The sequence below is a fragment of the Hemitrygon akajei genome, chromosome 11, assembly GCF_048418815.1.
Source record: "Hemitrygon akajei chromosome 11, sHemAka1.3, whole genome shotgun sequence".
NCBI classification, from domain to species: Eukaryota; Metazoa; Chordata; class Chondrichthyes; order Myliobatiformes; family Dasyatidae; genus Hemitrygon; species Hemitrygon akajei.
Genome location: NC_133134.1, coordinates 32,028,604 through 32,172,782, shown reverse-complemented (window position 1 = coordinate 32,172,782; position 144,179 = coordinate 32,028,604). Strand labels below are relative to the sequence as shown.

The following is a 144,179-nucleotide window of genomic DNA, read 5'->3' as shown; positions in this document are numbered from 1 at the left end:
AAGTGGCGTCCTGTCGCACTTACCTCAATATAAGCAAATGCTTTGAGGGGCTGGCCAAGGATTACATCTGCAGCATGTTACCACCCACACTGGACCCCCTACAATTCACCTACCGACACAACCGACCGACAGATGACGCAATAGCCACAGTCCTTACACACCTGGAGAGGAGGGATGCTTACATGAGAATGCTGTTCTTGGACTACAGTTCAGCATTCAATGCCATAATTCCCTCCAGGCTTGACAAGAAGCTCAGAGACCTCGGCCTTGTGCAGCTGGATCCTGGACTTCCTGTCAGATCGCCAGCAGGTAGTAAGGGTGGGCTCCCTCACCTCTGCCCTTCTGATCCTCAACACAGGAGCCTCCCAGTGCTGTGTTCTAAGCCCCCTCTTTTACTCTCTGTATACCCATGACTGTGTCACCACCCACAGCTCCAATCTGCTAATTAAATTTGCAGATGGTACCACATTGACTGGCCCTATCTCAAGTAATAACGAGGTAGCCTACAGAGAAGAAGACATCACCCTGACACAGTGGTGACAAGAAAACAACCTCTTCCTCAATGTTACAAAAACAAAGGAGCTGGTTGTAGACTATAGGAGGAACGGAGACAGGCTCACCCTATTGACATCAATGGATCTGGGGTTGACAGGGTGATACACATCACCGCGGATCTCACTTGGTCTATAAATACTGGCTGCGTGGTGAAAAAAGCACAACAGCTCCTATTTCACCTCAGGCAGTTGAAGAAGTTCGGCATGAGTCTCCAAATCCTATGGACTTTTGACAGGGGCTCGATTGAGAGCATCCTGACTGGCTGCATCACTGCCTGGTATGGGAACTGTACTTCCCTCAATCACAGGACTCTGCAGAGAGTGATGCGGACAGCCCAGCACAGCTGTGGATGTGAACTTCCCACTATTCAGGATATTTACAAAGACCGGTGTGTAAAAAAGGCCTGAAGGATCTTTGGGGACCCGAGTCACCCAAACCACAAACTGTTCCAGCTGTTACCATCTGGGAAAGGGTACCGCAGCATTAAAGCCAGGACCAACAGGCTCCAGGACAGCTTCTTCCACCAGGCCATCAGACTGATTAATTCATGCTGATACAATTGTATTTCTATGCTATATCACCTGTTCTGTTGCATATTTTACTGTATATACTATTTATTACAAACTACTATAATTTGTACATTTCATATTCAGACGGAGATGCAATGTAAAGATTTCTACTCCTCATGTATGTGGAGGATGTAAGAAATAAAGTCATTTCAGTTCAGTTTACTTACTGAGATAGAGTACCGAATAAGAGCTTCCGGCTCTTTGAATCGTGGCGCCCAACAATCCCCCAATTTAATCTGAGCCTAATCACGGGACAATTTACAATGACCAATTAACCTACCAACCCATGTATCTTTGGACTGTGGGAGGAAACAGGAGTACACGGAGGAAACCCATGCGGTTACGGGGAGAACTACATGGTACACACACTTTGATAACAAATTTACTTAAAACTTTGAACTTTATTAATTCCATCTCACATGCTAACAGTCTGCTCAATCCAAATCTGTGTTTCCAACATTAAATCTGTTGAAGACTACAAAGGTCTTAAAGCTACTTTTTCTAACATTAACGTGAGTTTCAGACTACGAACATTTTGATGTAGATTTCATTATATATTCTGATTCATGATGCTAAATACTATTGAACTTGTATAATTAAGATTACCAATCCTAATCCTTTTGGCTTGATTATCTATAATGGAATTTATTTATTTTACTGTTTTTTATTTATTTAGAGATACAGTGCAGAATAGGCCCTTCTGGCTCTTTGAGCTGCACTGCCAGCAACCCACAGATTTAACCCTGTCTTAATCATGGGACAATTTACACTGACCAATTAAACCTACTACCCAGTATGAAGATACTGAAACCCCCAGAGGAAACCCACGCATTCCACGGGAGGACGCCGTGATTGAACTCTGAACTCCGATGCCCTGTGGTGGAATAGCAATGTCATTCAACTATACACGTGAATACAGCCAAACGAAACAGCGTTCCTTCAGGGCCAAGATGCAAAGCACAATACCAACAGTCATACACAGCAATATAATTATGGCAGCAGAAAAACATACAGTCACAAAAAATAATAATATAGCCCAAGTTCCTGAGTGTCGTGGCCTGTATGATGGCATGGGATGTTGGTGCTGGAGCCACATTCACACACCAGTGCAGCCACCGAGAAAAGGAATCCAGCTTGTCCTGCTCCAAGTGAACACTAGGGGGAACCACTGACAGGATGGTCCAGCCTCCAACACAGCCTGGACCCCCGCTGGACAATGGGGAGCATTCTGACCGGTTGCATCACCACCTTATACGGAGCCTCCAACGTACAGGGTTGCAACAAGCTGCATAGACTCAGCCAGCTCCATCGAGGGCACAACCCTTCCTACCGTTGAGGACATCTACAGCAGGTAGTGCCTGAAGAAAGTGGAATCTATCTTTGAGGATTCTTACTATCTGGGATATGTCCTCTTTTCATTACTACCATTATGGAGGAGCTGGAAGATCTACACTCAATGATTCAGGAACAGCTTCTCATCTGCCAACACACACAAAATGCTGGTGGAACACAGCAGGCCAGGCAGCATCTACAAGGTAGAATCACTGTCGACGTTTCGGGGCGAGACCCTTCGTCAGGACTTGTCGAAGGGTCTCAGCCCGAAACGTCGACAGTGCTTCTACCTTATAGATGCTGCCTGGCCTGCTGTGTTCCACCAGCATTTTGTGTGTGTTGTTTGAATTTCCAGCATTTGCAGATTTCCTCGTGTTTGCTCTTTAAATTCTCATCTGCCATTAGTTTTTTGAACAGTGCATGAAAGCATTACCTCATTATTCCTTTTTTTGCACTATTTATTTTGTAGTTCATAGGAGTTTTATGCCTTTACACTGTATTGCTGCCACAAAACAACCAATTCACATCATATAAGCAATGATAATAAACCTAATTCTGATTCTGGAAGACCAGATGCCTCACAATGAGAAGTTGATTTTAACCATCGGTTTACCGGCTATCTTTCACTTAACTAAAACTGTGTTAAGATCACTGAGAAAACCAGTTTGTATAAAGATTAATTCTATCCCCAACTGCAAGTTATTTTGTAAACTTGATTCCACATCTTTGCCAATTTCCTACAAATTACTTTTTCACTTGAAATTGGCATCTTTTAAAAAATCTCTTCTGAAAATAAAAAATAGCTCAGCGTTCCAACAAAAATTAAATTCTGAATTCCCAAAACTCCCAGACTTGTTTTGTAAAGATTCAACCAAATAAGTAAACATTACACTAAAGATATTGTTTTAATTACTATTAGGCTACTTAGGCATTCAACAAGCTTCTTGAGTAAACTGCACGATCAGGAGACTGATTTTAAAACATAAAGGGTCTAACACAAATTTCCATTTGTCTTTCATTTTGGAAAAGATGCAAATTTTCATTGATGAAATTACAGAAACAATATTCCAAAAACATTTGGAATGGTCAAATACAGAAAAATACAATTAGATATTCAGAGAGTCTTTAGAATTATTACCCATTAAGTCATGCCACCTTGTTTAAGAACACAGTTATTCAGCCTTTTCTTTGTTTCAGCATCTCCATGTACATCTCAAGAGACTTCTGAATAGAATCTTTACTGATAAAATTGACAAAATTTTGTATATCTGCTTCCCTTTGAGTCAAAAGTCGTTCAAGTATTGGTTTCCGCATCATGGTCTTGGTTATTTGCCGAGCATGATCTACAAGATAAATGGTTTAAGAAGGTAAGGGATCCAAAAAGGAAATGAAAGGGAAAACCTTCCCTAAAGCAATTTGTTAATTATAAATAATCCTACATTAAGAAATGGGAATTAAAAAGTACATTCAAGCTTTCTGGAGTTATGTCATATCTTAGGTCTTGCCAATCAAGCTGTGTGTATTGACTGAATTTACCACATTTTGAAGCCATGAGGGGTGAAAACTACTCTGTAACTGATAAACTGCTGATCACAAAAGGATCCATAGGAGTAGGTTAATAACATATAGCTCATTAGGGCTTGGCAAAGTACACCAAGAAATGATTAATTAGTAGCAATACAGGGATATTCTACAAATTAAATGAAGAACTTCTATCTGCCATACCACTGATTTCCTGCCCTCAGTCACATTTAAGGAATAGTCCTGAGGAGAGGTTAGAGGCCCCTTTGTACAAATAGAATTGTGCAGAGGACTAGCTGAGTGCTGTGACTAGCACAGAATGCTAAGTTCAAAGAGTGCATGTGGACATGGAAAACTGAAAGATGTGTAACCTAACTAGAGCTGTGTAGTTAAGCATGCACTTTAGATGTGAAGGAGCAAAAGGATATCTGGAATACCATTAGAGTGGATGAGGTTATATTCAGATCAGCAATGACCTTTTTGGATGGAGCAACAAGCTTGAGAGGCCAAGTGCCTACTTCTGCACCCAATTCACATGTTCACATGCACTTTCTATACTCTGGTCATGAATGGCAAAACTAAAATGTTACTTAAAAAATGGATGATCAAATACTTCTTAAAAACTAGTAGGTAGAGATGAACTCAGACAACAGACCATCTTAAGTTTAGATCTGTAACAGTAGTACATAGTTACAAGCATGAAAGATGGTTATCGATGCAAAGAAGTGTACAGTGTGTCTTTTTGGAGGCCAACTATGGAAATTCAACACAATACAAATGGCATGATTTTGAAAAAGTACTGGCAGGGTGAGCTTGGTGTGTATGCAAACAATTTTAATGTAGGCACTGGATAGGTTACTTTGGTTTATAGATGTACAGAATAGAAAACTAAGAAGTCAGACTAGAACTTTGTAAATTGCTGCTTAGGCTTTAGCTGGAGTACCGTGGAGAATCCTAGATGTAGGTTAAGAAGTTAGGGGCTTAAAACAAGGGAGGTTTACCATAAGTTAGCAGGGATAAGGGGCTTTAGGGGATGTTATGGTAGTATCGCTGCTAGTACAATGCTTTACAGTATTAGCTGTAAGATTGGGGTTCATTTCCTGCTACTGCCCATACAGAGTTTGTACATTCTGCCCATGATTGCATAGGTTTCCTCTGGGTGCTGTGGTTTCCTCCCATATTTCAAAGACATACGGGTAAGGGTTGTTAAGTTGTGGGCATGGCAACACTTGTGGACTGCCCCAGAACACCAATGGACTGTGTTGATCATTGTCACAAATGACATAGTTCACTGCATGTTTTGATGTACATGTGACAAATAAAGGTAATCTTTAAAATCTTTAATGGGGGTAAGTTAGGACTGTCATCCTTGGAACAAAGAGGTGAGTCAGAATAAAATGATTACAGCTTTAAAGGGAGATGAGAAATGGAGAGAAACTATTTCCCCTAGTGAGATAATCATAAAATACACACTCAAAATCACAAAAGACACATTCATTCATTCATTCATCCATTTATTTATTTATTTGTTTGTTTGTTTGTTTGTTTGATGCAGTAGTCTTCAGAATCTTAAATCTTGATCTGAAAAGTTGATTTCATAAAAGAAAATAATGTAACTCAAAGAGATACTTGAGGATGTAGAAGTTACAAGACTACAGATAAAAATGTAGAGGATAATTACATAAAGATGACTGCTTTAAGAACATTTGCAGGTATTGCAGGCTCCCTTTTTCTATGATTACAGTGTACAGAGTTGTGTAAATTTTTCATGGCCCTAGCTAGTATAAAAGCATTGTGTTCTGGTTAGAACCTCAGATGAGGCCAAAGGTTATTATAACCAAATAGAGTAAGTTATTGATTTTGGCATACAAAAACATATTTTGCAAATAAGGAACATAGCAGCTGAATTTTAACACACTAATGGAACCACATTTCAAAGGCTTTCTCAATGTGAAACATTCACATGAAATTCAGAGATTACAAAATTAGTTTTGTGGTTTTTTTTTCAATTTATGCAGTGCCAAAGTAATTTTTAACTACAACTGAGCACATGTTCAGCACCTCTTAACAAACATTTTTCTTTAATTTTTTTGCAGGAGTGATAAAATAAGATCTTCCTCAAAAAGGCTCATCAGAACTATTTAACATTTTACCATTTTTAAATTTAGAAAAGTTTTACCTGGAATAGTCAACCATTCAGACATCGTGCTCAAAGCAGTAGACATAATTTTATCTTGTGCCACTAGGCGATCAACAAGTCCAATTTTCAAAGCCTCTGGAGCACTGTACAAAATGCCAAGTTGAAGAGAATGCTCTGTAGCTCTCCTTCCAATAGTACTTTTCATGGTGTCCTTGAACCTTTGATGGTGACATGGAGAAAAAGATAGATAGATAGATAAAGCTACACTTTAAAATCCATTCAGTATTTAATGAATGGCTCAAGAAAAAACAAACTGCTGAAGGAACTCAGGAACTCAGGCAGCTGGGGAGGCGAAGACATAGTCGACTTTTCTGGTGCACCAAGTTGCAGCTCAATGACATTTAGCTCATACGGGGGACTGAGGAAATGACAGATAGGAGCTACAGGGAGGTAGTCACCACTAGGTTGCAGTAAATGGGTGACTGCCAGGAGAAGGAAGGGAAATAAGCTGCCAGTACAGGGTATCCCTGTGGTTGTTCCCCTCAATAATAAATATACCATTTTGAATACTATTGAGGGGGATCACCTACCGCGGGGAGCCGCAGCGACTGGGTCTCTGGCACTGTCTAGCACTGTGGCTCAGAAGAGAAGAGAGGTGAAGAGGACTGCAGTAGTGATAGGAGATTCCATAGTTTGAGGTAGAGACAAGATTGTGTGGGTGCAGCAGAGACTACTGGTTGATATGTTGCCTCCCAGGTGTCAGGGTCAAGGGATGTCTCAGATCGGGTCCACAACATTCAAAGGAGGGAGGGGGAACAGGCAGAAGTCTTGGTACATATTGGCACCAATGACCTAGATAGGAAAGGTGAGGAGGTCCTGAAGAGTGACTTTAGGGAGCTAGGTAGACAGCCGAAAAGCAGGACTGCTAGGGTAGTAATCCCTGGATTGCTGCCTGTGCCATGTGCCAGTGAGGGTAAGAATAGGAGCATTTGTCATATAAATATGTGGCTGAGGACTAGCGCAGGGTACAGGGGTTCAGATTTCTGGATCATTAGGATCTCTGCTGGGGAAAGTACGACCTGTACAAAAGGGACGGGTTACACCTGAACCCGAGAGGGACCAATATCCTTGCGGGCAGATTTACTTGAGCAGTATGGGAGGCTTTAGGCTAATTTGGCAGGGGGATGGGAACCAGAGTGATAGTGCTGTGGATGAAGCAGTTGGTTTACAAACAGAGGCAGTGTGTAGAGGGACTGCTAGGAAAGACAGGCTGATGATAGGGCAAAATTGCAGTCAACAGGATGAGTTGCAATGTAAAAAGGGGACAAAGTCAGAAAAGAGTGATGAATATAGGACTGAAAGTGTTATATTTGAATGCACACAGTATACATAATAAGGTGGATGGACTTTGAGCATTTCAAGATGGACAGGTATGACATTGTGGGCATCACTGAGCGTTGGTTGAAATAAGATTATAGCTTGGACCTTAACATCCAAAGATACACTGTATCAAAAGGACAGGCTGGTAGGCAGAGGGAGTGGGGTGACTCTGTTGGCAAAAAATGAAATCAAATCATCAGGAAGAGGTGACATACTACCAGTGGATGTAGAATTGTTGTGAGTAGAGCTAAAAAAGGCCCTAATGGGAGTTATATACAGGCCTCCAAATAATAGCAAAGATGAAAGCTATAAATTGCAACAGGAGATAGAAAATACATGTCAAAAGCCTAATGTTATGATAGTCAAGGAAGATTTGACTATCTACCTGCTTGGGAAATTCACCCAATTTCCCAAGCAGGTAGATTGGGAAAATCAGGTTGGTGCTGGATCCCAAGAGGGTGAATCTGTAGAATGCCTTAAAGATGGCTTTTTAGAGCAACTTGTGGTTGAGCTTGCTAGGGGATCAGCTATTCTGGATTGGGTGTTGTGCAATGATCTGGAATTGATTAGAGAGCTTAAGGTACAGGAACCCTTAAGGGCCAATGATCATAATATGATAGAATTTACCCTGCAATTTGAGGGGGAGATGCTAGAGTCAACTCCACAGTGTTACAATGGAGTAAAGGGAATTACAGAGACATGAGAGAGGAGCTGGCCAAAGTTGATTGGAAGGGGACACAAGCAGGGATGACAGCAGAACAGCAATGGCTGGAAATTCTGGGAGCAATTGAGAAGGTGCAGTATATGTACATCCCCAACAAGAAAAAAAGCAGGATGATGTAACCGTGGCTGACAAGGGAAGTCAAAGCCAACATAAAAGCCAAGGAGAGTATACAATTGAGCAAAAATTAGTGAGAAGTTAGTGGATTGTGATGCTTTTAAAAATCAACAGAAGGCAACTAAAAAGTCATAAAGAGGGAAAAGATTTAATATGAAGATAAGCTAGCAATATTATTAAAGAGGATACCAGAAGTTTCTTCAGATATACAAAGAGTAAAAGGGAGGCGAGTGTAGATATCGGACTGCTGGAAAATGAGCTAGAGGTTACTACACTGTGAAGTCTCTTCCAAGGATGCCGACTCTGAAGTGGAACAAGTGCTACACCTGCCCCTACACCTCCTCCCTCACTACCATTCAGGTCTCCAAACAGTCCTTCCAGGTGAGGCAACACTTCACCTGTGAGCCTGTTGGGGCATCTACTGTATCTGGTGCTCACAGTGTGGCCTTCTGTACATTGGTGAGACCCGACACAGATTGGGAGACCATTTTCCCGAGCACCTATGTTTTGTCTGCCAGAAAAAGTAAGATCTCCCCATGGCCACCCATTTTAATTCCACTTTCCATTCCCATTCCAACATGTATGTCAATGGCCTCCTCTATTATCTCAAAGAGACCACAGTCAGGTTGAAAGAGCAACACCTGATATTCCATCTGGGTATCCTCCGACCTGATGGTATAAACATCGATTCCTCGAACTTCCAGTAATGCCCACCCCCTTCACCCTCTCTCACCTTATCTCCTTACCTGCCTATCACCTCCCTCTTGTGCTCCTCCCTGTTTTCTTCTTCCATGGCCTTCTGTCCTCTCATATTGGATTCCCCCTTCTCCAGCCCTGTATTTCTTTCACCAAACAACTTCCCAGATCTTTACTTCACCCCTCCCCACTTCCGGTTTTACCTATCACCTTGTGTTTCTTCCTTCCCTCCCCCACCTAACTCTGACTCCTCATCTTTTTTTTTCCCTCTAGTCCTGATGAAGGGTTTCAGCCCGAACCGTCGCCTATACATCTTCCATAGATGCTGCCTGGCCTGCCGAGTTCCTCCAGCATTTTATGTGCATTGCTTAGAAAGGTAGTTATAGGGACAAGGCAATGGCAGACGAATTGAATAAATACTTTGCATTAGTTTTCACTGTGGAAGATTCTAGCAGTATGACAGAAGTTCGAGAGTGTCTGGATGCAGAAGAGAGTGAAGTTGCCATTACTAGGGAGAAGGTGCTTGGGAAAATGAAAGGTCTGAAGGTGGATAAATCACTTGGACCTGTTAGTGTACACCCCAGGGTTCTGAAAGAGGAGGCTGAAGAGACTGTGGAGGCATTAGTAATGATCTTTCAAGATTCATCAGATGGTTCCGGAGGACTGGAAAGATGCAAGTGACACTCCACTCTTCAAGAAGGGAGACAGGCAGAAGAAAGAAAATCATAGGCCAGTTAGTCTGACTTCATTTGTTGTCAATATGCTGAATGTGATTGTTAAGGATGTGGTTTCAGAGTACTTGGAGGCACATGATAAAATAGGCCATAGTCAGCACTGTTTCCTCAAGAGAAAATCTTGCCTGACAACATCTGTTGGAATTCTTTGAAGAAATAACAACCAGGAAAGACAAAGGAGAATCGGTGGATATGGTGTACTTGGGTTTTCAGAAGGCCTTTGTCAAGGTGCTGCACAAGAGGCTGCCTAACAAGTTAAGGACTCATGTTATTACAGGAAAGACACTAGCATGGATAAAGCAGTGGCTGACTGGCAGAAGGCAAAGAGAGTGAAAAAAGGGAGCCTTTTCTGATTGGCTGCCAATGACTGGAGATGTTCACCAGGGGTCTATGTTTGGACTGCTTTTTTTTATGTTATATGTCAATAATCTGGATGACAGAATTGATGGCTTTGTGGCCACGGTTGTGGATGGTACAAAGATAGGTGGAGGCGCACATAGTGTTGAGGAAGCAGAGAGGCTACAGAAGGACTTAGATAGATTAGGAGAATAGACAAAGAAATGGCAAATGGAGTACAGTGTTGGGAAGTGTATGGTCATGCACTTTGGTAGAATAAAAGCACAGACTATTTTTAAAATGGAGATAAAATTCAAGTATCAGAAATTAGAAGGGACTTGGAAAACCTCAGACAGGATTCCCTAAAGGTTAATTTGCAGGTTGAGTTGGTGGTGAAGAAGGGAAATACAATGTTCACGTTCATTTCCAGAGGACTAGAATATAAAAGCAAGGATTGTAATGTTGAGGGTTTATAAAGGCCACACACGAGTATTCTGAGCAGTTTTGGACCCCTTATCTAAGGAAGAATGTGCAGGCATTGGAGAGGATTCAGGGGAGGTTCACAAGAGTGAGTCTGGAAATGAAAGGGTTACCATATGAGGACTGATTGATGGCTTTGGGCCTGTACTCACTGGAATTCAGAAGAATGAGGGGTGATCCCATTGAAACCTATCAAATGTTGAAAGTCCTTGACAGAGTAGATGTGGAGAGGATATTTCCTATGGTGGGGGAGTCAAGGACCAGGGGGCACAGCCTCAGAACAGAGAGACATCCACTTAGAAAGGAGATGCAGAGGAATTTAATTTTAGCCAGAGAGTGGTAAATCTGTGGAATTTGATGTCACAGGTGGCTCTGGAGGCCAAGTAATTAGCTATACTTAAGGCAGAAGCTAATAGATTCCTGATTATTCAGGTATGAAGGGTTACAGGGAGAAGACAGGAGATTGGGGCTGAGAAGGAAATGGATCAACCATGATGAAATGGTGGAGCAGACTCGATGGGCTGTACGGCGTAATTCTGCTCCTATATCTTATGGTCCTATAGTAAATCTGATTCTGATTCTGAGAATGAAGAAAGTAGAACAAAACAGAACAACATCCATAAGGAAACAAGCAAGAAAGAGAGTTATAGATATCAGAATACAAAGGAAATTTGAAACACGAAAAAGGATAGCAAAGGAAATATCAAACTAAATGGAAAGGGAGATTGAAGAGTTAGAAAGACATGACAGAATTATGCACATAAATGGTAGAGACAAGTAAACTCCAAGAATCAAAGAATTACATAGTTCAATTTATGAGAATAAGAATCATGACAAATCACATAATACACAATAATAATAATAATAATAATATATTTAGCTGAATCGTATTTGATGATGTACCAGAAAGGTGCAACAATTCCAAGCTTTGTCTCATTAAGGCCAATCCCATACTTTGGATTATCTGCCATAATGCGGTAGTCACAAGCCATTGCCATGAGACATCCTCCAGCAGGGCTGGCTCCCTAAAATAATAATCGAAATGCCGATTTCAAAACATGCACCACTATCTACTACATTAGCTGAGTTATACTTAATAAGTTTTCAATTGTTACTTTTAAGAATAAAAGTCCCATTTACAAGACAGCTATGAAGAGTTAAAAGCAAAAGACAGAATGACTCATTTGATAGTAATCTTGGTTTTGAGTCTAGGGCTATGCAAGTTCTACTTAGAGACTGGTGTGCAAATATCTTGGGTGCCACCTCAGTCTATTTCTGAGCAAGAACTGCAAAGTGTGAAGGTGGGAGTCAGTAGAGACCAGAACGGGTTCAATACACAACATACTGTGCATTGACCTCTCATGAGACAATAATGACTGCAGTGTATACTCTGTCCTAACTGGCAAAACTTCACTGACCTGCCCATGTAATTTGGCAGTCTCTTCCTCCAATTAATCCTAGGCCTGGCTGGTCTCATCAGTGTTTAGTGAGAGTCACATTCCCAGTCCCTTCATTTGTCGCATTGTGACAGCAGTACATTGCAGCATATGATAATAAAAGAAAAACTAGAAAATCACGTTAAGAAATTAATAAAATATTACATCAGAGCAACAAGAGAGCAAGAAAGAAAAATAGTGAGGTAGGATACATGGGTTCAATGCCTACGCAGAAATCTGATGGTGGATGATGCTAGTTTTAAAGGCACACAGCCAAAGATTTGCTTTTCAACTTAATAGGCAATGCCTTACAAAACAGCTTCCTTAGTATGAAGGAATGTGGAAATTAAATGAGTGTTCTTTGATCTGAAGTACTAAATCTGTTTCTCTCTATCCAGATGCTACCAGACCAATTGTGTATTTCCAGCATTTGTGCCTTTTTACCAGATTTACAACACCTGCAGCGTTTTATATTACTTTATGAAAATATCTTTGTAGTCCATTCTTGATTGAATAAGAAAGCAAACACATTGATTTCTTTGGTATCCACCATTATTCTGTAAGTGAGTAACAGTCCCTCAAACTTCTATGCTACCTCAAATAACCTTATTCACAGTTTATCGCTATGGTTTCACCCTCTTATCAGCTTGGTGTCACCTCTTACTCCCTGATCCCTGCTGTAGCTTCACAAACTTCTTTTGTCTCCTTTTCAGTTCTGATGAAGAGTCTCTAAATAGAGGTAGTAACCGTTTCTCTTCCTGCAGATACAGTCCAACCTGCGGTGTAGTTATGACATTTTTTGTTTTTGTTTTACCTCTCCTCACTTTATAGCCCTTTGCACAGGTACCCAGGACACTGTAGTAGTGTGATCACTCGAGTTGAGTATGATGTTCTTTTGAGAGATTGTCTATTTGTGGGTCCTCAGGTGTCTGTAGAGGCTGAACCAAGGTCCACATATTCTGGTGCAGTGTGGCCAAAAGTAAGTGGTGGCTGTGGTTAGTGGTTGAGTCTTTTGGTTTGCTGTCTGCAGCACAGCGGAAGTCACTCTCATGTAACACAGTTCCCTCTTGATCAGATTTCCTCCAAGTGTATATTCCCAGTTTTTAGATGTAATGTTGGATTTCTTCAGGCTGATTTTGATGTTATCTCTGAAGCGTTTCCTTTGCCCACCAGAGGCTCAATAACCTTCCTTCAACTGGGAGTAAAGGATCTGTTGGAGGAAACATGAGTTTGGCACTCGGATGACATAACCTGTCCATCAAAGTTGGTGTTGCTTTATCGATAGACATTATCCATTCAAACAGATCCAAAATCTGTTTGATTTTTAAAGTAAATGATAAATGTGAAATTCTTAAATAAACATGGTTCTGTAGGATTTCATGTTCCACTTCAATTGTTTCCTTTATGAACAATGTCAGGATAAATAACAATCCAAACAAATGATTTGCAAATTGTAATGACTATTGGATCACTTACATTGATTGCAGCAATGGTCACCAAGTTAGATCCGTACAACTTCAACCACATTTCCTGAACAGATCTCCAGAACTCTCCTGTATGCTCCGGTGACTTCCCATACATCTCAGTGATATCCAAGCCAGCAGAAAAGATGTTGGGAATAGACTAAAATTGAAGCATAATTATATTTCATCCTTATGAAAGGTAGAAAAATTCAGACACTTAGAAAGCTTACTATGATCAACTTGTACTTTAGACTGATTTCATTTTAAGGTGAAATTCCTTATTTTACATATCGTTTCTTCAGGCCACTCCATTAATTCAAAAAGCTATGTTCCTTGGGAACAGATTCATTACGGTGTGAACATATGCTTAATACACCAGCCAATGAGAAGCTGGCTACTGTGCTCCACCCTTTGAACTTGTTACTACACATCTGGAAGAAATGGCAATGCACAAAGCAGTGGGAGGTGGCTTTCCAAAAGATAAAAGAAATGGTTATGTCAGACACTTTGCTCACACATTATGCTTCACATCGTCCCGTAAAGCTTGCCATGCACTGCTTGGGATGCCAACATGTCCAGAAGAAAGCTATCCAGAGCTATCAGAAATACTTCCTGCAGTCCCAGAGTCAGCTCCTACAACCACCATGGAGGAGGCCACAGAATCTGAGCTTGTTTCACAGCCACAACTCTCTCCTGTCAAGCAGAATTACCCACTCTCATTGTCAGGAAAGACATTATCCCACAAGAGTAACAAAGCCTCCACAGCAATTAAATCTTTAGGCATGCATGGGAAGACTTAAAATTGACTATGCTGTGGATGTTTCTATATAGTAGTTGTACTATATAGTATACTGTAGATATGTTGTGTATTTAGTTGGAGTTTATAGTTAAGCAGGGAGGAGTGTTGTGGATTTAATATTTCAGTGATATTTGAGTAAACATTCTTTATTTGTTTAAATAATTTATTATGGGTTAAATGTAAAAATACATGAATTGCATGTGTCATGATGCTACCACATGATGTGTGCGTGCCTCACTTAAAGTAAAAACAAAACTAGACACATTCTCCTAGGTTCCCATCTTTTTCTTGTAATTAGTTTCATGTTTTGAAGTTACAAAACATAACAGTGTTGACAACAGATTCAATTAGAACATTTAAAAGATAATTATTTGTATGTTTCACTTGGAACAAAAGAAGTCTACAAAAGAATTGTATAAAGAGCACAATGAATTTAGTCACTCTACCTAAGAGCCTGCATAATCCTGATAGAATAAGTGCTGTTATTCTATGAATAAATTAACCAGGATGATCGACCATACGTACAGAAGTAAGGATAACTCCACGACATCTTCGGTCCATCTCAAGTTTCTCCAGGCTAATTGCAAACTCTGTGAGAAATTCCAGGTTTAGACTGTTAACAGGAGGCTTCTTCATTTTAATCACCGCAACTCCTGAAAATAAATGATAAGTTTTAAAGTTTTTTTTGTTGTCCTTTTATGCAATGAAAAGGGAGTCAGAAGTTGATGGCAAACAGGAAAAAAATAATGGATTTTGACCAGAGGGTAAGGAGGCTTTGCACATCTATTAATAACATTTATAGAGTTATAGTGATAGCTGTTCCATTTCTGCTACAATAAATTCACAGTCTACAGTGGAATAACTGCAATGTCTTGAAATGGTTGTATACTCAGCACAGTTGGAATCTCTGGCTTCTTGAGATACATGATTCAATCCCTAACACTGAACTTTAGCACATAATTTCAGGCATCAATAACCTCGTGTTTAATTTTGTTTTAGTTCCACAGTTGATGGGAGATTCAGTAAGTAAAAGGTAAGTAATTACCCTTCTACAGAATCATGGAAGATCCAGACCATTCACTATCTCTAAGGCCAATCCTTCAAAACTCTCTGGGAAATTAGTAATTTTGGGATTTTTAAGTTTTCAAGATCAACATCTTCACTGGTAACATTTTTTTAAAAATCCTTCAGCTTACAATTCTCACTTATCCCCCAGCTCTTTAGTTGTCAGGGGAAGATGCAGAAAACTGAACACAAAGCAATCTGTTTAATTCTTTTATCATTTTCTTATTTTGAATTGAAAATTCTCTTGTTCCTTTCTGCAGGGAGCCCATATTCCACCCCCCCCCCCCATTATATCTGCAAAGGTTTACAGAGGCAAATTATTCTGTATTTACCTGAGTTGTTGTCAAGTTCCACGATCATGTTCTTATTTGTGAATGATCTCCTCTGACCTGATGCCTTACAAGGTAACAGGCATAAAATCCTTCCTGGCTTATACTGTAAATTTTTAATACTGTTAAGTGATGCATGTCCTAAAACACAAAAAATCATTTCAGCTGTTAAATGGATAGGGAATACGAAAATCTAATCCTTGCCATATCTCTTCCATTGAGTGGTACATTAATAATCTTACATTTCTTATTAAATTGATTTCATGAGGACATAAGAAACATGAACAGTACTAGGTCACATGGCCCATCAATAAGATCATAGATGATAGGATCTTGCACTCAATGCCACCTTCCCACCCCTTGTCCTTTATGCACACTTCCCCAATTGTCTAAAAATCCATCTATTCAGTAATTCCATTTCCAAGGCTCTGTGGTAGAGAATTCCAAATATTTTCAACTCACAGATTCAAGTCTTCTTCATCTTCCTCTTAAATAGTAGATTCCCTTTAATCTGAAACTTTGTCCTGATTCTACTTTCCTCTCAGAATCTAATGTTTTCAAAGTCATTTGAGTCTAAACTCTCACACGAGGAAATCTGAGATGCTGGAAATTCAAGCAACACTGCCTGGCCTGCTGCGTTCCACCAGCATTTTTTGTGTGTTGCTTGAGTCTAAACTCTGCTGAATACAGATTCAACCTTTCTTCATCCAACCCCCGCCCCCATCTATTCCAGGAATCAACCTCTTGAACCTTCTCTAAAGTAATTCCAATATATTTAAGTATACTTACATATGGAGACCAACAGTGAATACAGAGTTCACCAAAGCCCAGCACAGTTGTGGCAAAATCTCTGTACACATGTATTCTATTTCCCTTTCAATAAAGGGTAATAATTCATTGCTTTCCTTATAACTTGCTGCATCTGCATGTTAATTTCAAAGTCAAGTTTATTGTCATTTAAATATATATATGTATATAATGTAAAGAACCATACAACGTATATCGAAACGAGCTATTTCTTCGAACCAGGGTGTAAAGCACAGTAGTACATATAACACACGATAACTTATGACGGTATGAATAAATCTACAGATGAATCACACATAAATAACAAGCTAGAGTGCATTAATTTTAAATATTGGAAGGTACGGAACAGATTAACCAGTGACACTTTGAATGTGATGCAGCCAGGAGTTCAGAAGCCTAATGGCCTGGGGGAAGAAACTGTTTTTCATCCTGACCATTCTTGTTTTTATGCATCGGAGTCTCCTGCCTGATGGTAGAAAGTCAAAGAGGATGCTGGATGGATGGGTGGGATCCTTAATAATAGTAAGGACCCTGCATATGCAGCACTCCTGATAAATGTCTCCGATGGATGTTAGGGAGACCCCTATGATCCTCTCAGCTGTTCTCACAGTCCTTTGTAGGGACTTCTGGTCCGATACTCAACTACTCCTATATCAGATGGAGGTGCAACCTGTCAGGATGCTCTCAATGGTGCTCCTGTAAAACACAGTTAAAATGGGGGCTTGGAGCCTTGTTTGCCTCATTCTTAGGAAGTGGAGGTGCTGCTGTGCCTTCTTGTTCAGGGAGGTAATATTAAGGGACCAGGTGAGGTCATCCATCATGTGAAATCTCAGGAACTTAGTGCACTTAACTCTCTCTACATGCAGCCATGTACTCGCAGAGGGGGATGGTTCGTCTATACCTTCCTTAACTCCACAATGATTTCCTTTGTCTTCTCCACGTTCAGGCTTAGGTGGCTGTTCTCACACAAGCCACTCCACTTCCTCTTTATAGATAGATAGATAGATAGATAGATACTTTATTCATCCCCATGGGGAAATTCAACATTTTTTTCCAATGTCCCATACACTTGTTGTAGCAAAAACTCATTACATACAATACTTAACTCAGTAATAATATGATATGCATCTAAATCACTAACTCAAAAAGCATTAATAATAGCTTTAAAAAAAAAAAAAAGTTCTTAAGTCCTGGCAGTTGAATTGTAAAGCCTAATGGCATTGGGGAGTATTGACCTCTTCATCCTGTCTGAGGAGCATTGCTCCATTCAGCATCATTCTTGATAAGGCCCACCACTGTTGTGGCACCTGCAACTTAATGACACAGTTTGAGCTGGATCCTGTCATGTGTCAGCAATGTGAACAGTAGCGGACTGCTCAACGGAATGGGACGAGAGATGTTGCCACCCACACAGTCTGACTGTGGCCTTACTGTTAAGAAGTCCAGTATCCAATTGCAGAGGGAGGTGTTGAGACCCAGTGAAGACAGTTTCCCACCTGTTTCTGGCGTATGATAGTGTTGAATGCCAGACTGAAATATATAAAGAGCAGTCTGGCATATGAGACCCCATTTTCTAGTTGGGACAGGACAGTGTGGAGAGCAGAGGCTATTGCATCATCAGTGGATCGACTTGAGTGAGAAGTGAACTGGAAAGGGTCTAATGTAGCCAGGAGAAAGGCTTTAGTGTGCTCCAGGACCAGCTGCTCAAAGCATTTCATAATGGCTGATGTTAATGCCACCGAACAGTAGTCATTTAGGCAGGTTACTGTCTCCTTCTTTGGGACTGGAATGATGGTTGCCACCTTGAAAGCCAAAGGGACAATGGATTGTTCCAGAGAGATGTTTGATATATCCGTCAGCTGAGCTGCAGAGTCTTTCAGAACTGGACCTGGTACATTATCAGACCCCGCAGCTTTGTATGGGTTGACCCTGGCCAGGGTCTTCCTCACCTCTGCTTCAGTCATACAGAGTATCTGCTCACCTGGGGGAAGGGGTTCCCTCCTCATCAGCACGTCGTTCTGCGCATCAAACTGGACCTGGAGGATATTGAACCTCAGGGAGTGAAGCATCCTGGTAAAGCATCATGAGTCCTGATGAAGGCCGGAAGCATCAACTATAGTCTTTTCCATAGATGCTGCCTGGCCTGCTGAGTTCCTCCGGTGTTTTGTGCGTGTCATGATCCCTCAGCCTGGCACGGACCTTTGCAGTAAGCCATGGCATCTGATTTGCCCGCACATGGATGTGTTTCATGATGGTAACATTCTCTACACTTCTCTATGTAGCTGGTCGCAGAGTCCACATATTCCTCAATATTAACATGGCTGCCATAGGTAGCAGCCTCCCTGAATATTCTTCAGTTCGTATTATCAAAGCAGTCCTGCGGTGCAGAGACTGAATCATCAGACTATGTTTTCACCACCTTTAGAACTGGTTTGACCCGTCTGATCACTGGTTTGAATGCTGGAATTAACATTACAAATACGCAATCTGTGAGTCCAATGTGGGATTGAGGGACTGCTTTATAGGCACCTGGTACGTTAGTGAAAACCAGGTCTAGTGTATTTTCACCTCTGGTAGCAAAATCAACATGCTGGTGGAATATAGACAGGACTGTCTTTAGGTTCACATGGTTAAAATCACTTGTGATAATGAGGATACCATCGGGGTGCTTGGTTTGAAAATACTGATAGCGCTGTACACCAATGTAGTGCCTCGCTGGCATTAGCAGAAGGTGTGTGCTGATATACACAGCTACCAATGCAATTGTGGTGAACTCCCTCAGTAAATATAATGGTTTGCTCTCCACAAAAGTGCACCCAATCATCGGTAAACAATGGGGCACCACTGCTAAAGCGTCCGTACACCAGTTCTTATTTATGTAAATATAGATATCGCCACCGCATGTCTTGCCTGAGATCACTGGATTCCTGAAACACACTGAAACCCTCCAGAGGGATAACTGCACCTGGGATGGATTCATGAAGATTCTCGATTCCATGAGAATGTGTGCACAGAGGTTTTCCCATCACTGGTTTAATCTCAGGCGCAGGTAGTCCAGTTTATTTTCAAGTGAGCGAATGTTTGGCAGTAAGAATGAGGGGAGAGCTGGCCTGAAGGGCTTCAACTTAAGTTGTTCCTGAATTACAACGTGTCTTCCCCTTCCTCATTTCTTTGGCATTGCTCACGGAGGTCTGTAGCAGGCAATGGTGTGCATGATAAGCCCAGACTGCAGAGCTCCTCTGCAGTTCAACAGTTCATTAATGAGGTAGAATTGCAGTGCACAGTATATTTCTGAACTATTTGCATTTTCCAGTCGTGACAAAGACATACAGGAAATGGACGAGCTATTACATCCAGAGAACAAAGTGGTCACTGCGTCTGAACACGCCGTCATCTTGGAAAGTGTTTCATGATACACAGATCTCTCTATGCAGCAGCATTCAGTAGTCCGTCCATTTAAACAGTATTCTACTTCTCCATTTTAACTTTGAAAATGAATAATATCACATTATACCCCATCAGCCATAGTTTTGATCACTCAATTAATCTATCTATATCCCTTTGCAGACATGTTGCATCATTTTCCTACAACTTGCTTTCCTAAAGATCATTGTGACAGGAATAAATTGAGACTTCACTAATCATGGCTCATCAGTATGAGATGACTCAGTTATCCTACCCTTCTCAGTGTGAATGGGTGTCTAATCTTCTATCTGTTCTATTGTACCCAGAGCAATGAGCTCTTACCTTCTCGTGCTGCCTCACCAAAGACCCCTTGAAATTCCAGATCCTCATTCACCTTTCTCTGACCTGATAGTTATAATTTCACAGAGCTATAATAAATGGACCAAGCCCCACTCCCTTTACACAAAGCCACGTTGACGCCAGCGATTTGCCTTGGAACTACTTAAATTCTATTCATTTTTTTTAAATTTAGAGATAGAGCAGGCTACAGGCCCTTCCCAGCAACCAACCTAATTTAACCCTAGGCTAATCACAGGACAATTTACAATGACCAATTAACCTACTAACTGCAATGTGGGAAGAAACCAGAGCACCCAGAGGAAACCCATGCGCTCAGGGGAAGGATGTACAAACTTCTGATGCTATTTCATTCCAGTCGCAACTCCAACAACAGCTTCTAAATAAAAGCTGAAAATAAATCTTGACATTGGGCCAGAGAATTGTACTCAGTTATGAAATAAATGCTCCTGATGACAAATATGAAAATAAATGCAGGAAGAACCTAGAATGTAATAATGTAGGGGACAATTAATACAGTAAATAAAATCCCCCCACCCCTCTATTCTCCACTCTGGCCCTTTTATTTTCTTCTCACTTACCTATTACATCCCCTGGGTCGCCTCCTCCTATCGTCCACTCTTCTCTCCTAGCTGATTCTTTCTTCTCGAGCCCTTGACTTTTCCTGCCCACCTGGCTTCACCCTTCACCTTTCAGCTATCCTCCTGCTCTTCCCACCTTTTAGTCTGGCATCTTCCCCCTTCCTTCTCAGTCCTGAAGAAGGGGATTAGGCTGAAATATCAACTGTTTCTTCATCTCCATAGATGCTGCCTGACCTGCTGAGTTCCTCCAGCACTTTGTGTGCGTTGAGTAGAATAGCCTGTTTGAGGAAGAGTAATTAAAGAGGAGAGAATCCAAATAGAAGTGGACCAGTACACCATTAATACACAAAATAGAAAATGTTCAGCAAGTTCACAAAGTACTAAATCTCAGAAGATAAGAGACTGCATTAGGAAGTGGAACTAAGTGTCTTATTAAACGCAGGAGCTTATGTTGGACTTGACTTTTTTTGTTTAACTGAGAAAGCTGAAAAAAGGGTCAAACTATTTTTGAATTTTTATCTCAGCCATAAACAACCTTGCTTGCAATAACTATCAATCAGGCAGATTTTCTTGGCTGAACTGCAAATGATTCAGCCCACTGCTCTGACTCAGTCCCCACCCCTACGTTTAAGTGTTTGTGGATGCCAGGTCATATTGTCTTGGGACTTTCAATTTCAGAGTCAGGTGACAGGGCACAATTACATCCCACACAACCTATCACAGATGATTGCCTTCTGAATATTCTGGCAGCCTTTGACAGAGCAATGTTCCCTTGTCAGTCTGAGGGGTTCTGTGAAGGCTTAAACAGCTCTGCTAGTCAGACGCATGTGAAACAAATAAACTGTTTTAATTAAGAAACAATAAATACATTATTTGTTTATATATAAAAGTATTCAAGTTATTAAAACACATTATAGCATGAATAAATATTTAAATACACTAATAAAAATTCATTAGTATTTAAAATGACATGAGGATTTCTATCCTACAGTAGGTTGGATGATGCAGAGGAATCTTAGCACTTATTCTCTGATTCCATGTGGAATTCAGTGGTAGGACACAGAATGGCATGGTCTTGCATGCAAGTGGCAGCTTCCTTCAGATTTGCAGTGTAATGAGCCATTATTTTCACTACTTTTTCTTTAAAAATACCATATGTGGCTTTCAAAACATTTATATCAACTGCAGATAATGAATTAAATCATCATCTTATATGAAATCAAATTATTAAGAAACAGCCATAAGTTTTAAACTAGTACTGATTAAATGTGAATTATCTGCAAATCATTACTCAGTCAGTACAAACAGCAACTTCATTTGTCACTTTAAAACCAAACACAAGTTGTCACCTATGGTTACCTTGTATGAATATAAGGTTTAAAAATTATTGCATTAAATATCACTCATAATAATTGTCCATTTTGAATGGAAACCTCGCTAAGGAAATATTTAAAATCTTATTTTAATTTTAGATGAAGACAACACAACATTTCTATAACTAATAAATCAAACATCAATTTTGTGCCTCATTACAGAGAAACAGTGTTCTTGATCTCCCAGGTTGGTGCTAATATTCAGAACAGAATGCAAGGCAATTTGAAGTAATCAGCCTTGCTCGATGAAGCCACAAAGAAAACAAATTACAAAAATATTTCTCATTGTTTCTGGATAAAAGAAAAATGTTGGATATAGTGGCGATCAAATAAGCAATCATGGTGCTTATGTAAAGACTATAAGTGGCTATATTTTCATCAGGAGTTCGAGGAGATTTGGTTTGTCACCTAAAACACTCAAAAACTTCTAGAAACGTAAAATGGAGAGCATTTTCACTGGCTGAATCACTGTCTGGTTTGGGGGGGGGGGGTGCTACTGCACAGGATCGTAGTAAATGGTAGAGAGCTATAAAATTAGTCAGCTCTATCATGGGTACTAGCCTCTGTAGTATCCAAGGCATCTTCAAGGAGCCTCAGAGAAGTGGCTTTATCAAGGTCCCCCACCACCAAGGACATGCTCTCTTCACATTGTTAACATCAGGAAGGAGGTACAGAAACATGAATGTGCACACTCAGTGATTCAGGACAGCTTCATCCCTTCTCCCATCCAATTTCTAAATGGTCATTGAATCAATGAAGACCACCTCACAAATTCTTTTAAAAATTCTGTTTTTTGTATTACTTATCTCAATTTATTTTTCATGAATTGCATTGTACTGCTGCTGCAAAGTTAACAAATTTCACGACATATGCCGGTGATATTAAACCTGATTCTGATTCTAGCTGACAAATCATTGGAAAGTATCAAGTGTTTCCTACATTAATATTTCTGTTACGCTGTATGTAGATTTTACTAAACTCTTGAAATCCATCACAAACATTCAGGATTTCTTCTGTTAATTGCATCAGCTATCACAATTTCCATAAGCAGGCAATTGCAATATAAATTCCAACACTAAAATATCCACAAAGGTATGAAATTTAACTTGAATAGCTTTGTGGAAATGTTGGAGCCTATTATTGCTTTCCTTAAAGAAAACAGGAAATCCTATCTGCAACTTGAATATGAGTAATGGACTAGGAGCTGGTACTCCTAAGCTCTCCATTTAGCTGTTCAAGGCAAGAATAAAGTTGTATTCTGTCCCTATTCATGGTTATCAGCTTCTATAACAGTTAAACTTTCTGCAGAGGTGTAATCACTTGACACTTCTACAATTCAAACTAGAGTAAACATGCAACCAGAAAGCCAGGTAAAAAATTGCAGAAGTAACAAATACAAAGGTAAATTGCAAGAACCGTTTGATGACTTTCAGGCCAGGTTTAAAGATTTGCTGAAGTTCAGACTCTGCTTCTCCTACCTTGATTATGATTGATGGAGTCTTACCTTCAAAAAGATGATTATGGAAACGTTTACTGTATAGATAGAATTACTGGAACTCCAAGAAGTGCAAGCTCTGAACATGATGTGCATGTTAGAGTCTACGGATGAATTCTAGAAGCAAGTACCAGGACCAGTATCCTCATTACAAGAATAGGATCATATGACTCACTTTAATTAACAGTATATTGTTTTGAATCACAGTATTCTTTGATGAAATGTGTCAGATTAGTTTCCTCAACATTTGGCTGAGAAACCCTAGATCATTTGAGAACCTGCCCAAACACAACCATACTGGAGAATCACAAGGCCTCCAATTCCATCGTAAGTAGTTAGGATAGAGGAAGATTATGCTTAAAATCTTTCTAGAAGTTGGAGTGTCTGCAGTAAAAATGTATACCTTGCAGCTCTCAAACTTCTGAATATCATTGAATTGCTCCGAAGGTTAGCAAGTTGAGCCACACTGCTATAAATTAAATGGTTTAGTTTGTTAGGTAGCACAGGAACAAAGTTTGGCATTTAATTGGAATAGAAATGAAGTCAATTGCACAAAGATTGTACAGTACACGGAAAGGACACAAGGCCAAAAATATACCTTCTAAAGACATAGATCATTTTCTATTGGTATATGGCAATTGACAATCACTGTATTATTGTTTTTACTGGAGATGATCCACATACTGGCAGTAAAAAGCGCACAGACCTAGTACATTCAACATTATACTAGGTTTAGTATTTGTGATCAGTACGGATAGCACTATATCGATAGAGAATGCAGTAGATTAGCAATGGTGAATGCAGTACGTAGTGAGAACTGACACTGTGATGTACTAGGTAGTGTAGTGTTATACTGACATTGGGTAGCGCAATGGTATAAACTGCCATTAAACTCTGGAGGAATTCAGCAGGCCAGGCAGCATCCATGGAAAAGAACAGTCCTGACTAGGGGTTTCGGCCGGAGGCGTCAACAGTTTGCTCTTTTCCATGGATTTTGCCGGGCCTGCGAGTTCGTCCAGCGTTTTGTGTGTTGCTTTGGATTTCCAGCATCTGCAGATTTTCTCGTTTATGAATGGTACAAACTGTGGAGATTTTGGGTAGGGTAAGAGCACTGTGGTGATACCAGAGAGGATACTGGCACTTCATTGCCGCTAGTAATAATACCAGGCAGTCCACTGATGATAGGTAGGCAGAGAGCATTAAAGTAATCCCTGGTGCCCTGGTACCGGGCAAGCGAAGAACGGGGGCCGAGCTTGCAATTCCTAATTTCCCTCCAATATTTGGTACCGGTCCAGTTAATTCCGGCCTGCACCCGGAGGCCGCCACCCGCTGGACCCCGGTATCACAGACCTGAATAAAACCCTCGAACCGCCTTCAACAGCGCCGCCATTTTCTGCCGGGCAGTGGGGAACACAAACCGGAAGCTGAGGGGCGGAAGCAGCGCTGCCTTTCGAGCTGCGGGGCGGAAGCAGCGCTGCCTTTCGAGCAGCGATGAAACTGCAGCTTGTGTTGCCCAGCCTGCAAATCCACGATGATCCTGCAGATGGTGAGGAAGTCTTTTCGAAAATCACACTCTGTGAGCTTTATCTCCGAAACTATCGTACATTCGCTGATTGCTCCCATCCAGTTTCAAGTATGCACATAGCATCACACGGATTTTTAACATATGCCGCTGTTCATTTGATTTGTATGATTGAAAACACCACTGTTACTTTCTATGACAAATCAGCAAACTATGAAATACAGTTTGAGTAAACAGTTCGTAAAAGTGGAGTGGCAATTTAGAGAGGAGTGAATTATTGTTATGAAAACAAAAAATGTATGGGTATAGGTCCACTAAAGGTTGCACAAGTAAAACCCACAGGTAATGATTCTGAAGGGGCAGAAAAATTGAATACTTTGCCTCACCAATTTACTGAGAACAATGAGGTGAGATACATTTTCTGGAAAAAAAAGATTGCTAGCAATTTCGACGATTTTTTTTTCAATCCCCTACGTTAATTTTACACAACTAAAATCTGCTTATTTTCTGATTGAATAATAACGCTTTAATACATAATCGTTTACATTTTTGTAAGGGATTCTGAATGAGATTCAATGGCATTAATTACTAATATTGCTTACTTTTTTTATTTAGAAAGGGGAAAATACTAGTTTGTATTATCAGAAGTAGGTGCAGGGATGACTCTGCCACGTAGGAGCACTGGGAAGAGAAACCAATTTGGGGCCAAATTATGAGATTCGGGATCTAATGATCTCTGAGAGTAAACTAGAAGAATGAATTCCAAGCACGCTGGAGCGGAGCTCACGATACTAAAATCAACCAGAGAGATATCGTGTAAATTAGCGATTTTGAAGCCTGGAACATTTGGGTAGTTCTGGGATTAAGGAGCACTAGAAATACAGTCAAGGGGTTTGTGGAAAATGACAAGGATCTTGACATCTGGAGATCATGGGGCTTGGAAATAAGTGGTGGAATGAAGCTGAGTGGGATTTTAAGTCAAATCATTGTGTTCAGTAAGGCTTGAAGGAATTTTAAGATAATGGAGTGTAATGTGATTATCACTAAATCTTACAGAATGTAAGAATTTTTTCCTTGTTTATAAAAATTAATGATTAGATTATGGGATAGGAATGTGCACCTTTACAAATTGGATTTACAATATTTGATATGAGTACGTGAGTAGATGGTCATCCATCAGTGGATTATTCACATTTGTTGGAGTTTGCAGTCTAAATAAACACAAGCTTCAGCATAATATATTTACAACTTCAGCACTTATACAATTTCCATGTTATTATATACAAAGCAGATTTTATTAATTTGCATTTCTACTGAAACAAACAAGTGATTAAAAAATAAATTACATATGAACAATTTTTCTTTCTAATTCATCCACAGCATAGATATTACCTTTGAAAAGTTTGTGGCATGGTTAAACTGAATGCTTGGGTTCTAATGAAACGTCACTGATCATTTTCTTTCCCTCCACAAATAGTATTCATCTGCAGAGTAGTTTCAGCATTTTCTGCTTGCCATTTTGTTTTCCTGTGATGGTACCATTGTCAAATATTCTACAGACATTAACTTCGAAAGTTTGAACAGGAATCATGAAGAAATTATTGAAATAGTATTGGCACGTACAGCAACTTAAATGTATATGTACATCTTAAGTCATTCAAGTAAATTCTGTGTTCAGTGTTGATGAACTTATTACATTTAACTTCATCAATTGTGTAAAGTTTGGAAGAAGTTAAAACTTGTCCAAAAGTGTGGTTTTATGAAATTACAAATATAGAGGATTTTTCCTTACAAAGATCAATGTAAATTTTATTATCAAAGTACATATATGTCACCATATGCAGTCCTGATACTCATTTTCTTGTGGGCATACTCAGCAAATTTGCAGAATATGTTAACAGGATCAATAGAGTGCAGAAGACAACAAACTGTGCAAATGCAAAAATAAATAAACAGCAATAAATAATGGGAACGTGAGATAAAGAGTCCTTAAAGTGAGATCATTGGTTGTGGGAACATTTCTACGATGGGGCAAGTGATTGTAGGTATCCCCTTTATTCAAGAGCCCAATGGTTGAGGGGTAGTAACTGTTCTTGAACCTGGTGGTGCAAGTCCTAAACTTTTTGTACCTTCTTTCTGATGGAAGCAGTGAGAAGAGAGCATGACCTGGGTGGTGGGGATCTTCGCTGATGGATGCTATTTTCCTTCGACAGCATTTCATGTAGATGTACTCAATGGTTGGGAGATTTACCGTGATGTACTGGGCTGAATCCTACCTTTAGTAGGATTTTCCATTCAAACACATTGGTGTTCCCATACCAGGTCATGATGCAACCAGTCAATATACTCTACACTATATGTACATCTATAGAAGTTTGTCAAAGTTTTAAATGTCATACTGAATCTCGACAAACTCCTTAGGAAGTAGAGGTGCTGCTGTGCTTTCTTGCAATTATATTTATATGATGGATACAGATCTTCTGAAATAGTAACACTGAGGAATTTGAAGCTGCTAACCCTCTCCATCTCTGATCCTCAGAAGAGGACTGGCTCATGAACCTCCAGTTTCCCTCTCGTGAAGTCTATAATCAGTTCTTTGGTCTTGTTGACATTGAGTGAGAGGTTGTTGTTATGACGCCACTCAACCAAATTTTCAACCTCCCTCCTATAAGCTGATTGATCACCACCTTTGATTCAGCCCACAACAGTGGTGTCATCATCAAACTTGAGTAAGGTATTAAAGCTGTACTTAGCCACTCAGGCTTAGGTGTAATGTGAGTAGAACAGGGGCTAAGCACACAGCCCTATGGTACAGCTGTGCTGATGGGGATCATGGAGAAGATGTTGTTGCCAATCCGAATTGACCGGTTTCTACAAGTGAGTAAATCCAGGATCTAGTTGTACAAGGAGGTATTGAGGACAAAGTCTTGGAGCTTATTGAATAGTTTTGAGGGGATGATGGCATTGAATGTTGAGTTGTAGTTGATAACGAGCATGCTGATTTATGCATCGTTGCTGTTCTGATGTTCCAGGGTTGATTGAAGAGCCAATGGGATGGTATCTGCTGTGTATCTGTTGCTCTGGTAGGCAAACTGGAGCAAATCTAAGTCGCCTCTCAGGCAGGAGCGGACATGTTTCATCAATACTGTAGATGGAAGTGCAACTGGGCAGTAGTCATTGTGATAGGTTACCACACTCTTCTTGGGCACTGGTATAACTGAAGTCTGCTTGAAGCAGGTGGGTACCACACACTGCTGAAGTGAAAGGTTAAAGACCTTAGTGAACTCACCAGCCTTTCAAGCTCCATTCAATCTACCAACTCTTTCTGTGCCCAACCTTTGGCCACAAAATGGAAAGGGAAGGGTTACATGGGTCATGATGCTTAACTCAGCCTCTTTATCACATCTACTCGTCTCTTAATTTAAATTTAGCACTTTGGTAACATTATCTACAATAACTTTGTGGCTCAGGATTGTTATCTTCAGTAACTTTATGGCCGGTGAAAATTATCTGCAGTAACTCTGTGGTCCAGGAAGAAGCTGTGCAGGTTGACTCTGTGGTTAAGAACGCGCACGGTGTATTGGCCTTCATCAATTGTGGAACTGAATTTAGGAGCTGAGAGGTAATGTTGCAGCTATATAGGACCCTGGTCAGACCCCACTTGGAGTACTGTGTTCAGTTCTGGTTGCCTCACTACAGGAAGGATGTGGAAGCCATAGAAAGGGTGCAGAGGAGATTTACAAGGATGTTGCCTGGGTTGGGGAGCATGCCTTATGAGAATAGGTTGAGTGAACTTGGCCTTTTCTCCTTGGAGTGATGGAGGATTAGAGGTGACCTGATAGAGGTGTATAAGATGATGAGAGGCATTGATCGTGTGGATAGTCAGAGGCTTTTTCCCAGGGCTGAAATGGTTGCTACAAGAGGACACAAGGTTTAAGGTGCTGGGGGGTAGGAACAGAGGAGATATCAGGGGTAAGTTTTTTATGTGAAGAGTGGTGAGTGCATGGAATGGGCTGCCAGCAATGGTGGTGGAGGCGGATACGATAAGGTCTTTTAAGAAACTTTTGGATAGCTACATGGCGCTTAGAAATAAGCCTAGTAATTTCTAATGTAGGGACATGTTCAGCACAACTTTGTGGGCTGATGGGCCTGTATTGTGCTGTAGGTTTTCTATGTTTCTATGGAGAGGGGGTGCCTGCTGAAAGGGCAACAATTTGCACTCCATATCATACTGCCCCAACTTGCTTATCAACTAAACATTAAACAGCTGGGTCGCAACATGCATTTTGGAGTTAGTAATCACAACTCCATCTCCTTTACCATAGCCCTGGAGAGGGTTAGGAGCTGACAATTTGGGAAACATTTAATTGGGGTAGGGGAAAATATGATGCAGAAACTTGGGAACATAAATAGGGATCAGACGTTCTCAAGGAAATGCACAGCAGAAATGTGGCAAATGTTCAGGGAACATTTGCATGGCATTCTGCATAAGTATGTTCCATTGAGGCAGGGAAAGAACGGTAGGGTAAAAGAACCATGGTGTTCAAAGTATGTAGAAAATCTAGTTAAGAAGAAAAGCTTACAAAAGGTTCAAGAAACTAAGTACTGTTAGAGCTCTAGAAAATTACAAGGGTGCCAGGAAGGAGCTCGAGAATGAAATTAGGAGATCTAGAAGGGGCCATGAGAAGGCCTTGTGAGAAGGATTAAGGATTAAGGGAAACCTCCAAGGTATTCTACAAGTATGTGAAGAGTGAGAGGTTTAGCTGTGTGATAATAGGATGAACCAAAGTGCAATAGTGGAAATATGTGCATGGAGCTGGAGGAAGTAGCAAAGGTACTTAATAAATACTTTGCTTCAGTATTCACCAGTGAAAAGGACCTTGGCAATTGTGGAGGTGACTTACAACGGACTTGAACACTTGAGTGTATAGAAAGAGGATGTACTGGAGCTGTTGAAAGGTATTATGTTAGATAAGACACCAGGACCAGACAAGATATACCCCAGGCTACTGTGGGAAGCGAGGAAGGACATTACTGAGACTTTGGTGATGATCTTTGCATCATCAATAGGGATAGGAGAAGTACCAGAGGATTGGAAGGTTGGAAGTGTTGTTACCTTCTTCAAGAAAGGGAGTAGAGATAACCCAGGAAATTATAGACCAGTGAGTCTTAAGTTAGTGGTGGGAAAGTTGTTGGAGAAGATCCTGAGTGGCAGGATTTATGAGCATTTAGAGAGACATAATTTGGTAAGGGATTGTTAGACAATAGACAATTGGTGCAGGAGTAGGCCATTTGGCCCTTCGAGCCAGCACCGCCATTCAATGTGATCATGGCTGTTCATCCACAATCAGTACTCCGTTCCTGCCTTCTCCCCATATCCCTTGACTTCACTATCTTTAACTCTATCTAACTCTTTCTTGAAAGCATCCAGAGAACTGGCCTCCACTGCCTTCTGAAGCAGAGCATTCCATACATCCACAACTCTGGGTAAAAAAGTTCTTCCTGAACTCTGTTCTAAATGACCTACACCTTATTCTTAAACTGTGGCCTCTGGTTCTGGACTCTCCCAACATCGGGAACATGTTTCCTGCCTCTAGCGTGTCCAATCCCTTAATCATCTTATATGTTTCAATCAGATCCCCTCTCATCCTTCTAAATTACAGTGTATGGCTTTGTCAAGGGCAGACCATGTCTCAGGAGCCTAATTGAATTTTTTGAGGAGGTAACAAAACACGTTGATGTAAGTAGAGTAGTGGATGTAGTGTATATGGATTTCAGTACAACAGTTGATATGGCTCATGCAAGGCTCCTTTAGGAAGTATTGAGGCATGGGATCCAAGGAGACCTTGCTCTGTGGATCCAGAATTGGCTTGCCCACAGAAGGCAAAGTGTGGTTGTAGATGGTTCATTTTCTGCATGGAGGATGGTGACCAGTGGTGTTCTGCAGGGATCTGTTCTGGGATCCCTCCTCTTTGTGATTCTTATAAATGACCTAGATGAGGAAGTAGAAGGGTGGGTTAGTAATTTTGCTGATGACACAAAGGTTGGGAGTCTTGTTGATAGGCTGCAGGATTGTCAAAAGTTACAGCAGAACATCGATAGGATGCAGAACTGGGTTGAGAAGTGGCAGATGGAGTTCAACCCAGATAAGTGTGAAGTGGTTCATTGCGGTAGGTCAAATTTTAAGACAGAATATAATATTAATGGTAAGACTCTTGGCAGTGGGGAGGTTCAGCAAGATCTTGGGGTCCGTGTCCATAAGGCACTCAAAGATACCGCACAGGGTGATAGTGTTGTTAAGAAGGCGTGTGGTGTGATGGCCTTCATCAACTGTGGGATTGAGTTCAAGAGCCGTGAGGCAATGTTAAACTATATAAGACAGTGATCAGACCCCACTTGAAGTACTGTGATCAGTTCTGATCACCTCTCTACAGGAAGGATGTGGATATTATCGAGAGAGTGCAGAGGAGATTTACAAGGATTGGGCCTAGATTAGACAGCGTACCTTATGAAAATAGGTTAAGTGAACTTGGTCTTTTCTTCTTGGAGCGACTGACGATGAGAGGTGACATGAGAGAGGTGTATAAGATGATGGGGGCATTGATCGTGTCGATAGCCAGAGGCTTTTTTCCAGGGCTCAGATGGCTAACACGAGGGGACATAGTTTTACGGTGCTTGGAAGTAGGTACAAGCGGGATGTCAGAGGTAAGTTTTTCACACAGAGAGTAGTGGGTGTGTGTAATGCACTGCCAGTGATATTGGTGGAAGTGGATACATTAGGGTCTTTTAAGAGCCTCTTAGATGGGTACAGGGAGTTTAGAAAAATAGAGGGCTATGTGGCAGGGAAATTCTAGGCTGTTTCTAGAGTAGGTTACATGGTTGACACAAATTTGTGGGCCGAAGGGCTTGTAATGTGCTGTAGATTTCTATGTTTCCATAAGATCCACGGTTGAAAACAACCAACCTGTGCAACTTCATTTCCCATTCTCTCAAAATTTGAGAATCCTTATTTTGTCTCATAAAATATTGTAATCTCTATTTCTAGACATAGTTTGATGCTTGCTTCCTTTTTTCTGTATGTTTGTTTCCCTGTACTAGATATATTATGCATTGCACTCCCCACCCTCGATTCCATCTCCTTCTTGGGCTTCTCCTGCTCTTTCAGAAAAGTATAGTGGATGCATGAAAAAAGTCTTCACTTATTTTTCACTTCCTCTGCTTCCCATCTTATTTACAATTGTCAAAATCTCTCTTAATTATTATTAGCTTATATGCTTAGCAAGTCGGGCAACAGTGGAGAGACAATCAGAATTCACACAGAAGCCTATTGTCTTTCAGAAGACTGGGAAAAATCAGACATAAAAGCATCTTTAAATTAGAGAGTAAGATGGGAGTGGTAGCAAGAACAAAAGGGAAAGTCTAAGAGTGGGATGGAATTTAGGAGAAATTAAATGGAACAATTGATAGTGGTATCAGTTGGTGTTGGAAGTTAATGAATAATATTTACCACTCTATTGATAGGTTTGTATTATTATCATTAGATTTCAAAATCTCCACTCCACCATTTATCCAGTCCTAGCCAGAGCTCTGTTATTATTCCTGCTAGGACACTTGTGTGCCCATTAACTATTTTTCTTGGCCATCATATGAAGCAGTGTAATGGCAATAGCAGAGGGACTGAGAGGAAGTCTGGATATTTAAGTAACTACCAATGATATTTGTACAATTCCTTTCACAAATGTATTTTCAATTCAGTTTAATGTCTAGTTAAGTATTTCATTGGAAGTATTTCCCTCCACAGTTGGCTTTGTCCACGACACAAAACAAAACCCAATTTTGACCAAGATGAAAAACATTCCATCCTACACTTGATTGTGGGTTTGTTACTGTGAGGTCTTTTTTTCGCGATAAAAATGCTTCCTCAACGTTTATCTGAGGACTGACCGGTGGTGCAGAACGTGATGCTACTGTCAGCTCCAGTCAACCTCTTCACGCTGGCCCAGTGCCTAAAGCCATGTCCAAACATTGGGTTTAATCATCTTAATACGCTCTGGGGCCTGGACCACCTCGATTTGGCTGTAACCGACCATTCCAGGATGAAGTTTTCATTTTGTCCTTTTGATCACATTGGGTTCTCCTCAGATGTTCAAATTCAACCCCCCTCCCCCCACCTCCCTGTTGGTAAATTACCTCATGTAGATATGTTGCAAGGGAATTGGTGGGAGTTAATGGGAACACAATACATGGGACAATAAGTTACAGGGAAATAAAGGAATAGCATTGCTCTGTGACCTGGCTTAGATTCGAGGGGTAAATGGCGTCCTTCTGTACGACAAACAAGTATACATTTGAAAATGCTCCAATTCATTTCTTTGCTAGCTGTTCTATTCATTTCTTGACATCTAGCCCATGTTGCCTAAAATGGAGAAAGCAGATCTGGACTGGAATTGAGAACTCCAGACACCTGAAGCAGACAGAAGCTTTGCATGGTGCAAGGAATGCACCCACTCGCCTACCACCTCCCGAATCATCTATGGAACAGTATCCTGATCACACAGTCGTCTTGTGATGAGCTCTTTGGGCTTGTGCAGAAAGCAAGAGACCACTGGGCTCCAAGGTTTTCAGAGCGCCTGAATTGGTTAGTTGTTGTTGAATGAGGATTATAACCCTTTAGAATTCCTCGATTTTTTTTCTCTCTCAAGTGACTTGCTCTTTGCAATGCGTTCTCCTGGTGCCTTCTGTTTAAGCTTGTTAAGTTTATTTTGATGGGCACAGGGATTCCATGTTACTTGTATTATTTAAGCAGACACCCGATAGGTGCTGATCGTGGGGTCCTCGTTTTGAGAATGTCACGTCTTTGTCACCTGGCCGAGCAACCAATATTCCGTTGGAATTCTTATGAATGAACTCCGGTTGCCGTGTGTACTTTGGAATCAGTCTTTCCTCCACACCTGGGTTCCAACATTGCAGTGTGCATCATGTCAGACAGTTCAGAACCCACTAAACCAGAATGGAAACAACTCATCCCATATAGCCAGAACTGCTGAAGAGGAGGAGATGGCTCTAGTCCATTTACCCTACACTGTTTTCTTCTTTGCCTTTCTTTATAGGTGTTGACTTAGCTGTGTGTTCCGTTTATTCTGTTTTATCTTTACAATGTGCAGGCTCCCTTCGGTACACCTGGAAAACTGCTCAAGCAGAACACACAAAGTTAACCTTGAGTGGCCCGCCAGTGCATTCCTTGAAGAACACATTTCGTTGCCATTGCCAAGTTACAATAACACTTGGAGACTATGTCAATGCACTTAGACAGCACAGTGAGTCAAGTCTGGAAACCTCCTCCTCTTGAGCGACTCTCTTTATTTCCGTTTTCCCTGTAACAGAAGCCGGAGTGAGGGTGCTGCTGGAATGAAAACGTAATTCATTTCAAAGATAGACATGCCTTATATAAAGCAATATTGCTTGCCATAGCGAGCCACTTCCAGGCTTTGTCATCGGTCTACCCTGACGCGGGTGACAGAGGAATCCTAATGTTAAAAATGGGTTTCGGCAAAATGATTATTTGGATTTTCCTGATGTGGATGTGTTGTGACCTACGTATGACTTGCTCACAATACCCTGAGGCTGTAAAACAGAGGAAACCGTTTTTCGAACGGTTTCGGCGTCTGGAAGAGCAGGTGGGTCCCAACAGACTTCGGAGGGTCGGAGGAATTGGTCGGTCGGGTAGCTGTACACATCAGGGTGAGAAGCGCGGTCGTTCCGATTTCTCCCGGTGGATATTTAGAATTTAAACAATTTTCGATGATCGAATGTCCTAGAACGAATTTACAGTGTTAAACTGGGATCTCTGTCAGGGTAGTCCAAGCGAATATATCCCATAAACTTCATCTGTTGCTATTTCTTGTTGTAATGCGTATTCTCCCCCACATTATTCCCACAGTTCCGCCGATTTCAAGAAATTAGCTTGACACGTTTGCAAATAATTTCTGAGAACTTCAATGCGTCTTCTAACATGGACGTTCGCCTTCAATCTCTGACAGAACAATACAATAATATCACAGCAATGGTGCAGGGCTTCCAAACGGTTACAGAAAACGACATCAGGAGCTTGAAATCATGGATCAAAAAATTACAAAAGGAAACCAGGAAGATTGACCTGAAAATGTCAACCTTAGAGAAAGTCTTCAATGAGCGAAGCAAGCAAATCTTGAAAGACAAGAAAGACCAGAACGAGATCACGTCTAACCTGACAGCCGAAGTAAAACATCAATGGAATGAAATCATCTCTTTGGCTGCGGGCAAGAAGAAACTGCGAAAGGAAGTAGAGAGTATTCAAGAAGAACTTAAGGGGCAACATATTAAGATAGCAAGGTTTCAGGAACAGATGAAGAGCGCTTTGCAGAATGACGCGCTCCCGGCCAAACCCAGTTCCGTCGATTTGTCAGAGCCGCGAGGCCCCCGTGCGAAGTCCTTTAACCAGCCGCCCAGGGGCAAGCAGCGAATGCCCAGAAAAGAAGGGTCAAGTATGTCAAAATTCTCCTAGCAATCTGGCACAGGTTCTATGTTTATAAGGCTATTTAAAGGTTTAACACGAAACAACCAAACGTCATTCTTCCCAGATTATAATTTCAGATTCTCCTTTGTTTATGTAAATCATCTTGGAATTTCCCTTAACATGTAATTGAATAGTTGTCCGCTGCAATAATTTAACCCAACCTCCCTCCAATTCCAAAGCAAAGTTAAAAAAAAAATCAAGTTAATAAATCATTCGGCTGTAGCTCTTACCCTGTTAAAGCGAAGGGGATTTGACTCTTGCATTGAGATGGTAATAGATAGATAATACTTAAATCAGGATTTTTAAAAAATCGAAAATGACATTGCTGTATATGTAAAAACAATTTGTGATTTAATCAAGGCAGCGGGTGAGGAGTGCTTATGGACAGCACGTTCTGTATCCCATTTATACAGCATTGGAACGAGTAGATGTTTCGCTATAATTGCTATACAGCGCGGACACTTTAGTACTACCCCACCCACAACACCCAACCTCAGAATAGTAATGCGTTCAAGAATCCAGCAGGCAGAATGATGAAAGGTCAGAAATAACCCAGTGTACAGTTGCTGCTAAATTACTTCCATTAAGTGTCTTGGTTAACATTCTGTAAATGCAAAAGAGTAGAAATGTAATTAAACAGGGTTTCCTCCCGCGGTCCAAAGACATACAGGTTAATAGATTAAATAGTCATTGTGAAGTGTCCTGTGATGGCGCGGATGTTCCACGCTGTATCTCTAAATAAGTAAATATATACAACTACTTTTGATCGATGGATAGTAAGTGGATAATGAGAAAATGAGGTTTACGTGGTTCGCAGTGAAAAATTAAAACTTATTTAGTAAAATGCATAAACACTTTCACCAGTCCAGTATTTATACTCAGGAAAGAAATATGCGGATCTTCGTGAACCTGTACAGGCGATTCAAATTATATGTTCAGCATCCTCAGGTGAGAAAACAAAATGATGAATGGATACCCACGAATGTGACTTGTCATTTGGAATTACTGTAGTGTTGATCACTTTGACGTCACGTGTAAGTATGCTGTGTACATTGTAGATTTTGTTTTCTGTATACAGGGAAAAATGCAGAATTATTTCACGGAGTTAAAACAAGTATAGTACTTCTGGAAATCTGAGGGCTGAGTTATGAGGAAAAGTTGTTGGCACTGGGAAATTACTCCACAGAAAAGGATGGAACGAAATGACATTTGCTAGTGATGAATAAGATTTTGTCAACTTCAGTGAAATTGAAATTGAGGTTACTCTTTTACATGGCATATCATTTTAAGAAGGTAAGACGTAGGGTGCTGCGTACCTCTGCAGGAATTGAGTCAAGAGGCATTTCATCAATGGAAGGTATTTGTTGCTCAGAAGCCACCTTTTCCTGGATCTGATTCTAAAGAAGACTCTGTTGAGTCTCTTCCACCTTCCATCAAGGTCATGGCTAATCTGCCTCTGTTATTTTCCTGTACTATTCTCAAATCTCTTATTCTTATCTTTTATGAATGAACTCTTTGACTGAATCTCCACAGCCTTCTTGGGTAGAGAATTCTGAAAATTCGCCTCCTTCAACATGGAGAAATTTCTTCTCAACTCAATCCTAAACAGCCTTCCCATCAGGGATCCAATCGCAGACCCGGTACTGTACGCAGAGTGATAGTAATTGAGTACCAAACCCCAAGGTGCAAATGAAGTTGGTGTCAAAGTTCAGGCAGAGATCAAAACATCCAGAGAAATCCAAAAACCAGAATCAGGAAACAGGCAGAGTCGCTATTCAGACGGACAGAGTACAGATACAAATGCTAGAAGGACTCAGGAAAATTCACTGGTACAACCTGGCAACAAACAGGTGAAAACACAGGACTGGAATACACTGAGCAATAAACAGAGAGGCAGATGATAGGTGGAGCAGAATGAGACACAGGTGGCAGCAATACAGGTAATAATGAGAAGCAGATGAGAGACAGAGTACTCAGTAATACAGGGGCCGGAGTAGAGCAGGAGTGGGGACAGGAGCACATGGCAATACAAAACCACAGACTGACAGCTGGGGGAAATGCACAAAAAGACAGAGATCAACTGGAGGTACTGACACTTCCTTTATTCCTAGTCTCTGAGCCTTGGTTGTAGACATTGCTGCCAGAGGAAAGACCTCCACTACATCCAGCTTGTGAAGCCTTCTTAGAATTTTGGAACTTCAGTGAGAGTTTTTGTTCTTTTAAGCTCCAGAGTTGAATGCCATTCCACTCAACTCTCCATGTGCAACAAACTTTTCCATCTCTTGAACCAAGTGTTCAGGAATTGAGTAACGAGCCAATGAGATGGCATCTGCTGTGGACTTGTTTCTCCAGTAGGCAAATTGGAGCAGATCCAAGTCACCTCACAGGCAGGAGCTGATATGTTTCATCACCAACCTCTCATATCACTGCAGTCCTTCCCTGGAAATTACATCCTTTCTCATGACAACAGATAAAAAAACACACAATACTCCAAGTGTGGCCTCATCAAGGTGAAATACAATTACAGTAAGATTCAGATCCTCTCATCATAAAGGCCGGTATACCATTTGCCTTCTAATGCTTACTGGACCTGCGAATTGATTCTTAGTGACTTGTGATCTGGACCCACTGCAATTTTCCAATCACCACAATAGGTCTATAGTTCATGTGATTTCATTGGTCCTTGGACCACCTGGACAGTGCTAATACTTATGTCAGGCTGCTGTTCATTGACTACAGCTCAACATTTAACACAAACATTCCTACAGTTCTGATCAAAAAATTCCAAAACCTGGATCTCTGTACTTCACTCTGCAACTGGATCCTTGACTTCTTCAATGGAAAACCACAGTCTGTGCGGATCAGAAATAACATTTCCACCTTGCTGATAATTGACACTGATGCACCTCAAGGATATGTGCTTAGTCCACTGCTCTACTCTGACTACGCCCACAATTGTGCGGCTAGGCACAGCTCAAATGCCATCTGTAAATTTGCTGATGACACAATTATTGTTGGCAGAAATTCAGATGGTGATGATAAGGTGTACAAGAGCAAGGCAGATCAGCTGGTTGAGTGGTGTTGCAGCAACATATTTGAACTCAATGTCAGTAAGTCCAAAGAATTAGTTGTGGACTTCAGAAATGTTAAGATGAGGGCACACACACCAGTCTTCGTCAAGGGATCGGTAGTGGAAAGGGTGAGCAGTTTCAAGTTCCTGTGTGTCAACATCTCTGAGGATCTGTATTGGGCACAACATATTGATGCAGTTGCAAAGAAGGCATGACTAGCTATATTTCATTAGGAGTTTGAGGAGATCTGGTATGTCACAAAAGACACTCAGAAATTTCTACAGATGTAACTGTGGAGAGCTTTTTAAATGGCTACATCTCTGACTGGCATGGGGGGGGGGAGGCACTGCACAGGATCAAGATAAGCTGCAGAAAGGTGTGTACTCAGTCAGCTCCATCATGGGCTCTTGCCTTCCCAGCATCCAGAACATTTTCAAGGAGTGATGCCTCAAAAAGGCAGCCTTCATTATTAAGGACCACCCCCCACCCCCATCACCCAGGACACGCCGTCTTCTCATTGCTACCATCAGAGAGGAAGTACAGGGGCCTAAAGACACACACCCAATGATTAAGGAACAGCTTCTTCTTCTCTGCCATCAGATTTCTGAGTGGACATTGAACCCATGAACACCACCTCAATATTTTTTTCTCTTTTTGCACTATTGATGTAATATAATCACATATATAACTAATTTCATGACACGTGCCAGTGATATTAAACCTGATTCTGATTCTGACTTGTGTGCAAGCACACTTGGCCTTGCTTTGCACACCAGCAATACACCAATACACATTCCCTGAGGTGCTTTATGTGGGCATACACCAGTGAAGGGCTATTAACCATTCTGTTTGTGGTACATACAAGTTGACATGTGTGTTAATAAATCAGGACTGACACAGTCAATGACACTCAGCACCATGGAGAAATCCAAATATTGCAAGGATGTCTTTAATTTCACCTTTTGCTCTTGAAACAGAATTTTGGCATGGTTCTGCAGTAGTAAAGATTAAGTAGTAAAGTTGAATTTGTCCCATTACTGAGGATTCCCATTACTGAGCTTGTCCTACTCTGCATGTCCTCAGTTAATTTTCCAAGTAATGCTGCACTCCAATTGTGCAATATGATTGGGACAAAATAACCAGGTGCTTGAAAGCAACACTTGAAATGAGGGCAACAACCTTCAGCACTTGACGCACAATTATATGCTGATTTTTAAATACTTCCTCTAAATAGCACTTGTACATGCTCTCTTTTGTCGCTGAATATGTGTACAGTTGTGCAAAGTTAAGACAGGTGTAAACCAGAATTTGGGCTTCAATTTAACAACTCTATCTCAACCAAGAATACATTCTGATTGATATTATGTGCAGTGCTGTAATTATAATATTAAGCTCAACATGAGACAAACATTCATTCCTTTGCTAATATGAATTGCTCATCAGGAATTGGTTCAGTTATCATTACTGTAATATTGTTTGTCCTCTATTTACTTTGCATTCCCGAGTTCAAGCATATAAGAGATAAATGAGAATATGTATTATAAAATCTCTCTCGGAAGTAGAATTGTATATCATCCATAAGATCCAGCACGATTTGCAAAGCTTTCTTTGTAATTTCTAAGAATTTCAGTCAAACTGTTCAAATAATGGAAAGCCACAATAAAACTTAAAATTGTCAATACTCTACAAATGGGATCAAATGGAATACATTGTACAACAATCTCTGTTACATGTCTTGAGGTGAAATATTCCATACTAGAACAATTCCTTCTATGAAAACTTTTCCTCTGATTTTTCCTCTGATAATCCAAGGACTATGCAATTTCTGAAAGATCCACAAACAGATAAAAAATCCTTCACAATTCAGCTTCTGAAATTCTTACATAATTTTGAAATTTCTATCAAAAACTCTTAAATTTGTTTACAGAATGCAACAAAATATCCCTTAAAACCAATATAAATATATACACAAAAATGCATTACTACATGATGTAAATAGTTATAACTTAACAGATGTTAGAATCATATGAAAAACTCTAAGCATCCAAGCATGTTTGGTGCCAAAGCATCAAAAGTTAGTCTGTAAAATAGGGATCAAATAACAATTGCATAAATGTTGAACAGAATGCCTTTTTGTTATTCGTACTATGCATATTTATTATTTATTTGTCTTCTTGTGTTACAGTCTGTAATGTGAAATCAATGATGCATTTTCCCAATTCTTCCATTGAAAACTATGCAAGTTTCAGCAGAGGTTTTTCAACTGGGCTCTTTGAAATGACTATCTGCTCTTGGATCAGCACCAATTCAAATTACTTGGGAACCATATTATCCTATGCCACAGAAGATAATGACAACAAATTGGTACTGCACGGCAGAAATACAAGCAAACAAAGCACTATTCATTTTGTAATTGGAGATCCAGCATTCAGGGAACTTCCTGTGATTCCACTCTTAGATGGCCACTGGCATCACGTCTGCATTATATGGTCTTCCTTTGAGGGTAGATACTGGTACTATATAGACAGACGTCTGATAGCAGCTGGATCCAAATTTCAAAAAGGATATGAGATTCCAGCTGGTGGAATACTTATAATAGGTCAGGAACAGGATAAAATGGGAGGGGAATTTGATAATACTGAGTCCTTTGTGGGAAATTTGGCTGGATTCACAGTTTGGAACCGTGCTTTGTCTCCTGGGGAAATCTCGGGCATTACTACAGGAAAGGCATTACCTGGAGGCAGAGTTTTAACTTTCAATGATATTTCCACTCTCAGTGGTGCTATTCAGCATTTTAATTGTACATGCCTAGATGATTGTTATTAAAACCAATGTATTGGATAGGGATTCATTAACAATATACAGCCTTTGTGGTCATAGGCAATGTTTACCATATGGAAATTTAATTGAATTATTTATCCCCAGCAATCTGATTTACAGTTTAAAATTAATAACTTCAGAAATCAAACAGTATTATTTGTCTAGCTTTGTGATTATAGTGGGACTATAAACAAGTACAATAAAGAAAACACTTGTGTGACATACATTAAAATAAGTTTGACATATTTGTAATGATCTTTACAAAATATAATATAGAAATATTTATAAGACCAATTATGAGGATACTGCAATTTTAATGACTAAGATAGTCTTGCAGAATCCATTTTTTGTACAATATTCATAACTTATAAATTTACTCATGTCATACTAATTTGAAAACTGATAATTAAACTTTGTTGTGTATTTCAGTACTTTATTATTATGAAGTTTCATGGATTTGTACGGTGGCTTCTTATGAAATGGTGCATTAATTATACTCATGCATTGTATTTTTGTAATATATTTTACTCATAAACTGATTTGATATCAGACAGCTGCTACCCGAATTGCATTTTCTTAATACTCAAAGCACTATAGTCAATTACAGTGATAAATTTTTGGCTGTCCATTTAAGGCAACAGAGTAATAGTCTACAATTCAGTACATGATCATTAGTGCTAGGCCACTGAAAATAAAATACAATGCTAGCATGCACAGATACAACAATTTAAAATAAACTATATGTTGAATCTGTTTCCTATAGTTGTTTTGAACTGGTTATATAAATAAAACTGTTTCCAGTTTTGAAAGCTATTGAACAGTTCAGATGAGGGCTACTAGACGAATTATTAGCTTAAGGAGCACATTCTATTAATTGGAAAATTATCCAAGAAAATTGTAGACTTGGAAGGGGGATATGTTTATGATCTAACCACTCATAAAAGATTGAGATTTCAGTGGATAGATCATAAACGTTTCCCCCTTCCAAGTCTACAATTTTCTTGCATAAACTGGGAATACCAGGAAGCTTCAGTGGAAGTTACCAAGTATAATTTTTGAAAATATATTATGGTACATGAACTTGATCTCTGTAACTTACCAATAATTACATCAATAAAAATGCTATTGGGAATTTACTTTGCTTAAACTGAAAACTAATTCAAAATTCATGAGAGGTGATGTGATAACTGATGCTTGATGAATATATTGAACATCATAGCACTTGTTACTGTTTTTCCGAAATAAAGAATTGAGATAGTAATGGCAGTCAAAAATGCCGCAGCAGTTGAGGATTTAGTGAATCATAGAAGGCACTATCTCTGGGATAATTTTATCTATTAATAATATGGATAGAAGATTGATACCAATTCCCAGGGGAGCAGTCCCATCAGTCTCAATACCCTTACTCTACTTTCTCTACACTCCTACAAAGTATTCTCACTAACATATTCCCATCAATTGCCCGTTGATTGATTTTGCTAGGGATTATTTTCAGTAGCCAATTACCATACACTTGAGATGACTGAGGAAACCAGAAGGAACCCATGCAGTCACGGAGAACATGTACATTTTGCACTGACAACTCGGCACACAAGAGATTGCAGATGCTCGAAACCGGAGCAACAACCCTGGGTTTCCACCCAAAACGCTGACAATTCCTTTTCTCCCACAGATTCTGCTCAACCCACCGAGCTATTTCAGCATGTTGTTTGTTGCTCTACACTGACAGCACCTGAGATCAGATTGCAACCCAGACCCTTGGAGGTTTGAAAGAGCAGAAAAAACAGCTGGTCACTGGACCACCCCCTCATACACCCTTTTTATAGACCCAAAACAAGTGTAGAATTGATCAGAAACATTAATTTTGTCAGGTAATGTGTTCCTAAATTTAAGAAATAAATAAAGGTATTTTGACAAAAATTATAATTGAATTGAATGATAATGTTAACTAAAATAAACCAGAGCATGTACAGATATGTAATCTTTATATTAATTAATAATATACATGTTTCATAGTTTATTTAATTGTACTAAATACAGAATAAGGTCAGTTCATTTCTTTGCAATATGACAAATAAAGAGTACTATCTTGGTAGGATACTGCCCTGTCATGTGGTTTGCCACATCTGGATAGAAACTGGGCAATGGAAAGGTGGGTGATTGACGTGAGGATTCACCAGCATCTTGTGGTGAACTACATATACCTGTCTAGACACGCCCCCCCCGCTGACTGCTCCTGTGGCTCCCCCAAAGACCCCGGTATAAAGGCGATTGGGGCCTGAGCCCTGCCTCTCAGTCTCCAGGATGTAGCATGGTGGTCAATTGCTGCCTGTTCTTTCTTCCAGTCAATAAAAGCCGATATCTCGCCTCACGTCTCAGAGAGTTATTGATGGTGCATCACATCTAAAGTAATAAAGTGCGACAGTTACGAAAGAAAAAGTCTCAGAGACAAAATGGAGAAGAAAGAAGGAAGCTGACATGCTGAATTACTCCTGCGACATAACAATGGATGGAATCTAAATCCTTTTGCTAAATGCAGGGATACTAATATCTGTACTAGCTGTTAAAAATTATTTTCTTCGAGCGTGTTTCAATATTGCAGACTTATCTTTAATTCAGTAAAGTTCATTGTGAACTAGAATGGTATTGTCAGCCAAATCCTGATGCAAGGTAAAGGTTACAATATGTACTATACCAAAAGAGGTGCACTAGCATTGACACTTGTGGGTTTTAGCAAATCTCCTCCTCAGAGTAAGAACAAATTGGGCAAGTTTTGAATTGTTCTGTAAATATATTTGAATTTAAAGATGGAATTGTGTTATTTGTAAACAAGAAGTTAAGCAAGGAACCCGATTGTCCCAAGACTTTATCTGACCACGGTCGAATTCTGTTATGTAGAGAACAGCTTAAACTCTTAAAGGCTGCTTGCGTACTTACACAGCAAAACAATCAACTCTTAAATGAAAAGCACCTCTCAGCATTTCAAAGTCAGACAGGATTTAGGAGAATTGAGGGAGAAAATCTTAAAGGAATGTATAGGTGAATATAGCTTGTGGGGTGTTTTAAACAGGCGACTTAATATTTGAAATGAGTAGAGCTTTGGGTTGTAGATGAGGCCAATGGCAGCAAGAACAGGATTAATGAATAAGCAGGATCTGGTGGGAAATCAGATACATCTAATTCCCATGATTTCTTATACAATATGTATTTCTTAGCCAATATAACTAGTATTAACTGGTTATTAATCTCATTCTAATTTGCGTGATCTTAAGGAATACAATATGCTTTCCAATGCACAGTACAAAACAAACTCTTGGTTAATGATTTGAATATGTCTCTTGTTTTTAATATATGTCATCCTGATATTTTCAGATACAAAATTATTTTGTAAAAAATTCACAAATTAGGGCATTAATAGTTAAAAAAATATTATTTTAACTGTGGAATAAAACTTACTTTTGAATTTTAAAAGCAGAGGTTACAGAGGGAGATACTCCAGAATGAAAGTAGATGTTGTGGTGAACTACATATACCTGTCTGGACACGCCCCCCCGCTGACTGCTCCTGTGGCTCCTCCCACTGACCGTGGCTCCTCCCACGGACCCCGGTATAAAGGCGATTGGGGGACTCCGCCCCGGGCTCAGTCTCCAGGATGCAGTGTGGTGGTCAGTTGCTGCTTGTTCTTTCTTCCAGCCAATAAAAGCCGCTATCTCACCTCACGTCTCAGAGAGTTATTGATGGTGCATCAGATGTGAAATAGCTTAAAGTACTTTTTAACACACAATAGCATAACGTTCCACCGAGACTTCTCCCATCAATACTTCCTGCTCTTTAGATGGTATTTTACGCCTTCACCGATTTTTAAAACAGAACTCTTGTGACCTTAATGCAACTTAACAACTTTCTCAAATAAAGTTTTTTTTGAGCGCACAGCCCCTGTTTCTTAAATTATAAACGAGCTGTTCTGAAGCAAGAGAAAATCTCTGAAAGTGCACAGCAGGTCAGGTGGTATCTGTAAAGCTAAAAAGAACGTTCAGGCCGATAGCCTGTCATCAAATCGGTTTTTGAAGGAATGGACATTGAACTTAAAAGTTAACTATATTTCTTTCCAACGGAAAATAATAATACTCAACAGGTCAGGGTCCATCTATGGGCACACAAAAAATATTTCACATACCTAACTATTTTCTAAAATAAAATAGCTGAGAGAGCACTTATGAAATGAGAATTAAAGAAGAGATAGAATTAACGTTTCCGATAATTTTGATTGTCATTTATTACCTCTGTTTTTTCTTTCCGTAAAATGTTGAATAAACAAGCAGAAATAGGTCATCCAGCTTATTGTGCCTGCTGCATCATTTAACATAACGTAATCATCTTTCACCTTGGTTCCAACGTCCTGCACTAACCCACATCTCTTGATTAGCGTAATATCTATAAATGTATGAATATGTCTTGAATACATTTAGCAACTGACCACCACTGTTCTCTTGGGCAGAAAATTCCGAATATTGATCACCCTTTAAGTGAAGAATTTGTTTTCATCACTGTCCTGAATAGCCGAACTCTTATTTCCAGAAATGTGACTTCTAGAGACCCCGGCATTAGCTAATTCTCTTTTCTCAGCTGCTGTCTCGATTACTAAATGTTTCCGGTAATTTTACCTTTATATTTCATATTTACACCCCCGAGCCCTCTGCACCTTCCTCACAGTCCACACTCCCAAGGAAGATGTCCTCATCGAAATGATCTTGTCTTGTCTTGTCCATACTGCACCAACCGCCGCCGCTGGGCTATAAACGTGCAGTCCCTCATGCATGCAGTTGTAATTTAAATTGCGGTGTTTAAGAGCAGCGACTTGAAAGTTTTACTATCAGCGGCAGATTTAATGTGCGGCGGCAGGGGTTCCAAATCGGAATGGTCCTAGGGTACAGTGAGTAGCGGTAGCAGTCCTTGTTGGTCTGGATGGTCTTGTAGTTCAGGGATTGGTTTTGTCGGGTTGCTGGTCTGTTATTCTGGTTACACAAAAGGTGACTAATGTTGGATGGAGTTTATGAATGAGTTTTGTTGTAAACTGTAGTAAGCCTGACTATTGTGCGGCGTCTTTGGAGGGTATCCCATTTGAGGTCGAGAAGCATATCTGTAACACGACTGGTCTTTCTATAATCACTGGTTACAAACCCGGAAGCTCTACTCTGGACTTTCTCAGGGTTATTGATGTGAATGGTTTGGTAGGGATCCCAGATGGCACTACAGTATTCAAGTCTTGGACGGACGAAAGTTTTATAAGCAATTTATTTTGAGGTTTTTGAGCAATTCCAAAAGTTACGCCGAGGAAGGCCAATGATACTGTACAGCTGGGGTGCTTTTATTTCAGATTATCAACAGCTCCAGTATCTCGATTTTCAGTCAATATAGTACGTATCCCAGGTGAATATTGAACGTTCAATATGTCACTGTGTTGGGTAAATCGCGTTGGTCGGAATGCCTCGAATCCTTAGACTCGCCGTAGCGGGATCATGTGACCTGGAGCAGCAGCCACGTGACTTCGACCCGCGTCTCTTGACAACACGGGTACGGTAAGATGGCGAATGTGGCGAAGAAAGTTTCTTGGTCTAACAAGGATGATGAATCTCGCCCCGGAGAAGCGACCCCTTTACTGAACGGTTCGCCCACCGCTTCCCAGCCTCAGGTTAGTGTCGTTGGACGAGCTTTGGGCGGCTGTGCTTGGATTTGTTTGGACTCAACACACGGCACTGGTTACCCAAAACAGGGTGGTGTTTACGGCCGGTTAAAGACGCATTTGGAACAGGACTGTCTGTGGTTAGGAATAACAGCCCACAACAAATGATCTTATGATTATTTTGTCTCTCTTTCTCTCCCTCTCCCGATCATTTCCGGGCAAGTCTGTTTTCCTCTCTGTTCTCTTTTGACAGGATTTTATTCGGAAGCGAGCAATGAGTTGAGGTTATGGTTGCGAAACGGCATCATCTAATCCACAGAAGTTAGATGCTGAGTAACTTCAATACATTAAAAAAAAGTTAAATAGAGCCATGTTAGAGATAGTTTTAATTTGGGAAGTAAGTTAATTTTTGTAAGTATTTTTGCAATTGGTAATCTGAAATTTAAAATGACAAGCATGATGTAGTTACTGCATCTAAGGCTGATCTGTTTGATTTCTGGATTCTGTCAATGTTTGTAATGGCAATCATTAAACTTTAATTAGGTTATGGTAACAATGTTTGAAATTTGTTTGTGAAATTATAATTTGTACTTTGATTAGAACTAGAACCATCCTGCCATTTTTTGTGCCATCACAATATTGTAAGCCAGTTTTTGAAATAATTCCTAAAATAACTTGCCCACAATGACAGATTCACTTTGAACGAAAGTATATTTACATATCACTTTATCTAAAATGCCTTTGTGTTCTGATTATTGTATTACATTGGCAAATGTTTAATTAGCGTCTGGACCCAACTGTATCTTCAAAACACTTATCTCTATTTAACGTTTAGTTGTGGACAGCTTTAAATGTGTTTAGATGCCATGAACTCCTCTTTCAAGACTATGTTTTACCCATTTTATTGTCCAGTCCATGTAAAGACTCAAGTACAAAAAGATTATTGTATTCCTTTTGGTATAAATTTTTCTTATTTTCTGATTAGTTTTCTAAACAATTATTATACTGCTTTTTAACCTTGAGATCGAGGGGCAACAGAATGCAACTTGAGTGATTGTTTAATGCAGCTTATAGCGGAAATGTCTTTTTTTATAAGGTGGATAAAAGTAATTGTGTACATTCTGGAGCTTGTGGCATTTTCCTGCTGAAGATTGTATTTTGGGATTGTTACAACTATATTTATTGATCACAAGCTGTATTCTCTCATCCCAAGTTGTCAACTTTAATTATTTTGTTAATCACATTCGTAATTGAGCTGAAACTTTTGATTCAGGCTCTTTCTTTATTGATGCTATCAGACCTGCTGACTTTCTGCACTGGTTTTCTCTTTTGCATCTATAGCTTTTTTTTGTTTTTTTTTTCATATTTAATGGCTATTGTTTAGTAAAAGTGAATTGGATGGTGTTGATTTTTTTTGTCGCTGACAGTTGTAAATCCTTAGAATTCTTCACCTCATACAACTGTGGATGTTCAGTTTTGTAAGCATATTACTACCGAGAGTAATGTATTCTTTGCCATTAGGGAAATGAGTATTTTTGGGACTTGGTAGGACAGTGTATTTGAAGTACAAGATGTGCCATGGTAGCGTAGCAGTTAGCATGACACTAGCACAAACGAGAAAATCTGCAAATCCTGGAAATCAAAGTAATACACACAATGCTGGAGGAACTCAGCAGGCCAGGCAGCATCTATGGAAAAGAGTAAACAGTCGATGTTACAGGCTGAGACCCTTCTCATGATGATATTATAGCTTGGGATGTCGGAGTTTGGAGTTCATTCTCGGCATCCTCTGTAAAGATTCTGTATGTTCACCTTGTGGAATGTGTGCTTTTCTCTGGGTGCTCTGGTTTTCTCCCACAGTTGAAACACATACCAGTTAGGTTAATTAGTCATTGTAAATTGTCCCGTGATTAGGTTAGGATTAAATTAGAAGTTGTCACAGCCTGCTGGGCAGTGTGGCTCGAAGGGCAGAAGGACCTATTCAGCACTGTATCTCTAAATAAAGATAAGCTCTGATACTGTTGAATGGTGGAACAGGCTCTGCAGGCCTTTGAACTCTTCCTTTAGGAATTTGTTCTCAGTGTCCAACAGTATTTCATCTTTGTCACTGCCTTTTTTTTTTAAAGACCATCTAGATTCAAACAATTTAATATATTTAATGATTAGCTAAACTCTAGGTGGCTTTCTTAGAAGAAACCTGAAGATCATCAAGAAGGATATCCTTCATTTTTTGAGACATAGAAGAGTGCGGATACTGTTTCTAGAGCAAGAATCAAACTTCCTTTGCGTCCTTTGCTTCCATAAGACCATGAGACATAAAAGCAGAATTGGGTCATTCAGCCCATTGAGTCTGCTCCGCCATTCCATCATGGCTGATCTCGGATCCCACTCAACCCCATACACCTTCCTTCTTGCCATATCCTATGATGCCCTGACCATTCAGGAATCTATCAACTTCCGGCTTAAATATAGCAACAGACTGGCTCAAGCACAAGCTGCTTTAAAAAGCCATCTTGTAGGGTCTCTTGTGATCCGACGTCAACCAGATTTTCCCAATCCCCTTGCATATTGAAGTCTCCCATTACAATTGTGACATTATCATTATTCCTTCCCCTTTCCAGCTCCCTTTGCAATCTCAATCCCACATCTTGGCTTCTATTTGGAGGCCTATATATGATTCCCATTATTTTTTTACCCTTGCCGTTTCTTAACTTGCCCCACAAAACATTTGACATACCCTATGTCATCTCTTTCTAAAGATGTAATTCCATCTCTTACCAACAGAGCCACACATCTGCCTAAGTCTTCCTGCCTGTCCTTTTGATACAAAGTATATCCTTTGATGTTAAACTCCCAACTATGACCTTCTTTCAGCTATGACTCAGTGATGCCACTATGTCATACTGACCAATCTCTAACTGTGCCACAAGTTCATCCACCTTATTCCGAATGTTATGTGCATTTAAATACAGCACCTTCAGCTTCTCACTAACTGAGTTCCACCTGTTGTCTGTTTGTCAATCTTCATTCTTTGCTGTATGAATGTGGGAAACTTAACAAATGTCAGGGGATGACTTGGAGTGTTTGAGAATCTCAACCTAAACTGCATCAGACATCACTTGCCAGATGTACTAAAACTAAAATGGAAAATACAGGAAAATACACAGCAAGTCATGTAGCATCTCGATGCAGAAGTGATGATCTTCATCATAACTACTAAATGTAATTGTGCGCTTTAAAAATACTTAAACAGTGCAAAAGTTAAGAGTCCTGATGAAGGGTCTCAGGCCAAAATGTTGACTCTTTTCCATAATTACTGCCTGATCTTCTGAGTTACTCCAGCATTTTTTGTGTGTTGCTATTTTGAACAACCTGTTTCTAATGGAGCGAATTAGACTAAATACATGCAGGTGTGATTCAGCCTTGAAGGATAACGTTGTTTTGGAAAATGTGCAGCTTGGGTGCCTGATGGTTGGGCTGAGTTGTTCTCCGATCTTGGCAACTTACTTGCAAACGTTTTGTTACCATATGAGGAGACATCACCAGTGCACTGTTAATTGTGGTGTATCCTCCAAATGCATGACCTTTATATACATTCAGCTAATTGATAAGTATACAAAGGCTTAGCATTTGGAAGACACACCACAATCAACAGTTTCGTGCCCATGATTATTCCTTCCTGGTAGTACATTGATCATGTAACAAACACTTATTGAGCAACTCAATGGACAAGCAGCTTTTTTGGGAGGAAAGGAATTGGTGATATTTTTGGTCGATATCCTGCATGAGGATTGAGAGTGTAAGGGGAAGGTAGCAGTATAAAGAGATCTCCACTGCACTGACAATGTCAGAGATCATTTCTGTGTCAAATTGCTTACAGGAGCTTTGCACTGCAGAGATCAATGCTGAGATAGCTATGGAATTTATGAGATGTCTCTTAATAACTTGGGGCAGTTCACAGCATGGAAAATGATCCTTGGGCAAGATTGCTGCTGCATTTTTTTGTCAAACTACATTTCATATTGTTTGTTTGTTTGACATGAAAGAATTCCAGGATTTTTGATCCATACTTACAACCAACTATCTCAACATTGATCAGAATGATGTTACTAGATTGCAACATTGTCTCCTTCATACATAAAGGCTTTCTGATTTTACATATTCTTTCCATTCAATAAGTTCTCTGAAATTTTAAGGACTTATCTATAAATTACAATGATTCCTTGTTTTGCTCGTGATATGTCTTAAGAATTATGACTGAGAATAAGAATTATGTGCATTATCATACCATATGTTCCAAAGACCTCTAGCCCCATGTTTCTTAAATGGCATGCATTCTTGTAAGGGAACAATGGAGCTAGAGATCTTTTCATTTCAGTTCATTCACTATGGCTTTTCACTATCATCCAGGCAGGTGGTAATGTACCCAACTGGTTCAGTTCTTATTCAGGAATAACTCTTTACAACACTTGAATTTTTTTTCATGCTGCTGCTCAGCATCATTTGAAGTCGTTATATAATTACTCACGAGTATGCTAAAGATAGCTTAACTTAATTCACCTCATGAGTTGACTCCTTCACTCTCCCTAAAATGTCTGACATCAAATAATTGAAGGGTGGGTATTTATTATAACAATATTGGGAAGACTCGAGAATTTCTTCATGGCCCAGCGGAAACTTTTTTCCTTAGCCTCAGACCCCCGTTCAGCCCCAGCATCTGCCTGAGAGGGAATAAAAATATTTGTAACACCAGTGTCATGAACTTTGAATCTCATTTAACTCACTATTTCTCTCGGTGTTATCTAAATGTTAAAACCAAATTAGTGAGCTTCAGGAGAGAAATTTAAAAGAAAGACGAGAACAGAAGCAGGATAGTCAGCCCAGTGAATGTATTTCTTCATTCTAATCCATGGCTGTAACTCCTTTTAACTGCTTTTGTTCCTGGTTCCTGGATGAAAAATTGGTCTGTTATTCAGTAAACCTTGAAAATATCATAAACATAAGAGATTCTGCAGGTGCTGGAAATCCAGAGCAACACACACAAAATACTGGAGGAACTCAGTAGGTCAGGCAACATCTATAGAAGTGAGTTAAAAGGTAATATCGTGGGCCAAGACCTTTATCAGGACATATCTGGATGAAAATATCAAACCCACTCTTTTGAAGAGTCTTTAGGATTTCCACTCCCTGTGAAGAGAAAACCAACAGTTTTCTGAATTTGCCCATTGTGTTGTATTCCTAATCTAATTAATGACTCTTTAGTTTGATTGAAAGTATGTTTTACTTATTGTTGTCTGTCTTCTACCCAGGTCTTGGATCCCTTGTTTAAAAAAAATCTGGAGTAGCCAAAATTGTATTTAGTCTGAGCACTATTTTCTTGCTGCCAACAACAAAATCTAAACCGATGCCTCCTTACCAGTTACCGTCTAACTTCTAGCTGTGAATTACACAATCCAACTGAACTCAAAAATCTACTGTTGCTAGAAATATGAAAAGAAATGAGGAAATTCAACACGTCAGAAGTTGAGAGAGGAACTGAGTAACATTTCATGTTGTTAACCTCCATGGATCTGGCTGATTTAATGAGTATTCCTAGTGATTTTTAAAAAATTACACATCATCTCTCTACCTCCTGAAGTGGAGTAATCCATAAGAAAAAAGAACTACAATATTTTGCTCAAATAATTTCTGATATGCCTGTTTTGTAATTTAGTCTGTTATATTATATATATAATAGAGAGAAATAACAGACTAAATATTATATATTATAACAGATTATATATATATAAAATGTTCATATTCTAAAATTATATACCTTTTCTAATTTTTCCAGACCAACTTTTTTCGCATTGGAAGGCTGACCACAGTGAATTTAGATGACGATCCAATCCAGGACCAGGTAATTACCTTAAAATTTCGGCAACATTAATACACATGCTGAAGAAATATTTGCAGTGAATCTGTAATGGTATTTGATAAATGGAATTGTAGGAACTTTATTAGTTTTTAATTTGATAAGTAGAATATATTTTCTGACTAGTTTTCCGTGGTCCTTTTCCCACAATAAATGAACGTACTTGTTAGGGAAATGAATCATTGCTGTCTGTCCCTTTTCATTTTGGATGTTAAATTTAAAAAAAACTGCCTTGATGTAAAGTGAATATTTCTATTTGCTACATGTGATTTTCTTCCATAGGATGGAGTTTCAGCTGCTTGTGTTTCCAAGGAAATTCCACATAATGAAAAGCTGCTTTCACTTCAATATGAGGTAATTAGCACTGTTTGTCTTATATGCATTCTTTCAGATTGCATTGATACTCCAGTTAGTTCAGAGGTGAGAGTGAAAGGGTTACTTTTTAACTATGGCTCCTTCCATTTACTGTGGAATAAACCCAAGCTGACGGTGACAAAATACGCAACGTCTTGAGACAAACTCTTTGAAGTGCAACTTTAAGGTACCTCCTTTCCTGAAGAACTTGATCCAGTGAAGGATATCTTCAAGTCTGATTTGAATAGGTCTATAATTTTTGTAGATGGCAAATGTTAACACCGAAGACCTATGCTAAAGTCATATAAAATTAGGAAGAGAACACTTTATGCATAAATTACTGCTCCTTGGCAAAAAATCCACAAAGTTAAACATCTGTTTTTTTAAAGAATATATGAGATTTGCATCATGTTCGGAATTGGAATTTCAGAAATATGCATTAACATGTCATTGTTTTCTGTTCTTTCCTGGAAAATAGTCCTTGTGTATTATTTTTACCAGGGTAATGCTCAGCATATGTCCTTCAAAATCTATTAAGCTATTTTTTTTCTTATAGTTCTTCTTTGTGTCTATTGGTGTATCAAGCGGCAGCTTTGCCATTTCTTTAGTGTTTGTCATATGGACTTTTGGCTAAGATCAAGTGTAGTATCTGTTCTTAGCAGGTTAATGTCTGATATGTCACTTATCTGGGGACCATATGTATCTTTTCTTATATTGTGGGATATTATACTTGTCATGAGATACTTGTATTTAACCCATATGTTTAGCACTGTGTGAAATAGTATTTGCATAAGTGTACTTAACTCATTGGAATTTGAAATGATAACTCACTGTGCAGTTCAGCAATGTGAGTGCTGTTAGCAGAAAGAGGAAGTTTGTTTCACTTCTCTCAATTCCTAACAGTTTTTGAATCATACACTTCCATAGATGGTAGTTTAATACTGCATTTACAACACATGTGAACTAGGTTTCCAGTTCTTAAAAAAACCCAGTAGTTTCATGCTTTTTTGTCTGCATTATTAAAAGCAAAGTTTATGAAATTGTGTTCAGTCCTATTGAAAATACATTTACAGAGGTGAATTAGTTACTGAGCTGTACAGGCACTTGCAGGGCAGATTGATTGACTTTGGTACTCGGGCATGGTAGTCTGCACAAAATCAAAGTCTGAACTGGGCTATAATTAACTTGAAATCCAATATTAGAGCACTCAGAAGAATGTACTTTTTTGTTGGTGTCGGGATGATCTGACAATTTTCTAATTTCATCCCTTGCAATTCCACTGTGATACATGTGAAAATAGTGTAAGGATTAAAAAGAGGGAGATACTCTCAGGATCTCCCAGTTGCCATACTCTTCAATTCTGCTTCACATTCCCATTTGGATATGTTCGTATATGGCCTCCCTACTGCCTTGATGAGGCCAAACTCAGGTTGGAGGAGCAACACCTCATATACACCTCTTAATAAACTGGTAAGGAAGGCGGGCTCTGTCGTGGGCAAAGTACTGGAGAGTTTAACATCGGTAGCTGAGCGAAGGGCGCTGAGTAGGCTACGGTCAATTATGGATAACTCTGAACATCCTCTACATAGCACCATCCAGAGACAGAGAAGCAGTTTCAGCGACAGGTTACTATCGATGCAATGCTCCTCAGACAGGATGAAGAGGTCAATACTCCCCAATGCCATTAGGCTTTACAATTCTACCGCCAGGACTTAAGAACTTTTTAAAGCTATTATTAATGCTTTTTGAGATGGTGATTTAGATGCATATCATATTTTTTTTACTGAGTTAAGTATTGTATGTAATTAGTTTTTATTAGTAATTAGTATGTAATTTTGCTACAACAAGTGTATGGGACATTGGAAAAAAGTTGAATTTCCCCATGGGGATGAATAAAGTATCTATCCATCTATCCATCTATCCATCTATCCATCTATCCATCTATCCATCTATCCATCTATCCATCTATCCATCTATCCATCTATCCATCTATCCATCCATCCATCCATCCATCCATCCATCCCGTCTGGGTAGTCTCCAGCCCCTTGGCATGAACATTGAATTCTCTAACTTCCGGTAATTCCCTCCTCCTCCCTTCCCCCATCCAAGTTTCACTCTACCTCCTCCTCAATCTGCCTATCACCTCCCTCATGGTTCCGCCTCCTACTACCCATAGTGCTTTTCCCTTACATTCCTTCTTCACCTTTCCTACCTATCCCTTCCCTGCTTCCCCTCCCCCACCCCTTGATCTTTCCCCTTACTGGTTTTTCACCTGGCACCTACCAGCCTTCTCCTTCCCACCCTCTCCCCACTTTCTTTCTGGGGCCCCTGCCCCCTTCCTCTTTAGTCCTGACGAATGGTCTAGGCCCAAAACATTGAAGTCAAGTCAAGTCGCTTTTATTGTTATTTCAACCATAACTGCTGGTACAGTACATAGTAAAAATGAGACAACGTTTTTCAGACCCATGGTGTTACATGACACAGTACAAAAACTAGACTGAACTACGTAAACAAAAAACAACACATTGAAAGCTACACTAGACTACAGACCTACACAGGACTGCATAAAGTGCACAAAAACAGTTAAGGCATTACAATAAATAATAAACAGGACAGTAGGGCAAGGTGTCAGTCCAGGCTTCGGGTATTGAGGAGTCTGATAGCTTGGGGAAAGAAACTGTTATGTAGTAGTGACTTCGTTTCCACGGATGCTGCCTGAGCTGCTGAGTTCCTCCAGCGTGTTGGGGGTGACAGTCTAGTGATTGATAGGTGTATTTACAAATGAGATGAATATGTGTAATTGCTTTTAGAATGTGTTCAGGGTTATCCTTTTCCATTTGACTTCTGGATGATGTTTCTAAGTGGCTAAGTTTTATTCACTTTAGTATCATAACATTAAAAAATTGTTTCCTGCATTATAGTACACCTTGCAATGTATATAGCCTGAAGATCTTGTATCAGATTGCATTCCTCTTAATTATTAAAGCTTATGTTGATACTTAGTAATAAAGAAAGCTGCTAAATTTTGTCTTGATAAATCCATGTCAGTGAGCAGCATGGTTTTGGTTTATCTTAAACTTGTTTTCTTTTTTGTTTAAAGAGTCTTGATTATGACAATAGTGAAAATCAGTTGTTTATGGAGGAAGAAAGAAGGATAAGCAAAATAGTAAGTACTTCTGTGAAATCTGATCATTTGTTTCAAAAATGCACATTCTGCTGTCAACACTGACTACTTTTAAGCTTTTCATTTCTTTTGTTTTATCTTGTTTGTGATTTTCTTATCATGTCTGTGTTAGTCTCTATTGTTAACATTTTCCTTTTAATTCCTCCTTTATTGATTTGCTGATCTTTCAGTGATGACTAGTTTCTACATATGGCATGTTGGATTAGGGATACATTGTTGTTACTGGAAGGAAGTGAAAATGAAGCTGGTGGTGAGATGGTGGCTCTGAAGGAGCATTTTGATTTAATTGTTTTATAAGATTTACCAGGTACTGTAGTGTTCTCTCTCATTTTTAAAATATACTTTAGCAGCTTAAGTAATGTAACAGCCAGTTTAGCATTCAAAACATAGTGTACCTCACCATATGAAGAATCAATGTGAGGAAACCCTTCAAATGGTTAGTTAAAGCAGTGCTTAATGCTATTAAGTCAGAGAAGTTTGGGAATAACTACTCATGAGGAAAAACCTTAAATATTTAAGATCTGAATGTGGCAAAAAGACCATGACTTAAGGTTCATTCCCCTTGAGTCTGAGGCATAGTCTGTTCATAAATATGTGAAGTCCATCTAAGTATAATGCAATATAATGGCCATCCAAATATTGATGGAGTTGCATAACCAACTATTTAATCAAACCCTCTTAAAGCATTTTGGTGTGTTCTTTGTGTCATCTAGTTTACAGACTTAAATGAACCAGCATACAACTTGCATTTGCTTTGACAGGTAGACTGCATTATAATGCCTGGAAAATGAAATCCTACAGATTCAATGATTCACATCTAAATAATGATGCATTATAGTAATGAAATATGAATTAGGTTCATACTAAACGACTCAAAATATACGTTTGATTACTTATCTAATTGATCTCTAAAAGACCTATCTGATTAAAATAGAAGATACTATTCAGTACTGTTCGTAGATGTACAGGGTGAGCATCCCTTATCCAAAGTGCTTGGGGCCGGAAGTGTTTCAGATTTTGGATTTTTTTGAATTTTGGACTGTTTGTATCTGTATAATGAAGTACCTTAGGGATGCAGTCCAAGTCTGAACACGAAATCTATTTACATTCTATATACAGCTTATGTACAGCTGGTGAGAAGCTCACAGAGTGAACAGTCTGTAGTCAGAGCACAGTTTGATGTGATGGAGCTGGGTCTTCCAGACTGTTGGAGTAGAATGACTCCCCCCGACTGTGTCTGTTACTGGGTTCCTGCGCTGCAATTGGCTTCATATACACCATCCATTTCAAACAGCTGCTGGTTCCACAGTAACTATGATGGAAGGGGGTTACTTTTATGTAAAATTTTTTGATAATTTTGTGCATGAAACAATTATCTTCAATTTTCAGTTTGTCGTGATTGATCTTTGCTTGCTTCATGATCAGCATACATTGAAGCCACACGTTCATTCCAATGCTGACCGGTCTACTCCAATACACGATTGAGATCTTCATTTTTCGATTATGCAGTATTTTTCTATTTTTCATTTAACTTCCAGTCACTTCTCAGAACTGTCTGTGGAGTGCAGAGATCTGTATATCACCTAGCAACCTTCCCAGCACCATGTGTAATTTTCCATTTGTGACATTATGTCAGTGCTCAAATAAAATCTGACTTCAGAGGTTTTTGGATTTTGGATTTAAGATAAGGGGTGAACAACCAGTATTATACTGTATGTTATCACAAGATTTCTACTAGGGTCATTGATACCAAATCAATACATGTATCAAATCAATATCATTGGTACTTGGGTATTAGTTTCAGTGTACATGGTCTTTTCTTTTTAATTAGCAGCCGCACTAAATTCTGGAAGGTTTTAAAATGGGAAGTGTGAAACAGTCACATTTACATTCTGCTTTTGACTTTGTAATTCAGTTGTACAAATTAGCTGATTATGCACTGTCCATCCTTTGAATGTAGGATTTTGTGGTTTACAATAGACGTGATAAAGTTTGCTCATTCTCCAATTTCACCAAGATGCCATGTGATAGTATGCTCCTAAATGTAGTATTGATAATCTACTTACAGTTACCTTTCTTTTCCCTTCCTTAGAGCTTTCATGTACTGGAAATCAAAAGATGGTTGGTCTGTTGCTTCATTGGAATCTTTACTGGCCTTATTGCTTCTTTTATCGATATAGTTGTAGAAAAGCTTGCGGATATAAAGTACCATGTGATTAAAGAAAGTATCCTTTTCATTGTGACTTATCGTGAATTACTGTTATGGATTTCAACTGCTTTGAGATTTTTTTAAATTCTGTTCGTATTTTCCATGTAATTTATATTGATTTTCCTTAAAGAATATGTAGATATTGATAAATCTACAGAACAAGGTGGATTATCCATTTCACTTGTGCTTTGGGCATCCTTGAATGCTGGCTTTGTGATGATTGGCTCTTTCCTGGTGGCTTTTATAGAGGTTTTGAAGCTTTGTTTTTCCAAATACTCTAAATTTATTTAATGTATTTAATGTATTTAAGTAAACTACTTAAGAACTTTTTAAAAGCTATTATTAATGCTTTTTGAGAGGGTGATTTTAGATGCATATCATGTTTTTAATGAGTTAAGTATTGTATGTAATTAGTTTTGCTACAATAAGTGTATGGGACATTGGAAAAAATGTTGAATTTCCCCATGGGGATGAATAAAGTATCTATCTATCTATCTATCTATCTAAATTATGAATTTCTAAATTAACATGGCTGAAATCGTGTTTTAGATTTAACTTGATGTTTTTATGATTTTGCTTTTTATATTGACTTTTGATAATAGTTAGTACATTTAAAGTATCTTATTGAGGCTTTTGACAATTTGAATGAAACTAAGCATTCTGATGTTGACTTTTAAGAAGCATTTTCAGTCTGATTAGTGTAGTCCAATGGAAAATTTTAGTCTTACGTTCCATGTTCTTTTAACATCAATATTCTTTATTTCCCTTCATTTTTTCTCTCATTTTTTGTTCCATTCTTCCATTTTCTTGAGTATACAGTACTGTGGATTTGATTTAATTGGGACACATCAGGACAAATACATCTTGGTCACAATTAGTTGAAGTTTCATGGGAATAGTTTAGAAAAAAGTATAAAACAGACAAACTACCATTTAACTGAATAACAAATTATATATTTAAATGAAATGCAGAACAAATTACCAATAATACTAATGTGCTATAAAACTGGGTATTGGTTCCTAATGGTTATTGATGAAGGAATTTATCTGGTGTACGCTGCTGTGTTCTTTTGATAAACTGCAAATAATACCTGGTGCAGATAATGGACTGCCTTTATACAATGCTTGCGATAATTGTATCCTCTAAATCTTGATTTTCATTGTAACATTTTGGATGATTGTCGATTCCTTCAAATTCTTTATAATTCCTAGTAGTTGGAGTAGTGAGAGTGTTTCATTTTGCACTCTTGTTCCTGGCATCTTCAAGGCTGAATGCTTGAAACTGCAGTGAGCAAAACAGTTCTGAATTGTCTTACTGCTTATTTGTCACCTCCTTCAGTGACAAAAATCACTGCTCTTTGAACACAAACCCATGCAACTGATAGTATTTCAAAAAGTGTTCTCTTTAAGCACGGTGTAGTGTCTAATGGCCACACAAGTGTATATTACTGACACTAGTTAGAAACTGTTCGGCAACAGTCTCCTGTCACAATTAAGTGGCATAGTGTCCTTAAAATGATGAGAATCCTGGCTGTGTTCGCGATTAGTTGTTGTTCTTTAAGAGTTGTCCCAAATAAATTGCCCCAATTAACTGAGGGCTCAAGGAACTGGAATCCACTGTATTCAAATAATTTTAAATCTTAAAATGTGTCTTCAGCTCTTGTTCAGAGATGTATATCTGGTAGCATAGCACTCCTTGAGTACTGCATTTGAACTAAAAGTGTTGTGTAGAATATGAGCTCACACTGTGAACAACATAATATACAGAGCAAAGGCGCAATCACTAGTAATATACGAGGGATGTTCGAAATCGCAAATGAAGATACATACTGGAGTTCTCAGCAGTTCAGACAATACCTTTGGAAAGCGAAACAACATAAATGATAAGCAAGTTACCTTTCTGTTTCAGCACTGATTCAACAATTTGCACCATCTATGGCGTCTTATACCCCAATCAAATAGTTATTCTGTTTTTTAAAATTATGCTTGTGTTTCATTTGTCTCCTACAACAAAGCACTCCATGTTCAGTAACACATTTATTCCAATGTTTCCCTGAAATGTATCCAGAATGATGCTTTCTTCTCATTTAGTAACCAATAAAAACATCTCTGTTGCTTGCTACCTTAAAAGTTCTATAGTATTGTTAAACTCTCATTCTGTAACCTGTTCTGCTGTAACAATAGATGGCTTTAGTTTAAACCTTTTCACTTAAACTCTCATTCCTCATGCACATAGAAGCAAAAAAATTGGAGTAAATCATTTGCAATTTGAACATGTCTACCATTGGCTGATCCTCTTTCTCATTCTCTCTCTTTACCTTTTGTCTATAAATTTGTAAGCATATTTATTAACTTGCCCTTCACAACATTCTTTGGTAGAGAATTCTGCAGAATAACCACCCTCTGAATGGGGGGTGGTCAGGGGGGAATCTCTTCACTGCACTCCTAAATGTTTACTTTTAGTTTTGTGAATCTATTTTGTATGCTTTTCATGGTCCTGATATTCTTTGAGGTAACACATTTCCCTGAGTGGCATGCAGTATTCCAACTATGGCCTAATCAATATCTTGTAGAAAAGAATCAGCATTTTAGTTCTTTTGTCTTTATTGCACATACAGTAAATCCCAGTAATAATTTTAACCAGAGATACTATTTAAGTATTTCATCTCTTCCTGTAACACAACCCTGCTTAGTTAATATCACAGGTAGCTCCCACTTATCTCAATTATTGAAGGATCTACTTAAGATAACTAAATATATTCTCTGCCAAAATATGTTTCAACAAAGTCATCCTAAGTTATCTTAAATGGTGGAGTTAATTCATCTTTGTATGATATCTGTTTTTATGTTTGACTTTAGCCTGCAGCAGCTGGGAGTGGAATTCCACAGATCAAATGTTACCTTAATGGAGTAAAGGTGTCTCATGTTGTTCGACTTAAGGTAGGCAGAACATATATGAAGTCATAAAATGATACTACAAGTAATCAGACCCTTAGGCACACAATGTTGATGCTTACCATGAAGTGCTAATGTTTTTTAAAATTCTCTCATCCCTAATAAACCTTCCCTTTATTCTGTTGTTAACCATCCATGCAATTTATACTAACCATTTACACTGCAAACCAGCATGTCTTTGTAAGTGGAAAGGAACTGTATGCACTTGGAAAACCCACGATATCAGAATGAGAATGTGCAAATGCCAGAGGTGTTAACCCTGTGGCGCCAGAGCAGTGAGGCAGCAGCACTGATTATTGGAACGTTGTGCCACCCCACTTTCATGATAGTTTTAGCCCCAGTTTTCAAACTAAATAAACTGAGTAAGATATGCACACAGTTTAATAGAATTCATTGACCATTCATAGCACAATGAACAGATATTGAAGATAATCATAAATCACTTACCTAGCAAAGTAGTTTACAGTGCAGGTATCCCTAAGAGCTAGCTTCCAAGTGACCCTTTCAAGAAAATGCATGAACAGTTAATAAAGCTGTTTACACCAGCACTTACAGTCTTGATATTTTGAACAAGTAAGTACATAGGCAGGGAATTAAAATAGAAAATGGCCAAAATCCTCTGCAGGTCAGGAGGCATTTGTGAGAAGAGAAATATAATTAACATTTCAGGTTGATAATCTTTCATCTGTGCCAAGTATTTCTGGCATTTTTTCATTTTCATTTCACATTTATATTTGCATTGTTTTGCTTTTGGATTTCAAGTGAGCCAGGATTGTTCCATTAACCCAAAGACTAGAGATTTAATAGCTACAGTATTCAATATTATGAGGGGTTTTAAATAGAGCTCATGTGGGCATGCTGATTCTACTTTTAGGTCATATAATTGACAAAGTATTATTTGGGTTCTGAGGAGAATGGCTGTATAAAATGATGATGAAAGCATTTTCAATGATATCCTTCAGAGCATGAAAAGGAATCCATTGTAGGTCTTTGGGGAAAGAACATGCAAACAGAACTACTTGAATTTCAAAGGCTTGATACAGGAATGATTGGGCCAAATATTTAAAGAAACATTTGAGGTCTTCAATTTGTATGTAAAAGCAAGGAGTACAGAAGCAAAGAAATGATAGTGAACTTCTATTAGCTAAGATGTGTCTGATTTTGATTTTGGTATTATGCAATTTATAGAACAGGCAATGATCCGATAATACTTAGTTCTGAATACTTTATCTTCAATTATTATAAAGCTGTGAGAAATATATTTGTTGAATAAGGTGAGTATACAATCATTGTCTTTCTGAAGTTTCTCTATACTGTGTAAAGCTCAGCTCCTTGCCCAATCATGTTTGTAAGCATTTTATTTATTTATATATCGTCTGCAGAATTATGCCTGTGCTTATATTGCAGACACTGATCGTCAAAGTACTTGGTGTTATCTCCTCTGTTGTTGGTGGACTGGCAGTCGGCAAGGTAATGTGTAACACAGATAACTGCATGTGTGAGCAGCTGATAATTATTTGTATACTAAGCCTATAAGCACTATCAGATCAATTGGCTTTTAAAATAATGGATCTGAAGTTTACCTCTTTTTTGGAGAAGTCTAATAAATTTAGTCATTCAGACAGAAGTACAGACATATGAACTGATGGTGCAAATTGAGTATTGAATTTTTACTTTATATTATCCAATAAATGATAACCAAGGGTACATTGTTTGAGCTGCAAAATAATTTAGTTACGGTAGATATTAAAGTGTATAGTGTTTGGCATTGATGCAGACAGTTCTGTTAAAGTTAGAAAGCAAGTTATAATTTTCTTTAGTATTTGTATTGATGCAGTATTGAATGCATTTAGTGTCTCGTAATAGACTTGTAGAGCACTACAGCAAAGAAACAGGCCCTTCAGTCCATCTAATCCATGCCAGCCTGATAAGTATTCAGTCCTAGGATTTTTATTGATGCAATGGAGAAGCAGACTGTATTTTTCTACTACGTGATAAGATATTGAACAGTTCAGCATAGGAGTAAGCCTTACAGCCCACAATGTCTCTGCTGAATATGATGCAGAGCTAAACTAATTCTTTGTATGTGATCCTTATCAATATTCATGCATCTAAAGCCTCTTAAATGCTACTATCGTATCTGCTTCCATCACTCCCTTCTAACAGCCCATTCTGGACACTCAACTTTCTGTGGTTATATACAAAATAAACTTGCCCCACACATCTCTTTTTAATGTTCTCCTCATTTTAAATGCACGTCCTCTAGTTCTTGACATTTCTACCTTGGGGGCAAAAAAAATATTCCCATCGTCTACTATACCTCTCATAATTTTATAATCTTATATTAGGTCTCCCTTCAGCCTCAGGTTTTCCAGAATAAGTAATGCATGTTTTTCCAAATTAATGGCTCGTATCCTCCAATCCAGACAGCACTCTTTCTAAAGCCTCACATCCTTTCCGTAATGGTACAACCAGAATTGCACACAATATTCCAAGTGCCGCCTAACCAAAGTGTTTTTTTATATAACCTTTCAACTCTTGTGCACAATCACCCCAACCAATGAAGGCAAGCATTCTGTCTGTCTCTACCATCCTATCTGGTTGTGTGGGCACATTGAGTGAGCTCTGGTCTTGGACTGCAAGATTCTTCTGCACATCAGTGCTGTTAAGGGTCTTGCATTAACATATACTGTGCACTTACATTTGATGTTCCAAAGTATAACATCTCACATTTGCCCAAATTAAAGTTGATCTGCTGCTCCTTTGACCACATCTGTAACTGATGTATATTCTGCTATACCTTCACAGCACTCTACATTGTCCAGTGTTCCTTCATCTGCAAATTTATGAACCCAATCATCTGCATTTTTCATCCAAGTAACTTATATACATCAAAAGCAACAGATGTCCTTGCACCAATCCTTGCAGAATACCTATGCTCAAGGACCCACAGGCAGAATAACGCCTTCCACACTACCACATCACCATTTTCCCATGCATTTTAACCTTCTAGAGTAGCTTACTGTGAGGGACCTTGTCAAATGCTTTACTAAAATCCATGTAGATCACAGCCACTGCCTTACCCTCATCAATTAGCTTCATCACCTTCTCAAGAAAACTCAGACAAGTTTGTAAGGTCTGACCTGCCCATGCTAACCGTCCCTAATCAGACCATATTTTTCAAAATCCTCCCCAATATCTTTCCTACCACTGATGTGAGGTTTACAGTTCTATAGTTTTCTCTATTATCCATATTTCCCTTTTTGAACAAAGGAACAGCATTGGCTACTGTCTAGTCTTCCAGGACCTTCCCTGTTGCTAGTGAAAATACAGAATACTTAGTTGAAGCCCCAGCAATTTTCTGTAGTAATGTGTGTAGATTCTTCAGTATTTCTGGTAAATTCTTATTTTCACTGGTTTTATAAACTGGATTAAATTAAGGAACTGCTTTTTGTGTCAGTTACGCAATAGATTAAAACATGTTTAAGAATGAGAGGAAAGAACTTGGGGACTGAGCAAGAGCATTGTGATTGATCTGGAAAGTTATTCCTACCATCCATTTTTTTCTGTGCATTCACAAATACATCAGATGTTGGGGTTGCAGTCGGTCTATTCATTGCCTTTTCGAATCATATAGATAGTATGGTATAGGGCCTGGTCCTTTAACCCTTTGAGTCCTGCCACTTACACTAATCCTTTATTAATCCCATTTTTATTGTAAGATCTGAAATGAAACTAGGTAGTTATAGATAGCCTAATTTGTACATTATTTTGCATTTGGTGAAATTGGGAGCAGGCTGTGTGTTTATAGAATGTACATTCTTAGCTCACTCCAGGCCAACTGCAGCTGATAAGTAAGTGGTGACCATCACAAAAGTTGCAAGCACTCGGCTCACACCAATGAAAGCTGCTACCTTTCAAGGTCTTTCCTATAGGCAAAGGTGCAGTTACAAATAAGATGCTGGTTGAAATCAACAGGTTAGATAGCATTTGTGGAGGGAAATGGATAGCTGACATTTTGCAATGAGACTCTTTATGTGGATTGAAGAAGGGTCTCAATGCAAAATTTCAATTTTCTCCCTCCACAGATGCTGCCAGAGCTGTTGAGTTTCTCAAGCACTTACTTTGTTGCTCTAGATTCAACATTTGCAAACTCATGTGTCCAAAGCTGCAATGATTTGTTTTTGCAAAATCTACATTGCTTTAGGCATGAGTATAGCTGCAGCTGATGGAATGATCAGATATGTGGAGTCAAAACCCCATCGTATTCAGGTATTAATAACTGACTGACTATCCTTTTAAATGACTCTGGACAAATTGGTAATTTATTGTTCATTAATTTTAAATTTTATGTGATATATATTGCTTTGGCATAAATGTATATTAGTTGGGTAAAATTGATCAACCAAGAACTGTGTATCAGCTTGTTAAAATTACATACAGTATGGGTAACCCTTTAGAAAATATGACATCTGCTTTTTTTTTAAAGGAACACTTACTTGCTAATCACCTGACGGTCTGAAGTCTATGGGCTTCTTTGTTGTTTAGATAGAATATAAGTCGTGAGAATTAATTTTGAAGTTAAATTGGGTAATTTCCTTTCTACTTATAATGGACTAGGCCCACAAATGGATGTAAAATTAGTCATTGTCTATGTGTAAAGGTGGTTTGGATCTTAGAATATGCAATAATGTAGTTGATTATAGATTTGTATTTAGGTTTCCAGATCAAATGTAACCATATTAACACTGCAGTTCCCTGTATTGACACTGACTACTTTGAATTAGTTGCACATGGTGAGAAATGTGATTTTATCTAACCATTTAATGTAGTTGGGAGACTAACATGTGGAGGCTTAGATAAGGGCTGATTTAAAAAAAAAAGGAGAAACTTTTTGATAATGAAGACAACTGTTTTTACAGTTGGAAAGCATGAGGAATGGTCATTTTTAGGTATCAAAAGAGGCTTGGTTGACAATTAACCAACTTTATTACTAGCATTCTCATTTAACCCTGCCACATTAGAATTGGAATTCTGCACTCCTTTTCTCTGCTTGGGCTGTGTGAGACTGGAAGTTTGAGGAAAGTTTGATTAGACTGTGTATGTGTTTCGTTCTCTTATATTTTATAATTTTTATAGACTTTGATTATGAGTACTGTAAGTATTGAAGACTTCGGTAGTGTAATTTTACTACATCTGTAGCTTAATTATAAATGTTACAATTGTACTCTAAACCTTTGGATGAAAACTAAGGTGTTAAAATGTTGGTATAGTTTGCAATTAATAACTGAAGCATATGTTTTTTGACTTTTTAGATACAAAGTAAACATTCAGTTTTATGACTTTTCAAATGTTAAATGTTTGAAGATATTTGTGAGCCTTTAATTAGAGAAAATTTCAGTTCAAAATTTAACTTGACAGCAAAATTATTTTCAGGCTGCAAGTACTCCTGGACCCACCCTTCCAATATTTCTTAGCTTTGTTTAATTCCTGAAAAAACAAGATTGCTCAAGTATCAACTAATCTAGTGCTTTCTGACAGAATGAAACTATCAAGAACAGAGAAATAAAATTTTCACTTCCCCTCCACTTGAATCTTTTAATACTTCCCTGGGATATGTATACTGGCAAAGTCAGCATTAAATGCTCATTCCCATTCTCTTGGTGAGGAAGCAGTAATGGTGGTGAGTCACCAATGCAAGCAGTCCTTTTGGTAAATAGCAGTTTGAGAACATTTGAGTTCACAGACACTTGTGGGTTTGGTGGGTCAGATGCAAGTTACTTCCCTAACTAAAATGCTGTAAATGAGTTATGTTTTTACTGCAATTTCTCCAGATCTCTGGATTAGGTATAAAATTCAAACCTCACTTAATCATGTCCATTCTTTGCTTACTTCAAGAGTGAGTTCTGATAATATTTCCATATCTAACTTGACCCAGAGGTGCTTGCAGAATATTGCACTTGATGTTCTTGACATCTTAAGACTTGACATCTTTTGAAAAGTAATGCAAGTCTTGTTCATCTCCATAGGTGGCTGCCACCAGCTGAGCTCCCTGTATTAGATATTAGACAAACTAGAAACAGATACCCAAAAAAAAGCATGTTCTGTCCCAGGCTGCATTCCGCATTCTCTCCTTTGTTGATAGTACAGATCATCTCGAAAAATACACGAGACTTTTATGTGTATGGCCTGTGTTTCATATCCATTGCTTTGCCATCTCTAACTTGAAAGAGACATCTTAAAATTACTTTCCCATCTTGGATAAAATCCATAATCAATTTCCTGGCAGTGTCTATTTAATATATTTGTCAGCTAACCTGATCAATCTGATCTAACCCAAATCTTGATGTTTCAGAAGTGTATTCACCAGACAAGATCCGAACTCGGTGTATTCATTCAGATCACGTTGGGCCCAGGCTGGGCCCCAATCTGGCTTACCGCTTGACTACAGCTCCTATTTAATCAACTATTCAGTGAAAAGGGTTTAATTTGAAAAGTGGAAAAGACCACAACAAAGTTCAAAGTTCACAGTACATTTATTATCAATGTATGTACACTATATACAACCTTGAGACTCGTCTCCTTACGGGCAGCCACGAAACAAAGAAACCCAGTGGTACCCATTAAAAAAGACAGTCAACACCCAGTGTGCAAAAAAAAATCGTGCAAACAATAAAAAGTAAGCAAACAACATGGAGAACTAAAGTTCAGGAAAGTGAGTACACAGCCCCCAAGTCTTTCAACAGTGCAGCCGGTCCAGGAGCCAGTTAGTTGCAGGCCACAGCTTCAGTTCGGCACAGAGACGAGTAAAACTCACCGAGCAGTGAACTGAACACTGACCCATTTCTCTCATCTGGCCTTGACACTCTGATCTTTTCAGTCTGGCCAATCCACTTAAATCGGCCAAACATTGGGTTGTTCCTCGCTGTTAGACCCGGGCCCTGCTGCTTTGATGTGCTCTGTTGAAAACACAATTTACATTTTACCTTTTTTAATTGTAGGAAGGTCCAATGATTCATTCGGGTGCTGTTATTGCAGCTGGTATTTCACAGGGGAGATCCTCAACGTTAAAGAAAGACTTCAAGGTCAGTTTTGCTATTTACTTTCACAGGTCAGCCAATGCACAAGTGTTAAATTTGTCAAGAAATGTAGAAAGAAATAGTATTAAGCATCAGTTAAAAGTAAAACTATAAAATGTTAAGAACACTTAATAGGTTGGGCCGCAACTGTGGAAGGGAAATTTACCGTAGATGTCGGATTATAAGCCGCTACTTTTTTCCCACATTTTGAACAGCTTTGAACACTGCGGCCTTTACTACGGTGCGGCTAATACATGATTTTTTTTCATGCCGCCAAAAACATTTTGCCTCGTAACAGTAGACCAATAAAATTGATGAGTAGTTCACAGAGGTCCAATGAAATTGTACAATAAATCAAGCGCACTTTCACAATTAAATTATTGTAAATCAGTCATTTGTACTCACCCTCATCAACATGGAAAACACTCAAAGAAAAGCATTGTGCTGCCTTTATGGCAGTTATTTAGTTTATAATATTTTCGCTTAGTAATTCATTTGTTAGTTAAAGTTAGAAGTGTTTTAACTATATTTGTTTTCTGTACTACATCCCGGGATGCTATGACGTCACACCCGGTTTCGCCGCGTCTTGTGGGAAAATGCCGGTTTGCGATAAACGGGAAGGCGGGGGGCGAGCGGCGGAGCCAAAACGCTGCTTTTAAGTTAAAGGCGATCAATAACTTTTCCTGGTAGGCTGCAGTATATATATTTTTTACCAGTCGTTAGGAGATATTGGAATGTTGTTCAGTAAAAAAGTATACGCAACGTATATTTAAAAGTAGCCGCGTTACAGGCACGGTTCGAAAAAAAGCATTTGCAATATGTATTTGTTTATGTTACCATATGGATTTAATTAAAAGTTAAAAAATCCTCACGTGTAATATCTTTCTGTGTAAATATCTCATATTACAACGTGGGACACCTGCGGCTGAAAATCCGGTGCGGCCTAAAATCCGGTGCGGCTTGTACAAGTACAAAATTGATTTTATTTCTAAAATTAGAGCCAGCGGCTTTTAATCAGGTGCGCTCTGTAGTGCGAAATCTACGGTAATTAACTTGTAATCAATACAGTGACAACAAGAAAACAAGAGTTAACAAATAAACTTTTCTCAGACTTCCACCTGGGTACAGGTATTGATTACAACTGACGTTTTGATGGCAAACTCTGCCATTTTCTTCAGGGATCATTCCTGAACAAGATGACAGAGTTTTTAATCCAAACTTCAGTTATATTCGATATCCGTACCTGGCTGGAAGCCTGAGAAGAGTTAATTTGTCTTCTGTGCTGGGAAAGCACGAGATCCATTGTTTTTAAACAAGTTTTAAGTTGCAAAAAAGATTTGAGTTTGAGGGAAATGGATAGAATGAAAGGAATATTTCTGACAGACAGAGGAGTTGATTTCAGTGTTTAAGAAGCTGTTTAATAGTTCAATAAGGGCATTTGAAGACAAAAACGAACCAATTTTGAAATGTATAGCAATGAGGTAAAATGCTGCTGATGGATATAAACTGACTAATTGCAGGGTAAATATTGTAGGTGGAGATTACTTTGTGTATAAAATTTAGTGGAAATTTTAAAGTAGAAGTATTAATTAATATTTTGTGAACTAGTATGCAATTTCATTCCATCCTGATTTTGCTCCTTCTTTGAATGAATATCATGCAGAAACTCTTAAGGACTACAGGGTTAAAATATCATTAATATCAGTAAAATCTCCAGCCTTGGTTTATCTCTGTGCTGATTAGGAGAAAGCAAAAGATGGGGGTGTGTGTTTCAACTCCCTGTGGTGCTCGGATGTGGTGGTTATAACATATAACCTGTAGTCCCAGAGGTCTCAACACACTAGACCATTGCTATACTGCGATAAGGAATGTTTACTGTTTCATGCCCAGACTGCATTTCAGGAAATATGATCCGTCCTCCTACCTGCAGACAGACGGAGGCTAAAGAACAAGGCTTTTGAGATAAAGACAACAAAGAGTTTGTCATGGGAGGCAGAGAAACAGCTACGTGATTGCTTCGAGTTGGTGGACTGGGCCTCGTTTAAAGACACATAAGAGGATTTACATGAACACACCATGTTTGTCATGGAATTTATTAAAACAATTGTCAATGATTGTGTCTTCACAAAATCATTGAGGCTCTTCCCCGAACAGGTTCACAGCAGATGCCATTTCATTGGCTTGTTACTCAACCTTGGAACATCTGGACAGAAAGATGAAAACATTAGGATGCTCTTTATTGATTCCAGCTTGGCTTTCCATATCATCTCCAACAACTAATCAGTAAGCTTCAAGATCTTGTCCTTAATACCTCCTTGTGCAATTGGATCCTTGATTATGCCACTTGTGGACTCCAGTCAGTTTGTATTGGCAACAACATCTGCTTCACATGTTCATCAGCACAGGTGCACCACAAGGCTGTGTGCTTAGCACTCTGCTCTACTTGCTTTATATGGGTTCATTGTTTTCTTTGCTGATGACACCTCTATCATCAACAACAAACTCTTACTCAATATCAGCAAGTTGAAGGAGCTGTTTATTGATTTTAGTAGTAGGTAACTGGAGGTTCATGAGCCAGTCCTCATCAGGAGATCAGAGCCGTGGAGAAGGTCAGCAACTTTAAGTTCTTCGGTGTTACTAACTCAGAGGGTCTCTCCTGGACCCAGCATGTTAAAACAATTATGAAGAAAGTACAGCAGCGCCTCTACTTCCTTAGAAGTTTGCGAAGATTCGGCATAACATCTAAAACTTTGACTGACAGACTTCTAAAGGTGTGTGGTGAAGACTATATTGACTGATTGCATCAAGTCTAGCATGAATACATTAATGCCCTTGAATGGAAAAGCTTACAAAATTACAGCACAGTCCATCACGGGTAAAGCCCTTCCCACCATTGAGCATTCTACGTGGAGAGCTATTGCAGAAAAGCAGCATTCATCATCAAGGTTCCCTACCACCCAGGTCATGCTCTCTTCTCGCTGCTGCCATCAGGAAGAAAGTACAGGAGTCTTGGGTCTCGCACCACCAGGCTCAGGAACAGTTACTACTCCTCAACCATCAGGCTCTTGAACCATTTGCAACAACTTTACTCAACTGCACTCGCCTCATCCCTGATCTGTTCCCACAACCTATGCACTCACTTTCTCGCTCTTCACCTCATTTTGTTGACATTTATTACTTATTTATTACTATTATTATCATTATTTCTTTCTGTATATGCTCAGTTTGTTATCTTTTGTAATTGGTAGTTTGTCAGTCCTGTTGGGTGTAGTCTTTCATTGATTCTATTGTGTTTCTTGGATTTACTCTATTGTGCTTCTTGTGTATGCCTGCAAATAGCCGTATCTTAGGAATGTATATGGTGACATCTACAGAATGTACTGTGATAATAAATCTATTTTAAACTTTAAGTGCATGTTATTTGAAAAATTATGAATTCTTTTGAAGAAGTTTATTGATATTTTGAAATATTCCTCAACTGTCATTGACATAAAGACATTCAAAGAACTTTAAATTTAAATGAAAGGATACTTCAGCAACTGGGGGCAAGATTGATTTTTGTATTGTTATTGTCCAGTGGTCAAACTGAAATCATGTAGAAAATAGAGAAAGTTAAGTGCCTTTTGCTTCTCTGTTTCAGATATTTGAGTATTTTCGTAGAGATACTGAAAAAAGAGATTTTGTATCTGCTGGAGCTGCAGCAGGAGTTTCTGCTGCTTTTGGTGCCCCAGTAGGTAAGCAGTAATGCACTTACATTGAGTATCTAAAGCCCACATGGAATTTATGGGTTAGTTTACAAAACATACCAATAGTTCCAAAAACACAGTATTTTCATGTAGATTAGGCTTTGCTTTTGAAGCTTCAAGAGAAAATCCTAAATTCTGCCTGAGGGGCATGAAAGATCAAAATAGAATGTGCTTAATAGTTAGCAGAATCCTTGGTGTACCTCAAAAGAACATTTGTGGAAGCCCTGCTAGCCTCACATCATTTTGTTAACTTTGCCTTCAACTCCTGCCCTGCTCTTAAATTTACTTCATCCATCTTTGACACCTCTCTCACCTTTCTTGAAGTCTCTGCATCCATCTCCAGAGGCAAATTATCTACGGGCATCTTTTACAAACTCACGTACTCCCACAGTTCTATTGGCTATGCCTCCTACCCTGTCACTTGTAAAATTGCTATTCCCTTCTCTCAGTTCCTCCACCTCTTCTGTGTTTATTCTCAAGATGAGACTTTTTATTGCATGACATGACATCATGTGCCCTTTTTTCCCAGAAAATAGGGTTTTTCTCCCACCACTACAGATGCTGCCATCACCTTTATCTCTTCCATTTCCTGCATGCCTTCCCTCACCCCATTCCCCCTGGTTCTGTACATAAGAGGAATAGAGTACCCCTAGTCCTTATCTGCCACCCACAAGCCTCAGTTTCTAACACATCATTCTCTGCAACTTCTGTATGCAATACTCCAGATTAACTAGAGGTTTATAAAGCTGCAGCATAACTTCCTAGCCCTTGAACTCACTGCCTTAATTAATAAAGGAAACTATGCAATATGCCTTCTTATTCCCCGTATCAAACTGTGTAGCCACTTCTGGGAGCCCAAAATCCCTCTGTTTCTCAACACTGTTAAAGATCTTGTCATTAACACTGCACAGAATTGGAAAAAGTTGCAAATTGAGCTTACTTAGCTAGGAATTTTTGTACTAATCTTGATTCTTTGCACTTTGCAAATATAGAAAATGTGAAAAGTTGATGGATCCCCATTCTAAACTGAGTATTTCCTAGCTGAAAAGAACAGCCAAATTTTAGCCTGTCATCATTTTTCTGTTTGAGTTATGATTCGGGAAATTAATGTTTTTCCCCATGATTTGTGGTTAAGAATACATTGTAATATAGATTGAAGTCTTGTTATTTATTGTTTTTAAAAAAATTATATTCTTTTACTTACCATTGTCAAATTGAATGATTGTTTTACAATTCAGCCTCCTCATAATGTATAATTAATTTTGTAGGTGGTGTTCTTTTCAGCTTGGAAGAGGGGGCTTCTTTCTGGAACCAAATGCTGACCTGGCGTATTGTAAGTAGACAAAGGGTCCAAAATAAAATACCTAAAGGTTACCATAGCAATTGTGGGATGTATGATCGTCTTCACCACCTCCTGAGATACTGTGCAAGAACCCATTCTCTGTCCATTCATAGTTCTACCTAAATCATTTCATTCTTCCTCAAACTGCACCACACTGCTCAGTAATGAAATTTCTTTACTCTCAGCACTGATAGAAGTCATCCTGGCCAGAAACAATGTTCTTAGTGGCTGGAACACTGGTTCATCTTTTAAAACTCTTGGCATGTTTGCCTCTTCAACCTTTTCCAATACTGATTTCTCATGATATACCAACGTGAAGCTGTTCTCTAGCTCCTGCTTCTACCCAAGTCAACAGAGCAATGACATTGCTGTCTACAGCTTCCCCTCTGCTTGTGTAGCCACTGTTCTTCCTCTGAGTTTTTGCCTTCCTTGTCATTATCAACAAGTTCTCCCAGATTGCATTATCAGATCCAGGCGATTGGATGCTGGCGATTTACTTCCAAGTTCAAGAGTAACAGGAACTGAACTGCAAATTGAATCTTAAAATGCAAATGCCTCAAATCCAGATTGAGTGGCAGTTTTGAAACAATTCTATTGCTCCAGATTTATACAGTGTCTTAAGGGAAAGACTGGTGTAACTGTCATGACTGATTTTCAGTTTGTAGTGTGTTTGCTTCCAGCATTTCGAACAGTCTCCTACAGGCTTGTAATTTATTTCTGTAAGGTGAATTTGATCCTTAGAATCTACCATCTTTATTCCAGTTCTTTGCTTCAATGATTTCAACATTTACACTGAACTTTGTCCTGAGTATCTACCATCACAAGCCAGGTGATCTCTCAAGCCCAGGTTTGATAAACTTTGGACCATTTCAAAGTGAGGTAAGAAAAAGTCAAACAATGTATTTTATAACCGAAACATTTGGTTATTTCATTATGAATATATTGAATAAAGTGCAGTTTCATGTAAAAATACACAAGCATAGCACGTGTTATTTCTGCAAGTCTTGGCAGGAGAATTACAATAGTTTTGCAACAATATAATATTAAAATCAAAATGTAACAATTTTTAGGGCTATATTTTAATCACTTCTATGATTTACATTGCAACTTTTGTTTTTGTATGCAAGAGTTATTCTAATTTTTTCTGCAGTTTCCCTCCTTGTGGGTAGCATGGGGTGCTTTCTATATTAGTACCTGTACTGATAAATAGTATTTCATTTTTGGACTAGTAGGAAACTAGAAGTGAAAGGACAGTGAAGATATTTTGGGAGTTCATATGCAGCAATTGTTTGAACCTAATTTGTCCAAGAAACAGAGCACCTCAATTTGCTCAGCAGCTGGATTGCATTTGTATTGAATGTTAGTTAGACCACCTTCTGTAGTAAAGTTTGTTTTTTTTTTGCATCATCTGAGGTGTCTGAGCTTGGAGTACGTACAGTACAGGTGTCCTAGGATTATGGAGGATCTTTCTGATTGTGATATATGATACGAAGCATTTAAGATTTTAAATAATTTTGGTAGGTTTTGTTATAAAGAAACTATTGCTTCTAATGGAAAGAGTATTGGGAGGGTATTTTCTTTTTTGGGAATTATAGTAGATAATAAATTATTACCAATTTAGGAGAGAAATTGGAAAGAAACTTTTCATTCAAAGATCAATAGGATCTTGAAATCCTCAGTATGTTTTTAATATTCATGATGGAATAATACATGTTCGTTATACATTATTACAAGCAATGTTTTGACACACCAATTATTACTTTTGTTCTGCAAGTTATAAATGACCTTCCAAAATTACTAACACATCCAAATCGCTTCCATAGAGTATGCTAACTGTAGAGTATAAAAATTGTGGGTAGCTTAATAATTCATATCTTTTCTTTTGAAGTGGGATTAATTAATGTTCTGGAAAAATGATAATTGACTGTTTAAAATACATAATTTGTTTACCTGAAGCACTTAAGAGTTTAAATAATTTTGGTAGGTTTTATTACAAAGAAGCTATTGCTTCTAATGGAAGGAGTAATGGGAAGACATAATCCTCTTTGGGAATATATTGATACTAATTGATATTAATAACAGATCTTAGAGTAGATTTTAAAGCTTATATTTATAATGATCATCTGGTACCCAACTGCAGTTAGCTTTAATACTTTATTATTTTGGCTAGTACTGTGTTAATAAAATACAAATTTACAAAGTAGTTCTCTGCTTGACTTTATAAATTCTGTTTTCTTATCAGTGTGGTTAAGAGTTAAACTTTGAAGAATACTTGCTGTAAACTGTTGGCTTTCCAAACTGTGATGCAGAGTGATGAACAAATATGTCCAATGACAATTTAAATTTATGAAATTCAGACTAGAATTTTAGTGATTCTTAGTAGAATAAGTAATTTAATACAAAACAGGGTAAAGATAGGCTTTGTGCACATTTAGGCTCCATTTCTGTTGCAAGTCTTTCCATTTGATCAATTTTGCTTTGCTATGATTTGTTGTTCTCAATTTATCATGTCAATATTCCTTAGTTCGTTTAATTTATCTGTTATCAACCTTTAATCATTTGACTGTTTACTTAGTTAAAACAAATTTTTTGTTTTATTGAATATGTTAGTTATTACTGAATATTGTAAAATAACTTGATTATTTCATTTACTAAACTAGAAAGCTATGGTAGTATTAATTGCTTAATTTCAATTTATTTTGCTTTCTTAACAGGCCGTACAATATAACTGGTATGAAATCCCTGTGTTTATATGTGTGGGTGCAATTGGTATGTATTTTTTTTTATCTAGATAGAGTATAGGCAGCTTACCAAATTATATGTCTTTTGGTTATGGCATCATAGCCCATGCTCAGTCATCAAGGATTAATAATAATGTTAACAGTGTTTAAAAACTAATTAAATATTCACGTATAAACTTTATCCTGTACGACTTCAGGGAGGAAGTCGTTTCAAGAATAAATTTATTTTTGGGTTTTGTATTTCTGATTTGATGTTACCTGAATTACTTCTATTAGACTGTTGTAATACAATTACTTTTAGTTATCTTTTTTAAATGTATTACATGCTCTCAACAGTTTTCCTATAGATTTTTACTTTTGTAACTTTTGTAGTTATTTTGTATTTGTGGATGCACTTTTTCAATTCTGATGTCAGTGGAGTACTTGTAAAGGCTGGATATAGCTTTTCCCTCACTATCAACATCTGGCTGGTGGAGTGCAAACTATTTCTCTTACAGGAAATTGTAATAAAATCTCACGCAAAATAAAAATAAAATATCTAAGGCTAAGTTTTGGTGGTCAACTTTGCTTTCCACACCACCAATATTAAATTGAGAAGTTATCCATAAAGTCAGCTTAACTATGAATATTTGTTCATAAAACAGATGATATTTGAGTATTTGGCAGCTTGTGCTTTGCTTGCTTCATCTACACTGTTGCCATTGTAATTGATATTGTAGCTCTTTCATTCTTCGCTTGTTAACATCATAGAAACATAAACATAGAAAATCTAGAGCACAATACAGGCCCTTTGGCCCACAAAGTTGTGCTGAACACGTCCCTACCTTAGGAAATACTAGGCTTACCTATAGCCCTCTATTTTACTAAGCTCCATGTACCTGTCTAAAAGCCTCTTAAAAGACCCTATCCTATCCGCCTCCACCACCGTTGCCGGGAGCCCATTCCACGCACTCACCACTCTCTGAGTAAAAAAACTTACCCCTGACATCTCCTACTCCCCAGCACCTTAAACCTTTGTCCTCTTGTGGCAACCATTTCAGCTCTTTGGAAAAAGCCTCTGACAACCCACATGTTCGATGCCTCTCATCATCTTGCACACCTCTATCAGGTCACCTCTCATCTTCTTTCGCTCCAAAGGAGAAAAGGCCGAGTTCACTCAACCTATTCTCATAAGGCATGCTCCCCAATCCAGGTAACATCCTTGTAACTCTCCTCTGCACCCTTTCCATGGCTTCTACATCCTTCCTGTAGTGAGGCGACCAGAACTGAGCACAGTACTCCAAGTGGGGTCTGACCAGGGTCCTATATAGCTGCAACATTACCTCTCTGCTCCTAAATTCAATTCCACGATTGAAGGCCAATACAACATACGCTTTCTTAACCACAGAGTCAACCTGCGCAGCTGCTTTGAGCATCCTATGGACTCGGACCCCAAGATCCCTCTGATCCTCCACACTGCCAAGAGTCTTACCATTAGTGCTCTATTCTGCCATCATATTTGACCTACCAAAATGAACCACTTCACACTTATCTGGGTTGAACTCCATCTGCCACTTCTCAGCCCAGTTTTGCATCCTATCAATGTCCCGCTGTAACTTCTGACAGTCCTCCACACTATCCACACCTCCAACCTTTGTGTCATCAGCAAACTTACGAACCCATCCCTCCACTTCCTTATCTAGGTCATTTATAAAAATCACGAAGATTAGGGGTCCTAGAACAGATCCCTGAGGCACATCATCGGGACCTTTCGTTAACTTGTCATCCTTAAGGGTATTTTAATGACAGGGTCTTCAGAGTTGCGTGAAGACCATTTGATATTCTTCCACAATGTTATAATTTTGCTGATTCATAGAGTCTGGTGCTTATATTACGCTATTATATAGAAATTATGGTTACTTTAGTATTCATTTTTGAATTCCCAAATAAGTTTGCCACATAGACTAATACAAGTGGCAAAAAAATCTGAAACAGATAATGCTGAAACCACTCAGTATGTACTGCAGTATCTGTGGAGCTGGAAACTGAATTAATATTTCCATGTTTAAATGAATGCAATATTTATTTCAATATCAATATCAGAAATTCTTCCTGGGGTAACTGAAACACTCACTTGATACAGCTATTTAATTTGCACCAATGGCTTCCATGAATGCTATTGAAGTACTTACTTCTTGGTTCCAACTGTGTAGATGGTTGTGTCTGTGTAACAGGTTTTATTGCTTTCTATAATGATGTTCCACATTGATTTGTCTAGGACCATTCTTCAAGTGTGCACTTCATAATTCCATCTTACAGGCTGTGGAGTTCTCTCTGAGATTTTCGCCTAGCTCTATACATTTCTTAACCTTCATGTTTTGCAGTAAATACTGCATTGCCATTTCCATTCTACAAATTCACTGTTTTTAACCATGGATACTCTGCATGTTCATTTTTATTAATTAAACAACAGCTGCAGAAGGTGTATTTTGCACAGTAGAATTCAGGGGGAAATTGTTCTTGTTAGATAATTTGATTCTTGTAACTTCTTCCAATTCGTAAGGAAATCAAAAATAATCAACTAGTTTTTGTTTATAATTGCTGTGGCAGGCAGAATTGAACAAACTTTTCTGATAATTTATAAAACCTATTATTACATTCTCCCTATTTCAGGTGGCATACTGGGTGCGCTATTCAATAGACTAAATTACTGTCTTACCATGTTTAGAATCAGGTAAGTTCTTCAAAACTCTTTCCCCTTCCATTTATTCTGCCTTCTGCCCTCTTCCTTTCCAGTACAGGTGAAGGGTCTCAGGCTGAAATGTTAACTGTTTATTCGCCTCTATTGATGCTGCCTGAGTTTCTTCAGCATTTTGTGCTCTAAAGTTCTAAAAATAATTTTTTAATTCTTAAAAATAATTTTTGTTTAATGTAACTAAGGTGGACACGTAGGAGAAATGCAAGCAGTGGTGTCTGTAGGGATTTGTTTAAAAACACTTTATAAAAATAATTCTTCATAAAAAGAATTACAATTATTATCTAGATTTGTTTTATTTGTAGTGGCTTTGATGACAAAGTTAACTTGGAACCAACTTGATTTGTAATTTTGTGATCTTCAATTTTGAATTGGAGAGATTAGGTTTTGTATATTCAGAGCAAAGTTCTATGAAACGAGTGCAGAATATTTGCTGAAAAGCACATTCGTGAAATACATTTTTAAGAAGTTAACTTGTCAACAAGTTCAGCTTGCTTTGTCAGTTTGTTAGCTTGAGACAACTGGATTGTTATGTATTTGATCCACACCCTTTTGATACTCTTGCACAACAAAATTCTTTTGATCTGAAACTTTTAATTGATTCACTTGCAGCCTTGTAGGGAAAGAATTTCAGATTTTCATCTGAAGGTGAAAAGAATTCTTTTGGATTATCAAATGGTATTACCACAGTTTTGGGGTGATTTCTGTATTCCTTTTGCCCTCCGGGACAAATTAGTTTCTCTTTCACATCTATAAGTTCTATTTCCTAGCCATCAATTATGGACTTCAGTGTCACTTTTGATTAGGATTTGAGTTTAAATTTGTGCCGTTACTACCACATCCACTTCTCTGATATAAACTTAACACAATTTTGTTTTGTATGGAGATAAAGCGTAATGTTTTATTTGGACTTTCTCATTATTATTTATTTTCTTTACGTTATTTTTTCAAAAATTATGTGCATTCCTTTCTTTGCCATACCAAGTTTAAAGAAAAATGTTTAAATGCACAATGTACAGTATCTTCCCCAATTACTAAAATAACTAACTCGACCTTAGAAAAAAACATCTACGGTAAATAAAATACTGTCTGCTGCAAAAATCTTCAGAGTTAATTAAGGACACGATGAGCTGCAGCTGTGCATTTTCCGTGCTGCTGTCTGATTAGGTTTCCATGTCCACTGTGTATGGAATGAAACAATGTATTCATTACCACATGGGATCTTGTACTTGCTCTTAAAGGAATGCAGCTGATTATCAACTGCTTTAGTTCTTTCTTTATAATCTGCAAGTACGGGGTATTGGAAATATTATCATTTCACTTTTTAAATACATGAAACATGAAGGCTAAATCATGCTAATCCAGCCCTTGTTTTCTACCATCTCCAGCAGTTCTCTCCCATTTCCCCTTTTGCATAAGTGAGCACAGTAGTAAATCTGATAGAGATTTGCGGATTAAGTTACCAAATTAATGAACCGTACAGGTTTATGGAAGAGAACATTAACTTGCTTTTATTGTGTCCAAAAAGGTATATTCATCGTCCTTGCTTACAAGTAATTGAGGCAATGCTAGTTGGAGCAGTGACAGCTACAGTGTCTTTCGTTATGATTTATGCTATGAATTCCAGTGACTGCCAGCCTCTTGGAGAAGATCCTATTAAATATCCCCTTCAAGTAAGTTTTTGTCATTTCTTCAGAAAATTTATGGCATTGGTTTTTGGAAATTAGTTTTTAATTTCTTTAACAGCTCTTTTGGGAGGAAAGAGAGGGTATGGAAACATTGCAGATTAATTTGCATGTTTATGTTAGTTGAAATAATTGCTGTTTGGGTGCAGAAAATCATACAGGACTTTCTCAGTGATCCAAGCTGGTAGTATTAAGAACACTGAGGAGAAAAGGGATAGGGTTGATATCTTCCATAATCAACTAACCAACTGGGAGTTTTATTTGTAGCTTGCATATGAAAATTAGCCATATGGGTAAGGTACTGAAGGGTGATCTGCCTTAATGGTGCTATATCCAGGTACTCAATGTGTAGAAAGGGAAAAAATGACTAAAATCAAAAAGAAATCATCCATATGTAATTATTTAATCAGAACTATTGTGTTAAATGCAATGTTAAACATGATCTCAGCTATTTAACTATTGCAAGTAAATAACAGAAACTGTGCATGATTCAGCAATGTATATTGCACATTCATTTCTGTTTTTCTACAAGCAGTCTGCTCATTGCAAAATTAAATTGTGGCCATTATTGAACTAAAATTGTCAACAGTTAGATTTAGCAGAATGCTTTTTTTTCCTTCCTTGATATCTAAAGGCAGCAGAATGTCTGACCTAATGGTTCAGTGGTTTATATTGTGTTAAGATTGTATTCTAGACGTATACTGAGTTAGCTGATTTTTATTTGAAGAGTCCGCGGAATACCTTGCATTAACAAGGGGTTAATTCAACTTCGCTGCATCTGTTTGCTGTCCAGTCTGCATAGTTGAAGTGTGGATTAAATATTATGTTCCTTCATAGTTGAATAATGCACCTCCTCTCCCTGGAATACTACATAATATGTTGCTCCAATAGTAAAATTAGACATCAACTGCCTGCCTTGAATGTACCCAGTGGGATTCGTTGTCTCAAGAAGATTGGGGGGGTACTTGTAAGAGAAATGAATCAGAGAAAATTAAGTTTATTGTACTCTTCTCTTATATCATTGCTTATTAGTCTTAACTCAGCTGATTAATTTGGAATTTTAGTAGCAAGTTTTCACTTTGCTAATGCTACATTACTCAGATGACTAGAAATAGAGTTAAAAATAGAGGGAAAAAAAGAAATCAAATTTTGGATGTTGTGCATGATTGCTTTAGGAATTTGTCAGGTCAAACTGGAATGTGAATGTCAAACCAGCTGTGTAGTTTCATTATTTTCATCCAAAGAGATTAACACTCTTGTTTAATTGTAACACATTTATCATAATGACATTATTTATGTAATTTCAGCTGTTTTGTCCAGACGGAGAATACAATGCAATAGCCACAACATTCTTTAACACTCCTGAAAAGAGCGTTCGTAGTTTGTTTCATGATTCTCCAGGTCAGTGTTCATTATGTGTTATTGCTTTAAAATCTATTGAACTATTACCATTTTATTGAATTCCCTTTAAGTGGTGGTTTATAGTTTTTTTAATATATACTATTTATTTCCACCTGAGTTTTATAGAGCTACAACATTACCTAGCAACTCTTGAAACCAGATTAATGTAGGCCAGCCAGCACTCCATATGCCTTCTTTAACCACGGGATCAAATTGCATGGCAAGTTTAAGGGATCTGTGGACATGGACCCCAAGATCCCTCTGTTCTCTATACTGCTACAATCCTGCTACTAACCTGTATTCTGCCTTCACGTTTGATCTTCCAAAGTGAATCACTTTGCATTTCTCCATCTGCCACTTTTCAACCCATCACTGCAACCTGTCAATGTCCTGTCATAGCCTATGACTATCTTCGCTATCCACAACTCCACCAACCTTCGTGTCATCTGCAGACTTGCCCTTTCCCTTCCTCAACAGTCATTTATAAAAACATTAAAGGGCAGGATCCCAGTGCAGATCGCTGGAGAACACCACTGGTCATTGACCTCCAGGAAGAATATGCTCCATCTACAACCACACTGCTTTCTATGGGCAAGCCAATTCTATATCCACACAGCCAGATTTCCCTGGATCCATGCCTCCTAATTTTCTGAATGACCCTACTAGTGAACCTTATCAAACGCCTTGCTGAAATCCTTATACACTGCATTCACTGCTCTATCTCCTGGATTCTTTGAGAGAACTTAAAAGTAGAATTAATTTGATTAGTTGAATGTTATAAAATGAAACCTGTTATAGTACTGTGCAAATGTCTTAGGCACATACATTTAGCTAGGTCGCCTGAAGCTTTTGCAGTTTGTATTTTCAATGTGGAATGGAGAGTGAGCTTGAAAATCTGGCTGGAGCAAAGGATGTTGGGAATGGCGAAAGTGGAGAGCAGCAGGAGGGGTGTGAAGCATGTGGTAGAAGAGGAGTGCCAACAGTGGAGGGTGCACAGGTGCAGTCACACCCTGCCCTGAGACACCAGGCAAGGTCATTTAGTTTATTGATCATTGCAGAATGTCTCTTGTGCTTCCTGCTCCCTCCCCTTTCCCTTCCCCGTTTCCAGCTGTGATTCCTCTCTCCTTTCCCCTTCACACTCTCAGTCCACAATAGAGACCCATATCTGAATCAGGTTTATCATCACTCACTTATAAAAATTTTTTTATACTGCAATATATAAAATTACTACAGTACTGTGTAAAAGTTACTGTATATTCAAGTCCAGTATTTACTTGATCTGTATGATGTGTTTTTGCAGGTTCATTCAATCCTATGACTCTGGGCTTGTTCACATTAAGTTATTTTTTCTTGGCATGTTGGACATATGGCCTGGCTGTATCTAGTGGAGTATTCATTCCATCTTTATTGATTGGTGCTGCATGGGGAAGATTGTTTGGAATATTTCTTTCCTACTTTTCACCTGACTCAGTAAGTTTGATCTTGGTTCATAATCTTGAATTCTATGAACATTCTGTGAACTTTTGGTTATTTTCTAAAGTACAAATTTCATAACCATATAAATGCCTTCCATTTCACTCCCGAGCTCTCATACCAATTGATTAATACTTTATTAAATATATTTCAGGGTTTTGCTTTAGAATAACTTGGCAAATTTTGTATGATGGTTCCCTTCTTCAGAGATTCCACCTAAGCAGAATGTTTCCTAGTCAGTTTTGAGATCTGGGAAAAATTGAGTTTTGGGAAAATTTTTTGCTTCTTCAGAAAGAAATCTATTTTAGTTGTCATAATTTTGACTGTAGATCTTCAAGAAAGATTAGGTAAATGTATATAACATTTATAGTAGTAGTGAGCAATTTAATGAAGACATATTGTGTAAAAAATCCATTATTTGTAGGAATATAGCTAGCCTTTCAATGCTAGAGAGAACTGAAGCTTTCATTGAAATTTGATGAAGGAATTATGAAAACTATTTGATTTTGTTTTCTTGTTAATCTGTGCTACGCTGCAGTAGGTATTGCTGCTGCATCACCGCATGAGCATCACAGTTTGATCCTGATCTTTCATGCTGTATGTTTGGAGTTAGCATGCTCTCCCTGTGATTACTTAGATGCTAACTTTTTTTATTCCAATCTGCAGACTTGGGCTGACCCAGGGAAGTATGCTCTGATGGGAGCAGCAGCTCAACTTGGTGAGTGTGTTTCCTGAACTGGGTCGGATATTGGCAGTTAGTTGAAGTGGAAGATTTCTCATTGATCCCATGTTGCCATATCTTTTACTCTGTTGGTGTAATCTAAGCCAAGCATTATGACTCGACAGAAGATATTTTGATGTTTTGCGTAATCTACAGTATTCGAAGCTCTGAAAACAGTTTACAGCCTACAGAACTATTTACAGTTCTCTTATTAATTTTCTGACCCCCATCATGATATCCATATGATTTTTCTCTTCCTTGTGTGTTTATCTAGCTTTCCTAAAATGTATTTATGTCATTAGCATCAATTATTCATTCTGGTAGCACATTTTACATCCTAACTAGGATTATTCTTTCACTCAGAAGTTAGTGCCATGGTTTGTGCCACTTTAAGATGCTGGAAGCCTTTAAACAACAGAACTCCTTTAAACAAAGGAGAGCACCCAATTAGAAGTGGGCTTAATGCTTACAATGTGCACAATTATTTATCGCAGCCCTTATTTTGCTATTTCATATTCATTTTACTATCATGTTTTCATTTGTTTTTTTTTATGGAGTGTTGACCTTGGCCATTAATTTATGTTTTAATATGATTACAATAGGAAAGGATGGCTTTTGTACTGCCTCGCTCTTGTGAATAGCAGAGCCTGTTGGTGACATACAAGTTTGCGATTCACATCTCTATTTTAACAGAAGCCTTGACTACATCTTTACCCCTCACACATTGGCTTCTATTTTGATATTACTTGTGGTCTGAATTCATTCTTTCAAAATTCTTGAAGCTTTTATTTTAACCTGGCATTTCAATATTTAATCTTTTCATTATGTTACACCTTTAAGATTATTATTTCACTCTCTTTAATATTAGAGGGGAGTTGAGAAAATAATTCATTCAATAAGTTCTCTGAGAGAGGTGAATGCAGAAGCCCTACTCATAGTTTAAAAATAAAAGTTCATGGATGTGTTTGTTAAAGAACAGTGACTTGCAATGCTGTAGATCAAGATCTGGGAATTTGAGTTAGCCTGAAGTCTACTTTCAGCTCATGACAAAATTGTTCTGCATGACCTCTACGCCATAGTATTAGCAAAATGACTTAAAATCCTCATAATCAGAATCAAGTTTATTCTTACAGATGTACATCATGACATCTGTTGTTTCATGGCAACAGTATAGTGCAAAATGTAAAAGATAATTTTTAAGTCAAAATGAAAAATAAAATCGTGCAGAAGAGGAATAGTGGGTAGTGTTCATGGGTTGACAGACTGTTCAGAAATCTAATGGCTGAGGGGAAGAAGCTGTTCCTAAAATGTTTAGAGTGCAGCTTCAGACTCCTGTACCACCTCCCTGATGGTAGTAATAAGCAGAGAGCATATCCAGGATCATAAAGGTCCTTAATGATGGATGTCACCGCCTTGAGGATATCCTATTGAAGATGTCCTCATTGGCAGGGGAGGCTTGTACCCATGATGGAAGTGGCTAAGTCTACAACCCTGTAAGATGGCGCCATTAAGTGGTGACTTTTTGCTCGCATCTCCAATGGAAATCATCAAATACAGTGGATTCCTGTTCATTGGGACACATCGGGACAGGTACATTTTGATCCAATTAAGCGGCTGCCCCGATTAGCGGAAGTTTCAGCGGAATAGTGAAAAAGGTATTTAAAAATAAGATAAGCTCAGTAATAAATTATGTATTTAAATGAAAAACAGTACAAATTAGAATACTCCCAATACTATTGCAGTACTATAAAAATTGTATTTTAGTTCCTAATACTCATTAACAGAGGAGTACATCTGTGTGGCATCCTTTTGACTGTAAATGAACAAAATCAGAGTAGACACCTAATACAGATGACAGACTGTGTTCGTACAATGATTTTGATTATTACATTCTCCAAATCTTCATTTTCATTGTAACATTCAAGATGATTGTTGATCCCTTCAAATTCTTTGTAGTTTTTACACATAGAAACACAGAAAACCTACAGCACAGTACAGTACAGGCCCTTTGGCCCACAAAGTTGTGCCGAACATGTCCCTACTGTAGAAATTATTAGGCTTACCTACAGCCCTCTTTTTCTAAGCTCCATATACCTATCCAAAAGTCTCTTAAAAGACCCTATTGTATCTGCCAAAACCACTGTTGCCGGCAGCCCATTCCACGCACTCACCATTCTCTGAGTAAAAAAACTTACCCCTGACATCTCTGTACCTACTCCCCAGCATCTGAAAACTGTGTCCTCTTGTGGCAACTATTTCAGCCCTGGGAAAAAGCCTCTGACTACCCACATGATCAATGCCTCTCATCATCTTATACACCTCTATCAGGTCACCTTTCATCCTCCATCGCTCCAAGGAGAAAAGGCCGAGTTCACTCAACCTATTCTCATTAGGCATGCTCCCCAATCCAGGCAACATCCTTGTAAATCTCCTCTGCACCCTTTCTATTTCTTTCCACATCCTTCCTGTAGTGAGGCGACCAGAACTGAGCACAGTACTCCAAGTGGGGTCTGACCAGGTCCTATATACAGTGGCATGCAAAAGTTTGGGCACCCCCCTGGTCAAAATTTCATGTTACTGTGAATAGCTGAGTGAGTAAAAGATGACCTGATTTCCAAAAGGCATAAAGTTAAAGGTGACACATTTCTTTAATATTTTAAGCAAGATTATTTTTCATTTCCATCTTTCACAGTTTCAAAATAACAAAAAAGGAAAAGGGCCCGAAGCATGGTCAGTACTTACTAACACCCCATTTGGCAAGTATCACAGCTTGTAGACTCTTTCCATAGCCAGTTAAGAGTCTTTCAATTCTTGTTTGGGGGATTTTTGCCCATTCTTCCTTGCAAAAGGCTTCTAGTTCTGTGAGATTCTTGGGCTGTGTTGCATGTACTATTCTTTTGAGGTCTAGCCACAGATTTTTGATGATGTTTAGGTCGGGGGACTGTGAGGGCCATGGCAAAACCTTCAGCTTGTGCCTCTTGAGGTAGTCCATTTGGATTTTGAAGTGTGTTTAGGATCATTATCCTGTTGTAGAAGCCATCCTCTTTTCATCTTCAGCTTTTTTTACAGATGGTGTGATGTTTGCTTCCAGAATTTGCTGGTATTTAATTGAATTCATTCTTCCCTCTAACAGTGAAATGTTCCCTGTGCCACTGGCTGCAATGCAAGCCCAAAGCATGATCGATCCACCCCCGTGCTTAACAGTTGGAGAGGTGTTCTTTTCATGTAATTCTGCACACTTTTTTCTCCAAACATACCTTTGCTCATTGCAGCCAGAAAATTCTATTTTAACTTCATCAGTCCACAGGACTTGTTTCCAAAATACATCAGGCTTGTTTAGATGTTCCTTTGCAATCTTCTGACGCTGAATTTTGTGGTGAGGACGCAGGAAAGGCTTTCTTCTGATGACTCTTCCATGAAGGTCATATTTGTGCAGAACAGTGCACCACCACTCCAGAGTCTGCTAAATCTTCCTGAAGGTCTTTTAGCAATCCTATGAGCAGTTCTCTTGGAAAGTTTTCTTGGTCTTCCAGACCTCAACTTGACCTCCACCATTCCTGTCAACTGCCATTCCTTAAATACATTACGAACTGAGGAAACGGCTACCCGAAAATGCTTTGCTATCTTCTTATAGCCTTCTCTTGTTTTGCGGGCATCATTTATTTTAATTTTCAGAGTGCCAGGTAGCTGCTTAGAGGAGCCCATGGCTGCTGATTGTTGGGACAAGGTTTGAGGAGTCAGAGTATTTATAAAGCTTTGAAATTTGCATCACCTGGCCTTTCCTAACGATGACTGTGAATAAGCCACAGCCCTAACAAGCTAACTAAGGTCTGAGACCTTGGCAAAAGTTATCTGAGAGCTCAAATCTCTTGGGGTGCCCAAACTTCTGCATGGTGCTCCTTTTTCTCACTCTAAAATTGTACAAAACAAAAATAATACACTAATCTTAAAATGTTGAAAAGAGTGTTTCTTCTTTAACTTTATGACTTTTGGAGATCAGTTCATCTACTCACTTAACTATTGTTACATGTGTCGTGGTTACTTGAAATGACCTGGAGACACGGACAATTCTTCAAGAAAATTAAACCTTTATTTGCAAACAAAGGCTGAGGCAATCAATGAACTTGTCACCGAAAGCCCACCGAGCTCCGGTGTACAGCATTCTTTATAGTAATTTCTTATCTCAGTTACATTTCGGTTTCATTAGTATACCCAATCAAGTTTTAATTGCATATCATCTATATATTAACTAATCAATCGCTCTTGCCTAGCTCTCGGTGCGCCACCATTATGTTTCACCCGTTCGCATTGGGGCCTTATTCCTGGCCAAGGTTATGTTTTCCAGACAACCTCCCTCACATTACATTCCTGCTCGCAGCATCCTGTCCGCCACCGTTATCTCGTACTAAACAAAGGCTGAGTGTAATACATGGGATACATCTCAGCTAATAGTGCTGCTAACCAAACAGATGTTCTGTAAGTGCCATAATATGCAGCTAAGAGAGTACAAAGTATCTAGTGAAAACAACACATAGCAAAATGTGTCTAGTAAAATAATACATATTAATATTCAGTACCTAGAAGTGATTACATAGTATAGTAAACAGCTAATACATAGTGATTATATTTCAGGTATATATAGTGGTTATGTTGCAGGTATATATAATGATTATGTCAGGTATATTTCTCAATATAATCCCCCCTTTGAGACCCACAGGGTCTCACACAGAAAGAGAACACTCAGAGGCCGTGCACCAAAGCCAAAATAAAGTCCAGCATTTTAATCCCAAATTTGGGTCAACTACAATTTCTATACTCGGAGCTCAAAATGATCTCTCTCTGTTATCCTAGGCTGTTGAGCCAAAAACCTGTCCCTCCGTAGCTGAGACAGGAAAAAAGACTCAGACACCCTTACAGACTAGTGTCCACATCATTAACACCCTCCAGTCCGCTTGATGCATCGTGCAGACTGTAACAGTACATCATCGGTTTTTCTCCTTGTCTGGGGTCAGATTCAACAATTTCCAGGAGCATCGGGAATTGTTTTGCTGTCGCACGCATTATTAAAGTCTTGAGACATGGAAGAAAACAGCACAGAATAAATGCACAACTTACCAGCACAATGCCTGCAGTCATTGCCAATTTAGTCGGCCATGCACCCAATCCCCCTAGTTTGCTTTCTAACCAGTCAAACCACCGATGCCCAAATCCTGCATTCTGTTTGACCTCCTTCCGCAGATCCTTTAATTTATTCATTGCTGTGGTGAAAGACCCTTCTGGGCTAGTATTGTTCAGTATGAAAGTGCAGCATTGTTCTCCAAACATTACACACACACCCCCTTTTTCTGCTAATAGCCAATCCAGTACCTGTCTGTTTTGCCACGCCATCCTGCTAGTTGCATCCAGCTGTTGCCCTAAGGCCTCCAGCGCATCATCGGTGTAGTTGATGAACTTCTGTTGATTGTAGTATATATAATTTATCCATTCAACATTTTTGCTTATCCCTATCACAGGTATGAGAGCTTCCCAGTCTGCAGCAATCTCATTCCGCGCCTTGAATTCGTTAGGTATACCTCTCGGCTGTCCTATACTGTCAATCCGGATTGTCGGGTTAGGTTCATATTTTCTCTTCCGCCGTAGCAGTGTCCGCTGCTCAGGGAAGTTAGCGCTGGACTGTACTTCAGGGGACATTATAACTTCCTGAAGCAGCATGACACGTGTACATGTTCCTGCCCAATTGAGGGGAAGCGTAGATCTCAGACCTCCTTTCTGTCCACACAGCCACCAAGTGTCTGCTAATGGGATAGTTTGAGAGTCCAATGCTCCCTCAAGAGGAGGGGTACCCATTGTATGTTTTTTACCTGGGGTGACATCCCACGTCTGAGTGCAGTTGCCTTGGAAATGGCCAACCAGGCGAGTGCCCACCCACATGAAGCATTCATAACTCAGATGACCCTGCATCATAAATTGTTCCTGCATAGGTGTTTGGCTCCTTTTATTTATAGCCCAGGGTCTACTATAATTACAGTGATAGGCAAGCTTGTTTTGGTCAAAATGCGAGGACGCCTGATATAGCATACACCAATATGGGCACATGGGTGCATTGTTCAGACAGTTTCTATAACAGGGATCAGTGTTAACACAAATCCTCATGTAACAAGCCCTGGCACTGAATGGACCAGGACATCGTTGCCCACATCGCTCCCTGTGTTCCCTACGCCACTGCGCACAAGTGGAAGAATTATAAGGCATGGGGACTACATGCTGCGCAGGGTTTGCCTTTGAGCACAGGTAGCAATTCTGTCTTTCCATCGTGCTTGCTGTATACATTGCCCATTGGTACCATGTGTTCTCTTGTTGTGGCAAAACGGTGTGTGTGCTACTTCTCTTACTGAGTGCTCCCGAGTTTCCCAGGGTTACATCATTCCCATGCCATATCCTCCATGTTGATGGTTTCCAAATCTGCGCTATAGTAGGCAGGTGTGTTATTCTGTGGGGCAAAACTGATTGTACCCAAACCATCCCCATTATCTGGAGGAATACTACTATCCCCAACTTCATTCTCAGAGTCATCAGAATTACCAAAGACTTCCCTTACCACCTGGTCAAATTCCTGTGTTGCAGTGTCTCCCAATGGTTCCCCTTTTAAGGCTTTGGGGTCCACTCTGGGTGGATAAAGCTTCCTGAGGGCCTGCCATACTCTCTGCCTCACTGGATCAAAATTGGTCCCATCAGTCTGTGGGCTGTCCACATTCTGTAAGCCAGTCATTTCCATCAGTTCTCTTAGCTTGGAAGTTCCCATCAACCTTATCAGCAGTGCCTTCAAATCTCCCATAGCCAACAATCGTCCCGTTGTTTCCTCCTCGAAGGCTCTAATCCACTTTCCTGCCCCCTCGTGTAGACTAGGCAGAGTATTTTTCAGCCCTTCCAGGTCCTGGGATCCCCAAGGGATATACTGTACTTGTCCTGATCCCTTTACCAGCAGTGGCAGCATCTCCTTCTCCCCGTTCCATGTAATCAAGCTTCCTTCCTCACTTGGTTCTTTATCTATTGCTGGCCCTAGTACTACTGGCTGCCACTCATACCTTCCTGGGGTATACCTTCTTCCTTGCTCCTTCTCCACTCTAGTCCCCTCTTCCATCTCCAATATCTGCCTCTCCATCCTCTCTCGTACTTCCTCCACACTCTCGTCTCCTACCTTCCTCCAACTTCCTCTCAACTCACTCCATTCTTGCTGTCTAGATGATTCCTGTTCTCTTCTAGTCTGTCTGTCTCTACAGTATAACTGATACTCCTTATAATCCCTCTTCTTTCTCAGCTGCTGTAGCCTTTCCACTTCTCTTTCCATCTCCCTTCTTTCCTGTTCTATCTTTATCTTTTCTCCCTCTATCTCGTTCTTCAGCACCTCTCTCACCTTCTCATGTTTCCTTCTTTCCTCCTCAGGGTCCCAGACCTCTACTTCCCCCTGCAGGCTTACTGTTCCTGATATAATGGGGCATTGCTTGGGCGTTCCCTGCTCATGATAGGGAGGGGGTCTTTCTACTTCTTTCAGATCCGGGTATGGAGCTGAAGCTGGGCTTCTGTTAGGTTTTTCCTCGCCCCCACCCGACTGTTTTTCCTGTTGCCTTTTGTCTTTTTCATTTATTATCAATATCCTGCCTGTCTTTCTCAATCTCTCTCCCTCCATCCTAAAAAGTTTCAATACTTCCATCTCCTGCTCTCTCCTTTCCTCCCTTTTCTTGGACTTATCGTTTGGTTTATGATTTTTAATTAGTGCTTCCATCTCTTCACACAAGCTTACATCGAATGTCCCTTCTTTTGGCCATTTTGTGTGCAGGTTTTTGGTTCTTTTTTCCCATTTCTCTGAAATAATCTCACCTCTACTTACCGGGAATTTCTTGCACAGTATGTCTACTGCTGTTCCTTTTTCTTCCGCCATGGTGTTTTCTCCTTCTCTTAGGTACTATTTCTTAAAAGTCTCACAGTTCAAATACTTCCCCGATCCTATCTTTACACCTAGCCCTACAGTTTATTCTACCAGTGTTTAAGCAATTTATCAAATTCTTCTTGCCTTCTATTCCGTTCTGCCCGAACAGCCCTCAACCTAGGGCAGTACTCACAGAAGTTTCTCTTCACTCTCCCTGCCTGTTCAGCCCTTCGCTTTGTGTGAAGCAGTATCCACAGGGATTTTCTCTATTTTTCCTTACCCTGCCCGTTCAGCCCTTCACTTTGTGCGAAGCGGTATCCACAGGGATTTACCAACACCACGTGGAATTTTCTTTACTCAACCTCTTATGACCTTATTCGTACTTACCCCCACTGCAGTGTTCTCGATCAATCCTCTGAGCCTCCTGTCAAACCCTCAATTCTGCCAGATTCTTTGGATCGGAGAGACCCTTCGGCAGTTGCTACACACTTCTGAGTCCCCGAGACCCACAAAACCAACAGAATTTTAATCCAAATTGTCGCAAAAAGCGCTTACCTTTTTCTAGGTGCACCCGTAATTCTGTTAGCTCTGTAAGGGCTCCCAAGGGACCGGGAAGCGGCCCCAACCCGCCGAATCTTTTCTGCGGGTCTCTTTCCGGTCCTGCCGCGGTCGCCAATTTTGTCGTGGTTACTTGAAATGACCTGGAGACACAGACAATCCTTCAAGAAAATTAAACCTTTATTTGCAAACAAAGGCTGAGGCAATCAATGAACTTGTCACCGAAAGCCCGCCGAGCTCCGGTGTACAGCATTCTTTATAGTAATTTCTTATCTCAGTTACATTTCAGTTTCATTAGTATACCCAATCAAGCTTTAATTGCATATCATCTATATATTAACTAATCAATCGCTTTTGCCTAGCTCTCGGTGCGCCACCATTATGTTTCACCCGTTCGCATTGGGGCCTTATTCCTGGCCAAGTTTATGTTTTCCAGACAACCTCCCTCACATTACATTCCTGCTCGCAGCATCCTGTCCGCCACCGTTATCTCATACTGAACAAAGGCTGAGTGTAATACATGGGATACATCTCAGCTAATAGTGCTGCTAACCAAACAGGTGTTCTGTAAGTGCCATAATATGCAGCTAAGAGAGTACAAAGTATCTAGTGAAAACAACACATAGCAAAATGTGTCTAGTAAAATAATACATATTAATATTCAGTACCTAGAAGTGATTACATAGTATAGTAAATAGCTAATACATAGTGATTATATTTCAGGTATATATAGTGGTTATGTTGCAGGTATATATAATGATTATGTCAGGTATATCTCTCAATACATGGAACTAGCAAAAATAGATGTGCAACGGAGTCAGGGAATTTTTGCAAAACAACAGAATTTATTAACACTCAAACAGAAACATAGAAAATTAAACAAGCAACTAACTTAAAACAAAGTTAACAGTGCTATGCGTCAATAGCTCCCAGAAGCAATTCTTAACAGAGCCTTACTGGAGCACAGTTTCAGAATGTCAGTTCAGAAAGTTTCAAGGATTCACGGGGTAATTGAGAGGAGAGACTTTTAGTTTCTAAGTGTAGCGAAGACAGACATTCAAAATACAGTGAAGAAGCGAGTCTCGCAGACATATGCCAAAATGACCACTGTACCTTTCCGAAGGTTATTTGGCAGACACACAGTACCTCTCGAACGCTGATCTCACAAAGTGGCCACCGTACCTTTACAGTGGAAGCGAGTTCACGATGTGGTCTGTTTCAAAAAGTCTACGAAGTGTCCACAAAAAGTGAGAATTTCACCACGTAACTGACATGAGAAGTCCCTTTCCCAGGACTGGTCACCACACACCCGAGACTTTGCATGGGTCACCAAGGTGGGTGCCAAAAATCCACGTTTGGATTACAAAATGCCAGTTGCTTCTGAAATGCACAGCGTTATCGACTACCCACTCCCTTTTCGGTTCAGTCGAGTGCTGATGACTGCCAAAATATTTGGGGATTTCTGTATTGAGGTGCCTGTTTTTGTAATACTTCAAATGTTTGAGTGTGGATTGTATAAACATAGAATATTTTCTCAATTAACACCTCCGTTTGTAAAGAAAAGAAAGCTTTGTTTAGGTAAGTTATTTTTTATGCACTGTGTTGTTTCCATTGAGTGCTAAGAAAATTAAACTTGAACCTTTGCCTGGATGTAAAATTAAAACCTGGCTTAATCACATAGATTGGTTTAATACATAACCTGATTGATATCTGACACATGGAATTTAGTTTAAGCTAGGTATTTTTGCTGTACAGTTAAATATTGAGAAACAGGAACTGCTTGCTGTGCTACCTGCACTTCTCTGGCTGGTTCTTTTTGCACTCTTCACTCTCACTAACGTCTCTGCTGTCGAAACACAATGACTCTCCACCAAAGTGGGTCTCTCCCAAAGTGTGTCTCCGGAGCAATCGGCGCAGCTGCTTTTATGCTGTTGGGATAGCTCATCGCGTGACACTACAAGAAACAAAGTCACAGATTTCCAGTACATCATGTGCTGTTCCAAGAATTGATACTGGGGCACATAACACACAGATTTCCAGTACATCACGTACCGTACCAGGTGTTGAAACTGGGGTTCATAACACTATTCACAGTAACAGAAATTTTGAACAAGGGTGCCCAAACTTTTGCATGCCACTGTAGCTGCAACATTACCTCTCTGCTCCTAAATCCAATTCCACAATTGATGAAGGCCAATACACCAAACGCCTTCTTAACCACAGAGTCAACCTGCGCAGCTGCTTTGAGCATCCTGTGGACTCTGATCCCAAGATACCTCTGATCCTCCACACTGCCAAGAGTCTTACCATTAATACTATATTCTACCAACATATTTGACCTACCACAATGAACCACTTCACATTTATCTGGGTTGAACTCCATCTGCCATTTCTCAGCCCAGTTTTGCATCCTATCAATGTCCTGCGGTAACCTTTGACTTAAAGTAGTGAAATCATTTCAGTATCACTCTCGGCCATTTCTGGTATCAGTAAGCCTGAATGCTAAAAACTCCTGTAAGCAAAATGGTTCTAAATTGTCTTTTTGCTAACTAACAGTGACAAAATCAAACACGTGCAACTGGCGCTATTTAAAAACAATTTATACAATCTCACTTGCTGTTCACTCAGTCTTCGATCACATGGACAATAGTAGTACCTACATCAGGTTGTCATTTATTGACTACGGCTCTGCGTTCAACATAATCGTACCCTCAGTAAACAAACTGACTCTGCAACTAGATTCTTGACTTTATTACCGGGAGACCATAGTCTGTACAGATCAGAAATGACATCTCCTCGTTGACTATCAGCACTGGTGCACCTCAAGGATGTTTGCTTAGTCCACTGCCCTACTCTCTGTCCACCCATAACTGTCTGACTAGGCACAGCTCAAGCACCATCTATAAGTTTGAATTTTACACAAGGAGTGAGGTAAGATCATTGGTTGAGTGGTGCTGAAACTACAACCTTGCACTCAACGTCAATAAGTCCAAAGAGTTGATTGTGGACTTCAGGAAGAGGAAGTTAAAGGTCCTCATCGAGGGATCAGAAGTGGAAAGGGTGAGCAGTTTCAAGTTCCTGGGTGTCAGCATCTCTGAGGATCTATTATGGGTCCAGTGTATTGATGCAATTACAGGAACTTGAAGCTACAGTATATTTCATGAGGAGTTTGAGGAGAATTGGTATGTCACCAAAGACACTCACACATTTCTACAGATGGGTCATGATTCAGCAGAGTGAACAGCAGTGGACTGAGCACACAGCCCTGGGGGACCCCCCGTGCTCAGTGTGATGGTGCCTCCGATCTGGACTGACTGAGGTCTCCCAGTCAGGAAGTCTTGTATCCAGTTGCAGAGGGAGGTGTACAGGCCCAGTAGGCTCAGCTTTCCAATTAGTTTCTGAGGGATGATTGTGTTGAATGCTGAACTGAAGACCATGAACAGCATTCAAAACATACATGTCTTTTTTTGTCCAGGTGGGTTAGGGCCAGGTGGAGGGTGATGGCAATGGCGTCGTCTGTTGAGCAGTGGGACAGTACGCAAACTGCAGGGGTCCAGTGAGGGGGGCAGCAGGGTCTTGATGTGCCTCATGTTGAGCCTCTCGAAACACTTCATGATGATGGATGTGAGTGCAACGGGACGGTAGTCATTAGGCAGGACACTGAAGACTTCAGGATTTTATCTGGCCTGCCTTTTTTTGTAATTGCATCACTATGTTGGGTCCAGACCCTAGGAACTTGAAGCTGCTCACCCTTTCCATTACTGACCCCTTGATGAGGACTGATGAGTGTTCTCCTGACCTCCCCTTTCTGAAATCTACGATCAATTCCTTAGTCTTGCTGATGTTGAATACAAGGCTGTTGTGAAACCAGTCAATCTTTCTCACTCCCATATACCTCTTTGTCGCCAGTGGTGTTATTGGCAAATTAAAAATGGCATTTGATAGCCACACGGTCGTGAATGTAGAGCAATAGGCTGCACACACATCCTTGAGGTGATTCTGTGTTGATTGTCAGCAAGGAGGAGATGTTATTATCAATCTGCACTGACTGCTCACCTGATGAAGAAATCAAAGATCCAGTTGCAATGGATCCGAACAAATATTTGGGCCTACTGAATGTGGTGGTGATCAAGTAGATAGGGGTTCTCTGGATGGTTTGAACTCTTGAGTTGTTAGAGCTGCACGAAGTGAAGAGCATCGTCCTTCAAACATGCACCTTATATTTTGGAAAGGCTTTGATAAAGTCAATTACGTGCATTTATTTGGCTGGTTCAGTTTTTTGGGTTGAATTTCTGATCATTGCCGGCACCATCCCACATGCAGGATGTTGATCATCAAGATTTTAGCAATGCCAGTGTCATTGAATGACAGCAGTTGGTATTAGTGTTTGTTCAAACAGAATGTTTAATGCTTAAAAATAAAATATAAAATATTTTTCAGTATTGTCATGGTCACATAGTTTCTGTTTGAATTGAAATAGCAATTATGTGTCAAAATTGTTCTTACTAAATAATATTAATAATAATTTACATTTTTTAGTGTCAATAACAATGCATGGTCAGTATGACTATAACAGCCGAGCAATTTAATAAATAATTATGGAAATGTGAAGAACAGTAATTTAATGTTTAAGCTCTTTAATCTTGAGAAAAAGATGAGTTTCTATTTTAAAGAAACTTGTTAATTGCCTCTGATTGGGAGATTGCCTGTTGGAGCTGAAAATAATGTATAGTTGCTAAGCTTAAAAGTCTCTAACGTATGAAAGAAAAACTTGTCATTTTAATCACTTTTGAGTAAAAGAAGGATCCAAATTAACAGTGTAACTGAATCAGATAGGAGCCAAATACGATTGCTTTGAATGTGTGGAAAACCTGCAGATGAAATGCAGCTGACCTTGCAGTCTATCACTTTCCTTTGACAGGGGGTATTGTGCGAATGACACTGAGCTTAACAGTCATCATTGTGGAAGCTACTGGAAATGTGACATATGGACTTCCCATCATGTTGGTGCTGATGACTGCCAAAATAGTTGGGGATTTCTGTATTGAGGTACCTGTTTTTGTAATACTTCAAATGTTTGAGTGTGGCTTGTATAAACATAGAATATTTTCTCAATTAACACCTCCGTTTGTAAAGAAAAGAAAGCTTTGTTTAGGTAAGTTATTTTTTATGCACTGTTGTTTCCATTGAGTGCTAAGAAAATTAAACTTGAACCTTTGCCTGGATGTAAAATTAAAACCTGGCTCAATCACATAGATTTGTTTAATACATAACCTGATTGATATCTGACACATGGAATTTAGTTTAAGCTAGATATTTTTGCTGTCCAGTTAAATATTGAGAAACAGGAACTGCTTGCTGTGCTACCTGCACTTCTCTGGCTGGTTCTTTTTTTCACGAGCCAGCTTATACTGACCCAACTCGTATCCCATGGACTTAATTTTATGTGAAGCTCAGTGCACACAGACCATACATCCTGTTAGGCTCAGGTCAAGTAGACCAGATGTATAGGTTCTTTTGTGCTGTGGTTTAAACAGCACTAGAAATAATATCCATAGCATTTTGCAGTAAAACAACACTAAAATGTTTCTCTTTTCAATGTGACTGCCCAGTCAGATGAGATAGAACTCTTGAGGTTGGTGTAATTCGGATAGGACCAATGTGGCATGGTGACACACTAGATGGTGTTAAAACCTTCTTTGTAACTTTAAGGATGTAGATTGATCCTGACCGTGGACACTTTTTAAAAAAATGTTTGCATGTTCATTGTGTGACGATTTGTTTTTCTGCCTGTGATTGTAAATTACCCCTTAATGTGGGGTAGAGGTGGAATCCAAAGGATATTGATGAGCATGTAAGAGAGAACTAGAAATGTGTAGAGGGGAAATAAGACTTTTGGGAGCTGACAACCCTCCCAATGGGCTTGATGCCCATGGGAGTGAGCATACTCTTCATGATTAATTCATCATAGTGCACAGACGTGACAGTCTGTCTCAGTCCTGTTCACCTGACCTGGAATCTCATGGTCAAGTGTTGTCTATTTTAACTGCTGAAGGAGTTTTCCACCATCATCCTGGTTGTGGTCTACATTCTATCTCAGGCCAATGTCAGGCAGGCACTAGACAGCTGAGCACTGTGATCAACAGTCGCGAAACAGCACACTCTGATGCCTTCCATATCACTGAGGGGGGATTTCAACCAGGCTAGCTTGAAATATTTGAACAACTACCACCAACATATCATCTTGTGGAACCAGAGAGCCAACACATTTGACCTTTGTTATACCACCATCAAGAATGATAACTGTGCCATCTCATGCCTGCACTTTGGAAAGTCGGATTGCCTGGCTGTACCTCTACTCCCAGTGTATGAGCAGAAACTTAAGATCACAGCACCAGCTGGTGAGGACCAAGAAGATATGATCAAAGTAGGCAGAGCCCTTACTGGACTTCTTTGAGTTGGTGGACTGGACAATATTCAGGAATTCCTCTTTGGATCTGAATGAATACACCACAGTTGTCACCAACCATCAAGACCCGTATGGATGAGTGTGTGCCTTCGAGAACATACTGGACATGCCTAAACCAGGAGATTCATAGTCTGCTGAGGGCTTGATCTGTGTGTGGCATTCAAAAGTGGTGATCTAGAACTATACCAGAAATCCAGGCACGACCTGTGGAATGCTATTTTAAGAACAAAATAACAATTCTGGTTGAAGTTAGAGATGGAATCGAATGCACTTCAGTTCAGTCAGGGTTTTCAGGTCATTACTTCCTTCAAGGATAAAAATAACATCATGAATGGCTGTGATTCTTCACCTGCAGATGAGCTCAGCGCTTTTTATGCACATTTTGAGAGGGAGAATCAAGCTACATCTGTGCAAATCCCTGCAGTATCTGGTGACCCTGTAATCTCTTGGAGGCAGATGCCAGAACATCGTTCAGGATGGTGGACCCTTGCAAGGTGTCAATCCCTGATGGTGTATCTGGTAGGACCCTGAAACCCTATGCTAAGCAATAGGCTGGAGAGTTTGAGGACATCTTCAATCTCTCACCTGCAGTCAGAGGTTCCCATCTGCTTGAAAAAGGCAACAATTGTTTGAGTGCTCAAGAAGAGCAAGGTGAGTTGCTTCAACAACTATTGTCCATTTGCACTGGCATCTACTGTGATGAAGTGCTTTGAGAGTTTGGCCATGGCCAGAATAAACTCTGCCTTGGCAAGGACCTGGACCTGGACCTGCTGCAATTTGCTATCGCCACAATGGGCATTAGCCTTACTGGCCCTTCACTCTATCTTGGATCACCTACGTCAGGCTGCTGTTTATTGATTACAGCTCAGTGTTCAATACTATCATACCCTCAATACTAATTAACAAGCTTCAAAAACTGGGCTTATGTAACCAGATCCCTGACTTTCTATTTGGGAGATCATAGTCAGTGCAGATCAGAAATAACGTCTCCTCCTCGCTGAAATCAACACTGACACATCAAGGATGCATGCTTAGCCCACTGCTCTACACTCTCGACACCCATGACTATGTGGCTAGGAACAGCTCAAAAACTATCTGTAAATTTTCTGATGACACAACTATTGTTGGCAAAATTTCAGATGGTGTCGAGAAGACATTCAGTAGTGAGATAGTTAGCTGGTTGAGTGGTGTTGAAACGACAACCACATTAGGGTCAGTAATATTAAGGGATTGATCGTGGACTTTAGGAAGGGGCAGTTGACAGAACACACACTAGTTCTCACTGAAGGATCAGCAGTGGAAAGGGTGAGCAGTTTCTTCAAGTTCTTGTGTGTCAACATCTCTGAAGACTTATACTGGGCCCAACATACTGATGCAATTATAAATAAGGCACAACCGCGGCTTTATTTCATTAGGAAAGACTCTTGCAAATTTCTACAGATATTGTCTGGTATGGAGGGGCCACTGCACAGAATAAAAAAAAAATAGTTACAGAAAGTTGCAAACTTAGCCAGCTCCATCGTGGGCGTTATCCTTTCCGACATCGAGGACATTCTTCAAAAGGTGATTTCTCAAAAAGGTGACATCTGTCATTAAGGACCCCCATTACCTAAGGCATGCCCTTATTGCTACGACCGAGGAGGTACAAGAGCCTGAGGGCACACATTCAAACATTTTAGGAACTGCTTCTTCACCAGTGACATCAGATTTTTGAATGGACATTGAAACCATGTACACTACCTCACTCTGAGCCCTGCCGAAGGGTCTCAGCCCGAAAGTCGACTGTACTCTTTTCCATAGATGGTACCTGGCCTTCTGAGTTCCTCCAGCATTTTGTGTGTGTTGCTTGCACTATCTCACTACTTTTTTTTGCTTTTTTCTTGCAAAGTAATTAAAAATGTTTTTAATATATATTTCTTATTGTAATTTATAGTGTTTTTATATTATATATTGCTGTGTGCTGCTGCAGCAAAGCACCATATTTCATGACATTTGCTAGTGATACTAAACCTGTTTCGGATCCTGATTCTGCCTTCCTTCTATGTTATAATAAGCAGTCAGATGAGTAGTTGCCTTAACTGAGGCATCAATCTGGTGAGTTATTCTTGGAGGAGAAATAGATGTTTTTCCCCCTGTATGTTCTTGAAAAATAATTGCGAGTAAAGACTTATGCCAGTCTTTTCATAGGTATCCCTGAACATAATTCAGTGCATAGCAGGATTGCATGATTCAAAGAAGTGATTAATGTAGGCCTCTTTTCCTCGTTTTTTAAAATGTTACTTTTACACTGAAAACAATGTTTAATCCTCAAAATAGGTCATACAGATGGGATTACTATATAGGATACAAGTGGATTCACTGGCCTTTTATTATTCCTTGTCATATTATTTTCTGTCATGAATTCATAACTATTAGCTGCCAATTCTTTTCCTCTAGACATCTATTTTATATTCCATAATCAGGATGTGAATATATGTACGTAGGCTGAGGAGGAGTCTTGAAATTCCATTCTATTAATGTAGTAGGCATTCTGTAGTTCCCAGTACTGCTCATGCTGAGAATCAGTAAAAATGTACAATAGCCTTAATATCTGAAACAAAGGTGAATGCATTGTACAAAATGGATTTTATGAGCATGATAGATTTTATAAGCACCGATGACTAGCTGCCTGGAAAATGTGAAAATCAATTTAAGAAATGTGATTGAGTGACACGCATGGCACAACTTAAAATCTGACTAAATTAGAACTGGTTTTGGCTTTCATCCTTGTCAGTAAACAAAGTGCATGTGACCATAAATAAAATGTCTATTTCTATCCTGTTTGAAAGGAATGCATTCAGCATTTAAGGATTGGGATGTAAAGCTTTAAAAATTAGTAGGTGGTTTATTTTTAAATTGTAAAAGTATACTCCTGAAAATAGTGCTGTTCTACAGTTTAATCATAGTCATACAGCAAGGAAACAAGCCTTCTTACGATCGGACATCAGTTTACACTAATCCAATCCCTCTCTTTCCATTCTCCCCACATTGTTACCAACTCCCCAAAGGTCCTATATTTACCTACACACCAGGGGTAATTTATGATGGTCAATTAACCTACCAACTTGCATGTTTTGGAGAAGTAGGAGCGAATCAGATCTCCGAGAGAGATATCCATGCAGTCACGGGTAGAATGTGCAACTTCACTATGCACAGTGCTAGAGCTCTGTTCTGAGCCTGGGTTGCTGAGCTGTGAGGCAGGAGCTCTACTCATCACTTCTGTGCTGAGTGGTACATTTATTAATGCATCTCTTAAGTGTTGAATTCTACTTTAAGATTAGTATGAGTTAGATATTTATCCCATACTAACAAAAAGTAAATAAAGATCACATTTGGAGGTGGAATCTTAGCGAGAACATCAATTAAACCTTATTACATTCATTAGAAATTTTTTGATTAACAGAAATACTCAGCAGCTTGGGTATATTTGGAGAGAAAAAAGTATTTTTTTCAAATGAGTTATCTTTAATCAGGGACATTCTGATAAAAGGTGATCATTCTGAAATTTCAGCTTTACTGTATTTCTTTGTCGACAGATGAAATAATACAAAGACATAAGAGGAGGAGTAGACACTTGGCATCTGATGTCTGACCCACTTTGCTAATCTGTACTGGCCTGAACTCTTCTGTGTAGTTCTCCATATTTCTTAATTCTTCGATTTTTAAAAAAAAATTATTTACTTATTTCTGCCTTTAATACATCTAACAGTCTGGTCCCTACCACCCACATGACAGAGCATTCCAGAGGTTTATTATCCTCTAAAGTAAATTTCCATACCTTAGTTTTAAGTGGCCAAAACCCTTACTTTGTAGCTATTTCCCTTGTTTCTGGCTCTCCCACTATTGGCAACATTTCAACTACCTCCAGGCCTCGTACAATCATATGCTTGAATAAGATTACTCCTCATTCTTTTAATGAGAAAGCAAAACTAGTTGGCCCCTTTTGAAAGAACAGCCCTCTCATCCAGGTATTAGCCTGATCTGAATGTTTCCAATATTTTGAATTTACTTCTGATTTGCAACATTTGCAGTACTTTGCTTTTGTATTGGACTCAGAAGACTTGGCAAAAAGAAATCAACAGGTGACTTAGCAATGTGTTACAGTTCCTTAATAAACTAAGGAGAGCTATACTGATATAAACTATAATTTGGTTCTATAAATTACCTACACTTTAAATTGTTTTTGGTTTTAGGGACTGTATGATATTCACATTAAGTTGCAGAGTGTCCCTTTCCTTGGTTGGGAGCCTCCTGAGAAGTCTCATACTTTAACTGCACGGTAAGGTTGTCCATTTTGTCTCTTCTAGCTGGAACTGCTCCTACATTATCAATTGAGATAACTGTTTTCAAGTATTTTATTTGCATAAATTTAAAAGCAAGGAGTGAGTTCTGTCAATTTTTTATGAAATAATTCCGTGGTTTCGCATTGCCATTAACATCTTGTTCATAAGGAGTAGGTAATAAAATGTGCTTTTGCTGAGGATGCAACAAAAATAAGTTATTAAATCTAGTTACAGTTTTATCCTTTTAGGAATCTAGTACTATGCTGTTGCCATGCAGTCAGCTAATTGATGTAAGTGTAGGTTTGTTCCAAAAGTATTCTACTTCAAGGCATGTGAGCACAGAATATAAATATTGAAAATATCTTTCAAATATTTGTAACACTAATGTTATATCCAATCTCTCATTTTGTGTGCATATGTGCTCATTACATCTCACAAATTGATTTTCATAAGATAAGGATACTAACTTTTTAAAAAATATATGAAGAGTAAAGGAGTGACACGGATAGATATAGGATCGATTAACAATGATGCTGGAGAAATTATAATGGGTACCAAAGAGATGGCAAAGGAACTAAATGAGTATTTTGCATCAGTCTTCACAGTGGAAGACATTAGCAATATACTTGATAGCCAGAGGTCTCAGGGAATAGAATTAGGTACAGTCAAGATTACTAGAGAGAAAATGCTTGGGAAGCTAAATGGACTAAGGATAGATAAGTCTCCCAGACCGGATGAGGTGCACCCATGGCTTCTGAAGGAGGTGGCTTTGGAGATTGTGGAGGCATTGGAAATGATCTTCCGGGAATCAATAGACTCTGGCATGGTTCCGGAGGACTGGAAGGTCACAAATGTAGTTCCGCTGTTTAAGAAAGGAGGGAGGCAGCAAGAAGAAAATTACAGACCTATTAGTCTGACATCTAAGTTGGAAAGTTATTGGAGTCTATCCTCAAGGACAAGGTTATGAAATACCTCGAGGTGCATGACAAGATAGGCCCAAGCCAGCATGGTTTCATGAAGGGAAGATCCTGCCTCACCAACCTATTGGAATTTTTTGAGGTACTTTAACTCATGGTGGAGTGGCGGAGCGGACTCGATGGGCTGAATAGTCTACTTCTGCTCCTTTGTCTTGTGATCTTGTGAACTGATGCAAATTCCTACATTGGCTTTCTGTATTTGAGGATGATGTGTGCAAGGGGAATATAGGAGTTGTGTCTGTAGTATCCATGCTCCCAATTTACCCCAGTTCACCTAGGGTGAGCTGCCATCGCCCCGCCAACTGTGCAATACTTTGGTATAAATACGGTGTAATGCCCCCCCCCCCCCCCAGTACATGCTCGAAACACAAATATCAGACAATACACCAAATGCAAGTAAATAATTACAACTTTATAGTTATTTCTTAGTGATGGATTAGTAGAAACAGAAAACCTAAAGGCGCCAAATCAGTAAGTTTATCAGTTTGTGCATATAATATTTTAATACGTTGGAACTCATGCCTCCGGTTTCATCCACCACCCGAACCTCCGACCAGTATCCGCTGCCCTGGAACTGCTGTCCGCTCCTCACACGTCCGTCCTCCTCGCTTGCTTCCCGAGAAAAACCCCGCAAACTCCTGCTCAGCTCACACATACAAGATAGCATAACAATTCTCCATTGGTTAGTTCCCCCTTATCTGCAGTTATAACCCAAATTTTCCAGCTACAGAAACCCATTACAGCATTAAGTAACATTACAGAGAAGCCATTTTGTTAGCCTGAACAGTTAACACCACAGTTAATGGTACTGAGAGCCCTACATGTGTCTAGTTTATAGTAGTGATGCATTTGAACCATATAAATTAATTACTCACTGAAAATCTTTTCTTATATTTTTGGGAGGTGTCTGATAGTATTTAGTTTTCTTATCCCATTACATATTAAACTTAACAGCGCAGAATTAATGGATTGTAGCACTAGTTGTAATTATGTCTTTTATATGTAATAATTTGATGTCATACCTATTTTCTCGTGCTACTGTTTAAGGTAACCAATATTTGTGTGTCTCCCACATCAGATAAATGACCAGCCTGAACATTTACAGCACATAGCAGGTTTCAGAAAACAACAAAATTGGCTATTGCACTTAACTATGTTAAAATATTGAATAAACCACTAAAGTATTCTGGTAGCTGTTCAGCACTTGGGGTACTCTAAATTAAAGAATGACTTGTATTAATTTTCACTTGGTAAATTTAAGCTAGGTTTAGCTTTACTAACCATTACTACACTACAGCAGTGGCGTAGAAGAGAGGTAGTAAATTCACTATGAATTAATTTGGAAGATCCTCTTTTGCCTACAGAACTTTTATCAAATACTTTCCCTGTGTATAACCAAATTAAATCTGCTGGATAGCTTTCAACTAAACTTAATTGCCTCTTCCAAGAATGTTTCACTTGCAGATTAGAGATGATCACACTAAACATTGTTTTGCTGGTTTTTAAAAAAAGTTTGCATCATCACAAAAGATGCTATTGAATTTATTTTTAATATTTGGATGCCAGTTCCAAGTTAGTGTTGCACATCCACTTTGAGCAAGAAGGCGATGAAGTCCTGATTCTCTTGCCCAACATGAGGCTCCTTTTTGGGGTTGTTGCATTGGCTCATTAATTCTCCATAATACTTAATGATATTATTTTATTTTTAATGTGAAGTACATGTATAGGGTTAAATGCAGATTTTATGTTTAATGCATAAGAGTCAGTTTTACTCCAGATACTTGAGAATAGAGAAAACTTGGAATTTTTTTTTCATTTTGGTTTTAGATTGTTTTAAAAAATTTTTTATTTACTTGATACCCCAGATAATTGCATACTATAATCATACTAGTGTTGATTTCAAGGGTAAGAATGGAAACTGTTGTAGTTCCAATTTTGTATATGAGGTGAATTATATTGCAAAATAATAAAATACATTTTAATACTAAATGCATTATTCAATTTTAGTGAAGTGATGAGTTACCCAGTAACTTGTTTCAAACGATTTGAGAAGGTTGGACGCATCGTGGACATTCTCAGTGACACAACAACTAATCATAATGGCTTTCCAGTGGTTGATGAGAATCAAACTGTACGTAAATATTAAAATATATAGATTTTGCTTTGTATAAATTATACAGGGAATGCAAAAGGTACATTGTGATGACTTTGAATGTGGCTAGAATGTAATAAAATGTAATTATGATGTAGCTATCTAAAATTTATAAAATTAGATAAAAGTTATGGTGTCTTAATATGTGCAAATTAAATATACAGAAAGATTACGGTCATCCCTCGCATTGAAATGGATTTCCAATTCTTAAGCAAGTAAAGGCTTTTCTAAATTTATTATTAAGATCATTCATTCAGTTGTTTAATTAGTATGTAGTTATCAACACATCTCTGTAATTGAAAATATAATTACCTCCTTTCAGATTATTTTAAGCCCTTGTAAATGCACAAGATTGCCAGCTTTGGTTTCTCCTCTTTCAATCCCCTCCATGACATCCTTTTCATTCAGATACTACACATTATTTTGATGATAAATTCACATCCAGATGATCTTTGTGATGCAAAGGAATCAGGGGTTATGACTGGAGTGACCAGAATAATCATTTTGCATTTTTGTCCTCCCGATGATGAAAATAAATTGTTTTCTATTGGCCTCTTGGCTAGATGCAGCAACCTGTTGCATGGTGGCATTCAGTATTTTGCAGGATCATTTGTAATGTTACATGCAATTGAATTATCTTGGATATGCTGCATTTCAAGTTTTTAACAATTCACAAAATGCCAGTTTATTAAATCCAGAGAAATTGAGATACTTCATATGGAAAATCTGATGTACCTAAGCAAGCATTTTTTTTCAGTGCAACAGTATTTTGATTCTCTTGTCAATTTACTTCATTCTGTAGTGACCCCATAGCCTGATTGCTTTGTCCATGAGGTTGGTTGTTTAATAATTTTCCTGGGCCTACTTTCATTTTGCTGAAATGGAATACACTGTCATGACCCAGCAGCATGTGTGATAAACTACAGTATATTCTTACTGCTTCTTTTAAACACCACTCAAAATGGTAAAAATAAAAAGTATCTTGAAATGCTGTTCGTGTTCACTAATTATGAAATGCTTTCTCTTTTCAGCCTGAATATGACAACGTTGGAAGATTATGCGGATTAATATTGCGATCACAATTAATTGTCCTCCTGAAACATAAGGTATTATTTCAAAAAGAGTAAAATTGGAAATACAACCAATCAAAAGTGAAAACAAAATGTTAGAAATACATTAATTTGTTTTTGCCTTATCCTTCAGAGTTTTTATGACTGTAATTCACCTTTAAGTATTAAGTATTGTTGTAAGTGTACCTGAATTAAACATGGATTAATATGTCAGTTGTTAAATGGTGGTATTTCAAATATGTGACAGTTTTGGTACAATATAGCCAGACTTTACTCAATTTCAGATTAAGCTCTAATGTACAGTTTATTGTCTTGATTTCAAATGTTAGAGTGAAATAAATTGGGCACTTAACAGTCATTTTGAAACCAGGAAAGTTATGTAATTAGGGGTATTTCATGTTAGAATGAAGCAACTTGATTTGCTCAACAGCTGAGTTGCTATTCCTAGTTCACATGTCATTTTATTTTTTTGTACTCTATTTCACAATCCCATGAAAATGTATATGTATTTAAAAAAAAAAAGTTTTTCTTTTCAAGTATTTGTTATTTGACCGTGAAAGACTTGCTCCCTTAGAGGATCGTGTTGACGTGTTAGATAGACAAAAGTTCTTGGGATGGATTAATTTGAATTCAAAAATTAGCAGTAATGAATAGAGAAAAATACACTCACCACTTATGAGATTAAATTACATTTTTTCTTAAAGGTAGTGCTGGGAAAAGTCCCTTGTCCAAGTATTAGCAAAATATCCAGCAAATCGCACAATAGGCATCTGAACAGCCATGATTTAGTGTCTCAGCAACTTCAACAATTCATTATTCGCGTCATAGTCATATAGCATGGGAACAAGGCCTTCAGACCTTCTCTTGCATGCTGACCAAGATGCCCATTAAAGCTACTCTACCTTTCCATGTGTCTTTTAAATGTTGTTGTACCTGCTTTAGCCACTTCCTCTGGCAACTCATTCTGTATATGTACCCCCCTTTGCGTGGCAAAAAAATTGCCCCTCAGGTTCCTATTAAATCTTTTCCTCTTACCTTAAAAACCTATGCCTTCAAGTTCTTGATTTCCCAAACCTGTGAAAAAGACATTGCATTCACCTTTTCTATGCACCTCTACAAGATCTCTTATGCTCGAAGGAATAAAGTCCTGTCCTGCCCAGCTACTCCCAAACAACCCACTCTCTTGAGTGCTGATAACATCCTCGTAAATCTTCTCTGCATTTCTTCCAGCTGAATCACATCTTTGCTACACCAGGGTGACCAAGACAGCACAATACTCTTAAATGCAGCCTTGCCTACTTCTTGTTTAAAGCCATCTGATACAAATAGGTGAGCTACTTGCTAAACTTGGCTGATGTAGCATAAAAAAGTGCAGGAACACCAGTACGTAGTTTTTGAAAAGGACGGATATGGAGCTTGCATTGATTTGCGTATGCTTCTGAAACCACACATCCTAACTTAGGACTTTGGGTCTGCTGTTCCAGAAGTTGGGGGTGTAAACATGTCCATTCAAAGTAAGTGTAACCTCAAGAAGCTTTTTCTGGTAGAAGGAAGAGAGTCTGTATGTAAAAGTGAGTGTGCTGGAGGCTGTTGAAAAGGCCTTGCGGTGGCTGTGGATCCGGAGGGGGGTCCGTGGATTAGTGCGCCACTTGGACACAAGTCGGGGGCTAATCACCCCCGGCTGGGTCACCCGGGCAAGGGTGTCTGATCATTAAAGACCCGAAACATCCTATGACCCTGGGTTCATCACTGAAGACATGTCCAAGTAGCACCGGAAGGTGTATTCTACAACTAAAAAAAACATAGTGCCCTGCCTGAATTAAGTAAAATATTAGCAGGTGGAACTTGGGAGGTAGTGGAAAGGAAGAATATTGTGTTCAGTGATGTTTTGGCATAAATTGAGTATTTTTTAATCTAAATTTCTCAAGAAATAAATTCACACTGTTCCTAAGGTATTGTTTATGAAAGATGAAACTTGATCTAATTTGATTTTAATTTGATTTATTTATTCTTTCTTTTAATAAAGATAATGCCTATAGTTCTGGAGATAACAATTATGGCTAAAGCTTTTACTTCAGTTTTATTTTTGCTTTTTTCAGGTGTTTGTGGAAAGAGCAAACTCAAACTTGACACAAAGGAAGCTTCAGCTTAAGGATTTCAGAGATGCATACCCAAGGTTCCCTCCTATCCAGTCTATTCACGTATCAGAGGATGAGCGACATTGTACAATGGACTTAACAGAATTCATGAACCCAACCCCATATAGTGTGCCCGGGGTAATGAATCTTAAGCTGCAATCTTACATTTGTAATGTCCAGTTGATCTTTCAGATCAGTTTTTTAATAGTTCTTTTTTTTACAATGTGCTATGTGAATTTTTGTTTCGGTTTAATAAGTTATTTTAAGTCACTGCATGTAACAATCACATTTACAGAAAAAATAAGTTGATTTTACACAGCTTTATACTTTTACATAAAACGTAAGCATGGGTTTTATTGGGGGTTCATATTTTCTTACATGATCATTAATTATTGCAATTTTGTTAAAGTAGGTATGCTGACTTATTAATATCTGGTTTATGGAAATGATATTTATTCATAGCTCACTCCGTACACTTGAAAAGTTTGGTTGTTTGTTTTGTGCACTGTATTCCCATTTTTATATTATTCCTCTTTGCACCTTGTGGCGCATTGAGTTTTTTATGAGGCCAAGTTGCTAGTTCATTCCTCAACTCAGCACAGATGGAAAGGATGCAAGGAGACGGATAGATTCGAACCTGGGACCACTCTCCTTGAAGTCTGGTGCTGATGCCACTACACCATGCTGGCTATTCCCTTTAGTTACAAGGATTTTAAATGCCCATTAAAATTGTTTCACCCTTCTTTTTCCCTTCACCCTACCTGGCTACATCTGCTCATCATGTCCCCTCATCTAATTTTATCTGTCGCCTACCAGCCTCTGTCTCAGCACTCCCTCTCATTTCTATATTTGGCTATCATCCCTCTACACTAACAATGAAGATGCAGGGTCTCTGCCTGAAGCATTGACCATCCCTTTGCCTCCACAAATGCTGCTGGAGCTGAATCTGGCAGTTTGTTTCTTGCTCCTGACAGCAGCATCTGCAGACTCTTTCTGTCTCCAGAAACTAAACCATTTGTTGTTCCCTGGAAAATTCATAATGGGGAAATATGAAAATGGCAGAAACTTCGCTTTTGTTTTGTATGTGCTCAACAAAATAAAGATAACATCCCGATAATATCTGAATATTGCAGAGCAGAAATAATGGGGATTGGGTGGCTAAAGAAATTAGAGCAATTGTCATTATGGGAAAAGTAAACTAATAGGACTAAAGATATCCTTAAACTTAATGACCTAAGTCTTAAGGTCATAAAAGAAGTGTTTGCTAAAATGGTGGGTACTTGGTTAGTGGCCTTCCAAAACACCTTTGATTCTGGAATCCCAGCAGACTGGAAGGCTGAAAATATAACACTTTTTTACAAGGAAGTGAGACATTATAGACCACTTAGTCTGATAACTGCCATTAGGAAATGCTCACGGCTATCTGTGTTGTACTTTTAAGGCAGCTTCTCTGATGTGCTGGCTGCTCATCTTTCAGCAGAAGGCTGTGCCTTGGGACTTGCTGGAAAGAGAGTCTAGTGAACACAGGACAATGACAGATCATCCCCAACATGCAGATGTGTGTCCATTGTATCAGTTTATGAATGATTCAAATTCATCTTGTTCACATTGGGTTAGGAAGTCAACAAAGAAACTCAATATTCAACAGTAAAACAATTGGTTTACAAGTTTAAATCCAATGTTTGTTTTTTTTAAAGGAGGCATCTCTACCTAGAGTCTTCAGATTGTTTCGTGCTCTTGGTTTGAGACACTTGGTTATATGTGATGGATCCAACGGGGTGAGTGGTTTAAATTATACTGGAAAAAATGTTAAATGGAGTATTGTGTATAGTAATATTTTGACAAACTTCTGCTGAAAATACTTGGAAAAATGTACTTTTAAAGTTGTATTATGAGTTAATTCAAAGGAAGAGAACCGAGTTAAGACTATTAGACATAGGAGCAGAATTAGGTAATTCAGTCTGCCCTGCCATTCCATCATGGCTGATCCTGAATCCCACTCAACCCTGTTTGCCTTTGATGCCATACCTTAAATATATGCAATGACTTGGCCTCCACCACTGTCTGTGACAGAGCATCCACAGATTTATTACTCTCTGGTTAAAATAATTACTTCTTACCTCTGTTGTAAAGGGTTGCCCCTCAATTTTGAGGCTGTGCCCTCTAGTTCTGGATACCCCCACCTTAAATGCAATTTAAAAATGTGGTTATTAATTTGCCAAATACATTTAAAATCTCTAATTGTTTCATTATGCAGGTTTTGAAAGTACTAAAGCAATTTTAAACGCATGTGATGTATTTTTGATGGAGAAGGATTTCAATTTTTAAGTTTTCAAAAACTTTTTGAATCTCGCTGGTTCAAACATTCACTTAACTATTTGATGATTCAGACAATATCTAGGCTTAAAATGCAACTGGCTGTCAGTTATATTGGTCTCATCGTGGTCTCCTCCACTGCCAGGTTACTGCCAAACATAAAATAGAAAAGCAATGCCTATATTCTGCCTGGGCAGTTTCCAAACTGGTGGCCTGAACATTGAATGCTCAAGCTTCCAGTAAACATTCCTATGTTTCCCCTTCCCCTTCTCCAGGTGAAGGATCTTGAACAAGACCATTGACTATATTACTCTCCGTGGACGCTGCTGAGTTCCTCGCACTGCTTCTGTTGCACCAGATTCTAGCATGTGCAGTCTCTTGAGTCACCTGTCAGTTACATTTACTACTTTTGTGGGCAAGGCTCATTCTGACCTTCATAGATCATTTCCCTTATGACATAGTAAATCTTTCCACGGTGCAAGGATCTCACACAAATCCTCCCAATGGCTTTTGGAAGTTCCCATTGAAGATCTCCAGAGTTGAATTGATCTTTTATTTTAATTTGAAATCACAGTTTGCCACCCAGCACGAAATAACATAACTTGCAGATTTAGATAAGTCTTAATGCATTGCTTGTTTTAAGTTGTTTAGTGTGTTCATCTGTGAAATAATGAACTTATTTATTAATTGTATGTCTATTCAAATATTTTTTCCAACATTCACATTTCTTAAGCAATTAAGATTTGAGGAAAATATTGTTGCATTCTGTTTGCCCATTAATTAGGAAATAAGATGTAGGAAGACATTTTAAGAAAATGTTCATGTAAGAGACCAGCATTTAGACAACATCTAAGTCCTGATGTCAATTTTACTAGCCAAAGAAAATTACAATTTAATATTAAGGAAATGGTGTTGTAACAGAATTTTCTAAAATATCTTCCAGAAAAATGCTGTCTATAATTCAAACCAAGCTTTATCAGAAGTTTTTATTAATTAACTGATATTATGCCAAAATTGATTTGAAAAATATTTTTGCATGCAGGTAATTGGAATTGTTACCAGAAAAGATCTTGCAAGATATCGTTTACATAAAGGACAACTGGAGGAACTTGAAATGGCACAAACGTGATTTCATGGCATGCATTTCTTCAGAGACTCTGACCTACTGGAATTTTAACTTATGAAAAATTCTAGTTAAAACATTTTTATGCAGCCACCATTCTTTTGCACTTCATGTGAATGGAGCCTCACGCACCAGGATATTTTCTGGAGGCCTACCATCGTGTGCCAGAATTGATCATTTGCACTGTAATCTGTTGTAACATAAAATTGCACAGTTGTATATTTTTAACTAGAACAAATGTTTGCCTTGCACAGTTTTCTGCTGTTCTTTCTGGATCATTGTGAACTTTAGGACTTGGGAATTAAGTATGCACAATACATGTATAATGGATCTCCTGTATGAATAGTGGAATTGGAACTTTTGTCTTGGGAGTTCGTCTTAATTTCATAAATTTTTGCTGCTACTCAGTCAAATAAGAGGTGGTGATGAACAACTACTTAAATAAAAGCTGGCTCTCCATGCTTAGGTGCGAAGATGGTTTCCACTTGCTTCCCAGCTACAAAGGTATCTGTGAAGTATGGCCAACAGAACGGAATTATCTTGTAAGCACACCTTGCTAAAGGACAGGTAAATGAGAGTTCTATGTATGCAGTTATATTCTTGCATAACTCTATGCTGTAAGTTCTAGTGTATCACCCCACGTAGGAGTACCTGTTTTTCCCAGCCATGAATATGTAGGGCAGTCTAAAAATGGAACAGTTGAATCTAAAAAAAGACATACTTGGACCAAGCTGGAATTGCACTGCAGCTACTAAAGACAATAGCCTACCAAGAATCTTCCACAGCTTTGCTGATCAGATGGGAGCAGATCGTGATCTAAATTCTGAGAGATTTGTCACAGGTATGGATGGCCACTGGAAAGTGTATTGTGTTTACACAAACGTAAAGCCACTCTTCACCCTGAGCACAATGTAAATTTTTCAGTTTTGTTTATTGTGTTTTATTTATATTTACAATTTTAATCGTTACGTCTTCACTTCTATTATACAACTTTGTAGTTTATAAAACTCTTAAATCAAAAGCTGTTAAAAGTGCAAGGGAATGACAAACGAGTTTTCTAGAGTGAATTTTTTAAAGGATTTTGACCAAATTCTGTAGTAGAAGATGTAATTGTGCAGTGGTAAAATGAGTGGTAAAATTTTGGTTTAGCTGTGATCATGTTGATCTGAAGCAATTTTTGCTGTAGCAAACTTGATATGCGCACCTCACTTAACACAAGATCAAATAAGATTAACTTGCTATGTCACAAAATTGATAAAATAATAAATGATAGCAACACAATGGACACAAGCAAAAAATAGTGTTATACTAACCACCAAAATGTTTTGCAAACTTAGATCTTTTATAACTAATCAGTGCTCTTCCTTTTATAGTGACTTGTATTTTACTTACATTTTAATTTTATTCTGCTGTATAAACATCTAAACCGTTATTATTTTGATGGTCGTATGAGTGAAGCATTAACGTACATTAGTCATTAGGTTCTATTTAAATATTTTCTGTCAAGTTTTAATGTATCTTTGTGCTCATGAATTTCAGGGTGTATGTGAATTTTGTTTCATGTACAAATAAATGTTTAAGTTCTTGATCTATTCTTTTGTGTTCATGTAGTCTTTGTTTTTAAGTCTGAGTTGGGACAGTTGACCAAATCCTTTACAGTTTGAAATTTTACAATCCATGATTAGAGTTTGATCAAGAATCACAACTGCGTATTCCATCCTGCCTCAATTAGCTGAAATTTCATTGAAATAATGAAAAGTATTTAAAAAAAGATAGACTATCATTTTGCTGATGAACAAATTATATATTTAAATGAAGTACAGAACAAATAGAGCACTACGAAGACTACTACAGTACTAGAAAACTGCACATTATTTAATAATTATCAACGAAAGAATTCATCAGGTGTTTGTGGCCGTGTTCTTTTGATTGACTGTAAATGAACAAATCAGCATAGGAACCTAGTGTAGATAATGGACTGCCTTCATGCAATGGTTTTGATGATTTCATCCTCCAAATCTTTATTTTCATTATAACATTCAAGATGATTGTTAATACCTTCAAACTCTTTATAGCTTCTAAATGTTGAAGTACTGAAATCGTTTCATTTTCACTCCCAGCTGTCTCTGGCATCTTCAAGCCTGAATGCTTGAAACCGCAGTGAACAAAACACTGCTTTTTAAAATCACAGACAACTGATGTTAGTTAGAAACTGGCAACAGTCACCTGCTCCAATTACGTAGCATAGCATCCCAGATAAACAAAGGGAATCCCAGCTACTTTCTAAATAACTTTTCATTCTTTAAGAGTTGTCCCAAATAAGTGGCTGTACTGATTGCTGATGGCCCAGTTAACCAGAATCCACTCTGTGAGTGTATGTGTGTGTAGATCAACAGATTAGTGGTAAAGCCAATAACTTGGTGTTCTTTTCTAATTCTTCAATCAGGATACATGTGTCTCCAGGCCCACAGCAACACGATGGATTCAAAATTGTTTATGCCTTCAGCAGTGAGTAATGCAAGAGTAATGACGTGGTAACAAATGGTAGTCTTGCAAGTGCACAAATGAACAAATAATGAGAAAACTAGTTGAAAAACTGATAATGAAATGACATTCTAACTAGCCATAGGGAAGTACAGCACGGAAACAGGCCCTTCGGTCCTTCTCGTCCATACTGAACCATTTAAACTGCCTACTCCCATTGACTTGCACCAGGACCATAGCCCTTCATGTACCTATCCAATCTTCACTTAAATGTTGAAATTGTGCTGGCCGCTTATTGGACGTTCTCACAACCCTCTGAGTGAAGAAGTTTCCCCTCATGTTCCCTTGAAACTTCTTACCTTTCACCCTTAACCCATGACGTCTGGATGTAGTCCTACCCAACTTCAGTGGAAAAAAGCCTGCATGCATTTACCCTATCTATACCCCTCATAATATTGTATATTTCTATCAAATCTCCTCTCAATCTTCTAAATTCCAAGGGATAAAGACCTAACCGAAGAAAAATAACTTTCTCGAAGGTTTAGGAGCATATAGTGGAAACAAAACCTAAAAGGTTCTTTTTTTTTAAAGGAAATGAGATTTACTTTTGAAAACAAAGTCATCGAGTGAGCAGTGATTTGGAAGCACGCCGCTCTGAAGCGCTGCGATCGACGCCGTCACTTGCAGCTGCTTGGACAGGCCGCCTGGGGGCGTGCTCTCGCAAATCCGCAAGCCTCTCGGGATCTATTGTGACGCCGGGCAGACGGAGGTGAGATCTGAAAGGAGTGGCCGCAGGTAAACTGGCCGTACTGCTCGGGGTAACAAGACCACTCAGCACAGTTTGAAGCCCACTGTTAGCCGGTTACCAGGGCAATGAGCGACCTCCCTCTGGCAAGTGATGACAAATGCACCGCTTGCTGCAGTAAACGGCATCTATCCTTGCTTCGCGCCGTACCGAGCTCTCGTCTGCCTCTTCAGCATTACAAAGGAGCTGATGCCTTTATGACTTTCTGCTTTTCCATCTTGGCCAACCACTTTTCCCAGAAAGCGCAAGAGGCGCAACACCTATCCTTCAACTTTCTTCTTCTTTCAGGGCTCCAAAAAGTCCTTACAGACTTTCAGAAGTAGTGGTTCAGTTGCATTTCTTCCAGTCAGTGTTGATCAGGAGTTTAATTAAATTGGTTAAACCTCTTAACTGATGAATAGTGCATGGGATTAGAAACAATAGATGTGATGAAATTTATGCATGCAAACTTTGTATTTTAGTAGTTGAAATATAACTGAGGGAGATTGCAAGACGAGAAAGCATTTTCTGAAAACAATACAACCAATGAAGTAATCCTTGCATCTTAATAGTAAAGAAACTAAATTATTTGCATTAGAAGCTGTATTTTCATGTTCAGCATTTTTCTCACACATTGATCATTGGTTTCATTTAATGTTAAGATCACAATGCTTTAGTAAAGTTGATTATAGTCTCAAATATTAACTATCTTCTTATAACTCAGGAAATTGCATCAGCTCCAAAACCCTTTCCCTTACCATTGCAAATTATTCTCCTATTTTGCCTCTTAACAATATTAAGGGAAAATTTATATTGGTCAGCTAATTTATGAAGACAACATTGGGACGTGGGAGGAGACCTGAGTACTTAGTGAGAACTATGTGTTTTCACAGGAAAATGTGAATTTCACACAGGCGCAACTGTGGTCACGATTGAACCCAGTTCTCTGGAGTTGTTAGGTAGCAGCATTAGCAGCCTCATCACTGTGCTGCCTAATTTGCCCTCATAATGTTTTATACTGTAATGAGTTTAGAAGAAACTTTACTGTGAAACATAATAAAAATACATGCTACATAATACAACTACAGCTAGAATTGTGAGTTTATTTAAACTGGAATAGAGCACATTTAATTTACACTTTCATTGGAATGCATTCACAAGTTTATAGAAAAGCATTCACAACAACCATTTATTAATTCATGTCTAGTAAGCAGTAAATACAATTTTGTGCCTCCTTTCAAAACATTTAAGAGATTATAAGCAACTGCCTTTTAAGGTGACTTTTAAATATCTTTTTAGATTGTCTGATGAAGATATTCCTCAGGTTGTCCTCCCTAATATCTGCATGTCAAATCCAAACAGAGAGGAACAGAATTACGGAGCTAAACAAGGGCGCAATGCCCATGACAGGAATGAGCTGCCTCCCCTTGAGGCTGAGTCTCTACCTAATAACAGAAAAAGTACAAAACTGTTGGAATCCAGAGTGAAATCAGTAGAAGTAGCAAATTACTCCTTGCAAAAGGAGATTATAAAACTTCAAAATGAACTCGGACATACAGGAATTGAAGCTCCCAACTTCCAAGAACAGAATAGCTCATGGTCAGCTATTATGGACAATATTGAAGCAAGCAACAGCATGATTTCGAAGATTGTGTCACGCTTAAAGGAAGCGGAAGGGACGCTTTACTCTGAAAAACTGTCAATTGTTACATTACTAAATCAAACAAAACAGTTAGATCTAATTGTCACTGGTTTGGAAGAAGAAATGAAAAGACAAAGAAATGATTTTGAGAGCAGGTGAGAATGATGTGAAGAAAGTAACTTTGAGAGAGCAATTCTTAAATGTTTATTAAGTGCAAGCTTAAATATAATAATGCAACAATCACTCTGTACTGAACTAAAGTTGAAACTTAAATTGCTGTTCAAGTCTATAAAATGGGACTTTACCCATAAATTGATTTTGTAGCATGCATCCAGCCCTTAATTATAGTGACATGATAATATAGTTGTTAAAATGAAGGAACTGTCTCTAATTTTAGAAATGCACTTTCTGATAGGGTATTAAAATTTGACGTTGTAGAGTTTACTAATTCTTTGGCAGTCCCTCGGTGTTGAGGATGACTTCCACTCCATTTTGTAGGTGCTGAGGTGGTCAGTGTTGTGCATATTCTACAAGTCCTAAAATTTATTTTTCCTTAAATTCTATCTAAATGTTTCCCTAAGGTTTCTGACTAAGTGCTGCCATGATGTTCTACCTAATCAAATGGTGCAACTCTCCTCCTTTCTTACTTCCATCTCATCATATCAGAAACATCGATATTTCAGAACTCTGAGTTGCCAGTCCTGTCCAACCTTCAGTTGTCTTCCCATAATAGCTGTAATAGCACAGTCCCATGAGGCCTTTCTTATAATCCTCAGATTTCACTTTATTGCTGTTGCCACATATTTTCACTGTCCCCAGACATATTTTTGATCTATTCACATAACTGTTTATATTAAAATCATATCACACTCCTTTGCCTGGTTGGAGAGAGCTCAACAGATGTGTTTAGGAAACAATGGGTTATATAAACTTAGATTATTATCAATGAATATTTTCATTATATTGCCTGGCTTTGATTCAAGTAAATTTCAATAAAATACTCACATTTCTGTAAAGCTTTTCTTTTTAGAATCTTTTGTGACTTTAAATCCCAGGTGCCTATTTCAATTTTACCCTGTTGAAATGAGCTGTGTATTTCTTTAGGTTAGCAAGATTACAAACTGTGGTGCGGAACATTCAAGATCAAAAAGTCCAAACAGAGGAAATGGTTTCTACTTTGCTAAATGACCTAGGACAGGAAAAGGATAAAATGGAACTGCAAGACTCTGAAATTAAACTACTCAAAGAAGAGATGAAACATTTTTCCAAGAGAATGATTGAGAATCCCAAGAGCACTGTCAGTACTGTTGGAATTATATTTAATTTTTTAGGACTATGTCAAAAGGTTTAAATCTTAAAATAACAAAGTTTTCATTGATGAGTAAATTTGTATCTTAAATATCTTTTCAAAAACTCTTAAGTTTTCTTGATTCATATTATGTAGATTATATGGCTTAACTTTATGTAAAAACCTTTTGCCAGTTAAAATCTGCAACTTTTATATTTATATTGCATGATCCTTTAATTCATAGATTTATAGGGCATTTGTGATATAGGAAGCATTTTAGCTTATTGCATTTGTGTTAATCCTGTTATGTACCTGTGGGTATCTTGTACCTGTCACGTGACCGTGATGTAATTGAGGCTATGCTGGACATGAGGTAATGGTCTTGTGATGGGGGAGTGACGTAATTTTCCCGCCAGTGAGAGGTCATGTGATTTTCTTTTTAACAGGGTATAAAAGGAGAACCCCTCCCTGTGACGCAGGGCAGTCAGTGGTTGATTTCACTAGTGACTCCGCTTTGCTGCGTATTTCGATGTATGACGCAGTTTTATTTAAAAGTGGAGTTTTATTTTCTGCCTTAAGTCTCAAAGGTTATTGCCGGCAGTTCCGCTCCAATACTGCCAGTCCAGTCCGTGGAGAGTGAAGATTTTAAAGGAGTTTGGAAATCCCAAAGTATTGGGAAAGTTAATATCAATGGTGAAACAGATTTGACCTTTGTTTAATCTTCGCACGAGGAATTAGTAACCTGTGTCCATGTTAACTCCTGCTTTGCCAAAAAAGAGCAGAAAGAGCTGGATGCAGAGTTTTGCCAAGGAAAGGTCAGTGCCTTTAAGCCATTTTATTTCCTTCGACCGTAAATCCTCCGGGAAATAACATACTCCGGCTGGGATCAGCAGTAACAACGTGGAAAGGATTTAAGTACGGGAAAGAAAGCCTCTCCTAAGTGACTGGGTAAAACTTTGGACTTTCGCATTACTACTTCTCGGAACTGTTTTCGCATTATCGCTTTAAGGACTGTTCAAGCTGTCGCACAGCAGCTGACTTCCGGTTAAGTTAATCGTTTGTTTACTTTTGGGTTTTTTACAGTGTTTAATGTTTTATTTGTTATAAAAAAAAGACCTGTCTCAATTATATATTCATTGTTGCTGATTTGTAACAATCCTAATTCCTGCATTCATTTTGTTGATCCATGATCAAATCATATTGATAATATGTTGTTATTTAGTAAATTAAACCAGTAATCCCATTTATGAACTATTGAAATAATTGACAAATGAGGAAGCAATTTATAAACAATTTAAAAAGCAAAAGTCACCTGACCCTTGATATTGGCTGAATATCATTAGAAATTTATGTTTTTATTTTTAAAAAATACACCAAAGTCCCATGACTTCAGACAGCAATTAATGAAGGGAAAAGTTAATATTTTAAATCAATGATGTTACATTGGGATTGCAAAAAGAGAGAGAGAGAGATTTAATGACAAAATTTATGAATAAGATGGAGGGGAGGAAAGGTCAGTTTTTTTTTCGCAAAGAATTACAAATTCTTTTTCTTTGCTTATATTTTTTCTGTAAATCTTTGTAAAGTTCCTTGGTGTGATGATTTTATATTCATGTATTATGTAATTACAAAGTACTGCTATTAGTGCTGCTGATGTGCTTTGTTAATAGTAATTCAAATTATTTGCACAATGAATAAAATTGTCTATACAAGATGTAAAATGATAAAAGCATTCTCCCAGTAACGTTAATTATCATTTTGCCATTCAAATTTTGCACATCCTGCTCACTAATCCTCAACCTCTCTTGTAGTGTTGAGTTTCTTAATGGGATAGTTCAAAGTACATACATGTCACCATGTACAGTGCTGAGTTTTTTCCCCCTGTGGGCATATTTAGCAAATCGGTAGAACAATAACAGTAAATCAGATCAAAAGACAACAAGCTGTGCAAATGCAGATATAAGTAAATAGCAATAAATAACGAGCATGAAATGACAAGATAATGGAGTCCTTAAATGAGTGTGGGTACCCCTTTTGTTCAAGAGTTAGTGGTTGAGGGGTGGTAACTGTTCTTGAACCTGGTGGTGAGAGTGCAGAGGCACTTCTACCTTTCACCTGATGGCAACTGCGAGAAAAGAACATAGCCTGGGTGGTGAGGATCTTTGATAGTGAATGCTGCTTTTCTACGGCAACCTTTCATGTAGATGTGCTCGAAGGTTGGGAGAGTTTTACCAGTGATGTACTGGACCACATCCACTACCTTTTGTAGGATTTTCCACTCAAAGGCATTGGTGTTCCCATATCAGGTTGTGTAACAGCCAGTAACTGCACATCTATAGATGTTTGCAAAGGTTTTTGCTAAATAATGCTGAATCTCTGCAGACTCCTGAGAAAGTAGAGGCACTGCTATGCTTTCTTCACAACAATACTTATATGATGGGTCCAGGACAAGTCTTCTGAGACAGTGACACCCAGGAATTTAAAGTTACTGACCCTCTCCACCTCTGATCCTCCAGTGATTACTGGCTCATGGACCTCTGGTTCTCCTCTCCTGAAGTCTACAACCAGTTCCTTGGTCTTACTGACATTGAGTGGGAGGTTGTTGTTACACACTCAACCAAATTTTCCATCTCCCTCCTGTATACTAATTCATCACTATCTTTGATATGGTCCATCAGTGGTGTCATCAGCAAACTTGTATTTAGTGTTTGAGCTGTGCTTAGCCACACAGTCAAAGGTGTAAACCAAGTAGAGCATGAGCCAAGTACACATTTCTGCACTGCTCTGTGATGTTTTTGCTGATCTGGACTGACTGGGGTCTGCAAGTGAGGAAATCCAGGATCCAATTGCACAAGGGAGTATTGAGTCCCAGGTTTTGAAATTTATTGATTAGTTTTGAGGGGATGATGGTGTTAAATGCTGAGCTGTCATTGATAACGAGCATCCAGATGTATGCACCTTAGCTCTCCAGATGTTCCAGGGTTGTGTGAAGAGCCAATGAGATTGCATCTGCTGTAGACCTGTTGCTTGAGAAGGTAAATTGCAGCAGATCAAATTTGCCACTCAGACAGGAGCTGATATGCTTCAACACCAGCTTCTCAAAAACATTTCATTGTTGTGGATTAAGGGCCATTGGGTGATAGTAATTTAGATAGGTTACCATGCTCTTCTTGGGCACCGGTACGATTGAAGCCTCCTTGAAGCAGGTGGGTACCACACACTGCCAGAGTGAGAGGTTGAAGATATCCATGAAGACACCAGCCAGTTGGGTCGGCACAGGTCTTCAGTACTCGGCCAGGTACTCCATCTAGACTGGATGCTTTCCTTGGATTCACTCTCATGTCATCTTCAGATACTGAGCCCAAAGGATCATCGGGAGACATGGGGGTGCGCGATGGTTCCTCCCTGTTCTGGTGATCAAAGCGAGCATAGAAGGCATTGAGCTCATCTGGAAGTGAAGCTCTGCTGTCCCCAATTTAACTTTGTAGGAGGTTATGGTATTGAAACCCTGCCTCAGCTACCAAGCACCCCTCATTGATTCCAATCTAGTCTGGAACCTCCACTTCACCTCTGTGATGGCTTCCAGAGATCGTACCTGCATCTCTCGTGGCATTCTTGATCTCCAGACTTGAAAAACTCTGATCTAGTTTTCAGCTGATATAATTCAACAAAAGCTGGGAACCTACTAGTATCATTGCCTGATTATTGTCATTACTACTTCCCCATGAGTGTTGTGGATGAGAAGTCTATGCATATGTTTCTGGCATGATGACTTTGCATTATATATAACCAGATAACAATTACGGTACGGAAACAGGCCATCTCGGCCCTTCTAGTCCGTGCCGAACGCTTACTCTCACCTAGTCCCACCGACCTGCACTCAGCCCATAACCCTCCATTCCTTTCCTGTCCATATACCTATCTAATTTTTTTTTAAATGACAAAATCAAACGTGCCCCTACCACTTCTACTGGAAGCTCGTTCCACACAGCTACCACTCTCTGAGTAAAGAAGTTCCCCCTCGTGTTACCACTAAACTTTTTGTATTATTATTGTAGTCAATCTTGTTGCTTGCCTGGATTGCACTAATTGAATTACTTTCTGTTGAAATACATTTACTTTGATTGGTTTATTCATTATATAAACATAGTACTATCATATGTGTAATTTTCGAAGTTATTATAAATTATTTGTGTATTTTGAAGAGCTTCAAACATTGATTTGCCAGGTAACTATTCATAATTAGAAATGCTTCACAATTATTGTGACAGTGAAAATTATCTTGTGATTTTTCTAAAGGCTTAGTCTGCATAGAAACTAAGAATGTATTTATATATTTTCCAGTTGCTAAGCATGCAGAAAGAAAATGAAGCCAAGCTATATGCTGAAGAATCACTTAAGCAAATAACAATGAAATTTGATCACAGGTATATGTGTAATTATCACTTAATTTCCCTTAGCAGTTTTTGTGAACAAAAATATCACTAAGAGCAAAATAGATTGTTGTTACCCAATCTTTTTTTTTCCTCTGTCAAAATATTTTGGTTCTTTTTTCCCATTATTTGTTGCTTAGTTTTGCAATGAAGTCAGTAATCATCTTTGCTTTCTCTTGTGATAAAAATTTTTAAAAAACTAAATATCCAAAAGAACAGCTTCTCATTGTTCAAATTCATTTTCCCATGGAAAAGCTCCGGATCGAAAGCTCGCTTCCAAGAGACACGGTGCAACGTTGAGAAGTAAAATGCCCAAAATAAAATCATTCTGAAGCTTGCAGATACTATATAAGTTCATGGTTTAATGTTTAGGATGACGTCTCCCTGACTTTTAATCTTCATTTTCTTCTGTATATATATATAGAAACAAATATGAGCTATCTGTATTTTCTTCCACATTTAATAAGAACATAGTACTTCTAGTAGTTATGTATTAGGTTTACTCAAGAGTGGGAAAATGGTGCTGTTAAATGAAAATATTTTGAAGAACTTGTAGATAAAATACATTTTACAGCCAATGATGTAATTTTTTTACAATAAAAGTAGCACATACTTTGATTGCTGTTGGTTTGGTAATGGTGCCAGTGCATCTGCTATTAGCTGTGTCACTGAACTACATGTGGAGACTAACAGTGGTGTCTTGTGGTGCTGAAGTTTCCCCAGCTTTACTCAAGGGATTCAAGTTCTCTGATCCTGTGCCATTCAGACTGACATAGGATTAGTCTATATTTATCTCTATCGGAATTCCTATCAAGAAAACTTAAAGGCAATAGGTATTTATCAGTTTAAAAAAATTAGTTTTAATTCATTTATTTTATTACAGCCACTTAATTATTTCTTCATGGGCTTTTCATCAATGTGTTTTTTAATACAGTAGATTCTGGTTAATTAGAACACATAGGGAGCAGATTATTTTGGCCCAATTAAGCGGCTGCCCCAATTAGCTGAAGTTTCATGGAAGTAGCTAAAAAGGTATAAATAAGACAAACTACCATTTAATTGAGGAAGAAATTATGTATTTAACTGAAATACAGAACAAGTTAGAACTCTACCTATGCAACTATGATACTGTAAGATTGTGTATTTGTTCCTAATAGTTACCAATGGAGGAATTCATCCAGTGTTGTCATGTTCTTTTGATTGACTGTCAATGAACAAAATCCGTCCAGACATCTAGTGCAAATAAAGGACTGCATTCTCCAAATCTTCATTTTCATTGTAATAATCAACATGATTGTCAGTATCTTCAAATTCTTTGTAGTTCCTAAATTGTTGAAGCAGTGAAGTTGTTTGATTTTTGCTGCTGGCCTTTTCTGGCATCCCCAAGCCTGAATGTTTGAAACCGCAGTGAACAAAACATTTCTGAATTGTCCTACAACTTATTTCTTGCCAAAAACTATATTAGTGACAAACCTCACTACCTTTTGAATATAAATACATGCAACTGAGACCATTTTAAAACTGTTCACTCGAAGCACAGTGTAGTGTGTAACAGCCAAATAAGTATACAAAAGTCATGCTTGTTAGAAAAGGTTCGGCAACAGTCTCCTGATCCAATTAAGTGGCATGGTGTCCCAAATAAATGAAGAGAATTCTGGCTGTTTTCTCAATTAAATATACTCAGATTGCAGGAGGAACTCAGCAGGCCAGGCAGCATCTATGGAAAAAAGTACAGTCAACGTTTCTGGCTGTAGGGTCTCAGCCTGAAATGCCGATGGTACTTTTTTACATAGATAGTGCCTGGCCTGCTTAGTTCCTCTAGCACTTTGTGTGTGTTTCTTGGATTTCCAGCACCTGCAGATTTTCCCTTGTTTGTATTTTCTCGATTAGTTCTTGTTCTTTAAGTGTTGTCCCAAATAAGCGGCAGCCCCAATTAACCAGCATCCACTGTATTTTTAAAATTATTTAATCCTAATTATTGAATACATTTGAAAACTATTTTATTATAATTCAACAGATTGAAGCCAACTTGATTTGAACAAGCTTAGTAAAATTCTCAAGGTGCCATTTCACTTAGTTTCACAAAAGTAGATGAATTTACTCATATGTTATTGTGACCTGATTTATCCAATTTAAAAAGCAAGTCATTAAAATGTATTTAAATTTATAGGCTGCAGCAACTTGAAGATACATTGTCTTACCTTCAGAATAGGCAAACTTTTCTTGCATCCGAAGAAAAGATTCTAGAGCAAAGGATTAATGTAAGGTAATTCTTTGTCATTTAAATCTGCCTAAGAAAATTGGAGCTTATATGCTTTTCAGAAAGTTTCTCAAAATGCAGGTCTGTAATCCTATGAGACATGAATTGCCACAACTGAATTATCTCCAATGTCTGTCACATTATGTTCAAGCTGTGTTGAATGAATAATGGACTGATTTTTGAATAAAACTACAGTCTCCTGAGAATTTTAAAAAAGTTTTAAAGCTGAAAAGTTTAAAACATCTACAACATTTGAGACTCATGGGAATTGCTTTGAAAAACTGAGAAAAATGAGGTAGCTTGCAGTGATTAATATATCAGAGAATCGAACAAAGTGTTGGCTAATACTGCACATTAAAAATTTGGAGGCCCATAATTTGTGTGTCAGAAGGTGGATTATGATAAAGCCCAAGGTATTAATGGATAAATCAAAGGAGTATTTATACCTGCCACATACAAAGTCAGATGCTGCCTGACTTCCAAGTTCCTCCAGAATTTTGTGTGTGTGTGTTGCTCCTGATCTTAAACAGACAGCAAAGATTACAGAGAAAAAACATTACCTAGTGTAGTCCTCCAAGGGTCCATGACTTATTTTTAGTTGCTTGGTGTAAAGAAATGAGACAACTGACTAAAGGAACAGCTTTCCAGCGGAGGACATGGCCAAAAAAGTAGTTACAGAGATGAGCTGTATGCCGACCTTAAATGTCAATGTAGTAGGATGTCAAAGAGATGAAACTGAGGTCTTTATTGAGTGTTAATTGTTCAAGAACAGATGGGAAACACTGGACAAGACAGTGGAAACACGTTGAAGGTGAGAAGCATTCAGAGGGAAGTAGGAAAGAGTTGCAAAGAGTGTTGTCCTTTTTGCTGAAAGGAGTGATCCCTGCAGAAAGCGGAAATTTGGGGGGGGTGGGAGAGAGGGAAAGATGTGCTTGGTGGTGGGATCCTGTTGGAGACGGTGGAAGTTGCTGAGAATTATGTGCTGGACACAGAGACCGGTGAAGCGAAGAGGAACACTATCTCTGGTGGGGTGGCAGGAGGGCAGACGTGCGTGGAATGGAAGATTGAAGGCAGCGTTGATGGTGGAGGAACGGAAGCCCCTTTCTTTGAAGAAGGAGGACGCCTCCTTCATTATGGAATGAAAAGTCTCATCCTGAAGGGCAGATGTGGTGGAGATGAAGGAGTTGAGAGAAGGGAGTGGTGTTTTTACAAGTTACAGAGTGGGACTTGAATTGACTTTATTACTTACATCCTTCATATACATGAGGAGTAAACCTCTTTACATTTCATCTCCATTTATAGTAATTCATAATAAATAATATGTACAACAGGATAGTCAATATAACATAGAAATACAGATGTGTCAGCATGAGTTAATCAGTCTAATGGCCTGGTAGAAGAGGCTGTCCCAGAGCCTGTTGCTCCTGGCTTTTATGCTGCGGTACCGTTTCCCGGATGGTAGCAGCTGGAACAGTTTGTGGTTGGGGTGACTCGGGTCCCCAAGGAGCCTTTGGGCCCTTTTGGCACACCTGTCTTTATAAATGTCCTGCATAATGGGAAGTTCACATCCACAGATACACTGGGCTGTCCGCACCACTCTCTGCAGAGTCCTGCGATTGAGGGAAGTACAATTCCCATACAAAGCAGTGATGCAGCCAGGCAGGATGCTCCCAATCGTGCCTCTGTAGAAGGTTCTTAGAATTTGGGGGCCCATACCAAACTTCTTCAACCATCTGAGGTGAAAGAGGTGCTGCTGTGACCATGTACAGACCATGTGAAACCGCGGTGATGTTTATGCCGAGGAACTTAAAGCTGTTTACCCTCTCAACCACAGATCCATTGATGTCAATAGGGGTGAGCCTGTCTCCATTCCTCCTGTAGTCCACAACCAGCTCCTTTGTTTTTGCAACACTGAGGGAGAGCATGTTTTCTTGACACCACTGTGTTTTCTTGACACTTCTTCTTGGTAGGCTAACTCGTTATTATTTGAGATTAGGCCAATCAGTGTGGTGGTATAGTCCAGGAAGCTGTGAGAGTCTGTGGGTTTATAATAGACATCAGTAACTAAGATGTCTCCAGGGATAGAGACAGAGTAATGGAGAAAGGGGAGGGAGGGGTCAGAAATGGACCAGGTAAATTTGAGGGCAGGGTGGAAGTTGGAGGCAAAGTGCATGAAGTTGACAAGTTCCGCGTGGATGCAGGAAGCAGCACCAATGCAGTCGTCGATGTAGCATAGGAAAAGTGCGGGACGGCCACCAGTGTAGGCTCGGAACATAGACTGTTCCACATAGCTGGCAAACAGGCAGGCATAGTTGGGACCCATATGAGTGCCCATGGCTACACCTTTTGTTTGAAGGAAGTGAGAGGAGCCGAAGGAGAAATTATTAAGAGTAAGGACAAGTTCCACTAGGCAGAGGAGAGTAGTGGTGGAGGGGAACAGGTTGAGTCTGGTATCCAGATAGAAATGGAGAGCTTTAAGGGCTTCCTGGTGGGGAATGGAGGTGTATAGGGACTGGACATCCATAGTGAAAATAAAATGATAGGGGCCAGGGAACTTGAAATCATTTGCAGAGTTAGGAACCTTTAAATTAGACAACATGAAGATTAAGGTGCAATGGGTTTCTTTGTAACTGCATGATGAGACTATCAATAAATACCTACAGTAATGATAGCATGTTAAAGTAGACTCTACTGGTGCACAGCGTAGAGACTTACAATAAGGAGATTGACTCAGGGGTGGATGTCCCAGGAGGCACTTGTGAACCAGAAAGATATATCTAATGAGTTACACGAAGTACCCTCTTCATTTGCGGATCGTGACTATCGTAAGGTCTAAGAGTCATCATGTGTGTTGCTGAGAAAGTTGTTGAGGTTATGCTTCAGGTGCTTGGGTCTATCCAGAAATATTTTCAGGATGTACCAGGTGGTATGACACAGCAGAGATTGTAGACGGATAGCAGTTGTAGGTGCTCAGTAGATTTTAGGACAAAGAACACAGCGAAGAAGATGATAAACACCAAGATGTGGGATCTATCATTGCTTCCAAATAGCTTAGGTTTAAAAAGAAAATTCCATGCTTTCTGTTTATAAAACCATCCTTCACACACCTGTAGTATTATTAAGGATCCCCCCCCACCCCCATTCATCCAGCATCCTCTTTGGCTTTCTACCATCAGGCAGGAGAGTCCGATGCATAAAAACAAAACGTTTAGGATGAGGAACAGTTTCTTCCCTCAAGCCGTTAGGCTTCTGAACTCCTTGCCGCATTGTGTTCAAAGTGTCACTGGTTAATCTTTTCTGTACCTTAGAATATTTAATTTATGCACTTTAGTTATTTATTATGTGTAATCCATCTAGATTTTATCCTTACTTTGTGTTATGTGTACTACTGTGCTTTACACCCTGCTTCAGTGAAGCGCCTCATCTGGCAGTATACACATATATAGTTAAATGACAATGAGCTTGATTTCACTTGACTTGATATATCCATCCATTGCACGGCTGTCCAATGGATGCCAGCTTTGTCATAAACCAAGATGCCGCTGAGCATGCAGCAATGCACAAAGTGTTTATCTGGTGCTAACATTGACATTTATGTAGCAACATGAAAACTTAGCATTTTGTTTTATCCTTACATGAATTACATCTTTTGATAGCTTATGACTTATTTAGAACACAGGACATAGAACAGTACAGCACAGAAAGATGTCCTTCCATCCATCATGTCAGCACTGACCATGATGTCAATGTAACTAATCCCAGCTTTCTGCACACAGCCTCTACTCCTCTATCTGCTTCTACCGCCTACCATAGCGTCATGTTTCAGGTACCCATCGCTTTCTGTGTAAAACAAAAATGTGTTTTGCAAATCTCCTTTAACCTTTCCCTTCTCACCTTAAAGCTATGCCCCCCCCCCCCCCCCGGTACCTGCCAATTCCAATATGGGAAAAAGACTCGGGTGACTATCGACCCTATATATGAAGCTCATAATTCCATATACTTCTCTGAGATTCCTGCTCATCTTTCTGACTTTTCTGAGAAAGCGATCCAAGTTTGTCCAAACTCGTTATAGCTCATACTCTCCAATCCAGGCAAATCCTGGAGAACGTCTTATGCACCGTCTCCAAAGCTTCCACATTCTTCCTGTACTGTGGCAACCAGGACTGTACACATTACTCCAAATGTGACCTAACTAAAGTTTTATACAGCTGCCATATAACTTAGAGGCTTTTATACCCCAACAAATCCCCCAAGAAATGAGGGCAAACCATGTACCTTCTCTACCACCTATTTACTTGTGTTGCCACTTTCAGGGCGGGATGGATCTGAACCTCCACTTAAGATCCATTTGTACATCAATGGCTCCCAAGGGTTCTGCTACTTACTGAACACCCTCCTCTTGCATTTGATCTCACACTTGTCTGGATTAAAATCTGTCTGCCATTACTCCACCCAAACTTCCAACTGATCCATATCCTACTTCATCCTTTGACATCCCCATTAACCAGAAAAATCACTGATTTTCATGTTGTCTGTAAACTTACTCACCGGACCATATACATTTTTCGTCAGGATAATATATGTATATATATCACTAACGACAGAGGTCTCAGTACGGGTCCTTGAGGAACACAACTATAAGAAGGCCACCAGCCAGAGAGGCACCACTCCACCAATAGCATGTCCTCTATGACCCATCCCGTTTTATATTTAATTCCACCTTTTTTCAAGCTTTTCTATATCATTTGCGGCATCACCATAGCGAAAGCTAATTTACTTACATTCATGCACTGACAGTTGAGATATTTTATTCCTATGACATCAGAGGTTTAGAGTTATCGAGAGCACTGATCAAAGTCCACCGAGGAAAGGACAGGGAACTGAGGTAGATTGCCAAGAACTGGGAGGCAGAGAGAACCTGTGTGCTTTCAACTTCCACGTTGCCATTTTACAAAAGCCTCCCTTGATTCAGCTACATGGCAGTCCCCTCACCCTGCCTCGTAAAGACTAGGAAGCATTATAAGACCATAGTTAACAAAACTGACATCCTGTTCAAGTTTAAAATAAATTATCATCTTTGGTAATCAGCTCTTCATAGCAGAAATTCTCAAAATACTTACAATACACTCTGAGTAGGTTATCTTTTGTTTCTTTACTACTGTGAGGGAGAAATCTAAAATACGTAGTTGGACTCTACAGTAGATGGAATCAGTGTTGGCTGCATTTTGCACACAATTTAAAGAAAGCTGTGTCTTTATTTAACAGGCTTACTGAATTGTCTACTGCAATAGCTCAACAAGACCAAAAGAGGGAGCAAGATCAGTACAAATTGTATCCTACTGCATTGGAAAGCAACTATCCAACAACAAGCGAACAGGTAACTTCAAAAATAGTGATCTTTGTTGTTATACTACATACAAAACTTATTTAGAATATACTTCTTTTTAAATATTTGCATGTTTTAACAAGAAACTAGAAAAGTCTTAAATCAGAACCTGTGATGACTTCCTTGAATGGAAAAGCCTACAAAAAGTAGTGGATCCAGCCCAGTCCACCATGTGTAAAGCTCTTCCCACCATTAAGCACTTCTACAAGGAGAGCTGTCACAGGAAAGTAGCATCCATCATCGAGGACCCCCACCATACGGGCCATGCTCTTTTCTCACTGCTGTAATCAGGAAGGAGTTACAGGAGCCTCAGGTCCCACACTACCAGGTTCAGGAAAAGTTATTACTACTCAACCTTCAGGCTCTTGAACCAGAGGTGATAACTTCACTCAACTTCACTTGCCAAATCACTGAACTGTCCTATGGGCCTATGGACTCACATTCAAGGACTTTTCATCTTATACTCTTGATATTCATTGCTTGCTTGCTTGCTTGCTTGCTTATTTATCTATCTATCTATCTATCTATCTATCTATCTATCTATCTATTTATTTATTTATCTATTTCTTTCTTTCTTTATTCATTCTTTCTTTCTGTATTTGCACAGTTCATTGTTTTTTGCACATTGGTTGGTTGTCCTTTGTTCTGTGCTGTTTTTCATTGATTCTAGTGTATTTACTGTGAATGCCCACTGGAAACTAAATCTCAGGATATACAGTGACATATATGTACTTTGATAATAAATTTACTTTTGAATTCTGATTGCTGGTGAACTATTGAAAATTGTGGAAATGTATCACTTTGCTAGTCACTGCAGCTTAGCTAGGATATGCAGGTTCTAGAGCAGGGGGTTCCCAACTTTTTTTATGCTACGGACCGCTACCATTAACTGAGCGGTCCATGGACCCCAGGTTGGGAACCCCTGCTCTAGAGGGATCCAGAAGCAGTCCCAGAATTATTCCAGGGATGCAGGAATTTGACTACTTTGGAGTAGTTTGGCTGCTTGATGGTGGGTGTGAGCTCGATGGGCCAAAGGGCCTATTTCTGTATTGTAACTCTCAGTGATGCTTTGCCCTTTGGAACAAAGAAGGTCGAGAGGAAATTCACTCAATGTGTTGCTCTGCATTTTCAGCACCTGTAGAACCTCTTGTGTTTTTAGGGTTAGGTTGTGTGTAAGTAGGATGTTAAGGGAGATTTTTTTTTCATTCACAGTCAGTTCAAGGACAGATTCAACTTAATAAAGAAAGATATGGGGGCATATAAGGAAGGAGTTTGTATGTTCTCCCCGTGACTGTGTAGGTTTCCTCTGGCTGCTCCTGTTTTCTCCCGTAGTTCAAAGACCTACCGGTTGGTAGGTTAATTGATCATTGTAAATTGTCCTGTGATTAGACGAGGGTTAAAAAGGGGGGTTGCAGGTCGGCATGGCTCGAAGGGCTGGAAGGGCTTATTCTGTGCTGTATCTCAATAAATAAAGAAGTAAAAATAATTATGCAGAAGTAGTTCTGATCTGGAACTCATTGCATGTAAGGCTGGTGAAAAAGAATTACATAAATGTTTGAAAGAAATAATTTGCAGGACTTCAGGGGAAAGGGTAGAAGAAAGGGAAATAATTAATTGCTCTATAGTGATCTGGCATGAATTAATGGGTTATATGTGTCACACAGGTTTAATGATTCTGTATGTTAGTGCAGATATTTTAAATAATATTGCACTATATATTATATGGTAGTGCAATCTCTTTTTGGATATTGGGATTTAATTTTGAACTCCCGCTCTGTTGTAAGCATGGAGGAATATGGTGTTGTGATGGATTGAGAAATGGAGTCCAGGTGAGTCATCTCCTGGAAGCTGACTCTAAACTTTATTAGAGATGTGGTAGAGAGAAAGTTATTTGCCTGCCTCTTTACCAGGTAAGAGTTCAACTCAAGAAAGCTAGAGAGAAAAATAAGCAATGTATTTTTTTAAGCAAAAAGCAAAGAGTAATGGCAGTAAGTTCAGGCTGTTAGTTGCAACAATAACTCAGTTGCCAAGTGTCACTGGTATTTTTCTGTCATTAGCTGAAACATTGTTATAAAGTGGATAATTACCGATTGCATTACACTTTTCAACAATCATATTTATGTAGCTCAATAAGTAATGATTCACTGCATGTATATCTTAAATCCTGAAACATAACTATGATGTATTTGTCAGTCTCAGTTGTTACACAGCATTGCTATTTTAAGGAAAGTTTTTGCATACAAAGACATTTTAGATATTTGTTTTTAATAAGGTCACTTAATAATTAAGATTACGTAAGGATAAAAAGAATAAGCAGATCCTTCAGGAGATCAGCGAATTATTTCATTTATTCCTGGGATTTCTAGGTATTTTCCATTATTTGCAACAGGATGAGAAAAAGAAACCAATTAGCAATCCAGTGGATTGAGATGAAGTATTCCATTTGCCATTTAACAGTGGTTGAAAGGGTCTTGATGCATGTTAGGACATTGACAACAAACTTAGGATAACACAAGTTTACAGAGGGTAGATTGAAGGAGGCTTATCAGGATTTCATTGGAATAGCAATTTCTAGAGGAAATATAGTCGTAAGATTCTGTTGACAGATGAATTCAGACAGGATCAGAGTGGGATGATGTTAAGGAGAGATAAGGTGAAGCAGGAAGATAGAAACAATATAGAACAAAATACTGCAGTTGTATTGTAAGTGAACAAGCCAGTGTTTGCTGTAACTATCCTTAAAACAGGCTTAAAACATCCTTACAGAATGCACATATGTAGTTAAAGGTGTTCATTCAGAAATTGATATCGATTTTTAGTTTCTTTAACAGACATACTGTATTCTCCATGAATCAGCGAGCTGGCTAGAAGCTGATATTAATATACATTATTAATTAAAGCCCTAAAAATGTGGATGAGGAGGAAGTGAACATCCAATTCCAATAGTCCTGCTTAATGAACGGTCTGGTCCTAAAAAAAATGTAGAACTTTGTATCACATGCTGGTACTTAAAAAATAAGCTTAATAATATTTTCCTTGCAAATTTGTTTTTGATATTCCATCCTTATTTTGAATCTGATATCTGTGCTAGTTTCTTAATCCCACACACAGCAAAATAATTCAAATATTAATCTAACTATTTTTATCTGGTTTCTCCATGTGATAATTCTTCAAGGTTATTGGCTGGTTATTCTACTTGATGACAGTCTCCGAGAACTGGACTTCACAGCAAATGAGATTTAGAGTGCAGGTGCCCAGGGCATGAGATTGCAGGATCTGCAGTTGAGCTTTCAGAAGGAACAATAAATTTGTTGATTTGGGACAACAGCAAAGCTAGGACTTTAATTTCATTTGAGCCACTTTGAATTGTGCAGTCAGGTTTCAAGAGACCTAACTAAGGATATTTGTGTTGCTTTAAATGGAGGATAAGACGATACTTAGAAATGTTTTCAAATTTGAAAGTTATAAGGCACTTAAAAATATTCACATCAATTATCTAGAATAACAACTATATAAAATCTGAAGCTTCAGTTTTACAGAATTCAGGGAAAAGTATTTCACACATTAATAGCAGATTAATAGAGGAAGTTATCAGGAAAGGCATAATATAATTTGGGAAGGGAATAGTATAGAAGAGAAAAAGGTAAAGGAATAAAAGCACGGGTTGATATTCAGAAATTTGTCACTTGATGATTTGTCTTGTTTGTTAATTGGCAGGAAGCTTTGTAGGAGTTTTTGATTCTAGGTTGTATCTGTTCTGCCATTCATTAAGATCATGGTGTCAACACCACTTACTTGAGCTCTCCTCATATCTCTTGGGTCCTTTTTTAATTTAAGTGCTAGTCAATCTCTGCCTTGAACTTATTTAATGACACTACTTCTGCAAATCTCTGTTGGAGAAAATTTCAAAGCTTCTTCGTCTTCTGAGAGAGGCCTCACCTCACCTCTGCTTAAAACCTTAACCCCTTGTTCTGAATTTCAATTCCCTCACTAGGAGAAAGTGCTATCTGCATTCACCCTGTCAATTCCCTTTCGTACTTTATATGTTTCAATAAGGCCATTTTTATTTACAGACAATAGACAATAGGTGCAGGAGTCGGCCATTTGGCCCTTCCAGCCAGCACTGTCATTCAATGTGATCATGGCTGATCATCCACAATCGGTACCCCGTTCCTGCCTTCTCCCCATATCCCTTGACTCCGCTATCTTTTTTTAAAAACTTTTTTTATTGTTTTCAAATAGTTACAGAATAAATGTGTATGAAAAAAAAAAGTGTTACCCAGCCCCCCTCCCCTTAACCCCTCCCCCAGAGAATTGGCCTCCACTGCCTTCTGTGGCAGAGCATTCCATAGATCCACAACTCTCTGGGTGAAAAAGTTTTTCCTTAACTCTGTTCTAAATGGCCTACCCCTTATTCTTAAACTGTGGCCTCTGGTTCTGGACTCCCCCAACATTGGGAACATGTTTCCTGCCTCTAGCGTGTCCAATCCCTTAATAATCTTATATGTTTCAATCAGATCCCCTCTCATCCTTCTAAATTACAGTGTCTACAAGCCCAGTCGCTCCAATCTTTCAACATATGACAGTCCCGCCATCCTGGGAATCAACCTCGTGAACCTACGCTGTACTCCCTCAATAGCAAGAATGTCCTTCCTCAAAACTGAACACAATACTCCAGGTGTGGTCTCACCAGGGCCCTGTACAACTGCAGAAGGACCTCTTTGCTCCTATACTCAACTCCCCTTGTTATGAAGGCCAACATGCCATTAGCTTTCTTCACTGCCTGCTGTACCTGCATGCTTACTTTCAGTGACTGATGAACAAGGACACCTAGATCTCGTTGTACTTCCCCTTTTCCTAACTTGACACCATTCAGATAGTAACCTGCCTTCCTGTTCTTGCCACACATTTATCCATATTAAACTGCATCTGCCATGCATCTGCCCACTCACCCAACCTGTCCAAGTCACCCTGCATTCTCCTTACATCCTCCTCATATTTCACATTGCCACCCATTTTTGTGTCATCTGCAAATTTGCTAATGTTACTTTTAATCCCTTCATCTAAATCATTAATGTATATTGTAAATAGCTGCGGTCCCAGCACCGAGCCTTGCGGTACTCCACTAGTCAGTGCCCGCCATTCTGAAAAGGACCCATTAATCCCTACTCTTTGTTTTCTGTCTGCCAACCAATTTTCTATCCATGTTAGTACCCTACCCCCAATACCATGTGCTCTAATTTTGCCCACTAATCTCCTATGTGGGACCTCATCAAAGGCTTTCTGAAAGTCCAAGTACACTACATCCACTGGCTGTCCCTTGTCCATTTTCATAGTTACATCCTCAAAAAATTCCAGAAGATTAGTCAAGCATGATTTCCCCTTTGTAAATCCATGCTGACTCGGACCGATTCTGTTACTGCTATCCAAATGTGCAGCTATTTCAGCTTTTATAATTGACTGCAGCATCTTCCCCACCACTGATGTCAGGCTAACTGGTCTATAAGTCCCTGTTTTCTCTCTCCCTCCTTTCTTAAAAAGTGGGATAGCATTAGCTATCTTCCAATCCTCAAGAACTGATCCTGAATCTATAGAACATTGGAAAATGATTACCAATGTGTCCACGATTTCTAGAGCTACCTCCTTAAGTACCCTGGGATGTAGACCATCAGGTCCTGGGGATTTATCAGCCTTCAGTCCCATCAGTCTACCCAACACCATTTTCTGTCTAATGTGAATTTCCTTCAGTTCCTCCGTTACTTTAGGTCCTCTCGCCACTATTACATCTGGGAGATTGCCTATGTCTTCCCTAGTGAAGACAGATCCAAAGTACCTGTTCAACTCATCTGCCATTTCCTCGTTCCCCATAATAAATTCACCCATTTCTGCCTTCAAGGGCCCAACTTTGGTCTTAACTAATTTTTTCCTCTTCACATACCTAAAGAAGCTTTTACTATCTTTCTTTATATTCTTGGTTAGCTTACCTTTGTACCTCGTCTTTTCTCCCCGTATTGCCTTTTTAGTATTTTTCTGTTGCTCTTTAAAAGTTTCCCAATCCTCTGGTTTCCCCCTCATCTTTGCTATGTTATACTTCTTCTCTTTTATTTTTATACTGTCCTTGACTTCCCTTGTCAGCCACGGTTGCCTCCTACTCCCCTTAGAATCTTTCTTATTCTTTGGAATGAACTGATCCTGCACCTTCTGTATTATTCCCAGAAATACCTGCCATTGTTGTTCCACTGTCATCCCTGCTAGGATATCCTTCCAGTCAACTTTGGCTAGTTCTTCCCTCATGGCTCCATAGTCCTCTTTGTTCAACTGTAATACTGACTCTTCCGAATTTCCCTTCTACCTCTCAAATTGTAGATTAAAACTTATCATATTATGGTCACTACCTCCTAATGGCTCTTTTACCTCAAGTTCCCTTATCAAATCTGGTTCATTACACAACACTAAATCCAGAATTGCCTTCTCCCTGGTAGGCTCCAGTATAAGCTGCTCAAGAATCCATCTCGGAGGCACTCCACAAACTCCCTTTCTTGGGGTTCAGTACCAACCTGATTTTCCCAGTCTACCTGCATGTTGAAATCCCCCATTACAACTGTAGCATTACCTTTGCTAAATTATGCTAATTTTAGCTCGATTCAACTTGCATCCTATATCCAGTCTACTATTTGGGGGCCCGTAGATAACTCCCATTAGGGTCTTTTTGCCCTTACAATTTCTCAGTTATATCCATACTGACTCTACATCTCCTGACTCTATGTCACCCCTCGCAAGGGACTGAAATTCATTTCTCACCAGCAGAGCCACCCCACCCCCTCTGCCCACTTGTCTGTCCTTTCGATAGGATGTATATCCTTGAGTATTCATTTCCCAGCCCTGGTCCTCTTGCAGCCATATCTCTGTTATTCCTACAACATCATACTCGCCAATTTCCAACTGAGCCTCAAGCTCATCCACTTTATTTCTTATACTTCATGTATTCATATATAATACTTTTAATCCATTACTCCCCTCACTTCTCACATCGATCCCTATTGCACTTGGCCATACTCTCCGATCCCTTCCTGAGCTTTCTGCCCCATCAATTCTGTTGTATTTCTTAACTTTTCTTATTCTCTCTTTCCCTTTAACTCCATCCTTATATTTCCAGTTCATCTCCTCCCCCCACTTATTAGTTTAAACACACCCGTGTAGCAATGGCAAACCTGCCTGCCAGAATGTTGGTCCCCCGCCTGTAAAGGTGCAATGTGTCCCTTTTGTACAATTCATCCTTACCCCAAAACAGATCCCAGTTGTCTAAGAATCTAAAGCCCTGCTTCCCGCACCAGCTCCTCAGCCACACATTGAGATCCCATATATTCCTGTTCCTGCCCTCACCAGCACGAGGCACTGGAAGCAAACCAGAGATAACCACCCTGGAGGTCCTGCTTTTCAGCCTTCTTCCGAGTTCTCTGAAGTCATGCTGCAGAATTTCTTTCCTCTTCTTCCCGACGTCATTTGTGCTGACATGCACTACCACTTCTGGTTGTTCACCCTCACCCTTGAGGATGCCCTGCAATTGGTCCGTGACATCCTGGATCCTGGCTCCAGGGAGGCAACACACCATCCTTAAATCCCGCCTGTTGCCACAGAAACCCCTTTCTGTTCCTCTCACTATGGAGTTCCCTACTACCACGACTCTGCCTGACGTCTGTCTCTTCGGCTTTGCTTCAGTGCCAATTTTTGACTCGCAGACCTGTCCACCTCTCAGACTAGCAGTGTCTTCTGTCCCGACAGCTTCCAAGAGGGTGAACCTGTTTTCAAGAGGCACATCCCCCGGGGTCTCCTGTACTTCAAGCATCCATCCCTTCCTCATCGTGGCCCCCATTTTCTCCTCTGGTATCTTCAGTGTAACAATCTCGCTGTAGGTCCTGTCCAGAAAACTCTCGTTTTCCCGGATGAACCTGAGGTAATCCAGTTGCCTCTCCAGTGCCCCAACACGGTCCTTCAGGAGCTGAACCTGGACACACTTACCACAGTTGTAGCAGCCAGAGGCACCATCAGTGTCCCTGACCTCCCACATCAGGCATCACACTGAATCAGTTTACCTGTCAGGAGGAGTATAGGAAACTGATACAGGACTTTGTGATATGGTGCAACTCAAACTACCTGCGTCTCAATGTCACCAAGACCAAGGAGATGGTGGTGGACTTTAGGAGATCTAGGCCTCATATGGAGCCAGTGATCATTAATGGAGAATGTGTGGAGCAGGTTAAGACCTACAAGTATCTGGGAGTACAGTTAGACGAGAAGCTAGACTGGACTGCCAACACAGATGCCTTGTGCAGGAAGGCACAGAGTCGACTGTACTTCCTTAGAAGGTTGGCGTCATTCAATGTCTGCAGTGAGATGCTGAAGATGTTCTATAGGTCAGTTGTTGAGAGCGCCCTCTTCTTTGTGGTGGCGTGTTGGGGAGGAAGCATTAAGAAGAAGGACGCCTCACGTCTTAATAAGCTGGTAAGGAAGGCGGGCTCTGTCGTGGGCAAAGTACTGGAGAGTTTAACATCGGTAGCTGAGCGAAGGGCGCTGAGTAGGCTACGGTCAATTATGGAAAACCCTGAACATCCTCTACATAGCACCATCCAGAGACAGAGAAGCAGTTTCAGTGACAGGTTACTGTCGATGCAATGCTCCTCAGACAGGATGAAGAGGTCAATACTCCCCAATGCCATTAGGCTTTACAATTCAACTGCCAGGACTTAAGAACTTTTTTTTAAAGCTATTATTAATGCTTTTTGAGTTAGTGATTTAGATGCATATCATATTATTACTGAGTTAAGTATTGTATGTAATGAGTTTTTGCTACAACAAGTGTATGGGACATTGGAAAAAATGTTGAATTTCCCCATGGGGATGAATAAAGTATCTATCTATCTATCTATCTATCTATCTATCTATCTTCACCACCTCTCACCCTCTCCAGCTGTGGCATAGTCTCCTTCCTCAGCCTCCTCGCTGAAGACTCTCGAGCCAAAGACTCACACTTTTCTCACAAGGCACTTATCTCACAAGGCACTTCCCTCGACAAGGCCGCTCCCCGAGTCAAAGCCTCAAAGCTCCACTCCTTTAATATTTGAGCCCACTCAATATTGGCCCAACATGCTCAACCTTTCTTCACCTGCCATTCTCTTCCTCCCAGGAATAAACCTTTGAACTTTCTCAGCACTATCATCAATATACTGTGAGTATATCGTTCCTATAATTTGGAAATCAAAACCACAATGGCACTCCAGGTATGTTCTCACCAGCATCCAGCAATGTTGCATTATAATTTCCCGACCATTATACTCCAGACCCTTTGCAAAATGGGGCAACATTCCATTAGCCTTCCTACTTGCATATTAACTGTAGTGTTTCATGTACTGGTCCTGTTGAACTGCAACACCACTTAGTTTTACACTATTCAGAATGTGTTTTTTTTCATCCTTCTTTCCAAAGTGGCTAACCTTATATTTTCCCATATTTCACTGCATCTGTACACTTCTTACCCACTGACTTAACAGATCCATATCCTTTGCAAGCTCTTTGTGATCTCTGTACAAATTGTTTATTTCATATCATCAGCAAATACAGCAGATCAGTATGCATCATTGTACATCATTTTTGGGCCAATAACAATAATGTATCAGTTGCATTCAAGGTATTTCTTTGGTGTGATTGTTATGAGAGAATTACAAAAATAACAAATTTGAAGCATCAATAAAGGAATATGAATTAATCAAGATATCAGTTGCTTTATTGCAAAAAAAAGATCATGTTTTTTCCTGTTAACGTTGGCTAGCTTTAATTATCACTTATTGTGTTTTCACTAATGTAAGATGATTTGTATCATTGTTTAATTTGTTCCCAGACTTAAAATATTTGTGCTGGTAAGGTAGTATTAAGAGAATATTGGGTGTTAGACTTTGGAGGTAGGTGCATTTTTGTGCTGTATGCAGTAGGAGCCAACTTATCTTTTGTCATTAGAAGCTTTTTATCTTTGTTGACAATCTAGCACTTTCTTTTAGGACAAAGTAGCTCAGTACATAGAAGATATCAGCAACAAATTATTTCGGAAAGAAGGTCAACTTTGGAAAGAAATAGAAGATAGAATTTTGAATCTTGAAAAGGTGAATATTTAATAGGAATCATTGAAAGCCCAAAATACTTTAAATTTATAACTTTAGCTCAATTTTCTTAAAAACGTATCAGCTAAATATGAATGATGCTGGCAGTCACATTAGTTGATAGAATGCATAGTATGTGATGGTGACTCCAATCAGATCTTGGCAATGTGGTTGTTGCTCAGCAGCAACAACTTTCATTTACTTAACCCCTCTAACATATAAAACCATCCTAGAGAACATTGACAAACAATGACAAATAATAACTGAATGATACAAGGAGGTATTAGGGAAACTCATTAAAAGCTTTGTTGAATAAATGGTTGCCGAGACACTCTAAAAGGAAGGGAAGGCTGGCAGTGAGAGAATTCCAGAATTTTGGACCTTGACAACTCAAGGTATGGTGACCAACAACAGGGTGACTGAAATAAGCAATGCGCAAGAGGCTAGAAGTAGCAGTCTTGAGTTTGAAATTTAGATCCTTTTCATTGTTCCATCAATGATGTCTATAACATCAGCTTACACACTAACTTTGAGTGAATCACATAGACAGCACAATGTGACTCCTTTTTGAATTCGGTCTGCACAGTGGTTCATTCATTTCTCAACACAGAAGCCGTACCACTATTCCCAGATTCTCTATGGAAAAGGAGATTGCCTGAGTCCTCTTATTTGGGTACTCATAGAAGGTCCAATGGGAGCATTGATGCATTGATTCACACATCCCATTTAAGTCACTCAGCAGATCAGCCAGCACCTGTGGAAGAGAAACAATAAGAGTTTCCGGTCTGAAATCCTTCATCAGAATAGCTTCTCTTTTCACAGATGCTGCCACACTTGCGGATATTTTCTGCTTTATTTCAGATTTCTAGCATCTGCAATGTTTTTTTTTCTTTCCTGGTTAAGGTTGGTTAGTTCAGTTAATATCTGAGATTAAAAAATACCCTACTCCTTTCTGCATTGTGTGAGTAGCACATTCTGAACCCAAACCTTCCACTGCTCTGAGATTGTTGGGCACCTCTCCTTGGAAAGTAAAAATACCCTACATTATTATGTCATCATAAACTCAGTTATTTCATTAATTTCTTTTAGCATAAGAAATGTACTCTGGCCTCCTTGTTATTCCTATCCCACATCAATATCTTAGATTCTTACATGCCCTCTAAAGTAGCCCAGCAAGCCACTAGCTGTTTTCAACTATGACAAAAAAACAAACACTGTAGAAAGTCAAGAAAATGTTCTTCTTTATATTATTAATTGAAATCTTGATTTGTTAGCTGATCATTCATCCAAGAAACAATGATATGTTGATTAAACCTCTTTGTTGAAAACTTAATTTTATATAATGTTACACTCCAGTTGCATTTGAGACCATGGTCTTTAACTTCTATAGAACTTCTGCATTTATTTCAGTAACATCAATTATAAAGGAATTGTGTGACTTTCTTTTACTTAAAAAGAATCTGTCTAGGTTGGAAAATATGAAAAGCAATTTTGAAAATGCCTTCTGGGAGGAAAAGGAAAAAAAATGGACCAGTCTTCAAATATTGAATGCAGATGATATTAAAATAATCAAAGACCAGCAGGTGCGTCTTTTATTTCATCTGTTAACTATCTGGTTTATTTGAAGTACAGTGAACGGTGGTTAACTGGGCCATCAGTGTATCAGGGCAGCCCGTTATTTGGGGAAATTCTTAAAGAACCAGTACTAATTGAGAGAATAACCTGGATTCCCTTTGTGTATTTGGGACACTGTGCTACTTAAATGGTACAAGGGACTGTTGTTGAACAGTTTCTAACTCGTGTCAGTCATATGCAATTTT

The 144,179-nt window shown here is 38.9% G+C and overlaps 3 protein-coding genes and 1 non-coding gene across 4 annotated transcripts; 3 read left to right on the top strand and 1 right to left on the bottom strand.

Moving 5' to 3' along the window:
* Window positions 1-3,342: 3,342 nt before the first annotated feature.
* On the bottom strand, window positions 3,343-25,118 carry eci1 (enoyl-CoA delta isomerase 1). The gene is made up of 7 exons (XM_073060571.1): window positions 25,042-25,118; window positions 15,677-15,814; window positions 14,805-14,932; window positions 13,494-13,640; window positions 11,485-11,606; window positions 6,157-6,335; window positions 3,343-3,799 (listed from the first exon to the last, which is right to left on the bottom strand). Exons 1-7 carry the CDS (start codon window positions 25,079-25,081, stop codon window positions 3,633-3,635), a joined length of 921 nt encoding a protein of 306 aa, XP_072916672.1. The 5' UTR covers window positions 25,082-25,118; the 3' UTR covers window positions 3,343-3,632.
* Window positions 25,119-34,696: 9,578 nt separating this feature from the next.
* Window positions 34,697-42,210, top strand: ptx4 (pentraxin 4, long). Its single transcript, XM_073059882.1, has 3 exons — window positions 34,697-34,890; window positions 35,154-35,736; window positions 41,025-42,210. The coding sequence occupies exons 1-3, from the start codon at window positions 34,744-34,746 to the stop codon at window positions 41,663-41,665; spliced, it is 1,371 nt and encodes a 456-aa protein (XP_072915983.1). The 5' UTR covers window positions 34,697-34,743; the 3' UTR covers window positions 41,666-42,210.
* A 4,976-nt stretch (window positions 42,211-47,186) lies between these two features.
* clcn7 (chloride channel 7) lies at window positions 47,187-115,525 on the top strand. Its single transcript, XM_073060569.1, has 25 exons — window positions 47,187-47,351; window positions 53,176-53,241; window positions 53,539-53,610; window positions 56,711-56,776; window positions 58,887-59,019; window positions 59,143-59,252; window positions 61,862-61,942; window positions 63,365-63,427; window positions 68,959-69,042; window positions 72,677-72,770; window positions 74,051-74,115; window positions 74,887-75,003; window positions 76,839-76,893; window positions 79,518-79,578; window positions 81,128-81,272; window positions 82,592-82,685; window positions 83,986-84,155; window positions 84,825-84,876; window positions 98,286-98,413; window positions 104,066-104,151; window positions 107,140-107,263; window positions 108,316-108,390; window positions 110,454-110,630; window positions 112,190-112,270; window positions 113,851-115,525. Exons 1-25 carry the CDS (start codon window positions 47,244-47,246, stop codon window positions 113,935-113,937), a joined length of 2,394 nt encoding a protein of 797 aa, XP_072916670.1. The 5' UTR covers window positions 47,187-47,243; the 3' UTR covers window positions 113,938-115,525.
* LOC140736417 (U2 spliceosomal RNA) lies at window positions 54,222-54,417 on the top strand. Its single transcript, XR_012100950.1, has one exon. It is a non-coding gene; the product is annotated as a U2 spliceosomal RNA (small nuclear RNA).
* Window positions 115,526-144,179: the final 28,654 nt, after the last annotated feature.

What these genes read in the sequence shown, in the direction of transcription:
- eci1 (XM_073060571.1), bottom strand. Translation starts at nt 25,081, where the DNA reads ATGGCGGCGCTGTTGAAGGCGGTTCGAGGGTTTTATTCAG. An exon ending in GGAACTTGACAACAACTCAG is followed by an intron (nt 14,933 to 15,676) that starts GTAAATACAGAA and finishes ATTTATTTTCAG; the next exon opens with GAGTTGCGGTGATTAAAATG. An exon ending in TGACCATTGCTGCAATCAAT is followed by an intron (nt 11,607 to 13,493) that starts GTAAGTGATCCA and finishes TTATTATTTTAG; the next exon opens with GGAGCCAGCCCTGCTGGAGG.
- ptx4 (XM_073059882.1), top strand. Translation starts at nt 34,744, where the DNA reads ATGTTAAAAATGGGTTTCGGCAAAATGATTATTTGGATTTTCCTGATG. An exon ending in TTCGGCGTCTGGAAGAGCAG is followed by an intron (nt 34,891 to 35,153) that starts GTGGGTCCCAAC and finishes TTATTCCCACAG; the next exon opens with TTCCGCCGATTTCAAGAAAT. An exon ending in GCCCAGAAAAGAAGGGTCAA is followed by an intron (nt 35,737 to 41,024) that starts GTATGTCAAAAT and finishes CTTGTGTTACAG; the next exon opens with TCTGTAATGTGAAATCAATG.
- clcn7 (XM_073060569.1), top strand. Translation starts at nt 47,244, where the DNA reads ATGGCGAATGTGGCGAAGAAAGTTTCTTGGTCTAACAAGGATGATGAA. An exon ending in TGCTTTCACTTCAATATGAG is followed by an intron (nt 53,611 to 56,710) that starts GTAATTAGCACT and finishes TTTTGTTTAAAG; the next exon opens with AGTCTTGATTATGACAATAG. An exon ending in TCTCATACTTTAACTGCACG is followed by an intron (nt 104,152 to 107,139) that starts GTAAGGTTGTCC and finishes ATTCAATTTTAG; the next exon opens with TGAAGTGATGAGTTACCCAG.